We start from the raw sequence: 144,179 nt of genomic DNA, 5'->3' as shown, positions 1-144,179 counted from the left end.
ACACATACATACCGTGAGTGTGGCATGCGCAGACACACATGGAGCTAGGAAAACAACAATTCCATTGCAAATAGTTTCATGTCACTGCCCACCTAAAAGTATGCTATAATAATGTAATTTATTGGCAAACAAAATTGACAATGACATTGGTGGACTTTCTGTCCTTTTGTGGGTGGCTCGCGTTCACCTTGCTCTCTGTGTCTGTCCGGGAATAGTACACAGCAAGAGCAAGCGGCTCATGTCTCTGTTCTTTCAATGCATTTTTTTCATTTTCATATACATATAAATATTTTGCGAACATAATCATTATTTATGGTTATTTATATTAAAAACCGTGGTATTGCATTCAAGCATTGTTGTACCTGTTGATCAGGACGATGAGCTGAGTTGATCTAGCCATGTTACATCGGTGGAACCGCGTCGATCTCGGTAACCTTAAGGAAACTAAACGAAGTTTTGATATATATTTCTTCCAATACCGCAAAACAAGTTTATACCTTATATTGCTATACTATCTTCCTTTATTTCGAATATGTTTTGGTTAGCTGAGCATATCACGGAAAATTTCAGAGATAAAGAATCGAAAGCTTTATATTGAGAATTTCCTAGTCGGAACTTTCGACAAGAGTAGTCTTACTTGGTTTAAGTTTCCAAGTAATCGATAAAAATCGATATCGAAATCCTGTTTTTTGAGCAATTTCGGCAAATAATATGAGCTAGAGTCGCGAAACTTGACATGTAGCTTCTAGAATATATGTATATATCAAGTATCTTTCATTTTATACCTATCGCCACCTCCCCGCTACCACCAAAAAGCTATAAATCAAGTTAATTATCCAACTTGTATTGCCCATCAACTTAAGTCACAATTTATATGCAATTGAATTTTTGCGGATACACAAATATTCTTTATTCTATTCTATAATAAGAAGTACTGTCGAAAATTTCATTAAGATCGGTTAAGAAATACAAAAGTTATGTGCGCACGTGTTAGCAGCTGCTAACACACATTCCAAGAATTTACATATACATGTACACACCCACATTCATGCGCGTCTGCTTTGAATTATATCAACAGCATTGCAATTGCGATTGTATTGTTTTCTGTGCTGCTATTTTACTTGGTATTTTTCTCGTCAATGCTCAATTGTTGGTGTGGCTATTGAGTAGAGGCGGCGGAAAGTAGCGCGGTCAGTGACGAGTTCGAACCCTGCTGAGCGAACTATTTCTTTTTTTGTTGGTGTGGCTGTTGCGTAGAGGCGGCTGCAAGTAATGCGGTCAGTTGCAAGTTCAAACCCTGCCAAGGGGACTTTATTTTTTGTTAATTTATCTTTATTACTACTTAAGCTAACGACCGCGTAGCGCGAGCTGCATTTGGTGTATATAAGAATAAGAGGGAGCTCCCGACTAGAACCTCTTACTTGTTTATGTTTGAGCAAATGTATGTAACAGGCAGAAGGAAGCATCTCCGACCCCTTAAAGTATATATATTCTTGATCAGCATCAACAGCCGAGTCGATTTAGCTATGTCCGTCCGTCCGTCTGCCCATCTGTCCGTCCGTCTGTCCGTCCGTCCGTCCGTCTGTCCGCATGTATAAACGCAAGGATCTCAGAACCTATAAGAGATAGAGACTTTAAATTTTAGCTGTAGGTCCTTCTAGGGTCTGCGCAGATCGAGTGTATTTCCGATAATCGATAGCTTGCCCCGTTTCCAAGTAATCGATGAAAATCGAAATAGAAAGCTTGTTTTAGGATCAATTTTGGAAAATAATAAGAGCTAGAGTCACCAAACTTGACATGTAGCTTCTAGAATATTATATATATTTCAAGTATCTTTCATTTTATAGCTATAGCCACCTCACCGTTACCACCGCAAAGGTATAAATTATGTTAGTAAACCAATTTGTATTGCCTAACTAATTAAGCTACAATTTAAATGCAATTGTCATTTCGAGAATATACGAATAATAAGATCTACTTTTTACATGTACACACACACATTCATGTGCGTCTTCTTTGAATTCTATAAACATCATTGCAATTGCGATTGTATTGTTTTCTGTGATGCTATTTCAATTCGGTTTTTTCTCATTGAGACTTAGTTATTGGTGTGGATGTTGTTTTGTTTTGTTTTTTTTTTTTGGCCGGTGTGGCTGTTGCGTAGATTCGGCAACAAGGAATGAATGAACACTTTTTTTTTAATTTATTTTTATTACCACTTAAGCAACGTAGCGCGATCTGAAATTGGTGTATATAAGCATAAGAGGGTTCAGGGTATCCCCTAGTCGGGAGCTCCCGACGAGAACCTCTTACTTGTTTTGTATTGTGCTCATTTGCCTTTAATTATTAATTTCATTGATTTAAATTTATTTTTATATATTGTGTACTAATTTTTGTAATTGGCCGATTGTGTTAATAAATCATTTGTATTTTGGTATTTTATTGTTATTGTTCTGTATGGTTATTTGTTAACTTTTTATCGCGATAAGCGATAAATATTATTTATTCTTATATTGATTTTGCCGACGTATCAAACAAGGCTGAACACAAAATATATATTTGATATATTTATATTTTTTTATTTATTAACCAATGCTGATGGCTTTCAGGTTATCTTAAATTAATATATATTAATATTAATATAAGCTTATAATAACTATAACTAAACAGATAACAAAACTTAAAGAAAATGTAAAATTAATTAGTTTTAAGAAAGAATTATTTAAGTTTATTTTTGATCAAAGCACTATTGGCAGAAAAATCGAAATGCATTTAAATTGGAAGATTGTTATAGTCATATATGTTATATGACTGTGTGAGAGGCAAGAATGTATGAACATGATGCATTTCGCTACTAGTTAGAGGGTCTAAACATTCACTTAAATTAAAACTAACGTCTAAATTCATAAAAATTATATATAATATTTATAAAGATAAGCTTATACTACATAATTCATCAATGACAACAATTTCGTGTGGATGATGAACGTGGGATGGCAGATAGGATGTAGAATAAGGAAACGACGACCATGCCATTTTGCCATAGTTGAAGTCTCCCATAGCACATAGCGACCATCGGGCTTCCAGACTTTGTGGAACGCTGCTATTGTTGTCTACATGCGCTTTGTATAGATCGAAAGGGCTATTAGGCGGTATATATGGTATGAGACACATGTACAAATAGTGTCAGTGCTGCCGACCACAAGCACGGCCAACTGGTCCAGGGTAGAGTCATCGATACTTAACCGTAGCGTTTCACATCGCAATGTGTGTCGCACAGCTATTACAACACCACCCCCTCTCGAGTGCTGTACTTTCACATCGTCTCTGTTTTTACGAAGACACGAAAGGTTCTGGTGTCAAAAAATTTAGCGTTATAGAAATCCGAGTTAAGCTATGTCTCAAGTAGTACTATGACATCAAAATCACGTTAGGATGTTGCCATGTGAAGCACTTTCAATTTGGTTCGCATTCCAAATATGTTCTGATAATAAATCCTGAGGCTAGCAGTATCTTCACCTGAATCCAGCGTTAACGCAGGCGTAATCGAATAGTGTGATGATATTAAGGAATTGTTTCCCAAAGCGTGAAGGGTATCAGAAGAACGACTAGCTAGTTGCCACGCTGGCGCCGATAAAGTATAACAAATCGTAGCCCAAGCAAAGCGCTCCAGAACTCCAAATAATCCAAGCGAGAAAACTGACCACCGCAAGGGAAGGGATGGCCTTATTAGATAATCGTAAAGCATCTTCTCTTTCTCTTCCTCCGATTGTCAAAACGCAGTCCGTTGAAGAAAGCGCAACTCTAATATAAGGGCAGCGCTCTGATAAGGAGGGTGTGTGAAGAGTAGCAGCAGCTCGCAACAGGTTAGCAATCCATTCGGCGCAGCAAATATCGAAGGGAGCCGAGTGTGACGATATTAGACAAAAAAGTTGTTGCAATGACGAAGCAGGGTTAAGCGTGCGTGGTAATCCGGTCTCACGAAAATGCAATTCGAGATTAGACGCTACAAGAACAGAACTGGTAACACCACTGACGTCGATCACTGGGGTTTTTTGCAATAGGTAAAATGTTAGCGAAAACATTCTCAATCGGCGAAGAAGTGCGTTGGCGAATATCTGCTTTCAGATTTATTGCCGCATTATCATTCGCAGATCTAAGCCTGTGCACGAATCTAGACATTTTTACTGATAAAGGCCAGAACGAATTGTTATAGACTTTTGAAAGTAACGGTTCAGAAAAACCAAGCTTAAAGCTGACAAATTGCATTGATGATAAATTCGCATTTAATTTAACCAGCTTGAAGCACGTAAGCGCATCAATATTAACTTTAAGATTGTCAGCAACATATTTCAACAGAATTGAGAATTTACCAACATGTACCGCTGGCGGTACTCCTCTTCTAATTATGAAGCACGCAGGGGTGCTTTTGGCAGGGCTTGATTTGACGTCCAGGTAGTCCTGCGCAGCATCTGCAGCAACAACTGGGGACCTGGCACTGACCATTGCGCAGACGTATTTGTTAGGAGGTAATTTTTATAACAGAACATAAGCTCTTGCATTAGACCCGGTGCCGACCCTCTAAGGTCTTATAGATCGGCAACGGTAGATTTAAAGCGAAATCATTATCTCTAATATTATCTTTGTCATTATCACTAATATTATTGCTATAACTATTATTATTATTATTTATGACTATCCAATATGCCAACAGCTACATCTAAAACTCCAGACAACGCTTCTCCCGAGGACTGTAAGATTTGATATGGTGTGCTCGCCCGTATTAGGGTTTTCTCTGTTGTTTGGCTAATGTGTGTGGGTTTTATAATGTTTTTAGTATATTTCGTGTCTACTTCGTCGTTTCTAGCAAAATGCTTGGACTCTATTTGTTTGCCATAATTTCTAACAGGAATTGGCCGGTGGTTGGCGAAGAGCGATGCGCGGGAATCAGGCCAAAGTTAATGGCAGCAACAAATACAGCGGGTTTCTGTAGTATGATTTGGCTTAAACATGCAAGCGCATTTATTTTGTTGGCGACCACAATGTTGTTGTTTTCGGGCAGCAGAGCTTGCACGAAATATTTCGGGCTAATTGCTGAAACTTTGTAACATATTATAGCTGCAATGTGGTTGGTACCAAAACCGATTTCGATGCACTTTCCCCACCGAAAATCATGCCAAAACTTGACTTTAAAGACAATGAAAGGGTTCGTAACGAACAGAAAGTTTGCAGACGACTTTTTTGGGCTTAACCAGCCAAGGTGTGCATAATTCTTAAGCAGATTGTGCGATGCTATCGCTTGGCATTTTTGATTTGCACAAAACCGAATTTTGGTCAAGTCCTGGAAACGAACTGAGGCACTTCAAGCATATTTCATGCTTGACTGTGGATTGTAAACAAAGCAATGTGGCAAATGGCACTAAGCGCATTAAACAGTAGTTCTTACACTTTACTCATTCTCTCTCTCTTCCTTTCTCGTCCTTTGGCTACAGTTCTCTCTGTTAGCCCACAAGCGACCGAAGCCTTAATTGCCAGCCAACTGCTTGCTGTAATCACATACTTAGCTGAATCCCAGTGGCATAGCCACAGCCCCAACCAGAACCCGGATTCACTGTCCTAGTCGTACTTGGTGTTGTGTTCTTTGTTGTTGTTATTGCTTTTTGTCCTGAAACCAAGTGCGCAAAATGTTAGAAGAGAGCCCAACAACAAAAGCAAAACCAAGCAAAAATCCGCGTAATAAGTGAATAAGCCACACTTGGTCGACTATGAGATGCCCATCAACGTTTATGAACATGTAAAGTCGAGCCTTGAAAAGGGAGGTGAAACATGAGATTAATAAAACAAAATACCAATAAAAAGATTCGAACCTCAATGTTCGATGAATCCTTACTTATTAATTTAATTTAATTTTAATCATTTTAACAAATTTGTTGTTTAACCAAATAAACATGCTAATGTGGGAAAAAAAATAAATAAAAAAAAAATAAAAATAAACTACTGATAAACGTGAGCACCGATTTCAACACTTAAGTGTAACGTGAAAGAAAGAGAAATTGATTTGTTCTTCTCTTTTATACCCTTGCATAGAAGGAGTTATCTCCGACCGCATATATTCTTGATCAGTTTCAATAGTCGAGTCGATATAGCCGTGTCCGTCTGTCTGTTTCTATGCGAACTAGTCTCTCAGTTTTAAAGCTATCGTAATAAAACTTTACATACAAATGCATGGAAAACATTTTTGTTTTTCCAGATATCTTGATCCTACTCGGCATTTATAAGTTTCACTATGGTCCCTACATATATTCAAAATATTATTTACATCGGACTACTATATCATATAGTTTCCATAGGAACGATCGGTGAAAGTTAAGTTGTATGAAAAACGTTTGGGTTTTCAAGATATCTTAACCATACTCGGCATAACCTATTTTTCCTCGGTGTGCCGAAGATAGACCTCTCTCGTTTTATTTTTAAATAAGGGTTTTGAAAGTTTGAAGTACTAAATAAGGAAGTGGTTAGCTGGACTGGGAATCTGTGCGCTTTGAGTTTTTAAAAATAAAATAGAAAATACCTTTTTATACCTTAAGCTTATTTAGCAATCAGTTCGCAACACAAAACGCCTTCTCCAGGCGATTGTAAAATTATTACTCCTTTTGTATCCCCTGTAGTAGTCCGAGTAGACCCTGTACTTGAACCTGCACCAGTCAGCCAAACTGCTTCAGCCCCGTCAGGTCCTGGCCACAAAGAAAGACCTGCGCTCAATCTAGCCCAGATTGTTAAAAGCAATCAAGGCGCTTCTTTGGCCCCACCAACTCCTGTTTTCTCTCCAGCCCCATCAGCTCCTATTTTGACTGTTGTTGTCCCTCGTAGGCAAGTTTTTATGTCTCGACTTTCGTCTGACACCACTTGTGAATCATTGGCTGCCTATATTGCTAGCAAATCTTCTGCTAGCGTGTCAATTACCAAATTTAATTTCTCCCCTCCTCGTGAAATAGAATCTTTTAATATTAATGTTTCACACTATATGTTCCCAATCATTTGTAATCCTAAATGTTGACCTCCACACATGATTGTTTACGCGTTTAAGCAAAAAAAGCGAAACCACCCTTCCGGGTGCCGCAAAATACTAATTACAGGTCTCAATTCTAAATATGTTTATGGTTAGCACTTCCTTCGATTCGGATATAATCGCATTTTCAGAATGTTGGTTAAATTCAACCATATCTGATTTTGCAGTTTTTTGGAACAATGCTCCTATGTTCCTCCTTCTGATTTTCAATTTTATATGAAAAATATTACTTGTATTCAAGAAGTTTCTTAACACGGGTTACTGAACATCTCTTAGTCATCATTCACTGCCAAAAAATATTGGTCACCCTCAGCTCAGCATGACTTTATACATTGCATGCTAGACCTGTCGTTGTTTTAAATCAATTCAATTTCTACCTTATTACTGTAGGAGTCTTTAATTTCTGCAGGTCAAAACCAAGTCCTCTTTAATTGCTTCTCTGCTTAAGACTAACTCTAAGACCTTCTATGATTGTCTCACACTCTTTTCTTAGTTCTCGAACAATGTTTAACACTAGCTATCGAGCAATGCTTAACACTAGCTATCGATAGGAGGTGTAGCTTCACTGTTGTGTCGCTAGCTGCCTGCTACAATTCGGCCATCCTGACCTTGAGATTGTCCTCGATCTCAGCCCAATATTTTTAAATGTAGGTTACAATTGTTATTTTTTATATATGTTTACAGGTATGCGTCATTGGCTTCTTATTTTATTTATTTCATACTAATTGAACAATTTCGTGTTTCACATATTTAATTTTTTATCCAATGTCTTATTTCGGATTTCGGGATAACTGAAAACCCTCAATGTCTTTGAGCAAGAACCAATCATTTTTTAACACCTTGTCTATTAACGAAATCTCCAGCCTTGTATATGTCCGGAACTTTCCGCTTTTTGTCATAATAATTTTCATTTCTCGTCTGCGCTATTGATTGGTTGTGCTGCGCTCTTTATCTAATATCTTCTAAATTTCGGGCCACCAGGTGATTAGTTGCACCACAACCGTAACATGAACCTTGATCTCTTTCTGGGTCCAGACAGTTTTTTGCCCAATGCCCTTTAATGTCTCCATTCCTGACGACATTCGTAACTATTTTTGGTCCGCCCGTTTTGACAGTTCCGCTTTGCTCCGGCAGGAGCACACCAGCGAATGCCCGAAGCATATTCACGGGGTTTTCAAAATTGTGGAGCTTTGCCTGTATTTGCAAATACTCGGACGGAATGCCTTCGATGAGGCCATCCAAAAGTTCTTCGTTGTCCATGTTCAGATCTCGAGCCAATATTGAATTGGCTTCAAAGTGCAACACAAATTTTTCGTTACACTGCCACTTTCCCGCTTCAAATTTACGTCGAAGATCGGCTCTTGATGATTTACCGCCAAACGTAACATTTAAACTGTCCAGCAGTTCTGCAATCGGCTTCGTTATCCTTGTTGGATCTACGTGCAGCCAATGCAAAGCGCTGCCTTTTAGCAATATTCTCCAAATGCGCAATCCAATTGCGAACTGATCTCTTCTTGCTGCTGCCGTAGAAAATTTCTTGTGCTGCTAAGTTGCTTCTAGCCATTTAATCGTCGTCGGATTTCTCCATTCTGGGAGCACTGCCGCGCTCATTTGTAGGCACCGAATTTAAACGTGCTTACAGCTCGGCTTTTGAACCTTGGGTCGGCTGGCCCAGAATTGCTAACCATTTTTTAAGGTACCCACCGTCACATCATTAAGGCTTATCTCCATGGCGTGTTTCTACTATCCCACTTCTAAGATTTGAAGGAGCCGTTATAATTTGAAAGTCTTTAATTTCTGCAGGTCAAAACCAAGTCCTCTTTAATTGCTTCTCTGCTCAAGACTAACTCTAAGACATTCTATGATTGTCTCACACTCTTTTCTTAGTTCTCGGACAATGTTTACACTAGTTATCGAACAATGCTTAAAACTAGCTATCGATAGGAGGTGTAGCTTCACTGTTGTGTCGCTAGCTGCCTGCTACAATACTTACTAACTACGTTATTGCTAATGTGTCCAGGTGTCCTCCCTTATGTCTTCCTGTTCGGCCAATCACTCACATCTAAATTGTTCAAAGTATATGTTTAATCAATCGTACCACACCTTATCTTGTCAGTTATACAATCGACAATACTCCATTGCAACGTTTACTAACAGTTAAGGATCTAGGCGTTCTTTTTGATTCTAAACTCAGCTTCAATCTTCATATAGATACCATCATTAATGAGGCAATTGGTGTACTTGGATTCATTAAACGATGGTCTAAAGAGTTTAACGATCCTTTTATAACGAAACTTCTCTATTTCTCTCTTGTTTGCCCCATCCTTGAATACAACTCTTGCATCTGATCCCCGCAGTATAACAATAGCCAGGATCGTATTAAATCTGTTCAAAAGCAATTTCCGCTTTTTGCCTTACAAGGTTTAGATTGGGACCCCAATCTTCGGTTGCCATCCTACTCCAGCAGGCTGCTTCTTCTAAATTTTCCGTCGTGAACCAACCGTAGGACAATCCTCGATGTTGTCTTCTCTACATAAGTTGATTGTTGGTATTGGAATATTGCCTTACAATCGACCACAATAAAATAATAATTAGTTTCATTTTTAGTATTACTAATATTAAGTATTAAGCGCGTCAATTTGTTTAATCAGATGCACAACGAATGAAACTCAACGCTTTAAGCATTTCAGTATCAAGACTAAAGTATTAAAATAACAAAAGCCTACTTGGTCACTGTAACTTTTGTATGAATGAGTGTATGTGTCTATTTCAGTGTTGTTAAATTATTATTTACAACGCAGTGTTGTGAAACCAAATTTCACTTATTATTTCAACACTCAATATTCCAACAGTTGGCGACATAGATTCGTCTTTTCTGTTACGGCGTCTTCAACTTCTGTGCCGTCTAGACCTACATACCTGAAATTATCGACCCTTATTTCTCCCTACGTGCACAACAGACTACGCTATGCACAATTGTGCTATGCAAAAATTATAATAGTTTGTATTGCCTTTTCTCCGCCGACCTTTCTTTACCCCTAATAAAATCGTTGCTTTCAGGACACCTTCGGGAACTCACTGACTATTCCCAGCTATGAGCAAGGGCATACCTTGCTGGACAGGCTATAAATTTTCCGCCACCGGGTCGGTGATTTCCCATCACTATCTCTTTGTCCTATCCACTTAATACTCTATGTAGTATCTAGTATACTTTTCTTTACTTTATTAACAACTTCTTTCATTATATTTTCCTATTTATTGTATTTTCATAAATAATATAGTAAATTAAAATTATTTTTAATTATAACTTAAGAACACAATTTTCTCTACTAACAGCCTTCTTTTTAGGTGTAGGCTCTAATAGCATCACTGACAAATATAGCTGTGAAAAGGGGCATAGCTGGCCGGACGGGCAAATAATACACCTCCATCGGTCGGTAACGCTATTAGAAAATTGTGTATTCTAATTAGGATTTTAGCACTTAATTAATATTAATATTTAATATTTTTTTCGTTCTATTTAAACTTTGGTTGTTTTGAGTTTGGATTGTTTTCAAATATATCGATTGAAAATGATATTTTACTCATTTATTTATTTATTGGTTCATTTACTTATTTATTAAGGTATTTATTTATTTCTTTATGTATTTATGTGTTTATATACTTATCTATTTATGTATTTAAAAGCCTGTGGTTATAAGCTTCTTGGTAACTTGAAATGTGTATGCTAATCTTAATATGTTAATAAGCACTCTGGAGTGTACATGCATATGGTATATTTGTATTTGATTTGGCGACTAAATGAAGCTGCTTGATATCATTGTTGGAAATAGAAAAAATACAGTCTTGCACTACAAATTCACTTGTATAAGCTTCATTCGCTATGAATAAGCGCTGCTCTGCTTATCCTCTTCGTTGGCATTCGAGATTTCCAGTGGTGGGACTTGCACATTCGTCGTTTTTCTAATAAATCATAAAAAACTTTTTCCTTAGCATATTAATAACAAAACGACAGTTTAGGGCTTGATTTATGCGTTGAATTTTTTCAATAATCCGCATTTTGGTTGAGGTAAGAATTTGGTGTTGATTCCTTTTCTCATTCCGACATTTTTGCTTAAAATTTTTTTAAGCATTTGTTATTTATTTTTTATTTTATTTATTTATTAATGATCGACAAAACGAGTGTCTTCCTAATTATTCAATACAGGTTACATACTTTATGATAATAAAATGCTAAAAGCTAGTTAGAATACACAATTTCCTAACAGCATCACCGACCGATGGAGGTGTTTTATTTGCCAGTCCGGCCAGCTGTGCCCCTTTTCACAGCTAATTATGTCAGTTACGCTATTAGAGCGACATCTAAGAAGAAGGGTGTAAGTAGGAAAAAAGTGTTCTTAAGTAAAATTAAAAATAATCTTAATTTGCTATAATATTCAGGAAAATACAATAAATAGGAGAAAAAAAAAAGTAAGAAGATTGTTAATAATATAAAGAACTGTATGCTAGATATATACAGTGTTAAGTAGATAGGATAAAAAGATAGTATTGGGAAAGTAATGGGAAATCACCGACCCAGTGGGGGAAAATTTACAGCCTGTCCGTCAAACTATGCCCCTGCTCATAGGTGGGAATGGTCAGTGATTTCCCGAAGGTATCCTGAAAGCAACGATTTTATTAGGGGTAGAGAAAGTTCGGTAGAGAAAACGTGAGGCAAACTATTGTAATTTTTACACAGCACGCGAAAAGGATTGTGCATAGCGTAGTCTGTTGTGCACGTAGATAGGAATAAGGGGCGATAATTTCTGGTTGGTCTAGCCGGAACAGAGAATTGAAGACGCCCTAGCCGAAAAGGAGGATCTTTATCGCCAACAACCAACTTATGTAGAAAGACAACACCGAGAATTGTCCTACGGTTGGTTAACGACAGAAGATTAAGAAGAAGCAGCCTGCTGGAGTAGGATGGCAACCGAAGATTAGGGTCCCAATTTAAACCTCGTAAGGCAAAAAGCAGAAATTGCTTCTGAACAGATTCAATACGATCCTGGCTATTGTTATACTGCGGAGACCAGATGCAAGAGCAGTGTTCAATGATAGGGCGAACAAGAGAAATGTACCGAAGTTTCGTTATAAAAGGATCGTTAAACTCTTTAGACCATAGTTTAATGAAACCAAGTACACCCTTAGCCTCATTAACGATGGTATCTATGTGAAGATTGAAGCAGAGTGTAGAATCAAAAAGAACGCCAAGATCCTGTCGTAGGTGTAGTACGATTAAATGTCATAAACATACACTTTGAACAATTCAGATGGCCGAACATCAAAGTTGCATAGGGTTCAAATCGTCTTGAAGACGAGAATGATGTAGGGGATAAGTGTATGATAGAACAAGTTTCACGTCGTACGCATACATGAGTACACGGGCATGTGATATAACAGAGGGGAGATCATTTATAAAAAGAGTAAAGAGTAAAGGTCCAAGATGACTACCTTGAGGAACACCAGAAGTCACGTGAACCTGTTTAGAGGTAGTCAGCCTCAGCATTACTCTTTGGGTCCTACCTTTTAAATAGTAACTAATCCAAAGCAAAAGAGACGGAGGGAAACCTATTCGGTCAAGTTAAAAAAGTAAAATGTCATGGTGCACAGAGTCAAACGCCTTACTGAAGTCAGTGTAAATGACATCAGTTTGCATTTTCGAAAGGAAAGCATCACTTACCAAGGAAGTAAACTCAAGCAGATTGGTCGTAGTTGACCGATTCTTTACGAATCCATGTTGAACAGGGGAAACAACTGAATTGCAGAAATGCTGCAAATTCAAAGTGATTATTTTTATACCCTGAACCCATTAAAAATGGGTAATCAGGGTATATTGTATTTGTGCAAATGTAAGTAACAGGCAGAAGGAAGCATCTCCGACCTCATTAAGTATATATATTCTTGATAAGCATCAATAGCCGAGTCGATCTAGCCATGTCCGTCCGTCCGTCCGTCAGAACATATAAAAACTAGAGACTTGAAATTTTAGCTGTATGTCGTCCTAGTCCCCGCGCAGATCGAGTTTGTTTCCGATATTCGATAACTTGCCCCGTTTCCAAGTAATCGGTAAAAATAGTGTTCCATATCGAAATACTGTTTTTTTTTTTTATAGCAATTTCGGCAATAAATATGAGCTAGTGTCACCAAACTTGACATGTAGCTTCAAGAATAGTATATATATATCAAGTATTTTTCATTTTATACCTATCGCCACCTCCCCGCTACCACCAAAAAGCTATAAATCAAGCTAATTATCCAACTTGTATTGCCCATCAACTTAAGTCACAATTTATATGCAATTGAATTTTTGCGAATACACAAATATTCTTTATTCTATTCTATAATAAGAAGTACTGTCGAAAATTTCATTAAGATCGGTTAAGAAATACAAAAGTTATGTGCGCACGTGTTGCAGCATAGCTGCTGCGCAAATTCCAAGAATTTCTGTATACATGTACACACACACACATTCATGCGGTTTTGCTTTGAATTCTATCAACAGCATTGCAATTGCGATTGCATTGTTTTCTGTGATGCTATTTGAACTTGTTTTTTATACCCTGGACCCATTGAAAATGGGTAAAAAGGGTATAATGTATATGTGCAAATGTATGTAACAGGCAGACGGAAGCATCTCCGACCCCATAAAGTATATATATTCTTGATCAGCATCAATAGCCGAGTCGATTTAGCCATGTCCGTCTGTCCGTATGTATGAACGCAGGGATCTCAGATCCTATAAGAGCTAGAGACTTGAAATTAGCGGTAGGTCCTCCTGGCCCATGCGCAGTACGAGTTTGTTTCCGATAATCGATAACTTGCCCCGTTTCCAAGCAATCGATGAAGAACGATATCGAAATCCTGTTTTTTGAGCACCATACTTCATATATTGTTTCGAGAATATATATACATATATATCAAGTATCTTTCATTTTATACCTATCGCATACCTCCCCGCTACTACGTTATTGCTATAAATCAAGAAAATAATCCAATTTATGCTGCCCAACAATAGAAGCCACAATTTAAATGCAATTGTCATTTTGAGAATACACAAATATTTTATAGTACAATAAGATCTACTGTTGAACATTTCATCAAGATCGATTAAGAAACACAGAAATGTTTAAAGAAAACGTGTTTTGACTTTTCTCAGCGGCAACAAGCGCAAATTCCAAGAATTTCTGTATGCATGTACACATACACATTCACACTATCAACAGAATTGCAATTGCGATTGTATTGTTTTCTATGCTGCTATTATAATTCGTTTTTCTTCTCATTAAAACTTAATAATTGCTGTGGCTATTGGGTAGAGGTGGCGGAGAGCAGTGTGGTCTGTTGCGAGTTCGAACCCTGCCAAGGGAGGAATTTTTTTTTTTATTTTATTACTACTAAAGCAAACGAGCGCGTAGCCCGAGCTGCATTTGCTGTTGGGAGAAGAAGGTTCAGTGTATCATCTAGTCGGGAGCTCCCGACTAGAACCTCTTACTTGATTTTTTACTCAGATGCGGTTTATGAAACAATTTTAATTAATTCCATTTGGTTCGCTGTCTGGCAATGTTATTGTTACGGCTCGCAATTACAATTGACTGCACGCTCTCGAGATTTCAATGGGGTTCGGCGTTCGTTAATTGCATTCTGTGGTTTGGCTACTTCTGTATCTGCTTAGCGTTGGCTATTCGAATTCAAGTTGTTAGAGTGCAAACAAGCTTATCCTTTATGTTATTTGTGAGTATCACCACAGCGTTTTCTCAATGGGCAGAGATCAGGAGTTTGAAGGGGTATTCATAATGAACATGAAAACCAATCACCAATGTAATTTAAAATAAATGTGCATAACTACACTGGCATGGAGACAAACATCAGCAGTTTGGAACATATTAGAGGCTCTAGGTTTGGAACATATTAGAGGCTAGGTGGAACCCTCTCTTTTAGCAGTAATAAAAATAAATTAACAAAAAAAGAAGAAAGTATTTCCCTCAATAGGACTCAAATTCGTAGCAGGCCGTACTACTTGCTACCGTCTCTTCTCATCAACCATACCAACCACTTATAATCAATTAAATAAAACTTATTAAAATAGAATCACATACACTCAGCACAGAATACAATGCAATCGCAATTGATGCAATGCTGTTCATAGAATTCAATAAAGACGCGCGTGAATATGTGTTTGTACATGTATACAGAAATTCTTGCGCTTTGCGCTAGTTGCCGCTGACACTTGGGACGCCAACATACATACATACATACATACATATACAGTACGACCTCGTTGTTGGGAAAACTGAGGTGGTTGCAAACCCGAAACCCCGTGTTAACGTGCGCCTACATCACATAAGGTAACTACAGTGAAAATTTCAGCTTCCTAGCTCTTACGGTTTGGGCTGTGCGTTGATCACCAATCAGTCAGTCAGTCAGTCAGTCATGACAAACAGTTTTATATATAGAGATGATGAATAGTTAAGTATCATTTGCATTTAGCACGGATGGAATTGGCATGCCAAGAGTTGAGATAGACACGATGACAAATTGTGAAATTGAAAATGAGCTTTTCCGCACGGCGACTACAAACGGAATTTTTTTTTAACGCGCTTGCAAGTTAACTTTATATTCCAGATTTCAATGGCCTACATAACTCAATTGCACAACAAAACAAATAGTTGTACATATTCGAAATATTTATAGGTATAGGATTTATTATTATTTTTTTTTAATTGGTGTTTTTTGCACACTTTTATAATCCATTGCAAAGCATGGTTATCCAAGATAGCATTCAATTTAGTCGAACATTTCCCCCGTATTTCAATTGTAACTGCGATAGCATTTTGGTCGAAGCGCATTGCGATGATTGTTCCGAGGATGATACAGCTAAGATAGGAGCTTGCCCCTGGACAGAGCAGCTTATTTACTAGAACTGGCACACACATATTATTCCTGTGACGCACGCTGATAACTTGACAGTTTGATGGCTGGCTAAAATGACGAGGATGTGTAAGATTTGTTGACAAAATTCAAATGGACAAAAAGTGACGACTACATTAACGGTCAATGCAGCCATTTTATGTCTTTAATGTTCTATTTTAATTATTTTGGAAGATACTTGCAGTGAGACCTACTGGGTCTATAGGTTTTACTGTTTCTAAATGAGTTATATCTCTTTGGACAGTTCTACGAGTCAGTCAAGGTAATAAAAAACATTCCAAAATTTAAAATCCGTTTGTAAAAAGTTCTTTAAGCTGAGCCATTTATTTTATAATCACTTGAAAGGCAAAAGCAATTAAAGCTCTTATAATTTATTTATCTTGGAGTATTTTAGTTACTCGAAAGCCCTATTATGTTTACAAATTTAATTAAATGAAAATAAATAAATAAATTTATATCTCTTATTTTCGAATTATACTAATTCTGTTCAATATTGTACGTATTACAAAGCTTTTTAGAGTGGCGTTTTATACAGTAAATATAGTTTTTGTAATTGTATTTTAATAATAAGTACATTATACGGTGCTTTTTACAAAGCACCACTTAAGCCACTTAAGCAACAATATTACAATTTTAGTTTTAACAAAGCTGAAACACTCTGCAAGAGAACTCAATTTCTTGATACCTCGTTTAAAGATACCGATCATTTTAAATCTTAGCTGATTTAAAAAAGATATAAAAATGTAATGCCAACAGATAAACTAACAATTTAAACATTATAAAAAATTGCAATTTTCAAAATGTTAAAAAAAATTGCTCAGTCGAAAATATTTAGGTTACCATTTTGTTATAAGTGTAATAAACCGCATATCAACAGCCATACATGAAAAACGAGTAGATACACCTTGAGGATAAAGACTCGAGTTAAGCTTGATAATTTAAGATAAACACCGCAGTTAGAGTTCTTCCTTGTATATCATTTACATTCCTTCAAATGCCACTATACGTTACTGTACTCGCATTCAAAAATATAAGGAACACATAAAGTCGTTGGGGAGTTCAACGGGCGGCTTGATTAAGTTGTGGGGCTTAAATAAGTTGTCTGTGTCTTAAGAGCAGCGGCAGTGCACTTCCAGCAGACGTCTAACTCAATGACAGCTGTCAAAATCGCTCAAGTCGTTTGGTATGCCAAAAATGTGCTACCTTTGCGTATGTGCGCCTGTCACTTTCTGGCATCTACCTAAATGTGAGTGCAAGTGGCCGCTTTTATATACGCAGGTTGCCATACCAGTTATCGGAATAAATAAGAAACGATGGAAGGAAAACAGAAGCCTACAAAATTATTTGGAATCAATCTAAAAATAATGTGTAAAGTTAAGTAAAATATTATTAATCAAATCGCTTCATCCCTTCTTGTCCATTAATAATAATTAAAAATCTTATTACAATAAAAAAAGTAATTCAACTAAATTACATATTCTAGACTCTACATAATACACTTTAATTGAATCTTGGCATATGTTCAGAGTGGAATATTTGCTTAAATAATTTTAACATTCAACTATAAACTATAATAAAAATAAAAATAAAAATAAAAATATAAATACAAATAATAATACAAATACAAATACAAATACATATATAAATACAAATATAAATACAAATACAAATACAAATACAAATACAAATACAAATACAAATACAAATACAAATACAAATACAAATACAAATACAAATACAAATACAAATACAAATACAAATACAAATACAAATGCAAATACAAATACAAATACAAATACAAATACAAATACAAATACAAATACAAATACAAATACAAATACAAATACAAATACAAATACAAATACAAATACAAATACAAATACAAATACAAATACAAATACAAATACAAATACAAATACAAATACAAATACAAATACAAATACAAATACAAATACAAATACAAATACAAATACAAATACAAATACAAATACAAATACAAATACAAATACAAATACAAATACAAATACAAATACAAATACAAATACAAATACAAATACAAATACAAATACAAATACAAATACAAATACAAATACAAATACAAATACAAATACAAATACAAATACAAATACAAATACAAATACAAATACAAATACAAATACAAATACAAATACAAATACAAATACAAATACAAAGACAAATACAAATACAAATACAAATACAAATACAAATACAAATACAAATACAAATACAAATACAAATACAAATACAAATACAAATACAAATACAAATACAAATACAAAGACAAATACAAATACAAATACAAATACAAATACAAATACAAATACAAATACAAATACAAATACAAATACAAATACAAATACAAATACAAATACAAATACAAATACAAATACGACTATCTACTTGCTAAATAGTTTAGAATATAAGTCTTTATACAAGGAAGAGAAGACTCCGAGCAGAATACTCTGTAATGCTTGTTATAATCATTACAGAGAACCCTGAACGGTTCATGCAAGGCATAGTTAGTTGAGCAAAATTGAAGCGATAAGGGTGTAAAATAACGTGTTAGGCCAATTAAATTAATGCTCTCAAAATAAGGTTTTCAGTTATGCTTTTCTTAATTCGGAATAAAAGTTTTTATTTATTGTCCCGCACCAATTAATTCTTTAATACAACTTTGTACAGATTTTTTTCATTTTATATAAGCAAGACATATAAAATGTATTATAGCAGAGAACTCTCAGTTCAAATGTACATATAAGGACCAGGAAACCCTCGCTAATGACTAAGCTTCTGAGTTATGCGTGGGTTGTCTCTATTTTTATTTTCGCAATATTCAATTTGCATGTGATGGCAAAACAAGTTTTGTTGAAAATGTCTGAAAGGGCAACTCCTGGGAATGACGTTGATATTTGATTGTTCTGGGGAATGAAATTGGGACCATGAGGCTAAAGACAGGAAATATGTTAACTCTCAATGTTGCCTCCGAATTTTTGAATATAGCTATCGATGAAACCATGTTTGAATTTCAGAAAAAGTCATACACAAGACCAAAGTCAATCAATGGAAAAAATCTGCCTTACTGATGCATACAAGACCATTTACGCCTACTTAAAAAATGCCAAAAATTTTGAAATCGCATACCCATTGCAAGGACAGACGTTGAAGCATTAGAACAACAAAAACACCCTCGTTCACAAATTGAAAGCCCCACTGAATTTATCCGGCTTACCACTCACTCAATACTTCTTTAATTTGGATACGATCGCCTTGGTGACTGTCTCGTGATTCGCGAACTTGAGTTTTGGTTTTTAAAAAAGAACGCAGCCTCGAGCTTAGAGCACTGTTTCAAACATCTAAATTGTGCAGTTTCTAATCGATACTTCTACCTTCTCTGACTATGCGATTGGGCAGCGTAGTCGAATGTTGTAGAAAAATAGGGCACACCCACAGACCGTTGAAGCGAGTATAACGGCAAGCAGCGCAGTTTGAAAATTAACAAATATTTAAAAATTGGTTGCAACTCGATTCGCAACGGCGGACGTGCAAAAAGCAAATTGAATTACTGCTGCCTTTAAAATGGCATCGCCAAGCTGGGGCGTGGTGTACAGTGTAAGATGTGGCACTTTACCACTTTAACCAAAAAAAATAAAAAATTATACCGCAAAAATACAAGGGGCTGAAAGACAAGGAAAATTGTCATAGAATATGTACGCCAGAATTTGCATTTCCCACATCTGCCACTTTTAATATAGCACGCATAGCATGGCAGAAGAATGGGGACTGGCAGGTCGGGGCACTGCACTGGATATTTATTTTAATTTAGAGGCTGTTGCAATCGACCAGGCAGAAAGCGTCAACCGGTTGACGCTCCTTATAACAAAATCTACTAATAGCGCATCTCCCACACTCCTACTGAATCTGAATCTATCACGTGTCCTGGGCCCGCCTCCGCGAAGCCGGCTGCTGGGGTAATAGCTTTTTGGCAGTCAGAAAGTCAGACTGTCAGGCAGTGCCGAGTGCCAGGCAGCTGAAGCCGGTTTACCTGAAATCTGTCTCAAGAGTCTTTTACACAGGTATATATACGTACAGCTGCATCGCGAACTAAAGGCTAACACTCAGTCAACGCTCGAAGTTCGTTGCCTCGTCCGCCGCTGGTTGACGCTGAGAGCCCCCAAAAGAATTGCAGAATGTGGAAATTGTGTACGCAAGCCATGATTACCAGTGCACTGAAGTTGTGGGGTGTCATGTGGACCCAAACTGCCCACAGGTTGCTGGCTTCTGACATGGCACGGACGGGCGGCAGAGCAGCTGCTGTGTACCATGGAGACTGCTTGCGGCGAGGTGTTGTACAGTTTTATTGATTGTATTGGTTTAAGCGCTAGATTTGTTGCTGCTGCCTCTGAAATATTGTGGCACGTTGCACGACCAACATACTGGGAGCACTGTGCTGGGACCTGATTATGCGGTTCGCCGAGTGCTTATCGGCATTTGCTGCACAGTTTCGGAAAAGTATGCAAACAATTTTGGCCATGTCAGGAAGCGCTAAAAAAGATTTTTTATTATATTAATATAACAAAACTCTAATGTATAATAAGTCACATTTATCTTAGAATTAACTAGTTTTCATTAAATCTTTTGCTGTTGGCTTAAGGAATAACTGTACAAAATTTCATGTTTTCTGAGGGAAACTCAAAGCAGGCTTCATTTATATTACTTTTTACACCCTGAACCCATTGAAAATGCATAAAAGGGGTATTGTGTATTTGTGCAAATGTATGTAACAGGCAGAAGGAAGCATCTCCGACCCCATAAAGTATATTCTTGATCAGCATTAATAGTCGAGTCGATCCAGCCATGTCCGTCTGTCTGTCCGTCCGTCCGTCTGTCCGTTTCCAAGTAATCGATAAAAATCGATATCGAAATCCTGTTTTTGACATGTAGCTTCTAGAATAGTATATATATATCAAGTATCTTTCATTTTATACCTATCGCCTGTCGGCAGAAGAGGGTTCAGGGTATACCCTAGTCGGGAGCTCCCGATTAGAAATTCTTACTTGTTAACGTTTTTTTTGTGTAACAAGCGATAGTTTCTACAATTAGTTACATAAAGTTAAGATTATTTATTAAATTATTATGCGCTTTATATATATATATATATAAAATATTATATAAAATCAAAAAAGCTTTGAAAATGATTTTGAAACTGATCGGACGGGAATCAAACAACTTTTATGCAAATCGGAAAACTCTTAAAATTCACCAAAAAAATCTTAAAAATGCGTTTTCCACCGAAGGAGTTTAGATTTTGCGAGAAATGTGGAAAACTTCTCTAATTATTTTTCCTATAGATCTTTGGAAATAAATTTGAACACAAAACGTCATCCACCAAATCTTCGACCCACATTTGCACCAAGGAGGGATGGATTTTTCAAAAAGTGTGAAACACCCCTTAAATGAATTTAAACATAGATCTTTAAATATGAATTTGGGGCCGATCGGATGGTAAACAAAAAATTTTCATACAACCTTTTTCCGCCAATTTACCACTGTTGCTGGTGGAATTATCCAAATCGCTGAAATACGTACTTATTAAGTTCTTTTGAAGAGCTTTAAAAATAAGTTTGAAGCAAATCGGACACAACTTAAAACGCCGCCCAAAAAATCTTTAAATCGCATTCCCCCCGAAGAAGTTTGAATTCTGCGAAAAGTGTGAAATACGTCTGAAATGATTTTTCTTATAGATCTTTGGAAACGAATTTGAGCGCGAAACGTCACCCACCAAATCTTTGAACTCCACTTCCACCAAGGAGGAATGGGTTTTCCGAAAAGTGCGAAACACCCCTCAAATGAATTTGAACAAAGATCTTTGAAAATAGGTTCGGGGCCGATCGGATGGTAAACAAAAAAGTTACATACAAACGTTTTTCGCGATTTTTCCACACTTGCGAGTGGAATTTCCCGAAACCCCGTCTTAACGTGCACTTACATCACATAAGGTAACTACAGTGAAAATTTCAGCTTCCTAGCTCTTACGGTTTGGGCTGTGCGTTGATCACCAATCAGTCAGTCAGTCAGTCAGTCAGTCAGTCAGGACAAACAGTTTTATATATAGAGATATATACGTATGCCAGTAGGCGTTCCCTAAAAAAAATGTTCAACGTAAAACTATTATTAATTAAAAAATTAAGGTTTTTTTAATTAAAACATTTATTATTTGTTTTTAAATCGCCTGCGCTCGTAAAATGTAACTAATGAACTTTTACAAGTCGCGAAAAAATCTAAGAGTCAAAGCAAGCGTAAGGAAAAAGTTGCAGTTTCTGTCAAAGTTTATTTTCAAGTTAACATAAAAAAGGTATTGCCACCAATTGATGGGTGGTGAATTAATTGAAAGACAGTTTAGGCACGACACGAAAAAAAAAAACAAAAAGAGGGGTTTTTGTATGCTCTGTAATATATCAGGGGAATACCCTGAACCCTCTTCTACAAACACCACATTCAGCTCGAGCTACGCGCTCGTTTTCTTCAGCAGTAATAAAAATATATGCAAATGCCTCTACAGCCACACCAACAATTCAGTCTTTGTGAGAAAAAACAGATTTAAATAGCAGCACAGGCAACAATACAATCAAAATTGCCATGCTGTTGAGAGAATTCAATAAAGATGCGCGTGAGTGTATGTGTGTACATGTATGTGTGTACATGCAGAGGGTATTATAATTTGTTCGTGGAATGTGTAACGCATAGAAGGAGACATCTCCGACCCCATAAAGTATTTAAAATCTTGATCACCAGCCGAGTCGATATAGCCACGTCCGTCTGTCTGTTTCTATGCGAACTAGTCTCTCAGTCTTAAAGCTATCTTTATAAAACTTTGCAGAAGTCCCTCTTTCTGTTGCACGCAGTACAGTCGAAAATAAGTTGTTGTATGGAAAATTTTTTTGTTTTTCAAGACATCTTAACCATACTCGGCATTAACTATTTTCCCTGTGCTTCTTAGATACGGGCAAAGCACTATGAGCATTATGAAAGGTTGGGCCTGCAAGGGTATTAAATTGACCTTCCTTTTCCTTTTTAATAACTTTTGTGTTTCTGAGCCGATCTAAATGAAATTTTCAGAAGTAGATCTTATTGTACTATAATATTCGTGTATTCTCAAAATGAAAATTTCTATAAAATGAAAGATGCTTGATATATATATACTATTCTAGAAGCTACATGTAAAGTTTGGTGACTCTAGCTCTATCTAAAAATACGATTTCGATATGGATTTTGATCGATTACTTGGAAACGGGTCAAGTTATCGATTATCGGAAACAAACTCGTACTGGGCACTTGGAAGACCTACGGTCCAAATTTGAAGTCTCAAGCTCTTATAGGTTCTGATTTAGGTTCTTGCGTTCATCCATACGGACGGACGGACGGATGGACAGATCGACTCGACCGTTAATGCTAATCTAGAATGTATATACTATATATTTATATTTGCACAAATGCATTATACCCTTTTTACCCATTTTCAATGGGTTCATGGTATAAAAATTGGAAAATAAGGTAAAAATGAAGGTATCATTTCATTAATATGATTGAACAAATCAAAAATAAATAAGATTTTTAAGGGGACAAGAATTAATTAATTAAGGGGAAAAATTTGATTTAAAAATTGAGTATTTTTATTTTTCTGTTTTTATTTTAACCACTATGAGCCATCTAGAGGATACACCAAAGTCGAGTAATTGTTAAAAAGTTTTTTTTTATGCTCGTAAAGTTGTGCGCCAACTCTATCGGTGTATTCCGCCTGATTTGTTGTAATTATCTTTACCGATAAATAATTTTTGGGTATCTTTTAGCGATCGAGTATTAAATTTTGTCAGTTCGACAGAGCTGATGAATCCAACGGAAAGGGGCTGGATGAGATGCATTTAGTTGGTTTTACTTGTAAAGCTTGTTAACAATTTTATAACAAGCATCTGAAGGTGATGCGGGGCTATATAGACATGACACGGAAGAGGGTTAGGTGAAGGCAGGGTCGTTCACAGCTGCGGTAAATACGCTGGCGTTTGTTGACCGCACCAGAACTGCCCAATCTCAGTTCCGAGCAAACAACAAGAATTGAATCTACGGAACCTGCCAATGAGCAAAACGCAAACATACGCATTGCAGCTGGGCGAATGTGTTAAGCACACAAAGTTTCTGGACCATTACCGTAACCTGTCTTTAACACTATATGGTATATGTTCCATGTACAACTAGGTTGGCCCAGGCTCGCTTAGAAAACGCAAACAAATTAATCAAACTCAACTCGAAGCTGTGCAACTGAGTGCAAACAATGATTCATGTTCTTCCAAAGTGCTCTCTACCCAAGCCAGTGCCCACCCAACTGCAATTGGTTTAGTACCGCACACCTATTTTAACCTTTAGTTCAACAATCAACTTGTCTTGGCGTTTGGGATAAACCGACCCGCGGGATTTAGTGAGTGAAGGAAAGCGGGCCGGGGTTAAGCTGACGCACGGATTGGCTTCGTTAGGCCAAAGCAACCAAAATAGTTAGGCTGTCATAGGGCAGTCTAACGTGAATTGAGATTAGCCGAGTAAAGGTGGGAAACCAGCGAGGAACAAAGCTTCTTACAGCCATGCCATAGTTGCTCGCAGTGCTGAAACCATTTTTATTTGCTCAACCGAAAGCAGGCGTGAAATTTAATTTGCAATAAATAATAAAAAATATTTAATTTTGTAATCAAAGTGAGGCTAGAAAATGAACATACAATGCAATATCGATCGTATCATGCAATCATTTAAGCAATAAGCTATAATTACCCTATTAAAATGTAAGAATTTTTTATCGAGGCTGCCCGACTAGCAGATAGCCTGTACAAAGTAACATACATTCGTGTTTATATGTATATATTAATTTCCGAATTTCTAGAGAGCCGGACGAGGTCGTTGCGACTTGGGGGAACTATTCACAATTATAGAAATAATCTTCACCTGCGTATGCTTTTCAAGAATATACACACCAAACTAATTATTTCAGATAGCCGAGCCCTGATATCGATACCACATTGATTTCGGAGAAGGGTACAAAATGATGTGCTTATAATTTTGCAATACGGTAGATGTGCTCCCCATAGAATGCAATAGCCAACGCAATCAACCATTTCGGCCGTTGGACAGCTGGCCCAATTCCAAATAACAAATTCCACCTCCGCATTTGCATTGTGGCCCACCGTAGATTGGCTGCTCTCCCTGCGTCTACAATTGGCTCTCGCTGGCTTTCATTGCCGAACCGCCAAATGTCTCCCGCTCACGCTCTTATCGGGTAGCCCCTCAGGCTTTACGAATGATGCAGATTTCCTGCCCTTGGTACCAGTTTTGCCCACCTTTTCCTCACCCTAATTGTGAAAATTGTGCGGAATTGCGTCTGCGGGATGATGCAACAATTAAGCACACCGCATAGAACAGCCAAAAGGGCAGCACTGACTGGAGCCGGGGAGGTATTGGAAGTGTGACAATCGCAATGGCAGATCAGGCCCTGACTTTGCCCTTTACGTTAGATAAAGTGGGCAACACACACAGCTGTGTGGGCGTGTCATTCGGCACGATAGTGCCCTCGCTTTTCCGACAGGACACCATCCGCCAGTGCAATTGGAGGGTTGCGAGTGCTGGACCGATGCGGTCACTGTGCTGGATAATTGCCTTGTTTGGTTTAGTTTTTTGTTGGGCGCCTCTAGGCGTCCATTGCATGTGGAAAAAAACATATTAGTCCATCTGAAATTTTCTCGTCAAAAATTACACTATTTGGATACATCCCAAATGGTGAAAATATAAAAAAATGGGGTTTCGAAAATATATGGATTTTTGTATACACTTTTTAATGGCATATTTAATTAATGAAAATTTGTATTTATAATATTTGACTATTATTTGTTTTTATAAAGAGTTTATTAATAACTGATCCGAAAAAGTCAGTGCAAGGTACATGATGTATACGCAATCTCTGTATATAAAACTGTTTGTCCTGACTGACGGATTGGTTATCAACGCACAGCCCATACCGTAAGAGCTAGGAAGTTGAAATGTTCACTGTAGTTACCTTATGGCATGAAGGTGCACGTTAAGACGGGGTTTTGGGAAATTCCACCCACATGTGTGGAAAATCGTGAACAACTTTTTTATGGGACTTTTCTTTTACCATCCGATCGGCCTCAAACTCATTCTCAAAGATCTTTTTTCAAATTCATTTGAGGGGTGTTTCACACTTTTCGAAAAATGCATTCCTCCTTGGTGGAAGTGGGGATCAAACATTTGGTGGGTGACGTCTCGCGCAAATTAAGTTCCAAGGATCTATCTGAAAAATAATTTGAGAAAATAATCAAAGCTTCCGCGGCGGAACGTGCGATTCTACGATTTTTTGATGAAGTTATAAGTTTTGTCCGATTTGCTTCAAACTTATTTACAAAGAACTTAATGAATACGTGTTTCAGCGATTTGGGAAATTCCAACCAATTCTAAATCATATAGGAATTTTTTTTAAAAATCATTTGAGGGGTGTTTTCCACTTTTTGGTAAGTCCATCCCTCCTTGGTGGAAATGGGGGTCTAAGATTTGTTTTACATTATTCGCAAAATCAAATAATCTTCGGTGGAAAATGCGAGCTAAAGTTATTTTGGGGGCAGCTTTAAGTTTTGTCCGATCGACTTCAAACTTACATTCAAAGACCTACAAAAGAACTTAACGAAAACGTGCTTTAGCGATTTTAGAAATTCCATTCGAGACTGTGGTAAATTGGAGGCAAACGATTCTATGAAAGTTTATTGTTTACCACCCGTTCGACTCAAAAATCAATTTCAAAAGCACCCTTCGTGGATGATAAATGGGGTGAATATATGTCGACAAAACTTGTCACGGGCAAGGCCCGGTAATACCCGCTAGTCTTATATATGAACACTAGCGGGATTCCCGGCCTTGCCCATGGTAAATTTTTGTTCTTCAAATTGCTTTTAATGCCCGTGAAAGAATAATACTACTTTGAACTCCACGTCTTAAATGATATCTTACATAGATATTTACAAATTAGTTACATCCAAGAACCAAAAGTTAGAATCAACGTTTAGTCATTCGGTGAGAATCTTGATGCTAACAAACAAACTTTTGTTTATTTGCTAATGACACTCACTCTTCATCCAAGAGCCGTGGACAACCAAATGGTGCAATTTTCCATACTTGCAGATGAAAATTCTAAAATCGCTGAAACACGTATTCATTTAGTTTTTATGTAGGGCTTTGAAAATAAGTATGAAACCAATGGTCCAACAATTCTTTAAACCTAGTTGCTTACAAATTTTTAAAAGTAATATTTTTTGCAGCATATAATAATTTTTTTCTCGATTGTTTACGGTATGCTAGGGTAAGCAATCGATGCTCTTCTCGTGACACCTTAAGTTACTCATAACAGGGCGTAGGAGGGTTATTAAATATGCATAGGTGAGTGGGTTGGGAGTGCATCTTCAGTGTGATGCGTGTGTGCATAATGTGCGAAAGTCCTACATACATGCCGCATAATTAGCTAATTTAATAGTGTGGGATGTTCTTTAGAGAGGATGTCAAGAATGTTGAGCGCGTTGCCTTTGACAAGGGGAGTGGGGAGGGGGTAAGAACTTAGCCTGCTAAATTCAGTGCCACGTAGCGAAACGCTCAGAAAAGGCAGGGGGTAAGCGTTACCCATGTGGAATTCTAATCAGGTGACAAATTATAAAAGCGTACATTCGATTATTTATTATTTGGTGTGTGCGAACTTCATATCAGCAGCGTGAAGCATACAATTTTTAATTAGAACAATGGAAACAAAATACACGAAATATGATTAATAGGAACGCAAAACCCAATTTTTAATTATTTTGTGCGAAATGAAGAGTTTTGGAAAAACTCCCTACGGAACGCACATTGCGAAACCAAACCGAAGCAAACAAACACACGAGGAAGAGATGTTAAAACATTCAAAATTAATTTTGAACTTAATTTTGTAAAGGGAAAATAAGAAAGGCCAAGAGAGCAGAAGATAAGCATCAAAATTGTATAATAATCAAGTCAGCAAACACGCACGAATATACCCAACCAACCTAACCGGAGTGCGCATGGTGAAAAAGTTCTTATATACATGCAAGTGTGGATGTGTGCGTATTTGTGTGTGTGAAGAGTTTAGGCAACAACAGCAATGGCGCTGGAATATCAATTTTAATGGCTGCTTGACTTGAAAACTGTTTCTAAGCAGGCAATATTGCTGCCCTTCGTTGAAGATGTTGGCTAAATAACCATAAAAAAGGAAACTTTTATGGCTGCCATTCTAGCAAGAGCATCAGGCAAAGTTTGGCGATTTAACGCACACGCACACACATTGTAACATACACACACACAATAATATATTGGCTGCAAGTTTTAAGTTGTTTCTGCTGAAGACAGTTTTGATAGTTGGCAGCCAAGTTGCATGCAATTAGGCCAAAGTGAAGCGGCTCGACACAGACGCCCATTTAAAAATGTCAAGAGTAGAATAACCAGGAAGCTCCTGAGAGTGACTGCCGCACATGGCACGTAACCTAATTAATCATACGCGACACCTGCCGGCACTGTCAATCAGTAACTCAATATACAAAATAAAAGGGAATCTGATTAAAACATTCATAATTTAAAACCAATAAGAAATGCAGCAAGTAAGAGGCTCTAGTCACGACTATGGAATACTCTGAATCAAAGACAATATAAACACAGTGTTTGTATTGTCTTTGCCTGAACCATCTTTTGCCAACATCCAATTCAGCTCGCGCTACGCGCCCGTTTGCTTCAGCAGTAATAACAAGTAAGAGGTTCTAGTCAGGAGCTCCCGACAAGGGGATACCCTGAACCTTCTTCTTCCAACAGGCGATAGGTATAAAATGAAAGATACTTGACATATATATACTATTCTAGAAGCTACATGTCAAGTTTGGTGATTTCAGCTATTATTATTTACCGAAATTGCTCAAAAAACAGGATTACGATATCGATTTTTATCTATTACTTTGAAACGGGGCAAGTTATCGAATATCGGAAACAAACTCGATCTGCGCGGGGACTAGGAGGACCTACAGCTAAAATTTCAAGGCTCTTGATCTTATAGGTTCTGAGATCCTTGCGTTCATACATACTGACAGACGGACGGACGGACAGACGGAATATATATACTTTATGGGGTCGGAGACGCTTCCTTCTGCCTGTTACATAAATTTGCACAAATACATAAGACCCTTTTTACCCATTTTCAATGGGTTCAGGGTATAAAAACGGATTAAAATAGCAGCACAGAAACAATACAAATCAATTGCCGTGCTGTTGATAGAATTCAATAAAGACGCGCATGAATGTGAGTGTACATGCATTCAGAAATTCTTGCTATTTGTGCTAGCTGCCCCAAACTCGTGGCCAGCCAAAATATGTTTTCTTTAATAACTTTTGTGTTTCTTAACCGATATTGATGAAATTGTCAGCAGTAGATCTTATTGTACTATGGAATCTTACTGTATTCTCAAAATGACAATTGCATTAAAATTGTGCCTTATTTATATACCCTGAACCCATTAAAAATGGGTAGAAAGAGTATAATGTATTTGTGCAAATATATGTAACAGGCATAAGGAAGCATATCCGACCCCATAAAGTGTATATATTCTTGATCAGCATCAATAGCCGAGTCGATCTAGCCATTTCCGTCCGTCTGTCCGTCCGTCCGTCTGTCCGTCCGTCTGTCTGTCCGTCCGTCTGTCCGTCCGTCCGTCTGTCCGTCCGTCCGTCCGTCCGTATGTATGAACGCAAGGATCTCAGAACCTATAAGAGCTAGAGACTTGAAATTTAAGCGGTAGGTCCTCCTGGTCCATGCGCAGATAGTTGGTTTCTGATAATCGATAACTTGCCCCGTTTCCAAGTAATCAATAAAAATCGATATCGAAATCCTATTTTTTGATCAATTTCGGCAAATAATATTAGCTAGAGTCACCAAACTTGACATGTAGCTTCCAGAATAGTATACATGTATTTATCAAATATCTTTCATTTTATGGCCATCGCCACCTCCCCGCTAATTATCCTAGTTGTATTGACCATCAATTTAAGCCACAATTTATATGCAATTGACTTTATGAGAATACACAAATGTTCTATATACTATTCTACAGTAAGGTGAACTGTCGAAAATTTCATTAAGATCGGTTAAGAAACACAAATATATGTGCGCACGTGTTAGCATAGCTGCTGCGCAAATTCTAAGAATTTCTGTGTACAAGTACACACACACATTCATGCGCGTCTACTTTGAATTCTATCAACAGCATTGCAATTGCGATTGCATTGTTTTCTGCGCTGCTATTTAAATTGGTTTTTTTCTCATTAGAACTCAATTATTGGTGTGGCTCTTGAGTAGAGGCGGCGGCAAATGGTGCGGTTAGTAGCGAGTTCGAGCCCTGCCAAGGGAACAGTTTTTTTTGTTTATTTTAATTTATCTATATTACTACTAAAGCAAACGAGCGCGTAACGCGACCTGCATTTGGTGTTGGAAGAAGAGGGTTCAGGGTATCCCCTAGTCGGGAGCTCCCGAGTAGAACCTCTTACTTGTTTTAATGTATTTTTATTACCACTAAAGCAAACGACCGCGTAGCGCGAGCTGCATTTGGTGTTGGAATAAGAGTGTTCAGGGTATCCCCTAGTCGGGAGCTCCCGACTAGAACCTGTTACTTGTTATATTTATAGCTATGTGGCGATAGCGGGTTAATGGCGATTGCTATAAAATATATACTATTCTAGAAGCTATATGTCAATTTTGGTGTCTCTTTATATAAAAACCTAAGAGATTTGCTCAAAAATCTGGATTTCTATTTTGATATTTACCGAATACTACCGACTTACATACGTCTAAAATTTCAAGTCTCAAGCCCTTATAGGTTCTGAGATCCTTGCATGCATACATACGGACGGACGGACAAGGCTAGATCGACTCGGCTATTGCTATTCAGCTTTTCATCAAATATCAGCAGGCACGCGGTGAATCGTGCAGAAAACGTAAGCCGCATGTGGGAGCAACAGGAGTAACAACAACAAGAGCTGAGCCAAAAATACTGGCTGAATGGGGTCAATTTGAGTTTTGCATTGGTTGGTGGTTCTGGGCTCGAGGCTCTAGGCTCTTTAGCGTTTTGCTCCAACTAGGGCAGGGAAAACTAGTTTTATAATTGAATTGATATCATTATGTAGATGGAAACGGTTGTACTTTTCAGCTTCAGGTGGCACAACGAGCCAAACTCCAGTTGCGTGTCAGCTAGCAGCTTTAACAGTAAATGAAGGCCAGCTGCTCCTTTTGTTGTATTAAATCCTATTTTTTTCGTTGCCATTGCCTTGCTTTCGTTTGAGCTAAATAAAATGAATCTAGCTCCTTTGCCCTATTCTGACATTTGTTTTTTTTAAGTTTATTCAGTCCCAAGCCAAGTCAAAGCAAGCTGGCAAGCACGACCCATGGCTATGTGTATGAATATACTCAGTAAAAACGTTGTTTCTAAATATACTAGATTTTAGTGTCATATCATCATTTTTTTAAGACAAGAATGTTTTAGAAAATTTTCTAAAATTTATAAATACAATTTTTTAAGCCATATATTGCTCAACCCACTAGTGGGTGGAATCAGCTTCACTATTCTTCGTGCTATTCTACGAATCCAAACCAATTAAATTGTATTTGTTGGCCAGTAATTTTGATAGCGCTTGCAAGTTATGATTTCCTTCTTAAATAATAATAATAATAATATAATAGTTTATATATTCGCGTTAGTCGTAATTTTTATACCCTGAACCCATAAAAATGGGTAAAGAGGGTATAATGTTTTTGTGCAAAAGTATGTAACAGGCAGAAGGAAGCATCTCCGGCCCCATAAAGTATATATTTTCTTAAACAGCATCAAAAGCCAAGTCGATCTAGCCATGGCAACCAGTCTGCCCGTCCGTCTGTATGTATGAGCTAGAGACTTGAAACGTAGGTCCTCCTAGTGCCCACGCAGTACGAGTTTGTTTCCGATAATCGATAACTTTACCTGTCTCCAAGTAATCGATACAAATCGATATCGAGATCCGGTTTGTTGAGCAAATTTCGTAAGTTACAATAGCTAGAGTCACCAAACTTGACATGCAGCGTCTAGAATAGTATATATATATATCAAGTATCTTTTATTTTATAGCTGTCGCCACCTCTCCACTACCACCATATAGCTATAAATCAAGTAAATAAACCAATTTGTGTTGCCGACCAAGATCAAGATCGGTTAAGAAACACAGAAGTTATTAAAGAATATATGTTTTGGCTGCCCACGCGTTTGCGGCAGCTCGCGTAAATTGCATAAATTTCGGTATACATGTACACACCCACATTCATACGCGTCTTTATTGAATTATATGTACATCATTGCAAATGCATTGTATTGTTTTCTTTGCTGCTATTTTAATCCGTTTTTTTCTCGCAGATTCAATTGTTAGTTTTGTTTTGGGGTAGAGGCGGCGGCAAGTAGTGTGGTCTGTTACGAGTTCGAGTCCATGTATACCCATTAAAATTACCATTTTTAACAGATAATCGGTAACATCCCAAAAACAGGTTGTAAAGCTTGAAGAATGTGTCGTGCTTGGTGTCAAAAGACTTGCTGCAGTTGCAAGTGAGTGGGCACACACACTCACGTTTTGGGGTAACTGTCGACAAATTTTACATGTATATCAAACGCACTCTGTATCTGTTCATGAATGTCCAGAAAATGCATTAAGCTGTGTGTGTGTGTGGAAGTTTTGTACATTTCAACAATGCACATAGGAGAAATGCATAAATCATAGTGCGTATTCATGTGCGGCAGGAGGCATAAATGTTTAAGCTTGATGTGCTTTTTTGTGTTTTTCTGTTCTCCTTCGTATTGTTCTGTTTGCTTGTGTGCATGCCAGATAATTTATAATGAATGTTATTCACAAACGGATAAAACCATACATTCATAGAGCAGCAGCTGAATTTACAATACATATGTATATACAAAGCTACAGGCTAAATTCTCGCTTAAACTTGCAATCAGCGAAATCTATCCAACATTTTATAAAAATCTAGAAAGGAACATGAAAATAAAATTGTCTGCAACATTTTTGATATGTTCTCGTCACACCTTCCGCAGGTCACGCCCAGCCCAAGTAACAAAGGGACTTAATTTGTTATACCCTGAACCCATTGAAAATGGGTAAAGGGGGTAATGTATTTTTGCAATTTATGTAACAGGCATAAGGAAGCATCTCCAACCCCATAAAGTATATATGTATATTCTTGATCAGCATCACCGAGTCGATCTAGCCATGTCCGTCCGTCCTTCCGTCTGTATGAACGCAAGGATCTCAGAACCTATAAGAGCTAGAGACTTGGTAGGCTGTAGGTCCTCCTAGTGCCCGCGCAGATCGAGTTTCTTCCCGATATTTGATAAATGGCCCCGTTTCTAAGGAATCGATGAGTTGAAATACTGTTTTTTGAGCAATTTTGGTAAATAATATTAGCTAGAGTCACCAAACTTGACATGTAGCTTCCTGAATAGTATATACATATATGTCAAGTATCTTTCATTTTATACCTATCGCTACCTCCCCGCTACCACCAAAAAGCTATAAATCAAGATAATTATCCAACCTGTATTGACCATCAATTTAAGCCACAATTTATATGCAATTGACTTTTTGAGAATACACAAATATTCTATATTCAATTCTACAATAAGATGTAGTAATGTCGAATTTCATTAAGATCGGTAAAGAAACACAAAAATTATGTGCGCATGTTTTACCAGCAGCTAGCGAAAATTCCAAGAATTTCTGTGTGCATGTACACACAGAATTCAAAGCAGACGCGCGTGATTGTGCATCAACAGCATTGCAATTGCGTAGTATTGTTTTTTGTGCTGCTATTTTAATTGGTTTTTTTTCTCAAAAAACGCAATTATTGGTATGGCTCTTGAGTAGAGGCGGCGGTAAGTGGAGCGGTTAGTTGCGAGTTCGAACCCTGCCAAGGGAACAATTTTTTTTATTTTAATTCTTCTTTATTACTACTAAAGCAAACGAGCGCTTAGCACGAGCTCCATTAGGTGTTGGAAGAAGAGGGTTAAGGGTATCCCCTAGTCTAGAGCTCCCGACTAGAACCTCTTACTTGTTTAATACATGTGTTTGTCGGATAATTGGTATTGTGACGCTATAAAATTAATTATATTATCTAAAATATGAATACTAGAAAATAAGACATGGCTAATGACTAATTGCATTATTATTAAATTAAGAAAACGAAATGAATATTGGAAATCGATTATAGATTAGATCTAATTAAAAAGGCAACTCTGACTCCTAAAAATGTAAACAGGAGGGGCGAATAGGCTTAAGAAGAGAGTTTTCGCCGCTCGGCGAAAAGGGCGAAAACGGGTCGTAAGGTGCTGAGGCCGATCAGCGAAGTCACTTTGATTTTGGCGAGCGTGAGTATCGGACGTGCGAACATAGCGACCAAAGAGTGAAACCGCGAGGCAGCCTTATTTTGAATTATTTTGGTGTTTATAGCGGTTCCTTTCCCTTTTTCCCATAAAATTAATCACTCTGTGGCGGAGCGATTCCTACCTCTCTCTACCCCCCTCTCAGCATCGCGACTCAGCAAACTACAAATTTCTTGTAGAGTGGACTTGGTGAGATTGAGTTTTATAGCCCCGGCTAGAACGCAACTGTACAGTATGCAGCAGAACAGTCCTGTAAGCCGGCTGCTGCAGCATGGGAGCAAGCTGGAGCTTCATAGTCACAAGGGCCGCTTCAAATATAATGAGGCCAATAAAATAAATCGGATAATAATAGAATATTAATATAATAAACCGCACAATGTAGAAAAATGTAATATACACATAATATAGTTGTTGTTAACAAATACATTATCCAATCGAGCTCATAATGACATCTCCCTCTTTAAATTTCGCTCTGTAATTAGTATATTATATAATTATTATATTCCATATTATTATATTAATATTATATTCCATAATAAAAGTTATGAATTGAAAAAACCAAACTTTAACGGTTTTGGGGAAAAAAAATTCCCAATTCGCACATACAGAAACTCATTAAGTTCTTATGAAGAATTCTAAAAATTAGTTTGAAGCCAAGCAAACAATAAAAATTAAACTTTCGCCCATACAAACTGTGGCCAATTCCCAGCCAGAAAAAGTGTGAAACATGTCTTATATGACTTCACAAAGATCATTGAAAATTAGCTTGAGCCTGATCGGCTCAAGCAGCATACACTTTTATGGTGGTTTTCCACCAATATTCCACAGTTTGTACTGTCGGTCAGGATAAACAATTTATGTGGAAACACTTTTTCCCAATTTCACTTAATTCAATGTAATCTATTTACATTGCCCCCTCATTCATACTTTTGCCGGTCCATCATGGCATGTCAGCAGCTGCTGTGTTTAATTTAAGCCCAAGCTTAAGCACAGGTAAATCCAATAAAGAGTTCCACAATGCAGCCAACGTCCACACTGCTTTTACACAATCACGCACACACCACATGGGGTACTCTCAAATACCAACGGCATTATTTACGCATTGCCATAGATTCATGTTAGTTTGGCTATTTTGTGCCATGGTTGATATTGTTATTGTTATTGTTATTGTATTGTTGCAGCTCAAAGGTCCGTGTCCGCATCGAGGTCCCTGTGCTGTAAAATTGAATAAGCGGATAACAGTAACGGTAACTAGGTTAAAATATAAACATGGATGTTAGAATGGGGTCCATTGCTTATGGACGACACAACAAACACTTTCATCTTTTATAAATTTAGTTGTGTTTTTGCCAGGGATCAGAAGTTCTTGCATGTTATTTATAGTGTGTCGATATAAGTTGTTGCTTGCAGTAAACAACCATTCTGGCCGTCTATAGATAACATACATTTATTTTTCGGCCACATATATCATACTGGTATTTTATAATATACTCCATGCACATAAAATGCGTATAGCAAGATGATACATTGTCTTAAATATCTCATTGCAAATTCCTTAAAATCAAATCTTACACAATTTAGGTAAATATTTCATTGCGCCAGCATAAAAAGATATGTAAAATTGCAAACTCGATTTTGATTTCACACTTCATTACACATTTAATGATAAATCAAATCAGAGGCTCTAGTCGGAAGTTTCCGAGCTCCCGACTAGGAAATACCCTGAACCCTCTTCTACCAAAACCAAATGAAGCTCGCGTCACGAGCTCGTTGGCTTTAGCAGTAATACAAATTTTTATTATTTTTTTAAATTTTAACTCGTATTTTATATGTACATATACTGTCTAAGGACAATAAAAAAATTGTTTAGCAAGTAAAGATTTAATAACAGTATTGTTTGAGCTCAAATGAGTTTAAACGATATATATACATATTACATTACAGTTTGTGTATTTACCCTAATTTATGTGTAGAAGATCCATTACGACTAATCTTTTTAATCGTCGTGTGTCCATACTACTGTCTAAGAGATCCAGAGCCAAGTTATTTTTGAGATTATGTCACCTTTTTACATACCTACATATTAATATATATCTACTTATTTCAGTTCTGACAAAGGGCATGTTTAGGTCTTTATGTATATCATAGTTGCTCATATACCAAGGAGCACCTGTGATAGTTCTTAGGGTCATAGTCTGGCACCTTTGCCCCATTGTGCATAGCGTATGTCCACACTGGTTTAAGAATCGCCTTGTAAAGACGAACTTTGTTCTCAAGACTCAGTTGCGAGCGCGGTCCTAATAGCCAGTAAATTTTTCTATTTTTCGCTGTGAGCTGCGTTTGCTTCGATTTGATATGAAGCTTCCATGTGAGTCTTCGGTCCATATACACTCCCAAGTATTTTACAGAGTCATTAACTGGTATAGTGGAACCATTTAATATTACTGGCAGGCAGTTTCCTTGCCTTAATGAAAATGTCAATTGGATCGATTTCTGAGCATTAACCACCATTCTGCATTTAGCCAACCACTTTTCGATCAATCAGAGTTCCTCTTGCAAGTACTGGGATGCAACAACTGGAGACGTGCTCCTTTTAAGAATGGCAGTATTATCAGTGTAAGTAGCTGCCTCAACGTTTTGACTGATGGGTATGTCAGCCGTGAAAATTGTGTATAGGACTGGTCCTAGTACACTTCCTTGTGGCACTCCAGCGTTGATGGCGTATAGCTAGGATGAGCTATCCTGTTCTTGGACATAAAATGTTCTGCTAGTGAGATACGACATTATCATGAGGTAATATGGTGCTGGTAGCCATTTTTTAGTTTTGAATAATAAGCCAGAATGCCACACTCTATCCAACGGCTGTTTGACATCTAAGAACACGCCTGCGCAATACTCCTTGGTCTAAAGGGCACTTGTGATGTTTTCTACAATTCGATGGCACTGCTTCCTTGTTCCTCTTCCGAGCCCAAATTGGTGTTCGGGTATCATACACGTCCAGCACAGGTAACATTCTTTTTAATAGTATTTTTCAAAATACTTTGGATAACGTAGCTAGCAAACTTGTAAGGAAGTTACTGGCCGGGGTACAGCTCTCAGTCTTACCAGGACCAGCAATATACAAGACATTTGTTAGTTTGCTGGAATGGTGGGTTTAGAGGGGGGAGGAAGTGCTTCAAACAAACTAAGCGAATTGCGTATCGCCTGGAAGACAAAAAATTGATTTTAAACGACGAATTAATACACAAGCCTACGTTTGGGCCAAGTTAAGATAACAAATTAAGACAGGAAGAGAGATAGATCGAGTTATGGTGGGTGAGAGAGAGAGAGAGAGACAGTGGGAAACTTCAAGTGCTGCAAAATGCATAGCAAGGGTTGTCACAAAACCAATCAGAAGTCTCTACACAGGACACAGAGACAGAAACAGTGTTTATATTGTCTTTGGACAACCAACTTGACTGGCATTGTAAACGAAGAAAATCTCAAGTTGGCTGTGTATAGTCGTGAACATCGATGTGGCTCCTCGCCTTTCCATAAGAGAGTAATTCTATTAGGACCAACAGGCTAGGCACACAATGACTCAGTTGGAGATGCAAGCGGACATCTTGTCACATTTAGTGCAGTTCCATTTAGAAAAGTCATCTCTCGCAGCAAAAGACGCAGACAAATTGAAAACGTAAAGAAAATCTACTGAAATTCAACGTTCATCTTAGCTTCTGGTATATAAGAGTAAGTAAATGTATAACGTATATTTCTAGAAATATTTAAATTGCTTAAAATGCAGCTTGTTATACGTGTGTTTGTGTATATCACATGCGCACTTTGACAGTCTGAAGTCAATTTCATTTAAGCTTTACGTAATGGCAATCAAACTAAAGCGATTTATGCACTTCCGTCTAAGCTTCTTCTTATAATATATTCGACTGCATCTGCTGCACTTCATTTACGTTTAAAATAGATCACACATGTACTCGAATTGCCATTCAGGTACAAAATACAATAAACTAAATTATAATTGTAAATTCGTTAACTGCCTGTTTTAAGAAACCGACTAACTTATTTGTTAAGCTTTGACGTAAAAATTAAAGACGGTTCCTAGTCTAATATTTGTATATTATCGAAATTTTGAATTAAATTTAGCAACCTTCTCTCTCTTAGTGTTTGTAACATTTGTAACAACATTGACCCCTAGCCGGCCAGCTTTATATTCAGTTAATACTAAAAAAAAACATTTTGTCATTTAGCTTTATCTTCAAACAGGTTCACCAATAATAAGCTGCCGAATTTGCTGGATATAGTATTAAGACTTTTGGAAGACATTTATATTTATTTAATTCTTCACAAACTTGTCTGCAAACGAATCAGATGTTTATGAGTTTGACTGGATAGCCTGTCTGTGTGTGTAAGAGTGTGCATGTGTGTGAGTGTGAGTGTCACATGGAATTTCTAAAACTTAGCTTTCTATAAATTTAGAGGCATAAAACACGCCCAGAAAATTAAACGACTCAAGCTAACGAGCAGCGCATGCAAAAGGCAATAGCGATGCGACACAGAATTCGACTTGAATGCAAAACGATAAAACTGAATGAATGAAAATGAGTCGAAAAACAAATTTCTAAAGCAGTTAAAACAATAGAGCTTAACAATAGTTCCACAATTCGCAGTTGAAACTTCCGCTTCTTGTCAGGTGCTGGCGTTAACTATAAAAACAACAGCAGCTGCAGCAGCAACAACACCAGCTACTGCCGCAAGGCTGGTTAAGGCAAAACAAAGAACATGTGTGTGAGTTTTGGGTATGTGCTTTTGACATTGTTTGTGTGTAAGTGATTTCTTTGACACCCAAAACAAAACCTCTGGGCTGTTAATGCATGGTACCTACACGTACTTGTGTGTGCGTGTGTTTGTGTGTGTAGACAGAAAATAGGGAAAGCAATCAACTTAAATGAGAGAACGGAGTTTGGGCAACTGCAGCATATTGCATTCGGGTCTTTTGGTGTTTGATAATTTATCGCACTTATCTGGCGGCTCTGCTCATAATTTATGCATAAGCTTTTGTTGGCTGCCCCCAACAGCGCATGTGGGCTTGAGCCGCGGGGCGCACGCAAATTGTAGTCAGCAAGCACCCAACTGCGGCGCTAGTCTTTGCAAACAAGTCGATACCGAACCAACGCTTCAGATATGTGACGACATGGAGTTACATAGTGGCTCAGGCCTATATGCAGACGGAAGTTGCGAGCCTGTCAGTTATGCTTCCGTATTGCAAAACTTTTGGCAAACATTTGACCGACGTCAAATTGTTAGATTAATATTTACTCGGGAGATTTGTGAAACTATTTGCCTTGGTCTGTTTGCTTAACTCTAAGTTTTTTTATTGCTTCCATAATTTTGGATTGCAAAGTAATTTAAAGACCTGGTGATTCAGAATGCTTATTTCTAGGAATGCCATTCTTCGAATCAAATAGAATAGTAGAATAAACAATGGTATGAGTTAGAATAAGTAAAAATCACTTAACTTGCAAATCAGTAAACATATTTTTATACCCATTGAGTCATTGAGTAATATCTTTATACCCTGAACCCATTGAAAATGGGTAAAAAGGGTATAATGTATTTGTGCAAATGTATGTAACAGGCAGAAGGAAGCATCTCCGAGCCCATAAAGTATATATATTCTTGATCAACATCAACAGCCGAGTCGATTTAGCCATGTCCGTCTGTCTGTCAGACTAGAGCCTCTTACTTGTTTTTTATAATCTTCATTTTGTATGTCCTAAAGGTTATTGCATTCTCGACACAGAACACAGAGAAAAAGGGAAATATTTACATTTTTAACAAAAAGCCTATTAAATAAATTACAGTACATTTTTTACAAGAAAATTAAGGGTAATAGTAACAAGTATATGGGACAGGAGACGTAGGCGACTGTCGCCTAAAGAAATAGCAAGGATCACAGCCTACGCACTGAATAATTCATGAGTGTCGCCAACGCCAACCGAGACAAAAATGACAACGAAGGCTTTCTATGCTAGTTATGTATATTTATAGTTATATTTAATAAGCTATGGTATGAGCTGGTGCCGAGCAGTTAGACAAATCGGACATAAGGGCAGAATTTCAAAAGTCCCAGTCCCACGTGTGTGTGCACAGCAACGCTTCGGATACGCATCGCGGGATAGCAAATTTTGATAAATTCCACTGCCTTCTTTTGGGCGGCTCTCTACCGACTGACACTTTGGCTTAATCATTCAATAAAACTTTTATGCTGGCTTCACAACGACAACGGTAAAGTGTACTCGGTTGTCCTTCTGCATCATTCGCACGCACCATTCACAATTACTTTTGTTGCCATTCGCCTTCTTTTCTTCTATTCCGTTTTCTAGTGCCAGGAAATTTATTAGCACGGCTCAGCTCGGTACCAACATTATCCTGCCTATTTGGCATTAACCGCCGATGAATCTGCTCTTCTATATTTTTAAAGATATCAATTTCATTTGAGCATACCGCTGAGCATTTAGCGCATTATTGTATATTGTTTAGGGACAGGAATATTTTGGATGATGGTCTGGTAATAGCTGTTGTTCTGACGAGCAGAGTTCCACCGAAATCTAAATATAATAAGGTCTTGACGTTTGGTTTGGTTGTTTGCCTATGACATATAATTTAAATTAAAATTAAATTATTAATGTCACTACCGCTGGCCCCAGTTGCTAATTTTTGGCATATGCTCCAGTTAATAAAATTAAATGATGGTTCATAATAAATTAATAGGTAATTAATTAGATCATTACCTCTCTTTCTTTAACTCTGACTTATGCTATATTTATGCCCTCAAAATAGTGTGATAGGATAGCACAGATTAACTTTAGATTTTCCAGCTCAATATTATTTACTCCTTTTTAGCTGTGTGAATGCTGCACATATTTTAGACGCTTCTCAACCTTTGAGACGCATGTTCATGCTGGGGAGAATTCCCCAAAATTTGCTTTTTGTATGGGTGCCTTAAGCAAAATAATATCAGCCTGTTGGCAGGATACACTGTATGCGGTTGCATATGGGAAGGGGGAAAATGCTTGCAATCATATTCCAAGAACAAACACAAGACGAACGTTTGACTGAAATTCGCATGCAAATATCATGCATATGCCGCCATGTCATTGTGTGAGTGTTGCGCTCACACAGTGTGATTGCGTGTGTGCTCATAGTATTTCTATTGCAATTTCCATCATCTATTACCGGAAGTGAAGCTGCTCAAAAATGCATACAATCGTAAAAGAAGCAGAGTGCGCCAATAAGCAAGAGCGGACCAAATGATCTAGCGAAAATGCAAGTCGACATTGGGCCCAGAATTCTCTGCCCTATTTGGTCACAGTTATTTGCATATTCTGCACACCCCTTAGTTTCCCTTCCTAAGTCGTTGTTTGTCACCAGTCGCGTTTGATTTGCCTTCATTTTGTGAATATCACGAATGTCGGTATGTCGATGTCGCCAGAAGTAAATAACATAAATAAAAATAGTTTTCGGCCTTTTTTTGGATCTGGCTCAGGACCAGGTGCAGGTGCAGGGTACTGGCACTTTGATGGACATCAATGCCCAGTCAAATTTTTATTCGAGTTGTTATTGGCAACAGATTCATGTTCAGAAATAATTTCGTAGAATCTCAGTTTTAAATAACACAATACCCTAAAAATTAAATATTTAAGTGTTTGTGCTGACTTACTGATTCATGGGTGATTAATGCCCATCCCAATCCACAAGCGGTGGGAGGCAAAGCTTCACCACGCAAACTTGGAAAATTACTGGATTCAATGTGGTTTAATTTATTTTTCAAACATATACATATTTCTGAAATAGGAAAATGTTTGGAAAAAGTTGTATAAAACTATCTTTATGACATACCATGTAATTTAAAAACAATTTTAAAGGCCATTAATACATAATAGCTCCAACCATAGACATATATAAATAACTCGCGGGTATACCCCACACTTTCCCGTAGCAAGCATTGTGCTTAAAATTTTTAATATACCTTTTTCAGTTCCAGTTAACGCCCGTAAAAAATTGTAATCTGCCCGTACTATCTTGATCTCCATATGTATTTTAAAAAATATTTGAAGTCCATCGAATAAAGACCAAAAACAAAATAATAAAGTTTAAAATTTTCCGCCAAGTTTACCTAGTTGCGGTTGGATTTTCTAAAATAGCTGAATAAACCTATTTATTTCATTTATGATTTCACCATTAAACCCTTTCAACCGCATTTAACCGGGGCGGATCCCTTCGAAATATGTGAAACACATATTCGATGAATTTTCACAAAGATTTCTGAAATTTATTTTTAAGTTAGACTCAACGGCTTTCTCTATTTTTCCACACTTGCGGGTGGAATTTCCCAAAATCCCATCTTAGTGTGCACCTTCATCACATATCGTACCTAAAGTGAAAATTTCAGTATTATATCTTATTTTTGGAGTTATCTCTTTAATCTCAAAGGATTCTCTAAGGACACACAACCCGACGCAATCGCTTGACGTTAACTATTACCTGCCCCATTGGCAGCCTTTCCACAATCGCTATGTGTATGCGAGAAGAGAGAAAAAGTACAGAAAGCAGGTCGTTAAGGAAAGAGACGAAAAAAGAAGTCATTGGTTAATCAGCTGTACAGACATATAAGAGAGGAGTGTAAGAGCGAAAGCTCGCCATGCAGAACGCGTTCCATTTCCAGCTATGCGTGGACGCTCTCTGCCCCTGTATTACTCTTTCTCTCTCTCTCGCTCTCTCTATCTGAAGCTTAATCCACATAGTAGCCGCTGCTGCCTGACAGCCAGCACCGAAGTCGATGGCCCAACGTTTCGACTTCAGTCGTTGGAATTCATTCGTGCGTCGTGGACACAAATGAGCCGCTGCAGGTCCTCCGTGCACTTGGCCAGTATCTCTCTGTGTGTATGTGCGTGTGCTTGTGTGTGTGTTCCGTCTGTGTGAATGGCTTACAGTTACCAGGCGGCCAATGCCAACAAATGAGAAAAAGGGGCAGGAGCTCAAGCTAAAGCGGGCAATTGAAAATGCGTTCATGTAAATCAACGAAAAGTGTTGCAAGTTTCTAGGCGCGAGTGGGTCGTTGCTTTATCTAGTATTATCGTTATTCTTAACGTTAGAAAGCCGTGCCGCTAGCATTCGTGCGATTGTCGCTTTTGCCCACCGGTTCGCGTTATCTTTTTGTTGTGCGTGGCACTGGCGCCCAAAAGTATGCATCCGCTTTGTGCATCCGTTTACAAGCACTCAACACACTCGCACAGCCCACTTAACGGTCATTGACGTTTGCGTTCAATTAAGGCAATTGCATGCCTCTTTGTGTGTGCTTCTATGTGTTTGTATTATTTACTGTGCCTTGCATGCAATTTTAATCAATACGCTAAGAATAAGTCAACATACCAAAGGCACTGAAAAAGCACGCGCAAAATTTAAGTAAAGTCAACAAACGTGTTGACCAAACGGCGACTACAGATTAGAAATTCGGAATTTCTACGGGATATTTAAAGACTTATTGAAGATATTGCTAACAACGGAAACTACTTTGCTTTAATTAAGCTATACAGGCTATGGCTAATTAATTAAGCAATATATAAAATGGATATGTCGCCCTACTAAAGAACATAACACTATTTTGTCCGCGTTCCTGGAGTTAAAACTTAACTAACTAACTAATAGATTTTTAATATTTGTATTTTTTTAATTTTTAAAAATATAAATTCCTGTAAATCTAATCTAAGCAAACAATTATTGACAATGTCTTTTTTAAGAAATATATTTTCAATTTCATTTATTTAAAAGAAAATTGATTTCACACTTTCTTAAACGCATCATATTCATATTTTGTTTCATTGGGAGATGAGCAATAAGGAATTAAATGCAATACACTTTTTTTATCAGAAATATTTATAATGGGTATACATTTAATTTAAATAGGGCAACAGCAAAAAAATAATATAAAAATAAAATTGATCTAAAATCTTACGTCCAAAGGCCACGTCTTGACGTGATAAAACATTGGTGACAAAATAAAAAATGTGAAGAATTTTAAATTAAACTCTTGTTTGTTATATCGTGCGAATTCAACAGAAAAAAATCTATAAAAAAGGTTTCCCAATAAATATGTGACTGTTCATATATGTATGTGTGTGTATGTTGTATACCTAAAACACCCAAAAGAATAATAAATACAAAAAAGGAAAAATAAAACAAGCATAACGACTACGCGCGTGTAAAATAAAAGGATTTTTGGAGAACGACTAGGCCACGGACGGACATTGATAAAATCAACAACAGCACGGGCGCTGAGGATTATTATCAACGAAAAAGGAATAACAGCAACAAGAACTGGCAGTAGCCATAAAATAAAAGCACTGGCAACGCCCATCAGGACCAGAAGATAGAAATTTTCACAAGGTAAATCGGGCAGAAAGAACAACATTACAAATCAAAATGAGCTTAGTTGTCAATTGAAAAGCAAAGAACTGTCCATAACATATCCTTACGTCGTCATCTAGCAGCAATACCCTTTCCCTAACAGACTCCTGTGAATTTTGAATGAGATTTAGATAACAAGTGTAACAAGCTAATGCGATAATTTCATGGTTATTTAAATAGAATTATTCATTTATTTTCTATACCTACGGGAACATCATCAATTGCATAAGAGGCATCCAAACAAATAGTCTGTTTAACGTGCTACAACAACTATCAACTGACCAAAAGAAATATTTTAAACTTACAATCGTTTAGAAATCGGAATTATTGGAACTTACTAAAATTTGGTTTCTAATCTACACTCTTTTCTTCAATTATCTATGACCATACCAAGAAATTTAGCTGATGGCTATATAACTACTTACTAGCTGGTTTAAGTAAACGGGACTCGTGATACATATTTATGTAAGAGAGAGAGTTGATAAACACAAGCCACTGTAAGTTCGTTTAATTTTAGCTGTCTGTTATTTACGATGAGTTATGTTATGTTATGTATTAGTTAGCGCGTTTTATATGAATAAAGGTGAAGCTATGTCTCTAGTTTGCAATTTCGTTACAAATAATTTATCATTAAGAAAGCTAAATCTAATCAAATATGGCATACAAGCTGGCAAGACTTGCATTAGTTCGAATTATAAACCGATGACAGAATGATGAGAAATGAACTGAAAGTCTTAAGAAATTGAACTTAGTTTAACGTTTAAATTAAGTTAAGACTATTAATATTTTATAACTATGATTAATTATCTGCTTTATTATACCCTTAACCCATTGAAAATGGGTAAAAAAGGTGTAATGTATTTGTGAAAATTAAAGTAACAGGGTGATGGAAGCATCTCCGATCCCATAAAGTATATATATTCTTGATTAGCATCACAAGCCGAGTCGATCTAGCCATATCAGTCTGTCCGTCCATCTGTCCGTCCGTCCGCCTGCAAGAATCTCAGGATCTATAAGAGCTAGAGACTTGAACTGTTGAACGCGCAGTACAAGTGTGTTTTCGATAACTTGCCCCGTTTCCAAGTAACCGATAAAACTCGATATCGAAATGTTTTGTGATTTACCAAACTTGACATGTAGCTCCTAGAATAATATATATATATAAAGTATCTTTCATTTTATAGTTATCACCACCTCCTCGCTACCGCCACATAGCTATTAACCAAATGTTGCCCACGAATTTAAGCTACGGTTTTAATGCAGTTGACCTTTTGAGAATATACAAATATTCTATAGTACAACAAGATCTGCTGTTGAAAGAAGTTATTAAAGAAAACGTGTGCTTATTATATATTGGCAGCCCACGTGTCAGCGGCAGTTAGCGCAAGGAATTTCTGTATACATGTACACACACACATTCATACGTGGATCCGTCTACCTACGCAATAATCAGATTTTAAGCATATTAATCAAGAGGTGTCGCACATTACATAGCGTCAAAGGACTAAAATCAATTCAAGGAAGATAAATGAGTTAAAAGTGAGCGCCCAGACACCAGCGTCGCGACGTCGAGATCTGTTACATCTACGGCGCTACTTTCACTTGTCATTGCCACAAATAATAAGCGATTACAGTGCCGTAACAACACACCAAGCAATACGCGCGCCTAGCCCGTCTTGGCAGACGGATGAGTCATGTGTGCAGCTTGTGGAATGGGCGATATCAGAACTCAGGTGTCGGCCCCGAGGAACGTTATCGCTAGGCAGCAATTGCTGGGACTATCGATGACGCAAATACTAGGAGCTGTCATAGGGAATGTGCCATAATTTACTAGGAGTCCAGGACACGTTGGCGGCTGTCATAAAAAGTTTACTCTTATTATTCAGACGCCATGTCGGACGGGGGCTGTTGAGCCAGGGTTCTGTCGAAATCCAATTATCATTCGGTCAATGATTAACATGATTTCTCCTTTTTTCTTCTTTATCGATTTGGCTTCCGTCAGTATTTTTATATGTTACTGCACACAATTATATAAATATCCAACATTTCGCTATATTTAGTTGAGGCAGGTGTTTTCTTTCACTTGCTGTTATTCGAGGCAGCTGGAACCAATATTCACCATTTTGCATAAATTAACCCGTTTTCTTCATTTGACAAATTAGACAGTTTCGCTGTTTGATGATTGCGTCAATATCCATGGATTAAAACAGTCAGTCGAAACATATTCGCCTGGGTCAAGTAAAGAATGTTAAAAAAAAAGAATGTTAACGCATTCTACGGCTCTGTTGTCCTTGCTGCGGTCCAATCAAGTTAAATAAAGAATTGATTATTTCAATATTACTTCGTATATATTGGGTTACCCCAATTGCACAAAATAAACAACTTCCATTTCAGTTTATTTAAAAATAACGTAAGTATTTTCTTATACACATTTAAAGAAGTATATTTGGTCTTCAAGGGTGTACTCGCGAATTATTCGAATGGTTAAGATCTACCAAAGAATTCGAGTAATAAGAGCGTAGCTAAAAAAAAATAAGTAAGAGGCTCTGTCGGGAGTTCCCGACTAGAGAATACCCTGCACCTAATTCTACCAACACCAAATGCAGCTTGCTGTTGAATTTGAATGAGTATTCATGGATAGTATACATATATAAAGTATTTTTCATTTTACAACTATCGCCTTCTCCCCTCCACCACCCTATAGGTATAAATAAAATAAATAAATTTATTGGAACTACCCACCAATTTACGCCACAATTTAAATGCCGTTTTCTCTTTGATAATATTTGAATATTCTATAGCACAATAAGATAAGCCATATCCGTGCGTCTGTCCGTCCATATGTATGAACGCAAGAATATCAGAACTTATAAGAACTAGAGACTTGAACTATTCAATGTAGGTCCTCCTAGTGCCCGCGGAGTACGAGTGTGTTTCCGATAATGTAATCGACACAAATCGATATAGAAATCCTGTTTTTGAGCAAAACACGTAAATAATGAGTAGTAGAGTCGCCAAACTGGACATGTAGCTTTTAGAATCTCTACATATTATACTGTTTGTCCTGACTGACTAACTGATTGGTGATCAACGCACAGCCCATACCGTAAGAGCTTGGAAGCTGAAATTTTCACTGTAGCTGTATTTCCTACATATTTCAAAAACATATTATGTTTTCTATTTGGTAGTTTTCCGTTGAGTTTGTCAAGAGTGACTTATCAAACGTTCCCGGCGTGTTTAATGCCGATGGTAAATAAAGCTGGAGATTGTACTTTTCGTTTAAGTTTACCAGATTATCCCTTAGACGATGTAAAATGTCTGTAGTTTGGACTCTGTGTAAGCTTGTGAGTTTATGCTGCCACTCCTTAATTAAACTCCTGATTTCATTGTATTCATATACGAGAACCTGTGTGTTTAATCATGATTGGTTGCAAAACTGGTGCGCTTTTATTTAGGCACTTATAGGATTTATCAAAATTATATCTATGCAGCTTTATTTTTTCAACTATTTAGTGCCATTCCATGTGGCACTTCCTTATTTTTATATTATTAAGCAATCGGACCATTACTATTGTTGCTGGTCCCAAAATTGGGTGTTTTTCAGTAATTATTTTGACTGAGACATATGGGAACGTACTAAGTAGTATTCCCTTTTCTAACTTCTGGCAATGTCTTAACGAGCTTGGGTTAGTGCCGTAAGTTTCTATATATTCTTGTTCGAATTCATAGACTTTAATGAATTCGCTGTGTAATCGCAGTACGTTTAGTGCGCAAAAACGAAAATCTGGCTAATCTCTATATGTGAGCCTAATAATTGATTCTATTTCTGTCATAGTTTTAAAATTTTCGAAATTAAATATTTTATCTAAGTCATTAGCCCAACTCATGTAGCGTTTCCTCAGTGATTTTTTATGCAGAAGGAGGTTCACCGACGCTATTACCATGGGTATAGTTAACAGTATGTTTGCTAACTGCAAATGGGGCGTGGTATATATAACTTCTAATACGTTTACTACATTGGCAGTGTTGTCATCTGCCTTGGATTCTTTTCCACCCATTTTAACAATGACTCTTGGCTTTGACTAGGGTAATGTTTACAAAGCTATTCCCTTCTCTATTTTAAAACATGAAAATAATTTTCATGAATAATGGTTTGATTTGCCATGTGAAATAAATGTGTTATATATATGTATGTATAAAATTTGTAGTTTTATTCGAAAAATAACAAAAATTGTTGCGAAAAGTTACATTATTATATATTTTTTTCTTAATTTCGTTTTTTTTTTTATTTGGATTTTTCCTTTTTGTTGTTTTTTTTTTTTATATTATCTATTTTGGCAGAAGGACATTTTTTTTTTGTACATTTTTTTTTTGGAAATTCCTACTTCGATCAACGCAGTGATCTCCTCTCTAATATTCGTGCAACCGTTTAGGTTGCATTTTGCCTTGACGCGCACAACATAGTGGGCGTCAATACAATTTTATAAAACTTTTTAATTTTAAGTTTAATTTAATTTAATTTATTTTAATTCGCCGTCTTATGTGGCTGCCTGGTTGCGGCCAGCGTTGCCGGTGCAGGTCATCGCACAGGCCGTGGTGAAAAGTGGTCCCTCGCAATCTTCTGGGCACTTCTTTGTTGGTCTGGGCAGCTGTTTTTTCTGTGGCGGTGGAATTTTTGTATTATTATTTATGGTTTTGATATTTTGAGGAGAAGGTGTTACTTGTGCTTTAAGTCGCTTTGCCTCTTCAGTGAGGAAATCTAGCTCTCTTGCTAGTCTATTTGAATCTTCCCAAGTCGGGGCTTATTGCTATTATATAATATAGCTTGCATATCTCAGCTTTGATTTCTGGGTCTTTTTCTTCTATTTGATTTTGATCAACGGCCGAGGAACTGGCCGTTAATCTTCTTGCCCTATACTCATCTGATGTGATGCGTATGGACATTTGCGAAGCACTTTTGTAACCACCTTACTCACTCAGACTATTTTATCCATCGACGTAAGTTGCTGCCGCTGTTGTTGTTAATTATGTATCTGTTATCCTTCTACTGCCTCCAGGCAGGGATTAGTGACCATGTCACGGTCGCCATGTGATATATGTATATTTATAACAGTTTTGAAATGATTGCAGTAGCACGTCAGTGCTGGTTGGCTTGGATATTAATAATCTCTTTATTGAATTCACCAATGTTCTTAGCCTATGGATAGATAACATGTATAAACTTATGCTGTTATCAGTTAACAGCTACAAAGAGAGGGAGAGTGTGCAGCTTGCATATGCCTGTTTAGTGAGCATATATATGTTGCTCATGAAAGCATATACATATATGTACGCTCAGACGGAGCGTAAGATATGCAGCTTAAGCATAAACGGTCAGCGAGTGAGGCTAGTGAGCCGCGCTGCTTAATATGAGACAGAACCAATACATAAAGTGGCTCTGGGCTTGTTTACTGTATAATTGTTATTGTATGCAACAAAGTGCCGCATACTTTATATTTAAAAACAGCGTGTTCTGTTAAGGCATATATACACTAAATTACCTTATGCGATGAAGGTGCACGTTAAGACGAGAATTCGGGAAATTGCACCCACAAGTGTGGAAAAATCGCGATAATCGGTTGTATACAATTTTTTTGTTTACCATCCGATCGGCCTCAAACTTATTTTCAAAGACCTTTGTTCAAATTCATTTGAGCGGTGTTTCACACTTTTCGAAAAATCATTCCTCCTTGGTAGAAATAGAGGTCAAAGATTTGGTGGCTGACGTTTCGCGCTCAAATTCATTTCCAAAGATCTATATGAAAAATCTTTTGAGACGTGTTTCACATTTTTCGAAAAACTCTAGCTTCCTCGGTGGAAATTGCGATTCTAAGATTTTTTGGTGAAGTTTTAAGTCGTGTCCGATTTGCTTCAAACTTATTTTAAAGCTCTACACAATTAATTAGCGAAAAACGTTTGTATGAAAGTTTTTGCTAACCATCCGATTGGCCTCAAACTCATTTTCAAAGGTCTTTGTTCAAATTCATTTGAGGGGTGTTCACACACATATTTTTTAATAAAAGTGGAGTTCAAGATGAAACGAGTAGATTTCAATTTTCCACGGGCATGTACGTAGTGGAAAAGAAATATTTAAAATTTTTAGCACAAAACGTTGCATGGGCAAGGCCGGGCAATACCCACTAGTAGTATATATATATATATCAAGTATCTTTCATTTTATAGCTATCGCCACTTTACCTCTTCCACCAAATAGCTACAAAACAAGTAAATAAACCTATTTTTATTGCCCACTAATTTAAGCAAAAATTTTAAAGCAATTGACTTTTTGGGAATATATAAATATTCTATAGTACAATAACTGTGGAAAATTTTATCAAGATCGGTTAAGAAACACAAAAGTTATTAAATAAAACGTTTTATATATTGGCAACCCACGTGTCAAGATGTACACACACACATTCACGCGCGTCTTTATTGAATTCAATAAGCAGCATTGCAGCAATTGCGATTGTATTTTATTCTGTGCTGTGTATATGTGCTTCTGTTATAATTAGTTTTATTTTAATAATAATGAGTAGTTGGTATGGCTGTTAAGTAGAGACGGTGGAAAGTAGTGCGATGTGTTGCGAGTTCAGGTCCTAATGAGGGAATTGCTTTTTCAGGGTACAACTCTTACTTGTTATAAATAAAATTTTTTGTTTATTTATAATTCTGATCTGAGATCCTTGCGGTCATACATACGGGCGGACGGACATGCCTATATCGACTCGGCTGTCAATGCTGATCAAGAATATATATACTTTATGGGATTGGAGGTTCCCAGCGGACCAAACTGTCGCAAATGATATCACAAAATGGTGCAATGCGAGAGTTTACCCGACAAAACTCTCGCAATCGCATCGGGAAACGATAGCAATATGAATCATATGTCGTTCAGTTTGTGGCAGTCAAAGTTTCATTTACGATTGTCGCCAGAAATACGGCTAGCGAGCCTTTTGTGATATGTTTTGCGAGCCTTTTCTGATATTTCTAACGAGTCTTATAAAATATTTTCTGTGATACGTTTTTGATTAAAAAAAATATTTTTTTTAAGTCGGTAGCAATATTAAAAAAGTCTCTTAAAAGATATGCAAACGGTTCGCATGAAATATGGTTTGCGAAACTTTTTTGTTTTTAATGCCCATTTTGTTCCCATAAAAATGTTGGTTGGTGTTTTTTTTTTAATATTCATTTTCAATTCAAATTTTATTTAAAAAATAAATAACATTTTATTTGAATTAAATTTTAAATTGATTTCTTTGGCAATCTTATAATTATAATACAAGTTAATACATAAATAAATTAGTTTAATTAAAACTATTAATGAAAGAAAAAAATTATATATGTTTATTTTAATTTTATTTGCTCCGTCCCACGCTAGGAGCATTGTCCTGCAACATCATCCGCTATTATCTGGCGCCAGGAGCTCCTAATGAATTTGTCGTACGTCTTTTCAGCACTTTCGGGGCAATAGGGAATAGTTTAGTTATTAATAAACACTTGTTAATTACATACTTACCTCCCTACAGAAATCCAATTTTCACTGTTCACATAACCACGTGTTTGCTCGCTTCGGCGGAGAATAGAAAAGAGAACAAAGCAATTTTGCAACCCCCAAAATACACATATTTTTCGGGCTGAGTAGGAAACAACAACAAAGACAACACAGCATCCGAATGCCGCGTCATTTTTACTCTCTCTCTCTCTTGACGATGTTGCACTCTCTGAGCACGATTAATATTTGAAACAAAAACAACACACTATTCTCTCTACTGAGCTTGCATTTTTATCGCAAAGATCTCACTGCCACGCTCGTGTGCGAGAGTTTTGCGATAAAAATGTATCCCACTCGTTTTTCTGCTCACATACGAGCTCATTTGTGAGCATTTTGCGAGACTATCGCTAAAGACTCGCATGTTGGTCCGCTGGGTTGCTTCCTTCTGCCTGTTTACATGTATTTGCACAGATACATTATACCCTTTTTACCCATTTGCAATGTGTTCAGGGTATAAAAAACAAAACCGATGAAAAATTTTAACTTTTATTTGAATTTAATTATTAATTGATGAAAATTAATTAATAATTAAAAATTCATATTAAAGAGAATTCATTCTGAATTATAACAGATTAAAAGAAAATTAAAAAAACTAATTTTGCTTCGGGATTTGAACCAGTTACAGTTAAGAATATAGTTTGTTTTATTGAGCACTGGGATCGGTCAGTATCTTCTGATCTCTGCCAAACGACAGACTGCGAAATTAAGTATAGTTACAATGTTAGTTAGCTTAAATGGTATTTACATTGTTTTTGTTGTGATGTGATTTTCGATAATTCCTCTGGTAGGTAGGTCGCGTGGGTGTGACCTTTGGAGGCACCTCTCTGTGATCAACCAGGACCTTGGCGACCGTATTCGAAAGCTGCAGCAGCTTATCGGCGTGCGGCTGCTGAAGAAGTTGATCTGATTTCCGACCTTTGTTAGGCGGAGATTATGGTCGATGGCATTGTTTAAAAGTACCATGGGAGGCCGGCTACCTTGCTTGATGCCTTAGCTCGGACTGTTCTTATTTGATGCAGCTCGGCGTGCCTCAGACTTAGACGGCGTAGCTCCAGATCGGCGACAGCATCGTTTTTTTTAGCAGCACCTTAGTTAAATTCGGTGGGTATTAGGAAACTAATGGGAAATAAGAAATTAAATTCAGCCATTTATTTGATCTATTTATGCAACATTTGATGTAACCTGCACTCATAAGAAATTTACTTTAAATTCTTGTTAGGATTAAGAGGATCTATGTTAAAACGCTCGCCAAGCTCCTGAAGGATGCAGAGCGTACAAGGTGACAGAACCAATCCACCTTGATCGTCAACCATTTGCATATGCTGCAACTCCTTGTCACCCGGTATCAATGGAGGCTGCATTGGATCGCAGGGTATAACATTGCGTAGCAGCTGATGGAAATCAGCCAGCCGCTCCTCGAAAGACACACAAAAGCGCATTGGATCAATAGCTATATAGACCTGGCCCAGATCAGCCAGCTCGTTGTCAGAGCTAAACAGGCCGCGACGGCGTAGATGCGTTGCATAGCAGGCCCCTGTCATAACCCCACAAAGTATATCCACCATGGCAGCCAGACCGAAACCTTTGTGCTCGGGCGTGAAAGGGCGCAGGCGCTGGGCACGCAGCGCCTCCGCGGCACAGTTTGTGGGCTTACCGCTGCCATCCAATGCCAGATTATCGGGCAGCTGTCGCAAATACCCATTGGAGTACTCCAGCTGCAGTTGCTCAATGGGATAAGCGGACATGCCCAGGTCCATAAGGAATTGCTCCCGCTTGCTGCCCGCCGCACAGGCAATTGAATTCCCACCCAGCAGCGGCTCAGTCCCACCGCAGGGCACAAGGATGGGTGGACCATTTGACATGCAGATGCCGATCATGCGTTGCGCCAGCGCCTGGCAGGTGTACCATGATGCCATTCCAATAGTGTTTGAGCGACGCGCTGCCACATATCCAATACCCTGATTCCGCGCCTTGCGTATAGCCAAATCCATGCAGTAATTGGCCACCACCGGCCCGGGTGCATTCTGGCCGTCCACCAAAGCCAGCGCATCGCGCTCACTCAGCAACTTTGGCTGCATGCGGGGGTCGACCGTACAATTGAGCAGTTCGGCTGCAATGGCTGGCAGTCTATGAATGCCCATGCTACGCTGGCCCATGTAGTCGGCAGCAATGAGAGCATCGGCCATTTCGCTGGCCGCCGCATCGGGCACGTCCATGGCCGCGAATACATCGCTCACAAAACGCTGCGCCTCCAATACATCTACCAGGACCTCTGCGTCAATGTCCGCCGTGTGCGTGGCTGCCTCTGGCTCCTGGTGACCCCCGCATGTGAGTAAAACACGTTTCAAATTCTGCCAGCGCTCCTCGACGCCCTGTGATCCGGACATTTGCCCTGCTGTTTTGCGCTTGTCAGGAGTCAGGAGTGCATTATCCTCGAAATACCGCCCTCCAGGTGAAGTGTTTTTCTTGCTAATTGAGTTGGCGGTGACAACGGTTTCGGCGCAAGGTTTGGGCCGCACTTTTCGAAGTGTTTCTAGAAAATTGAGTACTCTACGCATTCCGGACTATAACAATATTTACATATAGTGAAAATATAATTGCCTTTATACTAATCGGAAATGTTTGATTTGGACGAGTAATATTGATTAGAACTGCGATGTCTACTTGAGTAGACAGAATATACTGACCACCTTTATTAAGTTGTATTTCTTGATGAGTTGAAAATCTGCAAGCAACTCCCCCCCTACAAAATGCACAGAGTGAATGATTTTAATCCATTTCTTTCAGCAAAGCTGGCAAAAGTTGTAAAATGAAATATATTTGATATATATATATGCTATTCAAGAAGCCTCTTGTTAAATTTTGTGTCCTTAGCTCTTATAATTTACGAGATTTGCTGAAAAAATCGCATTTCGATATCAAATTTTATCGTTTTCGTGGAAACGGGGCGAGTTATCGATTATCGAATACAACCGTGTACTGCGCCGACACTAGGAGGACCTACGTTCCAAATTTCAAGTTTCTAGCTCTTATAGGTTTTGAGATCCTTGCGTATATACATACGGACAGATTCACGGAAATGGCTAGATCTACTCAGCTATTGATGCTGATCAGGAATATCTATACTGTATGGTGTCGGAGATGCTTCCATCTGACTGTTTTTCCATTTAAAAAAAAAAAATCGTGTTTTGGCTGGCCACGCACTTGCCTGCCGTCTTTATTGAATTCTATCAACAGCATTGCAATTGCGACTGTATTGTATTATGTGCTGTGTGTAAGTGCTGCTATTTTAATTCGTTTTTTTTGTCGCCAATTGTCAATTGATGGTATGGCTGTTGACCACCAATTATCAATTGGAGGTATGGCTGTTGAGTAGAGGCGCCGGCAAGGGGTGTGGTCTGTTACGAGTTCGAGTCTTTTATTTTATTACTGCTGAAGCAAACGAGCGCGTAGCGCGAGCTGCATTTAGTGTTGCTTATTATTTCCTTTTTTGTAGCATTATAACTGTCTGAATAATATTTCAGCTCAATACGAATTGTTCATAAATGACAAAAAATAATCAATTTGAATACCCTTGGGGTTTTATAGTTGTGTAACAAAAAGTGTAAATTATAAATTGAGACGCTCCCCTAAAATTATATACATACACTAACGGGTACAACCCGGCCTTGCCCGTGGCACGTATGTTATAAAATAAATGTTCTCAAAAAGCTTTGAAAATGATTTTGAAACTCATCAGACGGTTAACAAACAACTTTCATACAAACGTTTTCCGCCAATTTACCACTGTTACGGGTGGAATTTCGCAAATCGCTGAAACCCGTATTCATTATATTCTTATGTAGAGCTTTGAAAATAGGTTTCAAGCAAATCGGGAAAAAGTAAAACTTTACCTAAAACATTTTTTAATCGCATTTTTACCGAAGAATTTGAATTCTGCGAAAAGTGAGAAACACGTCTCAAATGAATTTTCATATGGATCTTTGGAAATGAATTTGAGCGCGAAACGTCACCCACCAAATCTTTCACCTCCATTTCCACCAAGGAGGAATGGATTTTTCGTAAAAGTGTGAAACACCCCTCAAATGAATTTGAACAAAGATCTTTGAAAATAAGTTTGGGGCCGATCGGATGGTAAACAAAAAACTTTCATACAACCGTTTTCCGCCAATTTACCACTGTTGCGGGTGGAATTTCCTTTATTTGAAGTTTGAATTCTGCGAACAGTGTGAAACACGTCTCAAATGATTTTTCCTTATAGGTTTCCCTGAAACGGTGCCCTTAACGTGCACCTAAATCATATAAGGTAACTACAGTGAAAATTTCAGCTTCCTAGCTGTTACGGGTCGGACTGTGCGTTGATCACCAATCAGTCAGTCAGTCAGTCAGGACAAACAGTTTTATATATAGAGATTCATTAACAGTGTCGAGTTGATATAGCCATGTCCGTCTCTCCGTCTGTCTGTATCTATGCGAACTTGTCACTCAGTTTTAAAGCTATCTTCTTGAAACTTTAAACAGGACTGTCTTCCTGTAACAGGCAGGAAGTATGTCGGAACCGACTGAATCGGACAAATATGTATATATATCATATTTGTTTTCCAAGCTATCTTTATGAGTTAAACTTTGCTGCTTACATATGAGCTTAGTTCTTATCAATATCGCTATCATTTGTATATAGCACTATTAGAAAAATCATTAATTAAATCCAACATTTACGAGCTTCACTATTCTCACATATTTGCGAAACCGTAGGGAAAATGTCTACAAGGGTGTGAAATTTTCTGGGTGCTTTCGTCATATCAATATTTTAGACTGAAATGTGAGTGAGAATGAGTGAGTAAAGCTTTGACTTATGGAAAATACTTTTGTTATTGAAATAACAACAATTGCATGCTTTAATATACTTTATGCACTTTGGCCAAAACTTCTCAACATTTCCATTAAACAAATTATATATGAAACATACATACGAAAATGTTGTGTAATGTGGTGAAAATTAGTTTATTCAATTACGAAATATCTTCACATGTTTTCGATAACTTTTCGATAGATTCTTTGAGGAAATGCATGTTTTGGGCGTGGCGTATGTTAATGACCATAATATTATCAGTGCAAGTAAAATTATCAATGCCTGTATTTGTATAGCTCACCACACCATACACGCAAATCTGGTTTGTCTTTTCATTTTTTTCATTATAGCAGTACCCGCTAAAGCCGCTGCCACTGTCACCACTGCAGACCTTTTGATTGCTTTTTATTTTCACACGATAGCCATCCGACTCCTTCTTTTCTATTTGAGTCACAACCATGGTCAGGTTCAACATTGAATTAGTGCTGTTCCACGAGACCACCATGCCATTTTCTTTGTCGATTTCCGTCATATCGTCATTGTAAGCCCACGGCAAACAAATGGTACTTAGCCCACCATTTTCGTCTTCGGTGTTGTATTTCAGTTTTAGCAGAGCGACATCCCCATTTAAAGAGTTCGGAAAATAAGCCCTATAATGAAAATAAAAGACAGCTAATAAATTACTATTGAATCCAAATATTCTATAAGCCACATTGGGACGTACTCACCCATTGAGAATCACATCCTCAACCGCCCAACCAAAGTTTTCGTTGACCGTCCGGAGAACACTCTTAGAGTTACCTACCCGGAAAAACTCAAAAGGCATCAACTCCTTGGTTTTATCCTTGGCAACGCAATGTGCAGCAGTGAGCACTAAATTGGGTTTTAACCGGACCCCACTGCATGCATATTCGAAGCTGGTTTCTTTTTTTGTATAAAGTGCAATAGTCCATGGGGCGTTGGTGGGTTTTATGTGATACGCATTTTTTGTTAATGGATGTATATCACTTTCGATTTTACCGCAATCCAGTTGACAGAACTTATCCATGTCTGGGTTATTCGACCAATTCCCATCCTCAAGACACTTTAATTCCAATTTAGACATATTCAAGTTTTCTTTATATCCATAATTGCAGTAAAATGTCGCTTTGGTGCCTGGCCATAGCAGACTACGACAATTTTTGTCCGGATGACCATTATATGTGCACCTCGGATGCATTGAATCTCTGCAGTATAAGTTTTTCCGATTACATGGTTCTGTTTAAATTTAATAAATTACTATTAGAAATCGCATTTTATAAGCATACTTACGTACGATATAAGCATATATTAGCCAGTCATCCGGGGTCAATTTATTTTTGGTTCAAATTTAAAATATTATACATCATATTATGATAAAGGTCAATACTTTTCCACTTATTCCCGCCCGTCGGAAATTTAAATCAGCCCATTTTAAAAGGGGCAACATTTCGGAAATCCCGTGGAAATTCCGCGGGTCCCGCAAAAAACTCCGGGATGGGAACAACGGGAAAGAATATGACATAGATCATCCATTAGAGGTTTCACAAAAGTTCAAAATTTTTGGGAATATTGAAACATGAATGACTTTATTGACTGCGAACAAAATTTTGGGCGGGACGAGATCGAAATTTATTTTTTCCTCTCTTACACATACTACCCTGAACTCCCCTTCTTAAATTAGCTTTGCTTAGTATCTTTCAATATGATAAAAAACAAAAAAGTATTACACAGACTTTTTTCGCTATCTGCTAAATTTCAGCTTTTTAGCTCCTACGGCTTGGGCTGTGCGTTGATCACCAGTCACTCAGTCAGGCGGGACAAACAGTTTTTATATTTAAGGAAATGTACTTACTTTTACAGACTGGGTCCTTGAAGTAAACATTATTCGAACCCCATTGCTTATTTGAACATTTCAATTCCTTTTCGCCAAAGTCAAGTGGTGTCAATTCATAGTATTTTGCGCATGCAAACTTTACTGTCATATTATTTATAGGCGGTTCCACCCGTGTTGAGCAATTTCTATTCACGCACTTATAGATCTCCAATATATCCTTGATGTATGTGTCTATGGGGCATCCGTTAATCCCATTCGTGTTGGGATTGGTGTTTTTTGGCTTCGATCGACATTCTATCTGACGGTTTTTCCATTCACCCGTATATAGGCATACGTTCCACTGACTACCATACATTTTAGCGTTGCGGTCAAAGCACTCAAGGACAACCGCCTGATTGGCATAAACGAATCGGGTTCCATTTGCCGAATGATATTTTGTTTCTCCTGTAAATCGTAGTCCTTCCACTGTTGGTTCCACACACAGCTTTGGTGGGTTCCTTATCCAATACTTTTCGCCATCACAGATGTTTAATAACTCATCGGAGCCATCGGGGCAATCGAATGTATTGTCGCAGGTCTTATTTTTCTCTATGAGGTTGCCATTGGCGCATTGAAAATGACCCGATTTATAAAGTTTCATACATAAATCCACTGACTCATCCCGGCCATCGATGCAATCGTTACTCCCATCGCACATTTTTTGTTCTGGAATGCAATCCCCGGACAGACATTCCATTTCACCTCTGCAAATAAAGTTTATCTGTCTTTCATAACTATATATATATATATATATACTAGCGGGTACAACCCGGCCTTGCCCGTGGCACGTATGTTATAAAATAAATGTTCTCTAAAAGCTTTGAAAATGATTGGACGGTTAACAAACAACTTTCATACAAACGTTTTCCGCCAATTTACCACTGTTACGGGTGGAATTTCGCAAATCGCTGAAACCCGTATTCATTATATTCTTATGTAGAGCTTTGAAAATAGGTTTCAAGCAAATCGGGAAAAAGTAAAACTTCACCTAAAACATTTTTTAATCGCATTTTTACCGAAGAATTTGAATTCTGCGAAAAGTGAGAAACACGTCTCAAATGAATTTTCATATGGATCTTTGGAAATGAATTTGAGCGCGAAACGTCACCCACCAAATCTTTCACCTCCATTTCCACCAAGGACGAATGGATTTTCCTAAAAGTGTGAAACAACCCTTAAATGAATTTGAACAAAGATCTTTGAAAATAAGTTTGGGGCCGATCGGATTATAAACAAAAAAGTTACATACAAACGTTTTAACGTGCACCTACATCACATAAGGTAACTACAGTGAAAATTTCAGCTTCCTAGCTCTTACGGTTTGGGCTGTGCGTTGATCGCCAATCAGTCAGTCAGTCAGTCAGGAGTTTCATTTTTATATAGAGATATATATATATACTAGCGGGTATAACCCGGCCTTGCCCGTGGCACGTATGTTATAAAATCAATGTTCTCAAACAAATTTGAAATGATTTTGAAACTGATCGGACGGTAAACAAATAACTTTCATACAAACGTTTTCCGCCAATTTACCACTGTTGCGAGTGGAATTTCCCAAATCGCTGAAACACGAATTCATTACATTCTTATGTAGAGCTTTGAAAATAAGTTTGAAGCAAATCGTATACAATTTAAAACTTCGCACAAAAAATCTTTGAGTTGCATTCCACCCGAAAAAGTTTGAAATCTGCAAAAAGTGTGAAACACGTATCAAATGTTTTTTCTTGTAGATCTCTGGAAATGAATTTGAGCGCGAAACGTCACCCACCAAACAAACAAGTTATATACAAACGTTTTTCGCGATTTTTCCACACTTGCGGGTGGAATTTCCCGAAACCCCGACTTAACGTGCACCTACATCACATAAGGTAGCTACAGCTTTCAGCTTCCCAGCTCTTACGGTTTGGGCTGTGCGTTGATCACCAATCAGTCAGTCAGTCAGGACAAACAGTTTTATATATAGGATATGTTCCGCAAAAGGATATTTTTCAATTTGTAAAATTACGTATTAATGAATTACATAGCATTAACCAATTATTATATTCATCGCGTTACCTAACGTCTGTAGAAATTCACACACTATTCCCACTGACTATCTTAAAACCGAACTGAACTGTTGCTATTGTCTTCATTACTCTATTCACAATGTGAGAAATAGTATATTAGCTTGTGCAATGTCCATAATCACAATCGTCGTAAGCTATCACAGTTGCGCACCCTGAGGAATTAAATTTGCATTTGAAAATCCTGGCGATCTTCTTTTAAGATCGAGGTAGAAATGTAAGGTTGTTTTATTTTTTACGTACTCTTTACAGTTGCCCTTCTTTGTTTTTTTAAATTGGATTTCGTCCTCGCATAGACTGGCAGATTCATCAGATTTATCGGCACATTGAGCCACTTGGTTGCAATCGTTATATTGATTAATTCGACCTCCATAGGCGCAGAAAAATGTGTCTGGTGTGTCCTGATCCCGCACTTTGCACTTCATGTATGACTCATCGCTGCCATGGAGACAGTGATTTACGCCGTCACAGGCTAAACTTATTTTCTTGATCATTCCGTCTTCTTCACATGTAAATTTTTCGTAACTATATATTGATTTGATCACCATGAACATTAGGAACAAAGCAAAGCGACCGCACATTTTCCCAAACTTTTTCGCCCGAGCATTTAAGTCCAACTGAGAGCCATTCAGTGTATAACATATAAAGAGCTTTGCGGAAATATGTATATGTTTATTTCACCAAAGACCGATAAGCAGCCACTCAGCCCACAGCATTATAGTCGCTTGCTAATCTGCGGATATGTACTGCTGCGCGAAAATCTGTGTTAGTAACTCTTCACACTCATTCTCAAAAAAGCCCCCAAAACTTATAGCTATGACATGAAGATAAACTTAAAAAAAAAACAATCATCGAATAATATATTAATTATTATCAACGAACAGTCGACCAATTAGAAAAATGTAAACCTAATGTTATATAAAAATTATAAAATTCTACACCTTTCAGCCCGAGGACAGCTACAGAAAGATGAATACTTTGCACATGGAAGCTGACGATCAAGGTCAAGCCAGCTCAATAATCAACTATAGATAGTGGATTCCGGATAGCTGTGTTCCGCGCAACAGCGTTAAGAACACACTCGAAAGATACTCAAGAGTTGTTGAGGAGAAGTTGAACGCGCTGATTATGTGGCATTGCCAACAGATGGCACTGCAACCTCGTCTGCTGTGGCCGATGCTGCTAATTTTGGCTGCATCTAATGGCTGGGTGGGTTACGCCTCGGCCTCTACGCACGACGTCTACAACGGTGCCCGACCGGGACATCGCATAGTGCAAACTCGTTATGGCCGCTTACATGGTATGATTCTGCCCCTGGACAACTTTCGCTTTCTGCGCTCGGTAGAAGTGTTCCTTGGTGTGCCCTATGCCACGCCTCCAACCAAACAAAACCGGTGCGTGCCAGCAATTATTAATGACTCCAATCGATGTATCACCTTCCGTCTATATGCCTATCTACTTATATGTATTGCAGTTTTAGCCCAACGCGTGCGCCAGCGCCCTGGGATGGGATACGCATCTCGGACAAATACAGTCCAGTGTGCCCGCAACGATTGCCCAATATCCAAAATGAAACCGACGCCTTGGAGAAGATGCCGAAAGGTCGCTTAGAATACTTGAAAAGATTGCTGCCATTTTTGGAAAATCAATCAGAAGATTGTTTATACCTCAATATCTTTTCACCTGTTAATGGTAAGCAAAAAAAAAATATCGCATTTAATTTTATAATGAGACTTCAACTCTGATTTATTTGAATTCTATTCTTTTTTTGGAGGAGATCATCTAAGGAGATGATGTAAAAAGATCTAAAAATATAAAAAAAAAAATAAATTATAGATCTTAAAAATATATTTTTAGCCTGCTCAATTAAAGCAGCTTTTAAATATGAGGTTTATAGTTGACATTATTCGATATCATACATCTCGAAATATATAAACAGTTTATTCAAATGAATTAATTTAAACAGCTTTTAATATCTAAATATACAACATTTCCGAAAATATTTTGAACTGCTTCTTTTAAATGGTCAGGAACGAGTAAATAACTTGTAGCTATAGTCCACATATCACACTATACACGCTGCTGGCTCTCAATCTGTTTGGCCTCATTCAAATCAGAAAATATTGCAGAAGTTTCCGAAATTAAATAAACAAAAATATAAAGGATTTAGAAAAGCCAATCGCCCTCTAAGAATTTCTAAGAAGTAGGGTATACTTCCAATATTGTTGAATGTTATTCTCAAATTCCAATGGGACTCCATACGCACAACCATTCGCAATTCTTATCTCAAGCACCGCCGCAGATTAACCGAGATTGGGCCTGGGCACTCTTTGGAGAATGTTATAATGTAACTCAAAGCGATTTAAAATCAGCTTCGCACGCGAACGGAAAAATATAATAATGCTTTATCGATTCAACTGGTTTAAGCATAGTCTTGCAGGCAGAAATCATAGTCGGGGCGCAAAAACCTTTCGCGATACCGTGATTTATTTCTCTGTAGGGCTTCGCTTGAACTTAGTATAACCAGAATAATATCACACATTGCGAGAGCATATATATATATATACTAGCGGGTATAGCCCGGCCTTGCCCGTGGCACGTATGTTATAAAATCAATGTTCACAAGCAAATTTGAAATGATTTTGAAACTGATCGGACGGTAAACAAATAACTTTCATACAAACGTTTTCCGCCAATTTACCACTGTTGCGAGTGGAATTTCTCAAATCGCTGAAACACGTATTCATTACATTCTTATGTAGAGCTTTGAAAATGAGTTTGAAGCCAATCAGACACAATTTAAAACTTCGCACAAAAAATCTTTGAGTCGCATTCCACCCGAAAAAGCTTGGATTCTGCGAAAAGTGTGAAACACGTCTCAAATGATTTTTCTTATAGATCTCTGGAAATGAATTTGAGCGCGAAACGTCACCCACCATATCTTTGACCTCCATTTACACCAAGGAGGAACGGATTTTTCGAAAAGTGTGAAACACCCCTCAAATGAATTTGAACAAAGATCTTTGAAAATAAGTTTGGGGCCGATCGGATGGTAAACCAAAAACTTTCATACAACCGTTTTCCGCCAATTTACCACTGTTGCGGGTGGAATTTCCCAAATCGCAGAAATACGTGTTCATTAAGTTCTTATGGAGAGCTTTGAAAATAAGTTTGAAGCAAATCGGACACAACTTAAAACTTCGCCCAAAAAATCTTTGAATCGCGTTCCCCCCGAAGAAGTTTGAATTCTGCGAAAAGTGAAAAACACGTCTCAAATGAATTTTCATATAGATACTTGGAAATGAATTTGAGGGCGAAACGTCACCCACCAAATTTTTGACCCCCATTTCCACCAAGGAGGCATGCATTTTCCAAAAAGTGGGAAACACCCCTCAAATGAATTTGAACAAAGACCTTTGAAAATAAATTTGAGGCCGATCGGATGGTAAAAAAAAAAGTTCCATACAAACGTTTTTCGCGATTTTTCCACACTTGCGGGTGGAATTTCCCGAAACCGTCTTAACGTGCACCTACATCACATAAGGTAGCTACAGTGAAAATTTCAGCTTCCTAGCTCTTACGGTTTGGGCTGTGCGTTGATCACCAATCAGTCAGTCAGTCAGTCAGTCAGTCAGTCTGTCAGTCAGTCAGTCATTCAGTCAGTCGGGACAAACAGTTTTATATATAGAGATATATGTATATATATATATATACAATAGCGGGTATTACCCGGCCTTGCAGGTGGCAAGATTTGTGCTAAAAAATTAGATATATTCACCCGCATTTATTATCCACGATGGGCATTTGAAATTGATTTAAAGCCGAACGGTAAACAATAAACTTTCATAGAATCGTTTACTGCTAATTTACCACAGTGTTCAATGGAATTTCTAAAATTGCTGAAACACCTTTTCATAAAGTTCTTTTGTTGGGCTTTGAATGTAAGTTTGAGGCCAATCGGACGAAACTTAAAGTTGCCCCCAAAAAATCTTTAACCCGCATTTTCCACCGAGGAGGCTTTGATTTTGCGAAAAATGTGAAACCACGGAGGGATGGATTTCCCAAAAAATTCGAAACAACCATCAGACAAAGAGAAATGCTGAGGCTGACTACCTCAAAACAGGTTCACGTTACTTCTGGTGTCCCTCAAGGTAGTCATCTGGGACCTTTACTCTTTTCTCTTTTTATAAATGATCTCCCCTCAGTTATATCACATACCCTTTCACACACTAATCCCATACATCATTCTCATCTACAAAATGATGTGAACGCTATGCAACTTTGGTGTTCGGCAAACCAATTGCATCTACACCTTATCTTGTTAGTTATACAATCGACAATACTCCATTTAAACGCATACTAACAGTTAAGAATCTAGGCGTTCTTTTTGATTCTAAACTCTGCTTCAATCTTCATAAAGATACCATCGTTAAAAAGCAATAGGTGTACTTGGATTCATTAAACGATGGTCTAAAAAGTTTAACGATCCTTTTATAACGAAACTTCTGTACGTTTCTCTTGTTCGCCCTCTCCTTGAATACTGCTCTTGCATCTGGTCTCCGCAGTATAACAATAGCCAGGATCGTATTGAACTCTCTGTGTTTTGCCTTACGAGGTATAAATTGGAGCCCCAATCTTCGCCTGCCATCCTTCTCCAGCAAGCTGCTTCTTCTTAATCTTCCGTCGTTAACCAACCGTAGGACAATCCTCGGTGTTGTCTTGGGAGCTCACTGATCATTGCCAGCTATGAGCAGGGGCATTGCTTGTCGGACAGGCTATAAATTTCCCTCACTGTGTCTTTGTCCTATGCACTTAACAGTCTATGTATCTAGTATAAACTATTTTACTTTATTAACCACTTCTTTCAATCTTTTTTCCTATTTATTGTATTTTCATAAACAATTACATAACAATTACAAACTTTAAATCACTATTTTTTCTACTAACACCCTTCTTCTTAGCTGTAAGCTCTAATAGCATGACTTTCAAATTTAGATGTAAAAAGGGGTATAGCTGGACGGACGGGCAAATAAATTACCTCCATCGGTCGGTGACACTATTAGAAAATGTTGTAATCAAATTAGGCTTTTAGCACTTAATTTTCATACCCAGAACCCATTGAAAATGGGTAAAAAGGGTATAATGTATTTGTGCAAATGTCTGTAACAGGCAGAAGGATGCTTCTCCGACCCTCTTCTTCCAACACCAAATGCAGCTCGCGCTACGCGCTCGTTTGACTTAGTAGTAATAAAGAAAAATTTTAATAAAAAGAAGAAAATTGATCACCAGCCACACCAATAATTGAGTTTTAATGAAGAAAACACCAATTAAAATAGCAGCACAGAAAACAATACAATCGCAATTGCAATGCTGTTGATAGAATTCAAAGCACGCGTGCATGAATGTGTGTGTGTACATGTATACAGAATTTCTTGGAATTTGCGCAGCAGCTATGCTGCTAACACGTGCGCACATAACTTTTGTGTTTCTTAACCGATCTTAATGAAATTTTCGACGGTACATCTTATTGTAGAATAGAATACAGAATATTTTTGTATTCTCAAAAATTCAATGTCATATAAATTGTGGCTTAAATTGATGGGCAATAGAAGTTGGATAATTAACTTGATTTATAGCTTTTCGGTGGTAGGGGGAGGTGGCGATAGGTATAAAATGAAAGATACTTGATATATATATACTATTCTAGAAGCTACGTGTCAAGTTTGGTGACTCTATTTGCCGAAATTGCTCAAAAAACAGGATTTCGATATCGAGTGTTATCGATTACTTGGAAACGGGGCAAGTTATCGAATATTGGAAACAAATTCGATCTGCGCGGGCATTAGGAGGACCTACAGCTAAAATTTCAAAAAAAATTCCTTGCGTTCATACTCCCGACTAGAACCTCTTACTTGTTAAAGCTTACATTAAGTAGAAATACTACTTAAAATAACTTTTTTGTACTTGATTCAAGAATATTAGTACTTACGAACGTTACGAATTCTTTGGTACAGAATCAAGCACAACAAGTAAGAGGTTTAAGTCGGGAGCTCCCAACTAGGGGATACCCTGAACCCTCTTCTTCCAACAGGCGATGTGTATAAAATGAAAGATACACTATTCTAGAAGCTACATGTACAGTTTGGTGACTCTAGCTCATATTATTTATCGATTACTTGGAAACGGGCCTGTTATCGAATATCGGAAAGAAAATCGATCTGCGCGGGGACTAGGAGGACCTACAGCTAAAATTTCAAGTCTCTAGCTCTTATAGGTTCTGAGATCCTTGCGTTCATACAAACGGACAGACGGGCGGACGGACGGACTGACAGACGGACATGGCTAGATCGACTCGGCTATTGATGCTGATCAAGAATATATATACTTTATGGGGTCGGAGATGCTTCCTTCTGTCTGTTACATACATTTGCACAAATACATTATACCCTCTTAACCCATTTTCAATGGGTTCAGGGTATAAAAAGTCATGTCATTAGCCCGCCATTTTTCTCTGTAGCTTGTAAAATATTATATATATATGAAGTATCTTTCATTTTATAGCTATCACCTCCTCCCCGCTACTATCTCATAGCTATAAATCAAGTAAAAACACCAATTTATGCTGTCCACCAATATAAGCCACAATTAAATGAAATTGACTTTTTGAGAATACGCAAATATTTTATAGCACAATAAGCTGTTCTGTAGGAAATTTCATCAAGATCGGTTAAGAAACACAGTTATTAAGGAAAACGTGTTTTGACTTTCCTTGTATCAGCGGCAGCAAGCGCAAATTCCGAGAATTTCTGTATACATGTACACACACACATTCATGAGCGTCTGCTTTGAATTTTATCAACAACATTGCAACTGCGATTGTATTGTTTTCTGTGCTGATATTTTAATTCGTTTTTTACTCGTTAAGATTCAATTATTGGTGTGGCTGTTGGGTAGAGGAGGCTAAAAGTAGCGCGGTCTGCTGCGAATTCGAACCTTACTGAGGAAGTAGTTTATTTTTTGGCTGGAGTGGCTGTTGAGTAGAGGCGGCAGCAAGTAATGTAACGGTCAGTTGCGAGATCGAACCCTGCCAAGTGAACTTTTTTTTTTTTATTTATCTTTATTACTACTAAAGCGAACGAGCGCGTTGATGTTGAAATAAGAGGGTTCAGGGTATCCCCTAGTCGGGAGCTCCCGACTAGAACATCTTACTTGTTATGATTTTATATATTGAATAATTAGGAAAACACTCGTTTTTGTCGACCATTTAATAAATAAATAAATAAAAAAAATTTAAAAAAGGCTTACTGTTTGGATTTACCAAATATATAAATAAATTCAAGAGTTTCTGTTTTTGTGCTTTCATACCTGTTCAGTAGCACAATCTTGCCTTTTGTTTCAACAGCTGGCGCTAATGAGAAGAAGCTGCCTGTCATTGTGTTCATACACGGCGAGTCCTTTGAGTGGAGCAGCGGCAATCCCTACGATGGGAGTGTGCTGGCGAGCTATGGTGAAGTGGTTGTCGTGACGCTTAATTACCGACTGGGTATACTGGGTAAGAAGAATGCAAGTGTGCTATCGACCAATTCATGATTAATCGGCAACTTCCTGTCCATTCCCTCTGCCCACTGACAGGCTTTCTCAATGCGAATCCCAGTCCGCATGTCCACGCACGTGTCGCCAATTATGGGCTGATGGATCAGATGGCGGCGTTGCATTGGATACAGCAGAATATCCAAAAGTTTGGCGGCGACCCAAATGTTATTACCTTGGCGGGTCATGGCACAGGTGCGGCCTGCATCAATTATCTGATGACTTCACCGACAATGGTGCGTGGACTCTTCCATCGGGCCATACTCATGTCTGGATCAGCACATTCGTCATGGGCCCTGGTCGAGGATCCAGTGCTGTTTGCCATTAAGCTCGCCAAAGAGGTGAACTGCACCATTCCTGACGATTTGAATAGAAATCATGAGCAAATTGTCGACTGTCTGAGAGATGTGCCATTGGAGGATTTATATAGCGCCGATATACAGGCGCCAAATTTCCTTACTTCGTTTGGGCCTTCGGTAAGTTGTAATCATAACTATTAGCAACCTTATAATAAACATTTCGAGTTTGTTAAAAGAAATATTTTTTACAAAAAGTCCTTATCGCAGTTTTTATCGTAGAAAAACATCTAACGTTTATTTGAGCTATAAATTATATTTATTTATACATTTTTATACCCCGAACCCATTAACAATGGGTAAAAGGGGTATAATATATTTGTGCAAATGTATGTAACAGGCAGAACCGAGCAAGAGACTTGAAATTTTTGCTGTAGGTCCTCCTAATCCATGCGCAGCACGAGTTTTTTCCGATAATCGATAGCTTACTCCATTTCCAAGTAATCGATAAAAATCGATATCGAAATCCTGTTTTTTTTTAGCAAAATGGGTAAATAATAATAGCTTGAGTCACCCAACTTGATATGTAGCTTCTATATATCAAGTATCTTTCATTTTATAGCTATCACCACCTCCCCGCTACAATCTCATAGCTATAAATCAAGTAAAAACACAAATTTATGCTGTCCACCAATATAAGCCACAATTCAATGCAATTGACCTTTTGAGAATACACAAATATTCTATAACACAATAAGCTGTACTGTATTAAATTTTATCAAGATCGGTTAAGAAACACAATTATAAAAGATAACGTGTTTTGACTTTCCTTGTATCAGCGGCAGCAAGCGCAAATTCCGAGAATTTCTGTATACATGTACACACACACATTCATGAGCGTCTGCTTTGAATTTTATCAACAACATTGCAACTGCGATTGTATTGTTTTCTGTGCTGATATTTTAACTCGTTTTTTACTCATTAAGATTCAATTATTGGTGTGGCTGATGGGTAGAGGAGGCTAAAAGTAGCGCGGTCTGCTGCGAATTCGAACCTTACTGAGGAAGTAGTTTATTTTTTGGCTGGAGTGGCTCTTGAGTAGAGGCGGCAGCAAGTAATGTAACGGTTAGTTGCGAGTTCGAACCCTGCCATTGAGTAAAAAAGAGTACACAACATGCATTCATATGTGAATACAAATTTGGAATAGGTTGTGCATGATCAGCGCTAGAAAACAAAATTTATTTCTTCACCAGCCAAAGCTAAGGCAGTGAATAACAACACGTATGCATATACATATTTTGATATAGTTATGCATGCATAATTCACACATACAAACATAGGTGCTTGCAAGCCATTGGCTGAACAAGAACTTATCTCGAGCATACACTGTCCAAAAACAAAAGTAAATAAATCTAAGTGTGATATTTTCATAACATAGTTATTGCACAAGTTGCGACTTGTAAAAAAATTATTTTATTCTTAAATTTTCCTGCAAAATGTATAGTAAGTATCTGGGGTAATGTATCATTTCAAGTCGGCAGGCATGTCGTGCGAAAACTCAAACGCCAAATGAAACGCCAGGCATGAAATTTTTCGTCGCATGCAAATGTATGGGCGTTACTCATCTTAGTGTTTATATTGTCTTTGGTTCAGTGTATTCCCTAGTCGGGATCCACCGACTAGAGCCTCTTGTTCAATATATAAAACTTTAATTCTACTTAAACTTTACATAAATATATGTATATACTCAAAAAACTCCAAAATTCCATCTATTATATATTATTATTATTATTACTATTATTATTATTATTATTATTATTATTATTATTATTATTATTATTATTATTATTATTATTATTATTATTATTATTATTATTATTATTATTATTATTATTATTATTATTATTATTATTATTATTATTATTATTATTATTATTATAATGTACCTTCATTTTCTTCGTCAACAGCCATACTGCACCGTGCCTGGAATCTGAACCCGAATGCCCGTTAAATACAGTTTTAATTTTCTTGAGTTCGAACCTGTATTGCTTATGACATTGAACTGTGCAGAAAGGTGGACTCTAATAAGTAGCAACAAAATATGTTGAAATGATTTTTAATTCAGCTTATGCCGGATAAGAATTCACATTTTGGCCGCCGTCTTGCATTTCGAGTCCTTCTGCATGAATTGCTCGAGTAATGTGCTTGTTTCTTATTTAGTATCATCCCTTTGTGTTTTTATGTGTTTTAGCATTATCATTTTTTCACGCCAATTTTCGTTTGTCCACCTTTTTGGCTCATCTCAATGCCCAAACAGACTTTTTTTACTTACTTCAACTGCTTTTTGTCGAGTATTTCGAGTACAGAAAAAAATGAATTCTTTTAACTTTTCACTTTTCTTTGTTTGCTTTCTCTCTGGCTCTCGACTTCAATTTAGGTTGATGGCGTTGTCATACGACCCGGACATTCTAATCTCGATATCGATGATTTAATGACGCGCAACTCGAAGCGCTCATCGGCCGATGGTGGTGCCCAGGCAGCCGGTGGCAACGGCGGTGGATCTGGTGCTGGATCTGCTTTTAGCGGTGGCACTGGCTATTTTGGTGGAGCCGCTGCCACGGCCAACATTGGCGGCCATTATGACGTTCTCTTTGGCGTTGTCACGGGCGAATCGATTTGGCGCTTCAGCGCTCATGACATACAAAATGGCTTTGAGGGCGAGAGGCGCGATAAAATTATACGCACTTATGTGCGCAACGCTTACAACTACCACCTTAACGAGATATTCTATACGGTAAGTACGCTCTACCTATAAATATCCCCGATTAACTTCACCATTTGCCATGCCAAACGTGCCAGACTGGAACCGGGTCTCCCTGTCGGGGTCTCTGGGTCTGGATATGGGTCTGGGTACTCTACATGCAATAATTCTACTTTACTTTGTTGTCTATACCTGTTGAGGGTTTTCGAGATTCTTCTTGTTAATTTGAATTTTTTCCCCTTTCCCTTTTGACGGAGTGTCGTTTTCAAACAAAGACTTTTTCTAGCAAATATAAATTGTGTTTGTTTATTGTAAGTTGGATGATATTTACATAAATAATTGGCACAAATTATATAAACAAATTGAAAGGCCAATATATAAAACTGTTTCACTGACTGAACCGTTAAAGCGATTAATGTTGGATATAAACTTATCCAATATCACAACAAAATAAATAAAATAAAATGTTATATGTTCAGTTATTCACAAAGTACATAGTAATCCTAATTTGATTATTTATTTTTGTAAACTAATCATATACTTAGTTAAAACTAGATGATAAGTGGATATCAGCAATGGCTTCAGCTTGACAAAAGTAAGAACTTAAATGTAGCTAGTATTAACACTTAATTACTATTGGACATTCTATTGTTTGGGTATAGGTTTGTTGGTTTAAATTTATATAAGTCTAAATCTTATTTATTGTTCTATTTACATTTTTAGTTTGGTTGCTTACCTTAGCTTACTTAAATATCGTTGTGCAACTGGAATTTTTTTTAACAATTTTATAATTTTACATAAATTTTCGTCGTTAGGGTTAATAAGTATATATATCGGATTTTCAGGCCTGAAAAATTCAGTTGTAGTGGTGTTTAGGGTAGGACAGGATTCAAGTATGTGTATTATTTTAAATTTTCTATTGTTATGGTATGGTGAGCATGTGGGTGGAATGACGTGCTTTGAATAGTGTTCATGGGTTAGGTTAGTGTGGCCTAATCGTAGACGAATTATTTTAATTTGGTCAAGTCGGCTTATGTTATTCTGAGATGTTTTGTTCATGTAATCATGTATGTGCAATGTATTGGGATTTAAGTGTATGTACCATATGTTACACCATGAAATTTGTTTTTCGTTTCTATATTAAGTTGGTTTTTTAAATATCTGTGTATATCGTTAATGTTATTATTTTGTATATTTCTTTTCTAATTTGACGGCTTCCAATATTGCAACTATTTCAGCTGTTAATACTGTTGAGTAGTATGGTAGATTTCCATATTTAAGTGTGTGTTTTTCTGTTGTAATAGCATAGCTACTTAGTAATGTTGTTTTGTTGGGAGCCGTCGGTGTAGATAAATGTGTGTGTCTTGTGTGGGCTTTTAATTCTGAAGAAGTATTGTCTGAAGATGTGTGAAAGGTGTCTATTGCGTCTATTGCGGGTTCAATATATGGAACTTTGTTGCTTACTATTCATGTATTTATTGACCTTTCGATTGATGAGATCGTTTTTGTTTTTTTGTAGATATATGACGGTGTTTTATGATATAAGCTAATGGAGTGTCTGAGGAGTTTAGAAGATTTTTGACAAGTTTTGATGATAAAAAGTTTCGTGGGAATTCTATTGATGGGATATTTGCTTCTAGAAGGATGTTGTGTATTGGTGTTGAGCGAAAGGTTCCGAGTGACATTCGAATTGCTGCGTTAAAAGGTGTTTTTAGTTTATTTAAAATTGATTTGGGTGCGAAGCCATATATAAATCTCTATATATAAAACTGTTTGTCCTGACTGACTGACTGACTGACTGACTGATTGGTGATCAACGCACAGCCCAAACCGTAAGAGCTAGGAAGCTGAAATTTTCACTGTAGTTACCTTATGTGATGTAGGTGCACGTTAAGACGGGGTTTCGGGAAATTCCACCCGCAAGTGTGGAAAAATCGCGAAAAACGTTTGTATGTAACTTTTTTGTTTACCATCCGATCTGCCTCAAATTTATTTTCAAAGGTCTTTGTTCAAATTCATTTGAGGGGTGTTTCGCACTTTTTGGAAAATGCATCCCTCCTTGGTGGAAATGGGGGTCAACAATTTGGTGGGTGACGTTTCGCCCTCAAATTTATTTCCAAGTATCTATATGAAAATTCATTTGAGACGTGTTTTTCACTTTTCGCAGAATTCAAACATCTTCGGGGGGAATGCGATTCAAAGATTTTTTGGGCGAAGTTTTAAGTTGTGTCCGATTTGCTTCAAACTTATTTTCAAAACTCTACATAAGAACTTAATAAATACGTATTTCAGCGATTTGGGTAAACAGTGGTTTAGTGGTTTGGCGACAGTGGTAAATTGGCGGAAAACGGTTGTATAAAAGTTTTTTGTTAACGATCCGATCGGCCTCAAACTTATTTTCAAAGATCTTTGTTCAAATTTATTTGAGGAGTGTTTCACACTTTTCGATAAATCCGTTCCTCCTTGGTGGAAATGGAGGTGAAAGATTTGGTGGGTGACGTTTCGCGCTCAAATTCGTTTCCAAAGATCTATAAGAAAATTCATTTGAGACGTGTTTCACACTTTTCGCAGAATCCAAACTTTTTCGGCTGGAATGCGACTCAAAGATTTTTTGGGCGGCGTTTTAAGTTGTGTCCGATTTGCTTCAAACTTATTTTCAAAGCTCCACATAAGAACTTAATAAATACGTATTTCAGCGATTTGGGAAATTCCACCCGCAACAGTAGTAAATTGGCGGAAAACGGTTGTATGAAAGTTTTTTGTTTACCATCCGATCGGCCCCAAACTCATTTTCAAAGATCTATGTTCAAATTTATTTGAGGGGTGTTTCACACTTTTTAAAGAATCCATCCCTCCTTGGTGCAAGTGGGGGTCGAAGAATTGGTGGATGACGTTTTGTGTTCAAATTTATTGCCAAAGATCTAGATGAAAAAGCATTTGAGACGTGTTTCATATTGTTCGCAAAATCTAAACTCCTTCGGTTGAAAATGCACTTCAAAGGTTTTTTTGGTGAATTTTAAGTTTTGTCCGATTTGCATAAAAGTTGTTTGATTCCCGTCCGATCAATTTCAAAATGATTTTTAAAGTTTTTGAAAACATTGATTTGATAACATACGTGCCACGGGCAAGGCCGGCTTTACTGAAGCGACAATGGGTATTTGTATGTTATTTCAAAATATATTGCTTGTACAGTTATGTTTTCTACATATGTATTTGTAGACGTTTGCATTTGTTGATTGAAATGGCAGCCCTCGAATAGGAACACCAACTTTCCATGTTTTCGGACAGTGTATCAAGGTTATAGTTGATATTTTTATTCTTGTTGAAATTAATTATGAAAAAAAAAACATCAGTATAGGCACTGAATTTAATTTCTCTTAGCTTGTTGTATGCAATAAGAAATATTATAACGGATAATGGTGATCCCTGTGGTATGCCATTACTCAACGGAAGGATATTAGATTGCAATGCAATTCTTACAACAATTTTGCTATTTGACATAAAGATTTTAATATATTGTATAATTTTTCTGCTTTCCATTCATTGAGTTGATTTACTATCGACTCTATCAAAAGCCTTTGACAAATCAAGGGAGATGCTTGATATGTGTTGTTACCGATTTTTGGTGCAGAAGTTTATTTTGAGTTACGAACCTCCTCTTAGCTATTATTTTATCTAGTGTTTTAGCTATGCAGCAATTGACTGATATAGGTCTGTATGGTTTTGTAGGATTGTGGAATGCAGTTATTTAATATGTTGTTAAAATGACTTACAATTCTAGTTTGGACTGTATGCGGGCTATTCTTAATCATTGGATAAGATATTCGGTTGAGTCCTGGTGTTGACCCTTTTAAACTATGTATGCCGGCTTGAAATTCAACGAATTAGGAAGTAAAGTTGGAATCCCTGGAGAGGTCTGACCAAAAGTATCTGCTATGATTTTGCTTGAAGTTTCGACTTTGTTATTTTGTGGATTTGTTATGCAGTGTATGTTTTTGGTTGGATTTAGCCCACAGAAATGCCGAATGTTTGACCACATTTTAGCCGTCGATATGAATGTGTTAGCGGCATCTATTTTTCTGAGTTTTAGTTCTTTTTTGAATAGAGCATTGACTCGCCTGTATTTAATTATGTTTTCTGTAGTAAGGTTACGATTTAATTTTCTCCACGTCTTATTTTCGTAATTTATTAAGTTTTGTGTTCCTTCAAGGGGCTTTCCGATAAAATTTGTGCGGTGGAATAGTGTTGTGTGCACTATGTAAAATAATTTTAGATATGTTGGCTGCTTCTTTATTAATGTATGAACTAATTGGGATATTTTTGTGTACTATGCAACTCATATGATTGAAAGTTTTCCAAACCGCTTCTTTGGTTTTAAAATATGGTCTACAGCAATTTTCGATTTTTGGATTTGGGAATAAGGAAATTAGAATAGGAAAATGATCACTACCACAAAGGTCATAAAAATTGGGGTGGAGCAGAATGCTTTTGTGCTGTGGGTTGATTAATGTGTGGGTGACTTGTCGATAATATGATGTACTGCGTGATTAAAATGTTTGCTTTGAGGAATATAAGCCGAGAATATTGCTATTTTTGTTTTGATTCTATTTCTATTGCGATGGCTTAAAGGTCTGGGTTGACATATAGTTCTGACTTGTGTATTAGTATACCTGCTCCGCCAAAGCAGGGCTAGTTGGTAGTACGTACTTAATGGATCTGGTAGGTTGTGGTTTTTAGATGTGTGTATTTCTTGAATATATATAATACTAGCGGGTATAACCCGGCCTTGCCCGTGGCACGTATGTTATAAAATCAATGTTTTCAAAAAGCTTTGAAAATGATTTTGAAACTGATCGGACGGGAACCAAACAAACTTAAAATTCACCAAAAAAAACTTTGAAATGCGAAAAATGTGAAACACGTCTCAAATGATTTTTCTTATAGATCTTTGGAAATAAATTTGAACATAAAACGTCATCCACCAAATCTTCGACCACCACTTGCACCAAGGAGGGATGGATTTTTCAAAAAGTGTGAAACACCCCTCAAATAAATTTGAACATAGATCTTTGAAAATGAGTTTGGGGCCGATCGGATGGTAAACAAAAAACTTTCATACAACCGTTTTCCGCCAATTTACTACTGTTGCGGGTGGAATTTCCCAAATCGCTGAAATACGTATTTATTAAGTTCTTATGTGGAGCTTTGAAAATAAGTTTGAAGCAAATCGGACACAACTTAAAACGCCGCCCAAAAAATCTTTGAGTCGCATTCCAGCCGAAAAAGTTTGGATTCTGCGAAAAGTGTGAAACACGTCTCAAATGAATTTTCTTATAGATCTTTGGAAACGAATTTGAGCGCGAAACGTCACCCACCAAATCTTTCACCTCCATTTCCACCAAGGAGGAACGGATTTATCGAAAAGTGTGAAACACTCCTCAAATAAATTTGAACAAAGATCTTTGAAAATAAGTTTGAGGCCGATCGAATCGTTAACAAAAAACTTTCATACAACCGTTTTCCGCCAATTTACCACTCTTGCGGGTGGAATTTCCCAAATCGCTGAAATACGTATTCATTAAGTTCTTATGTAGAGCTTTGAAAATAAGTTTGAAGCCAATCGGACACAACTTAAAACGCCGCCCAAAAAATCTTTGAATCGCATTCCCCGCGAAGAAGTTTGATTCTGCGAAAAGTGAAAAATACGTCTCAAATGAATTTTCATATAAATACTTAGAAATAAATTTGAGGGCGAAACGTCACCCACGAAATTTTTGACCCCCATTTCCACCAAGGAGGGATACATTTTCCAAAAAGTGCGAAACACCCCTCAAATGAATTTGAACAAAGACCTTTGAAAATAAATTTGAGGCCGATCGGATGGTAAACAAAAAAGTTACATACAAATGTTTTTCGCGATTTTTCCACACTTGCGGGTGGAATTTCCCGAAACCCCGTCTTAACGTGCACCTACATCACATAAGGTAACTACAGTGAAAATTTCAGCTTCCTAGCTCTTACGGTTTGCGGTGTGCGTTGATCACCAATCAGTCAGTCAGTCAGTCAGGACAAACAGTTTCATATATAGAGAGGTGAGGTGAGTGTTTTTTTTATTATTATTAGGAGCTTACTGTAGTATTGTTTCATTTCATAATTATTAATAGGGTTATGGTAGTGGGATAGTTAAGTAGAGTTCTCAGTTGAGAGTGATTGACGTGTTTTACTTGTGCTCCAAGATTTTTATATATTTTTGCGCTTTAATCCTGCTTTTAATTCTAAATTTTGCATTTTTTTGTGCTTTTTTTAAAAAGCTTTAATTACTTGTGCAAAGTGCTATCTGTTGTGCAGCGTAAGTCTATTAATTATTGCATTTGTTGCACGCGGCGTCAATTCCGTGTTGTTGTTATTGTCTGTTTTGATTCTTTTGTTTTGGTGCTCCCCTGTGCATACACTTGTTTGTGCGTGTGTTCGCTGCTGCATATTTCTGCTTGTGCGCGCTCTCTCAAACTTTGCTGTTGCCTTTCGCTCCAAGCAATTTGTTTGTGTACAAATATTTTTTCGAGAGTTTGCTTGCTCTATTTTTGTGCACTGTTTTTCGTTTCGCTCTGCGCTCTCACAACTTCTGCTTATCTTTTAACGCCGGTAGAAAATATGTCGGGCTCTAAGAAACCTTGCACGTTCAAGCAGGCTGATGATTCTGCACAGCCGCAATTTGTTAATTGCTGGCTATGTGAAAATATGATGCATGCTAAATGTGCAGGTCCCACTGGGCGTGATTGCGACAAGATCGCTGCAATTGCCAAGAAGGGCTGCGGCGGCTTGCGTTGGTCGTGCCCGAATTGCATCGACAAACAAATTGATTTCTCCAGAAAGTATAATATTGTGAGAAATCAATTCTTAAAACTTAATACAGTGGCTAAGCAGCTCTCGAGTTTTCAGTTTCTTGGCAATTACAAATTCGTCTCCACCCAATCGCCGGCTAGAGCCTCAATTTTTGCATTTGCCCTCTCCGTCTGTCCACACACCTACGCCGCTTCTGTCCGTGCCTAGCAACATGGATTTATCGCCTATGTTGTCATTATCGCCTTCTCCGAGCGATTGTTTAATTATTACCCCTGTTGTTTCCCCTGTAGTAGTCCCAGTAGTCCATGCAGTTGAACCTGCCCCAATCAGCGAAACTGCTTCAGCCCCGTCAACTTCTGGCCGCAAAGGTAGACCTGCGCGAAATCTAGCCTAGATTGTTAAAAGCAATCATGGTGCCTCTTTGGCCCCACCAACTACTATATTACCTTCAGCCCCATCAACTCCTACTCTGATTGTTGTTGCCTATCGTAGGCAAGTTTTTGTGTCTCGACTTTGGCAGCCTATATTGCTAGCAAATCTTCTGCCAGCGTGTCAATTACCAAATTTAATTTCTCCATTCCTTGTGAAATAGCGTCCTTCAAAATTAATGTTTCACAATTCGCAATCATTTGTGATCTTACATTTTGGCCTCCACACATGATTGTTCACGAGTTCAAATTAGCCTGTCACCCCTCCAGTCCCGTCAATACAGGGTACCGTTACTGCCCCAAAAAACTAACTTCGTCTTCCGACCAAGTTTCCATTCATTATCAGAATGTCAGAGGTCTCACTTCCAAATTTAAAAATCTTTTTATGGCTAGCAATTCCTTCGATTTGGATATAATCGCATTTTCAGAAACAGGGTTAAATTCAACAATATCTGATTTTAAAGATTTTTCAAACAATTTTATTTTACATAGAAATGATCGGCTGACTCGAGGTGGTGAGGTATTAACGGCCTTTAAAGCCACTCTCCAGTCATAACTCTCTCTAAATCATAACTATTTAAAATATTTAGACTGAATATTTTGTAGGTTTGATAGTCTGGCAGTTAACCAGAGTGGCTTTGAAGAAGCAATTGAGGGAAATGAATTAGGAATACAATCATCTAAGATGGAGTTTAGGGTATTATAAGAAAAATTAATAACAATATTCATATCAAAAGAGTCATATAAAAAAGACCAATCGGTTGCACGAATACATTGATTAAGCAAGGAATAGTTTCCCTTTCGAAAGCAACGGCAGGGCTTATAGGTAGCTGATGAATGCAAAATGAGAGGATTGCAATTGAAAATTGCAACCTCTAAAGTAGGATGATATACATCCTCAGGAAGGGATAAAGGAGGGGACCTGGACACATTAGCAATAAGGTAGTCATTTACAAATACCAGATCGAGAGTTCTATTCAAATGATTAGAAGTTGAATTTATTTGAAACAAGGCACGGTCAAGCATGCAATATATAAAGTCATGCTGTGCTGAGGGTATAAGATAATTTTCGGCAGTGGATAATGACCAAGAGATGTTCGGTAAATTAAAATCACCTAACACTATAAATGGGTCTTTATCACGCACGTGTGAAGAAACTTCTTTAATATAAGTAATATGTTTCAATATCAGAAGAAGGAGGAACATAGGAGCATGTAATATAGATATTCCGTGTAGGAAAAGACACCTTAACTGAGACATTCTCAGCGTCAGTAGGCGTACTGAAACAGAAAAGTTCTGACTGGAGAGTGGCTTTAACGGCCGTTAATACCTCACCACCTCGAGTCAGCCGATCATTTCTATGTAAAATAAAATTGTTTGAAAAATCTTTAAAATCAGATATTGTTGAATTTAACCCTGTTTCTGAAAATGCGATTATATCCAAATCGAAGGAATTGCTAGCCATAAAAAGATTTTTAAATTTGGAAGTGAGACCTCTGACATTCTGATAATGAATGGAAACTTGGTCGGAAGACGAAGTTAGTTTTTTGGGGCAGTAACGGTACCCTGTATTGACGGGACTGGAGGGGTGACAGGCTAATTTGAACTCGTGAACAATCATGTGTGGAGGCCAAAATGTAAGATCACAAATGATTGCGAATTGTGAAACATTAATTTTGAAGGACGCTATTTCACAAGGAATGGAGAAATTAAATTTGGTAATTGACACGCTGGCAGAAGATTTGCTAGCAATATAGGCTGCCAAAGTCGAGACACAAAAACTTGCCTACGATAGGCAACAACAATCAGAGTAGGAGTTGATGGGGCTGAAGGTAATATAGTAGTTGGTGGGGCCAAAGAGGCACCATGATTGCTTTTAACAATCTAGGCTAGATTTCGCGCAGGTCTACCTTTGCGGCCAGAAGTTGACGGGGCTGAAGCAGTTTCGCTGATTGGGGCAGGTTCAACTGCATGGACTACTGGGACTACTACAGGGGAAAAAACAGGGGTAATAATTAAACAATCGCTCGGAGAAGGCGATAATGACAACATAGGCGATAAATCCATGTTGCTAGGCACGGACAGAAGCGGCGTAGGTGTGTGGACAGACGGAGAGGGCAAATGCAAAAATTGAGGCTCTAGCCGGCGATTGGGTGGAGACGAATTTGTAATTGCCAACAAACTGAAAACTCGAGAGCTGCTTAGCCACTGTATTAAGTTTTAAGAATTGATTTCTCACAATATTATACTTTCTGGAGAAATCAATTTGTTTGTCGATGCAATTCGGGCACGACCAACGCAAGCCGCCGCAGCCCTTCTTGGCAATTGCAGCGACCTGCACATTTAGCATGCATCATATTTTCACATAGCCAGCAATTAACAAATTGCGGCTGTGCAGAATCATCAGCCTGCTTGAACGTGCAAGGTTTCTTAGAGCCCGACATATTTTCTACCGGCGGTTAAAGATAAGCAGAAGTTGTGAGAGCGCAGAGCGAAACGAAAAACAGTGCACAAAAATAGAGCAAGCAAACTCTCGAAAAAATATTTGTACACAAACAAATTGCTTGGAGCGAAAGGCAACAGCAAAGTTTGAGAGAGCGCGCACAAGCAGAAATATGCAGCAGCGAACACACGCACAAACAAGTGTATGCACAGGGAAGCACCAAAACAAAAGAATCAAAACAGACAATAACAACAACACGGAACTGACGCCGCGTGCAACAAATGCAATAATTAATAGACTTACGCTGCACAACAGATAGCACTTTGCACAAGTAATTAAAGCTTTTTAAAAAAAGCACAAAAAAATGCAAAATTTAGAATTAAAAGCAGGATTAAAGCGCAAAAATATATAAAAATCTTGGAGCACAAGTAAAACACGTCAATCACTCTCAACTGAGAACTCTCTAGTCGCGTGAATTAGGTTTGTTCACTCTTCGCGGTCTGTAGTGGAGCTGTGTGCTGAATCAGTTCTTTTAATCACTCACACGAAAAATGTATAATTTTAAAGAAAATAAAATTTTTTTTTGTGTTTGGCAGAAAATTTACGACTGCAGTTGACAAGCATTGTATTGTAAAAGTGTGTACTAATACTAAATTTAAGACTTCTATTTCGAGTATTCAAAATATAAATATTTTCGTTCAAGTCGAAAACTTTTTTTTAATATCACTTACATTCTTGCGTTCTAACCAAACGTATCGTTTCCTTGAAAATAACATAGAATAGAAAAGACTATTAAAATGTTCGCGCGGTCGGCTCTGCAAAAGTGTTGCTGCAAATGTAAGTACCTATTTGTAACACGATGCGTATGCGTAACATCCGCAGCTACAAATAAGCCCAAGCGAAGGCTGATTTTTTTTTCATTCATGTACTTGAGCTTCAGTTTTCCAGCATTTCATTCTGTATGTTGGTGTTGTTTTTTTGTACTTATTTTATGAGCGTTGCATATATTTTATTTGTTTTTTTTTTTGGTAAGCGAAAGCGAGCAAAATGGAAAAACATTAACACCCTTTATTTGGCAAATGTGTAAGCCTGTTATAAATATGTAAATGTATGTTGTGTGTGTGCAAGGACACTGAGACTTGTATTCGTATAAAGGTATGTATCTATATTTAGATAAATGCATGCCATACACATCTACTTAAAAACGTATAGGCTACACTTAACCCAAATCACAGTGGCCGTAGCAGCAGCAGCAACAGTAGAAGAAGCAGTAGCAACAGCCGCATCCAACGACAAGAGTCGTACCCACCCTCATCCTTAGAGAAATCATCAACGTCTGTTGACGTTGTCGCCATTTGCCATATTAAAACCAAGTACACGTGTATATCTGTGTGCACACTTAAAGCACATACACACAGATATAAATATATAAGCCGTAAATTACCAACGCATATATCTCGATTATAGCGCATACATTTGTATTTATTTTACATCATTATATTCGCACACAGCCTACGGCAAATGTCAAGCTCGTTGAAATTCCGCGATGAAGTTTATACTGCATTCAATAGTGTTATGCATTCATATTGTGTCCATTTATATATATAGTATACTAGCGGGTATAACCCGGCCTTGCCCGTGGCACGTATGTTATAAAATCAAAAAAGCTTTGAAAATGATTTTAAAACTGATCGGACGGGATTCAAACAACTTTTATGCAAATCGGAAAACTCTTAAAATTCACCAAAAAAATCTTTGAAATGCATTTTCCACAGAAGGAGTTTAGATTTTGCGAGAAATGTGAAACACGTCTCTAATGATCTTTCTTATAGATCTTTGGGAATAAATCTTCGACCCCCATTTGCACCAAGGAGGGATGGATTTTTCAAAAAGTATGAGACAACCCTCAAATGAATTTGAATATAGGTCTTTGAAAATGAGTTTGGGGCCGATCGGATGGTAAACAAAAAACTTTCATACAACCGTTTTCCGCCAATTTACCACTGTTGCGGGTGGAATTTTCCAAATCGTCGAAATACGTATTCATTAAGTTCTTATGTGGAGCTTTGAAAATAAGTTTGAAGCAAATCGGACACAACTTAAAACTTCGCACAAAAAATCTTTAAATCGCATTCCCCACGAAGAAGTTTGAATTCTGCGAAAAGTGTGAAACACGTCTCAAATGATTTTTCTAATAGATCTCAGGAAATGAATTTGAGTGCGAAACGTCACCCACCAAATCTTTGACCTCCATTTCCACCAAGGAGGAATGGATTTTTCAAAAAGTGTGAAACACCCCTTATATGAATTTAAACATAGATATTTAAACATGAATTTGGGGCCGATCGGATGGTAAACAAAAAACTTTCATACAACCGTTTTCCGCCAATTTACCACTGTTGCGGGTGGAATTTCCAAAATCGCTGAAATACGTATTCATTAAGTTCTTATGTAGAGCTTTGAAAATAAGTTTGAAGCCAATCGGACACAACTTAAAACGCCGCCCAAAAAATCTTTAAATCGCATTCCCCGCGAAGAAGTTTGAATTCTGCGAAAAGTGAGAAACACGTCTCAAATGATTTTTCATATAGATCACTGGAAATGAATTTGAGGGCGAAACGTCACCCACCAAATCTTTGACCTCCATTTCCACCAAGGAGGAATGGGTTTTCCGAAAAGTGCGAAACACCCCTCAAATGAATTTGAACAAAGATCTTTGAAAATAAGTTTGGGGCCGATCGGATGGTAAACAAAAAAGTTACATACAAACGTTTTTCGCGATTTTTCCACACTTGCGGGTGGAATTTCCCGAAACCCCGTCTTAACGTGCACCTACATCACATAAGGTAACTACAGTGAAAATTTCAGCTTCCTAGCTCTTACGGTTTGGGCTGTGCGTTGATCACCAATCAGTCAGTCAGTCAGTCAGTCAGTCAGGACAAACAGTTTTATATATAGAGATTATAGTATATAGTACGAGTATATAGTACTTCTGTCGAAAGCTCAAGAAAAGCATCTGCAGAAATTATACACTTGTTTGTGGGCAAGCATATCATGGACATGAAAGTCAGTGGGCTTAACGTGAGCACCTGCCTCGATGGCTTAATCTCACGGTTCCTAGTATAGGATTAATTTAAGCGTCAATCATCGCCCCCTTGGAACATCAATTCCGCAGGTACCAATTAAAGACACGACAGTTTGGTTGTGTCTTCTACATTGGTTTGGCACGAGGCCCATCTAAACCTCTTCCGATCTGTGGTACCAGATCACAGGCCTCTGGTCAGGCGTCGTACCAGTAGGGTACTTCCAATTCAAACTCCAAACAGTTAAGGGTTGGTGGCCCCAGACACGATAAAACACTGCTGCAAGGAATAGAACGCGATTGATGTTAAACAGCAGCCGACAGGTGGAACAGTATATGCCATGTTCATGGGCATGGTTTTCTCACTGTTTGGAGCGAGGCTTATTCCTGCCTGTTCCGCAAACGACGGAATTTGCAAATTGATCATAGATCAAACCGCTAGCTACTAGCCACTAGCCTCAACGATGCCCATCCCCCTCAGATCTCGAATATCTGCATACCTTGTGCACTCACAGAGAACATGCTCCCATGTCTCTGCAGCCGAGCCACAACGGCATTCTGGACTGTCGCAAAGGCTTCTCGAATGCAAAAATGCATTGAGGGAGCCTTGACTAGTCAACAAGAATCCAAGATTCACGCCCGTTCACACTTGCGTCCCACCTGACCTGCCAGTCAGATAGAACACACTCTTTCACCAATCTCTTGCACTCACTAAGCCCTAAACTCTCCACATCCCTATCCGCTAGCCAATCATACTGCAGCAATGGCAGCTGCCTCTTGATCCTGTACATCAAGGCTCGACGCCTGATCTCCAAGTCAAGAGGGGCTACTCCTAACAGCATTGCCTCCGTGAAGACAGTGCGGCACACAGGCAAACAACCTAGCAAAATCACTCACTGGCAAGCCAGCACTTTCTTTCTGCCAACCACAGTCGTGACCGCCTTACACCATACAGCCGATCCATATGTTGCACAAGCATATCATGGACAGTAATATGTGAAGATAACTTTTCATAATTATAATATTAGTAACAATAATAAATTATCTTTACAATGGCATCAAGTAACGTAAACGCACTTAATTTGCTGACAAGAAACGATTTAGTAAAAATGCTCATAAAAATATTTAAGGTTAAGCGATTATTTTTCGTTTAAAATATTTAAAAAAAACAAATATTTCTATTATTTATAAAAATGCTTTTAGAAGAGTAATCATGTAATGCGTGCATGTACAAAAATTTTAATTTTTCGGTTAACCGAAAGTGCACTGTTTTGGGTTTTAGATTATTTATGACATCGATTTCACAGATGAATTTTATGGTCGCTGCTAAATTCTATACAGATATACTGGCAAAAATAATAGTTGGTTACAAACAAGAACAGCAGCAGAAAGTCGTTTGTTATCCGGGCAGGATTTGACTTGTTGGGGAAGCAAACTCATATGTGCCATGTTTTTAGCTCCCCGCAATGCGTGAATCAGAATTTGTAAATCTGGTCGCTTGAGGTCTAAGTGTTATCACATACAGGATTGTATAAAATCGTTTAATACCCTGAAATGTCGTTAAGACGAAACCATATTGTTTAAATATTAATATAATTACTTTTGTTATAATATTAAAGAGCACTTTGATCCACTTCCTGTATGGAGAACCTGTTGCTAGGCACTTGTTTCCATGTTCTGATAAGATTTTGTGAAACCTAAATATCATCATTTTTTAAATTAATGTTTCAAAACATCGTACATTAAACCCCTGTAATTGAAATTGGAAAAATCTTGGTTGGTAAAATGAATAATAATATGTTTTAAAATGAAAATCACCGAAAAACTTCAATAATGAATATAAATGAATAATTGTTCTGGAATGTCGCCAACAGGCAAATGGTGAATTAATCGTTCGATGACTCGTATTTTTTTGGATAAATTAAATATGCCTATCTGCAAAATAAATTTATAAATCACAATTCCGTGCACAGATTGTCAACGAGTATACGGACTGGGATCGCACCTCACAGCATCCGATTAACACACGTGATACGGCCGTGGCAGCGCTATCCGATGCTCAGTTCGTGGCGCCTATAGTACGCACTGGGGACATTTTGGCAGCCAATTCGCAGCCGCCAGTGAGCTCAGCGATGCCCAGTGGGGCAGCCAATGCGGCCGCCTCGACTTTGCCAGTTTCGACACAGCCATCGGGTCGATGTTATTTCTATGTGTTCGACTACCAGACCAAAGATGGCGACTATCCGCAGCGCATGGGCACGGTGCATGGTGAGGAATTGCCGTACATATTTGGCGCGCCACTTGTCGACGGCTTCAGCCACTTCCCGCAAAACTATACCAAGTCGGAGACGGCGCTTTCAGAGGCCGTGATGATATACTGGACGAATTTTGCGCGCACCGGGTAAGTGAAGTAGTTTCATTTACTCATTCCCATCTAATGCTAAGCCACTTATCGTAATTTGTCATCTGAGAGAAGCTGCTTCCGCTATTTTAAGCACTTCTTAGTTGTGATTGTCTGTGTGTAGAAACTGGTCTCAGCTGCAGCGCTTTCAGCAATAGTTTTCCAACACTTGCTATGAAACAAACGTGCCTAGTTTTTCACAATTTTACCTTATGCTTGATTGAAAAAAAAGCAGCAAAAACAGTGGCAATAACAATTAGACTGTGGCGAGCCTACAGAATTTGCTTAAACACATTCCACTAAACTTTTCTACATTCTTTCCTGCTCTTTTTTCCCCACCCTTAGCAACCCGAACGAGCATCATCGCCAGGACTCTGTGCTGCCCGTTTCAAAGGAACGCAATCGTTTTCGCAGTATCACATGGGAGAATTATGATCCATTGCATCAAAAGTATTTGGAAATAGGTGAGAAACTATTTCATTTTTCGCAAATATGATCATTATTCCTTGGGTACGAAAAAAGATTTGCGTTTTAAGAATAGGGACTTTTTTGATTACAACATTTTAACAACATTATTGCTTTCCAAATAGTTCGAGCACACCTTTAATGTATAAAAATAACTGAGTTTGCTGTTATAGGGCCATACAATGCATTGTATGGTTAGTGCTATAAGACTCCGTATTTCGATGTTGATGATGAATAGTTTATATATGTATAAGGAGCACAGTCAAACTAATAAATTTATAGTTTTACCAAGTTTACTTGATAAGCAAAAGAGTTGTTCATTCAAGAACTTAATTTTCCTTGGTACAGACACATGTTCTTTTTGTCAACAGAATGACGGACCTTTCCAAAGACTATTTTGTGTGTAAACTGAAAGACGGACAAATAAAAATGATCAAGAATATATTTTTTTGCTACAACTTTACTACCGTGGAACGTTTTGGAAAATTGAAATCTATCCATCTTGATATCCACTTCTATCTAAGAACATGTTTTAAGTGCATCAAATAACGAACCAAGTGTTGGGCTCAACAATTTCCGCCCATGAAGAACAAACTTTCGTTTATTAAACCTTTGACACCTAGAAACGTATCAAATAAATGCTCACAAAGATCTTTGGAAATGATTTTGAAGCCGATCGAATGGCTAAATAACCATTGTTGTGGGTGGAATTTCCCTAATCGGTGGATCACGTATTCATTAAGTTCTTATGTAGAGCTTTGAAAATAAATTGGAAGTAATTCGGACAAAACTTAAAACTTCGACCAAAAATCTTTAATACTTATTTCTACCAAAGACGTTTGGCTTCTGCGAAAAGTGTGAAACACGTCCCAAATGATTTTTCATATAGATACTTGGAAATGAATTTGAGTGCGAAGCGTCACCCACCAAATCTTTGACCCCCATTTCCACCAAGACGGAATGGATTTTCCAAAAAAGCGAAACACCCATCAGATGAATTTTGACAAAGAACATTGAAAATGAGTTTGAGGCAGATCGGATGGTAAACAAAAAAGTGTCATACAAATTTTTCCATTCATGCGGTTGGAATTTTTCGAAACCCCGTGTTAACGTGCACCTTCATCACCTGAGGTAACTGCAGCGAAAATTTCATCTTCCCAGCTCTTACGGTTTGGGCTGCGCGTTGATCACCTATATGTCCGTCAGTCAGGACAAACAGTTTTATATATAGAGACTAGTGGGTATACCCCGGCCTTGCCCGTGTCACGCATAAAATAAATTCTCTTAAAGATCTTTGAAAATGATTTTGAAACCGATCGTACGGTAAACAAAAATCTTTCACACAACCGTTTTCCGCCAAATCGCTGAAAATTAGTTTAAAGCAAATCGGACAAAATTAAAACCACACCAAAAACCACTCTCCAGGAAGCTTTGATTTTGCGAAAAATGTGAAACACGTCTAAAATGATTTTTCATATAGATCCTTGAAAATGAATTTGAGCGCAAAATGTCACCCACCAAATCATTGACACCATTTCCACCAAGGAGGAATGTATTTTTCGAAAATGTGAAACATCACTGAAATGAACTGGAACAAAGCTCCTTGAAAATGAGTTTCAGGCCGATCGCATGGTAAACAAAAGAGTTCCATACAAACGTTTCTCGCGATTTTTCGACACTTGCGAATGGAATTCCCCGAAACCCCGTCTTAACGTGCACCTTCATCACATATAGTAAATACAGTGAATTTTAGCTTCCTAACTCTTACGGTATGGGCTGTGCGTTGATACCAATAAGTCAGTCAAAAAGTCAAAGAGCACAAGCAGTTTTATAGATAGAGATGGGGTTGTATACATATGTGCGTTACACATTTCAAGGCAAGAATTATATTTAATACCCCCAACAATAAATAAGCAAGAGGTTCTAGTTAGGAGGCTCTTCAGGAGTTCCCTACTAGGGGATACCCTAAACCGTCTTCTACCAACATCGAAATCTTGCACTGCGCGGGTTATAGGCGGACCTAAGTTCAAAATTTCAAGTCTCTAGCTCCAAAGGTTCAGAAATCCTTGGGTTCATACATACGGCCGGACAAACAGACGGACATGACTAGATGGACTCGGCTTGTGATGCTGATCGACAATATATATACTTTATGGGGTTATTTGACGGAGTCAGATAACGTCGAGAGCCGTTATTAGAGCCGTTGTATGATATCCAAATACTCAAATGTTATTAAGTTCAAATGTTTACACCTTTTGTGTTAGCAACAAGTCAACAATTCTAATTTTATACAATTCCAACAGAACTGTAATGAAATATGAATGCTCTTTAGGGAAATGGTATCTCTATATATAAAAATGTATGTCCTGCCTAAGAGACTTACTGACTGAAATTCGGAATTGGGTAATTCCACCCGCACGTAGGGAAAATTCGCAAGAAACGTATGTATGAAACCGTGTTGTTTACCATCCGATCTGCCTTCAAAGATCTTTGTTTAAAGTCATTTGAGGGGTATTTCGCACTCTTCGGAAAATCCATCCCTCCTTGGTGCAAATGTGGGTCAATGATTTGGTGGGTGATGTTTCGGGCACAAATTACTTTCTAAGAATATTTATAATAATTCATTTGAGACGTGCTTCACACTTTACGCAGAATCCAAGAATACATCGGTGGAATTTGCGATTTTTAAAGCCCTACATAAGAACTTAATGAATAATGAATGTCTCACCGATTTTGGAAAATCCATCCGAAACTGTGGTAAATTGACGGAAAACGGTTGTAATAACAGTTCAATGATCTTTGCAAAAATTAATTTGAGACGTGCTTCACAATTTCCGCAAAACCCTCTTCTTGTAGATGAATGCGTTTCAAAAGATGAATGGGCGAAGTTTTAAGTTTCGTCCGATCGGCCTTAAATTTATTTTTAAAGCCCTACATAAAAACTACATGAATACGTTTTTCATATTGATATTGATATTGTTGCGCCATGTGCGTCAAGGCTAGCTGTGAGATACACTCACACGCTCACGTGTGAGCGTACGCACTTAACGCTTGGAAAAACGATACATATCAGAAGTGAGACTTGTGCATTTTGTTTAATTTTAAATGAAGCAAGACGGCAAGAGCGACGTCTGACGAATTCACCCTTATCCTCAGATGGAGCCCATTTCACGCCTCAGGGGCGTTTTTCAATGATATCTGCCTTAATCTGTGCAATATTCTGCGACTGACATACAGAATCGCACAAAGGATGTAGTTGCAAATGATTTCCTAATGCCCACCAATGATTGTGAATTTGGATTTCATCTGTTGAAGAACTGAAATCAAAATCGAAATGGAATTCAATCGAATTATGTGAATACGCAGCGCACAGCTACCCGCACAATAGCTCAGACACAATGGCGCATTCGCACACACATATACTCACCTCTTCGTAGGGATAACTTATGTATGAATTAAAAGTTCTGTTGCGTAAATTATGCTGCACAAAAGTGTGTGCAGCTTTTATTTACCTGCCTGCCCTGAGTCGTATGGGCGCCTCATGAATTGCATTTTTTTTTATGTTTTTCACAAGAATATTTAAATTGAAATATCGAATTTTTAAAATTCAAAGTTACAAAAAGATCCATTCGATTAAATTTTCCTTTATTCAGTTGATAAAATTAAAGAGTGAAATTATCGTCCTTTATTCAAGCTGATTTCTTGAGATCGTATATTTTAAATTGTTTAAACAAGGGGCAGAAAATTACAATTTTAAAAAACTCTTTCAATACTGTTATAAAAAATTGATTTAAGATTTTAATAAAATAATGAAGTTACAGAATATCATTAATATACTTGCGCATTTCTTTGACAATCGTATAATTGACAATCACAATACTTTTATATCTATTTACACTCTACCTTTAACTCCTATGTTTTGAGGCTGTGAGGTATAATCAAGTAAGAGGTTCTAGTCGGGAGCTCCCGACTAGGGGATACCCTGAACCCTCTTCTTCCAACACCAAGTGCAGCTTGCGCTACGCGCTCGTTTGCTTTAGAAGAAATAATAATAAAATAAAAATAAAAAAAAAATTGCTCCCTTGGCTGGATTCGAACTCGCAACTAACCGCACCACTTGTTGCACACCAATAATTGCGTTTTAATGAGAAATAAACCAATTGAAATAGCAGCAATAAACCAATCAAAGCAGACGCGCATGTGTGTGTGTACATTTATACAGAAATTCTTGGAATTTGCGCTAGCTGATGCTAAAACGTGCGCACATAACTTTTGTGTTTCATACCGGATCTTAACGAAATTTTTGACAGTGCATCTTATTGTAGAATAGAATATAGAATATTTATGTATTCTCAATTGTGTTATCAATCGCATTAATTGTGGCTTAAATTAGTGGGCAATACAAGTTGGTTTATTAACTTGATTTATAGCTTTGTGGTGGTAAAGAGGAGGTGGCGATAGCTATACATGAAAGATACTTGATATATATATACTATTCTAGAAGCTACATGTCAAGTTTGGTGACTCTAGCTATTATTATTGACCAAAATTGCCCAAAAAACGGATTTCGATATCAATTTTTATCGATTACTTGGAAACGGGGCAAGTTATCGAATATCGGAAACAAACTGCGCGGGGACTAGGAGGACCTACAGCAAAAATTTCAAGTCTCTAGCTCTTATAGGTTCAGAGATCCTTGCGTTCATACATACGGACAGACGGACGGACGGACGGACATGGCTAAATCGACTCGGCTGTTGATGCTGATCAAGAATATATCTACTTTATGGGGTCGGAGATGCTTCCTTCAGCCTGTTACATACATTTGCACAAATACATTATACCCTTTTTACCCGTTTTTAATGGGGTCAGGGATTAAAAATTTTTTATAGCCCCGAAGAAAGAAGAAGTTGCAGGCTACAGCAACAAAGCATTTTCAATGGTTCATTGGCTTAATATGCATAAATAATAATTTTATATGCGAAAATTAAAGCTGACGCCTAAATCACTGACTTAGCCAAGACAAACGCGAATAGCGAAAAGCCGACAGGCAACCCTAAATGAACCTCCACCCTGTGACCCAGCAAAAAGCATCAAAAATTAAACAGCTCCGTCAGTTGAATAAACAAGACAACCAGCTGGACAGGCCGGTGAATGCGAATAAGGAAGAATTTTACCTTTCTGATATGCAAATGTGACGAAAGAGCCTCCAACAATAACAACAGCACCAGTTAGGAACTGAAATAGTTGCCAGTTGTTGGACTTTGCATGCATGAATACCGCACCTCGCATGGAAATACCATTGTTTATATAACGCTGTTGTTTTCGTTTTTTCTTGTTTTCCTTTCTTTGTTGGTTTCCAAAACTTCAACACACGTATCAAACATCTGAAAGGCATGAAGCCGCGCATTAAGAATCACTTTCGGGCTCACCAACTCTCCATTTGGCTGCGTCTGATACCCGAGCTACATCGCGCTGGTATGGAGGATGTGATAGCACGGCACAATCTATTTCGCAATCACGACGATATGGAATTGTACGAGGGACCGGTGAAGCCAGATCCATTTGGGCTCTCAACAGGCACAACAAAATCGTCATCCTCTGCCTCGTCCTCGCGCTTTCTGCTTATCGATGAGCAATTGATGATGAAGAAAGGACGCGGCCTGAATGCCTCGACCTATTTAAATGGCATATTGGGTGGTAAGTACCCCTATAAAATACAAATAACCATGCCATTTGCTGTGTTACTTTAGCTTTTAGTAATTGGAAGTGGAAAATAAAAGACCAACAGTCGTCTAGGTTATCTCCTCAGCTACTGACAAATAGACAACCCCAAATAGAGTTATGTGCTTGTCAAACGCTTTTACTCCGAACAACAAAATGAGAATCATGAAGGGTAGCTATAGCAAGTCAAAGTGAAAACCAGTTACCCACTCGCACCCACCTAGGCGCACACTTGCAGGTCAGACTCCTGTTATTCCAAATTATTATTATAAATGGCAGAATTCTGTATCATCACAGCATCAGCTGTATCTTCCCTGAAGTATAAAACCCTAGTTTATTTAAAGCTTTCTGATTGTTTAAGCCTGGGTTAGAAATTCAACCCATTGAGACATTAATTTCTTGGAAAAAAACAATCCATTGGCTATTATATTTGTAATTGACCATTATCAAGACTACAATTCTGGTCTTTACTAAACCAGATTGTAGCTGAAATTCAAGTTCATTTTTTACCAGTCAGAACCTACAGGTTAACTAGTTGTTAAAAAAGTATTTTTCAAATAATGTTTTCCCCTTAAATAAAAGTGGCTTGAGGGAAACTCAATCTCAAAGTATAAATGACTACATAAATGCTTTGCTATGCTATGATTTTACGGATTTAAGTGTAATTTAGTAATTACCTTCATGGTATTTCAAATTGTTCACATCATTTAATCTACTGAAAAAATGAAAAACTAAAGGCTCGAAATGCCAAGTTAAATTAATGAAAAATATATTTTTCCAAAAGGATTGCCTCCTGTCATAACCAACTTCAGTAAATTCAACACAGCTAAAATGATATTTCCAACACCGACTAATTGAAAGATTGATATGCCTTTGTGACCCACTGCAATTTATTTTTCTTTGAACAGTACACAATTTTTGGATTTAATCTGTGAATTAGATGAATGACTTTTCTGTTGCATTAGGCAATGTAATTAAATTTATTTGTCGATAAAATCTTTTGAATAATCGTAGCAATAATTAATGCAGAGGATACCTTAACCTTTACCTTAATAAGAATATACATTTTGAAAGTTGCACTTAATCAGATGTTTTTATATTGTGGAATGTGGAATGAGATAAGATTAACAGTCAACTGAACTTGCCGGTCGCCCTCAAAATTTTAAAGTAGAAAAGTGAGAAATACATAAACATAATATCGAAAGATATATTTGAAAATTGAATGATCGAAAACCTGACGGTCGAACCAATCAGAAACTTAAACCAAACAAGTAATAGGTTCTAGTCGGGACCTCCCGACTAGGGGGTACCCTGAATCCTCTTCTTCCAACACCAAATGCAGCTAGAGCTACGCGCTCGTTTGCTTTAGTAGTAATAAAGAAAACTTAAAAAAAAAAATTGTTCCCTTGGCAGGGTTCGAACTCGAAACTAACCGCACCACTTTCCGACGCCTCTACCCATCAACCACACCAATAATTTAGTCTTAATGAGAAAAAAACCAATTAAAATAGCAGCACCGAAAACAATACAATCGCAAATGCAATGCTGTTGATAGAATTCAAAGCAGACGCGTATGAATGTGTGTGTGTACATGTATATAGAAATTCTTGGCATTTGCGTTAGCAGCTGCTAACACGTGCGCAAATAACTTTTGTGTTTCTTAGCCGATCTTAATGAAATTTTCGACAGTACATCTTATTGTAGAATAGAAAATAGAATATTTGTGTATTCTCAAAAATTCAATTGCATATAAATTGTGGCTTAAATTGATGGGCAATACAAATTGGATAATTAACTTGATTTATAGCTTTTTGGTGTTAGCGGGGAGGTGGCGATAGTTATGAAATGAAAGATACTTGATATATATATACTATGCTAGAAGCTACATGTCAAGTTTGGTGACTCTAGCTCATATTTTTTACCAAAATTGCTCAAAAACAGGATTTCGATATAGATCGCAAAGGGCACTAGGAGGACCTGCAGCTAAAATTTCAAGTCTCTAGCTCTTATAGGTTCTGAGATCCATGCGTTCATACATACGGACGGACGGGCAGACAGACGGACATGGCTAAATCGACTCGGCTGTTTATGTTGATCAAGAATATTCCTTCCTTCTGCCTTTTACATACATTTGTACAAATACATTATACCCTTTTAACCCGTTTTTAATGGGTTTAGGGTATACAAAACAATACAGTCGTAATTGCCGTGCTGTTGATATAATTCAATAAAGACGCATCATTTCAATAAAGCGCATGAATGTTTGTGTGTACATGTAAACAACAATTCTTACAATTAGCGCTAGCTGCCGCACAGGTGGCCAACAAAAACATGTTTTCTCTTATAACTTATGTGTTTTTTAAGGGAGAGATATATAGTTAAATACTAAATACTGAGAATCGCATAGAAGAGCAATATTTAAGCTTTTTCCGCACTCCTAGCAGAACATAAATGCATACATACTTACAAATATAAGCATATACATAAACATAAAAACTTGAGCACATACGTCATACATATGTATATGCAAAGATATTGAATTTATTAAATTTTAAGCAAGAGCCTTCCACTATTTCCAGCCCAGGGAAAAATCTAAGTCCTCCCCTACTACTTTAAGCCCCGAAAAGTTGAAATACTTTAAAAAAAATTCAGAACATAAAAATTATTGACTTGGAAAGTAATATGATAATATGTAATAACAAACGATTGAGGTAATTTTTTTGGTTTTTTAATTTAAATTCGATGAGTTGTAAGTTAAACTTGAGTTATGCTGTTCGGTTATCGGCAACTGGTTTTGCTTAATACTCATTTTGCATGTACTCCCTGAATCTAGAGTCTTTTCATATACCAAAAGCCGTAGACCCAAATGTGCGCGATGGTGACAGCTTAGGAAATAGAAAAGGAGACAAATCAAATACTATGCATACGCCATGTGAGACCAGGCATTGTGTTGTGACAGGTTAGCAAATGCGAGATCGTTGGGCAAATTTTTGCCAAGATTGCTGGCATTTTCTTTGTAGGGACTTAAGAACGGAGATAGCGATTAAAATCAACACTATCTGCTGAGGGGGTTGGAGTAAGGTGATTTGTTTAGTTGAAAGGGGTGTGGGCCTAGTCTGACAGTGTTTACTTCAGTTTGTGTGTGTGCCTGAACCATTATGTTTCCATTTGTGTGACCAAATGACCCGACTCTCGACCCCCAGCTGTGCCTTTGCTTATAGAAGTTAAGTCCGTGCGGGCCGCTTTTGGCATTTGTATTGTGTCGAGGGCTGACTTTTAAAATTGCAGTCAATTGTAATCTGTATTGGCTCCACCCTGTATGTGTTCCTTGTAGACATTTTCATATTGTCTTTTGGGCGAATCGCACTCGACAAAGATACCAAAAATTTCTCGCATTCATTGCTTTTCGGAGTTTGGAATATGTTTGGCTTTTGTGATTATCCTTAGACGCGTTTGGGTCTGCCACAAATGCAAACCACTTGTGCGTAATTTTTATTCACTTGCCGTCCAAGTTGCAAAAAACTCATTAAGCCAGTTTATATAAAACTCGTGGCGAACTTTCCCAAAACTTACCCTAAATTAACAGCAAACTTTGACGATGGTCTTTGCATTTTTCATACACTTAAAGTCCCCAGCTGTGCAGCTTTGCGACGCAACAGCGACATCCTTGGCAACGTCGAATGCAACTCAAACAAGCATCCGGTGCTTGTTGGCGGGCGTGGCAAGTATCCACTTCTTTGACAGCTGTTCGCTTATCGCAAAGTCAAAAGTAAGACGGACAATTTTGAACGGAACTCTCGCTGTTGCTCGCCCTCGGTTTGAGTTTGGCCGATGCAATACGCATTAGATGACAGGACCGTCGACGAGGGCGGTGATATGGGCGTGGCTGTGGGGCGTAGGCAGTTGCGTTTGGGTTTGCTCTGAGGCTGGCTTGCCTTTAAAGTTGTTTACATTAAAAGTGATCTGAATGTTCGCTTATCTGCACTTCAAACTGTTTGTGGGGACCCGGGGACTCTGCTGCTCAGGAACTTGCACATAAGCAGCATTGAGTTCTTTGAGTGTGCTAAAGGTAAAACCTGTTGGTATATTCAAAAATGTCAAAAAACTACATTATTCAAGATTTTCTTAAAGCCAGACTGAACGAGAAACTACATTTATTTATTAACCTGCTTTATATGCCCAATTAATCGATATTTATCGACTTCGAAAAAATAACAGCTATTGAGCATTCAAAATTAAGTTGATTCTATTTTACTATTCCTGGTCAGTGTATCTTATACGGGAAACTACTCACTAACTTTCTTGTCTAGCTTTCTAAATTGTATATGCTCAGCAAGTCGATATTATTGATTTCGTGAGAATTCGAGTTTTCGATCATCATAAAATCAAAATGATTTGCACGCTCTATAGGGTATACTACATTTCAAATTTTAAGTTTCTAGCTCTTAAAGACTCTTAGATCGACTTGTTTATAGAGATCGACTGAGAGAAAACAGACGACCCCAAATATGAACATGGTTCGATCAAATCATCGGCTTATGCGGATAAAGAACACCTATACTTTATAAGGACTGACAGAACCGTCCTTATGCCTGTCACATAAATATATCTGCACAATTTCGCCATAATTTTGTACAAGAATTAGAGGCTTAATTTAAATATATTTAGAAATAGCTTTGTTTCTGTAACTTTTATATTTTGCAAATATATATTTGGCAAGCTACAAACGAGACGACTTAGTGAAAAAACACAGCTACTTACTAAAGCAGTGCCACAAAGTCAACTAAATCTTCCCAGAACTAACAGCCGAGACTAACTAGAACGACTTGTGGTTGGCGACTGACTTAACTGAGATAGGATGAAGTATGTGTGGGAATGATCCAACAGCCAGAATGTACAGAATATTCTTTTCAATTAGTGCAAGAGGGAGGGATGCTGCATCATCAAAAGAAACTTACCAAAATACCCACTGAAAGGGTTGAGAAAAACTCGTTGCAAACACAGCATTAAATGATGAAAAATTATAAAATGCCTGAAATGCGAAACAGCTGACAGCCTGACAGTCAAGGACGCAGTGACTGGCAGTCAGGGTAACGCCAGGCCAGGCCAGCCCAGGCCAAGCCACAAAACACGGCTACACCCATACTCTGAAAGAGTAAGGGGCAGAGACAGAGATAGACACAGTGCGAGCGAGATGGCCATCGCGACAGTGTCCTAGTGCCATATGGACTCGACATAATTTGACATTCCCCCTTATTTACGCTGACTACGCCAACTGCGAGCCACGGTTTACCACTGTCTATGTTGTTGTTGTTTTTATACCCTGAACCCAAAAAAGATATAACGACTGTGTGCTAATTTACGTAATACGCATATGTTCTATATTATATATTTTTGATCAAGACGACTAGCTGAGTCGATCTAGCCATGACCGTCAGTGTGAACGCAACGAGCATGGAAACTGCAAAATCTAAATAACTCCATTCCTCTTAAAAATTAAACCTAAAGTCATTTTAAAATATATTTCATATCAATCGGACTATAAATACCGAAGTTAATCAAGAAGGTACTTCCCACACATAATGTGCGCAAAGGGAAGAATAAGCACATCCGCTGTATTGCGCCTTTTGTATATGCAGGCAGTATTGTTGAATGTTTGTAACGGTCGCTTAGCGCCGGGTAAAGGTTATCTTCTAGTCAGGCACTCCCAGAAGAAGACTTTAACTCCTCAGCGTCGTGACTTTGGCCCGAAGACAAACACAAATAAGCCAAGTAGAAGCAAAAATATAAAACGAAATGGGCATAGTTGTATGCAACTGAAAACCGAAATATCCTCCAAGAAAAGACTCCGTTAACAAAGCGAGCACAGAAATCGGAAAACCCAACAGTGTTGAGCAGCACAAGAACCGTTCTGCAGTTGAAGTTGAAGTTGGCGGTGACAGAATGAGAAATGTGTTGAAGGTTCTGGTTTTCTTTTTAATTTATTTTTAGTTCTTCCTTTCTAAATTGATGGGTTCTTTTTTGTCTTAGTTTGCTATTCAAATTGTTTCCGGCAAAAAGGCTTGAAATATGCAAGAATATCATTCCTATTACTTCCTAGTTCTCAAGTTTTTAAGATAGAAAAGGAAAGAATAATTGAGCCAAGCCAGTTCGAACCAAAAATTTAAAAGTTTCTCGCACCGAAATTAAAGGCAGAGTGCTAGTCAAGCCGTATATTGAAGCCACGACAAATTTTTCTTACGGCTTGTAGTTCTGCTTCCCATCACAATACATACGAGTCCTAACCAGTCTTTACTGGCACATAACTGAGTTTTATGAGCCATCGCTGAACTCATTTACGCATTCCCCTAAAAGAAGAACAAGAAGCAACATCGTATATGATGGAAGCATAACTCTATGTTACTTAGTGCAAGGTAGGAAGTATCCCTGCTATTTTCAGAACGAATGAGGCATGTAGTATGTAGATTAAAATATGACACGAGCTTTAAGCCGAAATACCTAGTTTTTATACCCTGAACCCATTAAAAATGGGTAAAAAGGTAAAACAGGCAGAAGGAAGCATCTGCGACCCCATAAGCCATGTCCGTCTGTCTGTCCGTTTGTCCGCCTGTCCGTCCGTCCGTCCGTATGTATGAACGCAAGGATCTCAGAACCTGTAAGAGCTAGAGCTACTTAAAAGCTGTTGGTCCTCCTAGTTCCCGCGCAGATCGAGTTTGTTTCCGGAATTGATATCCTGTTTTTTTAGCAATTTCGGTAAATAATATGAGGTAGAGTCACCAAACTTGACATGTAGCTTCTAGAATAGTATATATATAAAGTATCTTTCATTTTATACCTATCGCCTGTCAGAAGAAGAGGGTTCAGGGTATTCTCTAGTGGGGAGCCCCTGACTAGAACCTCTTACTTGTTGATTATGAATTTGCATAAGCGGTCTAAAATATTGGCTGGTTAGTTTTGAGAGGCGCCTGGTAATGAAACGTAAACTCTAAGCTACAATAAGTCGGAACAAATTGAAATACCGCCTCGTGGCTTGCTGCTTTCTTGAGGTAATCGCTTCTTAAATGCACGGATATTGAATGATGCCCCGACTTCCCCTGCACGGGGCAAGCATCATCAGCTGCTGTCGCTGATATCTAATTTATGCAAAGTCATTTAATTGAGGCTACGCAGCATTGCAAACATTTTGCACGCCAAGCATTCCACTTGACAAAGCGGGTGGGAGTTGGCGGACGTTTGAGTGTGGCCACTTGCAGCCTAAGTTGATTTTATGGTTGGGTTTTTGTCATTCCACTAATTAAAGGCACATTAGGCTGCCTCTATCTACCAGGCCAAGGCAATCTCTTTGGGCTTTTGGTTATCTGACTCAAGCCTTGTGCCCTCGTACATAATTATGTAGGGTGCTTGAGAGCATTTGGTCGGCGGTGGTTGCCTTCGGCACAAATTTAACTTTAACGCTCGGTCTTGGGCATAAAAATTAAAAGGAATTAAAATAGAAAATTTGCCATGACAAAAAAGGCGTATTTCAACTTGAAAATAAATGCAAAATGGAGCGTTTTTGATAAAAAGCTTAGTCAAAAGCCATTTAAAAATATTCGACTACGTTACGACAGGTCGGTTGCGCTACGGCTGTGTGTGTGCATACTTTTTTGTGGATAAGGACACGCAATTTATCTGGTTGGGCCATTCACCAAGAGGGCTGCCAGCCAGCACATGGTCGGGGGGGCCTGCAAGTGCTTGCTCCTTAAGTCTATCAAGTGACCGGTTAAGTGTCTACAAATTGCCATTGGCGAACTTCATAGACCAGTTAGGGTTAGAATTGCCATTGCAAAACCCAGCAGAAATTCATATTCAGATTAGCTGAGAATGTATGTTTATCGACTCGTACAACATGGTATGCAAGTAATAAGGTGTCGTCAACACTTCTAAACGTGCGAGTTCTTGTCAGCGTATAGAAGTCTTAATAAATTACTTTGAGCACAAATGGCGAAACAGCTCTCCTTGGCTTCTTAAAATACAAAATTCGCTTTTGGTATAAAATGATTTGTTGATGGTAACTACATTAAACAATGCAAAAGTAGTTGCCCGTATATCAACCCCGTATACAAATATTTTGAGCACCATCATAAAGGCACGTCTCAGTTAACTGTATCTTAATTCAATTTATTATCCGACTATGTGTTATTCCTAAATATTTAGCTGCCGAATCATCGCTCATTTCCCCCAATTGATCTGACTTTTATTAATTTTTTTTAAATGAAATATATTTATGGTACAGATAAAAAACAAACAATGCAAAACAAATCAAATGCTGCGCTGACAGACTTCTTTAAATGTATTTAACAAAAAATTATATTTTATCAATTTTTATTCTATAAAAAATTAGAGCTTTCATAATTTATGGTTTTAGAACCAAATTGGCTGATATTTTGACACACAATAAAATATTGTCAAATTTAATTTAAAATGCAAATGAAAGCTCTCTTTTGGCACTTGGCAGCTGCGAAGACCGACACGAAATATTGAAAAAAAAAAACAATATGGCAATGCTTGGGTGCTTATTATAGCACTTTTGGTTTATTTTCCAAATATTTATGCAAATACCTGGACAAGACTTTAATTTCGTGCAGAAAAGTGAAAACCAAAACCTTTAAGACAGACGATATCAACACTCACACACATACATGTCTTGCAAAGAGAAGGCAGCTCTTGAGGCACACCATCGAGACAGTCAGAGACAAAGCATACACAAAACAACAAAGGCACAACAAAAACAATAAACAATATTCAGACCCTTGAGCACACTTTCAAGGAAGTGAACTTCAAAAGCATTGAAGCACATCTCTTCACGCAGGTGTTTGCATTCTAATTTTGTATTTACGTGCTTGCCACAGCAAAAATAAATACAACAGAGCTGGCAACTAGAGATCAAAAGCAGTTCAGCATACAAATCATCCAAAATAAATATTTTCCTGTGCAAAGATAGTTTCATCTAGATTTAATTTACAGTAGTCGGTCAGTTTATCTCTCTGGCCATTGCATTTAGCACGATTCAGCTTAACCTTAACTTAACATTTATATTTAATGTATCTAGTTGTCAGTCTCAAGACGAATTGTTAAAATTAAAATGTACCTGCTCCGCGATTAACAATTGTTAATATATATTCATTTTAATTTTTTTACAAATATCATTAAAAATAATCTAAATAAATGAGTTTTTAAGGATTTTGAGGATTCGATATTTTGATTAAACTCATTAATTTGAGCTTTGCTTAAAATTAAAATATATACACACATTTTTAATTGAAATAAACATACGGATCGTGAGAGTATTAAGGCGAGTGAACTACAAGTTACATATCACTAACCGTCTGGCTGCCCAGGTCTTATCGCCAGCCATGGCAAATGAGTAGCATGAGTCACGCATTAATATGCAAAAATTTCCCGCAGTTTCTCATGCCCTCTCACTTTTTCTCATAACCTATTCTTGCTCTGTCTTCTGCAGTTACCACCGTGGAGCCAAACAACATGTATACAACGTGTATACCAATTGGCAGCAACTACACAGGCAGCGGAGGCGGCGTATTTGCACCGACGACATTGGCCAATGCCTCGACTGATACCCTAGCATCCGGCTTTGAGGCGGCAGGGTATGCGGCATATTCGACGGCGCTGAGCGTAACGATTGCCATCGGCTGCAGCCTGCTCATATTGAATGTGCTGATTTTTGCGGGCGTTTACTATCAGCGGGACAAGACTCGGCTGGAGGTGAAGACACTGCAGAAGCAGTACCAGCAGCGCAGCATGCATCAGCAGGTGCCATATCCACCGGAGCCCATTAAGCATGCACATTATCATATGGGGCATTCGCAGAGCGCCAATGTGATTGTCGATGTGGAGAGCCATGGCCAAGATCAGGCTGGCGGCCAGGCGGTCATGCTACTACAGGCGGCTGCCGCAGCAGCCAACGAGGCTGGGAAGCCGCCCCCGCCACACATTTGCGGCAACACGGCTGTGCAACAGTCGCAGCAAACGGGTGGCAGTGGCAGTATGCTCAATAATATGGCCATGGATGGCAAAAAGCCTGCGGATAACTTAGCCAATGTCACCTATAGCACCAGCAGCAAACAGCAACAGCAGCAACAACAGCAACAACAGCAACAACAGCAGCGAGAGCATATGCAACTCAAGGGCATAGGTGGCGGCACCCAAACTTTTGGACGTGGCAATGGGGCAGCTGCTGGTGCTGCTGTTGGTGTCTGCAACAGCAACAACAGTGGCGCGGCTGTTGTTGTCTCAGGCAGCAGCGCTAGCTACAATCCCGGACTTATGACATTGCCCAAGGCAAGTCAATTGCATCATACTGCAACTTTGAACTATCCGCGCAACACGGCCGCCTTAAATTTGGCGGGCGGTGGCACCGCCCTCGTGGACAGTCGCGGCAATGTGCTGCGCACTAGTACAGGCGGCAACGGCGGTGGCAGCAACGGGGATTGCATGACACTGCCACGGAATCTCAATCTGTCGTCAGCGGCGCGCCATAATCCAACGACAGGTGAGTGCAACATTATTAAAAAAGCGTGTATAAAAGCTGCTGCCGCAAGTCCAATTGAACGAATTGGTTTCTGATGCGGCCCAGGCAAAAGATGAATATGTTTTCTTAATTTTCTGTTTTTCTTGGTTTTTGCATGCTACGTGCCCCGTTTGGGTGAGACACGTAGCATGCAAAAAATATTGCGGAGAGGTATCAGTCAGGCTGTATTATGATGAAATTTCATTACTTTATGAGGTGCTTTTCATTTTCATTTTCCCTCTCCCGTCTTTATGCTGATGGTTAAAAAGCGCAAAATTTGCATTTTATTTCTATTAAACGGGCCTGTTTGAACGACCACAAGCTTAAAATCAATGAAAGCACAAAATATATTCTAGTCCTTAGGGCAATGTGAGTTGTGTCCTCTTGTATCATGCGTGTTTCACCTAATATATACCTTGGTTTTATTTCCTTAAGAAAAACACAAATGTCTGTGTTGGCTCCCAATGAATTTTCAAAAGCAAAACGAAAAATGAAAATAGTCAAGCTCGTAAATGCTGAGTTTGATGCAAATAGCTTGGAAAACAGAATATTTTGCCATAAGAACCTACTTTTCGACCGATCGTTCCTATGGCAGCTATATGATATATAGTGGCCGATGTTAAAAAGCTTTGCATTTATGTACGTAGCATGGCGTAACTTATTAATGCCGAGTTTGGTCAAGTTTTTTTCCTACAATAAAATTTTTTTGGATCGATTGTTCCGACATATTTACTGCCTGTAACAGAAAGACGGACCTATGCAAAATTTAAAGAAGAAGATAGATTTTAAGCTGAGAGACTATTCCGTACAGCAACAGACGGCCGGAGAGACCGACATGTCTGTATTTAGTCGGCTGATGCTGATCTAGAATATATATACTTTATGGGCTGGAAGACGTCTTTATTTAAGCGTTACACATTGCATGTCAAAATTACAATGGCCTCTACAAGGGTATAAAATCATTTTGATATACATAGAAATTTGATTTCGACCCTCCATAGACGGTCGTTTTTTTATAGGATATTAGGAAACATTTAAAAATAACTCTTAGAGCTAAGTCGGTAAATTTAATAGGCTCAGCGCCAACTTGTCAAGAAAAGGCTGCTTCAGTATTTTATCTAGCATTCAAAAATGGCTCTCACAGTAAGAATATTGCATATACATCCATAAATATGCTATTGGAAAGTCAGCTGGAAATCTGGCTGCTTGTAAGGTTTCTCAGCTGGAAGTCTGGCTGCTTGTTAGGTTCTTCAGCAAAAAATTAAAAATAAAATTTTTTTTTGAAAATTACATGACGGGGCAAAATTGAAAAGGAGCCGCAGCTAAACATAAAGTTCCTTCCAAATCACCCCAAGCAATAATAAATATTGCTTAATCAAACCCAAATGACCTGCGTGCGGGGTCTGACAAGACCAAAAATCTCAACCCCTGGCTTTGCTCAAATATGTTCGCGTGAAAATTGAAATTGTACTTATCAGCCACAGAGCCCGCTCGAACAAAATCAATTGTCCAAGGATGGGACTAAAGTTATCCTTGCGCTGTCCGTAGCAAATATCCGGATGGGCTTAAGCCAAAACTAAAGCCAAAAGGAAAAAATAAACAAGGCCATGAAAACATTTACGCTTTGCTGAAGTTCAACGCACTTGTGACTTTTTACCACAGTTCAGCTGACAGACAGCAAACGACCCACCCGTTCCGCAGTATCCACGTATTTAGCTTGAGTACCGGCAACAGCTTTAGCTGCGCATCTGTTCAATTCAATCCGAATCCCTGGGCACGACGGAAATTGTTACACAAATTATGCTCCAATGATTTCCAAGGTTTTAACGGAATTTATACCCTGTAAAACTAATACAAGAAAGGTATGCCATTGTAAGTATTTGCAAATCGAATCAATATTATTTGATTTCAAATAAAGTAAAATGGAATAAAAGAGAATACTCACGTACATGAATAGAATTCTAAGCTCGAATAATCGGGCCCTGATAAGTATGCTATGAATATTTTTTACATTTGGGGAATTCCATAGAGTAATAAACAGATATTTATTACTCTATGGGGGAATTCTAAACGAATGCACAAAAATACATGGACGTTACAGTGGAAAGGACATGCTACATAAGAGTCCGTCTAACTGCTGTTCACTCAACGAAAAGGGTCAGGAATAGTTAAAAACAAGAAAAAAAACATATTGAGTCATGCAAAACCTTTGCTTATTTAAAGGAAGACAAAACATTTTCAAGGCATATACTGAACGTTGGGGTAATTAATAAAAAAAAAAATTGCTCACAATTTTAGTGTAAAGAATATTTATAGACTTCCTTTCGGCTGAAATGAAACGCTTGCCTCCGTCGTTTGCTTTTGCCAGATGTGATATTATGGGGAAAATGTGAGCTGCAGTTGTGGCAACTTATTGACAGGACTGTCTCAGGCAGCACGCAATGCACTTCATAAAATTTGCCCGCTATCATAATTTTCCAGTAGATCTGCCGTGACATTCGATAAATTTGATTATTCCGATAAAGCTGTCAATCTGCCAGAATTTAAGGCACGATATGATGTTTAAGTTAAGATTTTCAATTTGAAATCGAAGGACAATGCTAATGTTATGATTTCCTGACTGAAAGCCATATAAACTGTTTATAGTTTTCAGCCTAGATACCAAGTCATTCGGTGACCATAAAACGTTTGTAGTTACAGTTAGTACCTGGCCACATAAGCAAAAAAATACAAAAAAGGTATATATATATACTAGCGGGTATAACCCGGCCATGCCCATGACACGTATGTTATAAAATCAAAAAAGCTTTGAAAATGATTTTGAAACTGATCGGACGGGAATCAAACAACTTTTATGCAAATCGGAAAACTCTTTAAATTCACCAATAAAATCTTAAAAATGCATTTTCCACTGAAGGAGTTTAGATTTTGCGAGAAATGTGAAGCACGTCTCTAATGATTTTTCTTATAGATCTTTGGAAATAAATTTGAACACAAAACGTCATCCATCAAATTTTCGACCCCCATTTGCACCAAGGAGGGATGGATTTTTCAAAAAGTGTGAAACACCCCTCAAATTAATTTGAATATAGATCTTTGAAAATGAGTTTGGGGCCGATCGGATGGTAAACAAAAAACTTTCATACAACCGTTTTCCGCCAATATACCACTGTTGCGGGTGGAATTTTCCAAATCGTCGAAATACGTATTCATTAAGTTCTTATTGAGAGCTTTGAAAATAAGTTTGAAGCAAATCAGACACAACTTAAAACTTCGCACAAAAAATCTTTAAATCGCATTCCCCACGAAGAAGTTTGAATTCTGCGAAAAGTGGGAGACACGTCTCAAATGATTTTTCTAATAGATCTCTGGAAATGAATTTGAGTGCGAAACGTCACCCACCAAATCTTTGACCTCCATTTCCACCAAGGAGGAATGGATTTTTCAAAAAGTGGGAAACACCCCTGAAATGAATTTAAACATAGATATTTAAATATGAATTTGGGGCCGATCGGATGGTAAACAAAAAACTTTCATACAACCGTTTTCCGCCAATATACCACTGTTGCGGGTGGAATTTTCCAAATCGTCGAAATACGTATTCATTAAGTTCTTATTGAGAGCTTTAAAAATAAGTTTGAAGCAAATCGGACACAACTTAAAACGCCGCCCAAAAAATCTTTAAATCGCATTCCCCCCGAAGAAGTTTGAATTCTGCGAAAAGTGAGAAACACGTCTCAAATGATTTTTCATATAGATCACTGGAAATGAATTTGAGCGCGAAACGTCACCCACCAAATCTTTGACCTCCATTTCCACCAAGGAGGAATGGGTTTTCCGAAAAGTGCGAAACACCCCTCAAATGAATTTGAACAAAGACCTTTGAAAATAAGTTTGGGGACGATCGGATGGTAAACAAAAAAGTTACATACAAACGTTTTTCGCGATTTTTCCACACTTGCGAGTGGAATTTCCCGAAACCCCGTCTTAACGTGCACCTACATCACATAAGGTAACTACAGTGAAAATTTCAGCTTCCTAGCTCTTACGGTTTGGGCTGTGCGTTGATCACCAATCAGTCAGTCAGTCAGTCAGTTAGTCAGTCAGTCAGTCAGTCAGTCAGTCAGTCAGTCAGTCAGTCAGTAGGACAAACAGTTTTATATATAGAGATGCACAATAAAATGAAAACATAAAACAAGGCCGTGGCCCTGCGGCTACGATGAGGTAAACTGGCGCTGCGAATTTTTTTATTTTTATTATGACGCCCGCAGAGAGAGACCACCCGGCCAAGAGTTGAGTGCGGCATCTGCCGTTGACATTTTTTTAGTCATAAATAATTTCAGTAATCAAAAGCAACAAATACAAATACGTAGCACTGGCGAGGGCCGAGCAGTATTCGCAATATTTTTACATCGACTGTTTATTAAATGGCCGCGCGATAAGCGAACCAACAGTTTTTTACGCCGCAATGAGTGTGCAGATCTCACTTATACCTGCCTGCGAGTGTGTGTTTGACCTGTGAATGTGTTGGTTATCAAATTATCGCTACAGGGTCGGGATTCTGTGAACTGTGGCAGAAAATGTTATTAAGTACATAAAGAGATTGAAACTTTGTTTAAAAAAAAACCAAATCACTCCAAAATGATTCGTTTTTCTGTTCGTGTGCGCACAATTTGAATACAACCCAAATTCACTTCTGTTTTTTAATTTAGATCTACTAAAACTGTTGTGGAGTATTTTTAACAGTTTTTTTTTTTTTAAACTTATTTGGTAAGGTGCTTTAGGAATGGCCTCAATAAGTTTAAATTAATACCAAAAAGTTGGCTAACTCTCAATCCACTCAACTACCCATGCCACTCGACATTATTTTATTTTTGTAATGCCTCCATGTTAGATTCTTTTCTGTAATTTGGACCAAATTGACAAAACATAAAAAATATACGTCAATCTTTGCTCTAAAGTTTATTTAGCTTATATGCTTTTGAGTAGTATATCTGAAGCATAAATATAAAGATTCGTCTATTGTTTGATTTGTTAAACCATCATTAAGGTAACATATATTTCCTGTTTAATTGTTATTCCAAAATGTTGAGTATACTTGAGTTCTCTGATTTCTTGATTGCATTCCCAGCCTACTTCACCTCTTGATGCACTAAAATTCTCCCATCTGAATGCCATGCCCAGTTTAATGAAAATTCAGAAAATGTTATGTGGCGTATCAACAGGATTTGCACTTCGTTCGTCAGCTCTAATTGCTGTTCAATAATGGCTGTAAGAAGACAAATGTGAGAAGCCAAACAACATTTGTAACAAGCTGTGGAAAATGGCAATATAATATAATCTTGCTCATTTGTTGTTGCTTCTGTCATAACTGATTTGATTTTACACCGCTGAGAAGTAGATGGATAAAGCTCGTCACTCGAAATCAACATCGTCATTTCTGCATCTGGTACCGCGTTATCGGCAGTGGCGAGTGCTCCGTTAACATTTTCCAAGCTCTTCGCATTATTTATAATTATGGCGAATTTTCATATAATTATGCGTGAGCGCCCGCCAGATGGTTGCCATTGACGCTGCTTGGCATTCCATTCAGTTATATATTTAAACAGCACATTTTTCCTCCTCGCGCAGACCATAAATATTAAAGTCAACTACAGCTTGTCTCAGTTCGCGAAAGTTCTCACGTAATTATTGCTTTTTCCGAGATTTGGGCTGTTTTTCATTTATTTATTTGTGGCTGTGTGCACTCAAGTGGCACATTAATATTTGCTGTCGTTGTTGCTATCTGAAGCGCTTGAATTATATAAAAGGATTACGTTGTTTAACGTTGTTTATAAATATTATATTAATAATTGTTTAACCATGCGACATTTATAATTAAAATGTAATAAAGGAAGATTAAGGACTATTTTCTCTTATTCTATCTCCTTCTCACTTCATTCTTTCACACTCTCCCCTCTTCATGTCAGATAAATCTAATAAATATTAGAAATGATGGAGAGCACTTATTGTCCTTTAGCGGCACGTACTATAAGTGAGTCGCAGCCACGTTTTGTGTCATGGGCTCTTAACAAATTGTGAATGCTGACAAATCATTTGCACAACTGTATTGTGAGTTTTTGTCAATTTTTTAGCTTTAATAGAAATACTCTATAATACCTATATCGAATATGTATTAAATTCTTTGTAATTTATTGGACAGACTAAAACTAAGCCGCTAAGTTGACTTAAGCAGCTATTTGTACTGCAAATCAATCTAAGAAATGCTACAGTCAGCTTAACCATTTAGGTTAAAAGCTGGATTTAGGCGAGTGCCCTTTTTATATTTCTTCTTCTACTTTTGGCCTAATTTTCAATTGGTTTGTAGGAAACGTGGCTGGCAAACATTGAACTTTGCATAAAATGTTCAGTTAGCTCGCGATAAATTCAAAGGCTTTCGTCAAACAAGAAGCCGTAACAAAAAAATAGGTCGCAGGCAAAAATCAACCAAATTGAGTAAAACAATGAAGCGTAAATGATTTTTGCTGACATGTGAAATGAACATAATAAAAATAAAGCAGCAAACAAAAGGCCAACGCGAATCGCCTGCTAAGCCCAAAGAAAAACAAGCAAGTACACAAGCAGTCGAGAGATAAAAAGAGAGAGAGTGTTGAACGCAGAGCCCAATGTGACGTGATTGTCATCCACATTGTTAACGTCGGGCAAGAACAACACCACCACCAGCAGGACTCGTTTGACGACATAAACAGCTTCATACAAAAGTTATTATTGAAATTTCAACAGCACGCGCACATAACAAGCATTTATCACGCATACGCCGTGGGAGCAAAGCAAAAAAGACAAAACTTGATGAAAAATCTATTTGCAAGCCAGCTCGGCGATAGACGGCTGCCCATCATCTGCCTCAGCCGGAGCCCACTTGGTCCATATTTATGACAACCGCAGCCAACATATGTTTGCCTTCTTCTGTCCCAGCCTGAAAGGAACGAGCCGACCCCTAGCCCATCCAGGCCAATTCGATCTCTCCGCCGTAATGTCGCGTCCGATTCCGCAGTTTTTGTGTGTTTGCTTCCTTTCGCTTTTCTTATTTGTATTATTTCAGCAATACGACAAACGGAACTGCTGGCATACAAATGTCAGCTTGCCTATGATGTAGTTGCGGCTCGTGTTTGTTGAGGGATGTTCGCATATCTTTGGGAACGGATACTTACCCTCTGCCACCCGTTGACCATTTCCTCACTTCTTCTTTTGTCCATTTGCATTGCGCAGCTAGTTAGCTAAAACAATATTATTTTATTGCCTCGGCCCAAGAAATGGTCACAGTGCCACACCGCATCCTTAGTGGTCAGTTGTGGTGCTGTTGGCTTATATGTACAGTGAGACACAGCAAGACGGAAGATTTGACATCATAATGGGGCAGCTTTAAGGATGCAGGTCAGAAAACTTGTGAGCTTAAATTGCTTCAATTTAATTTTCATTTAAAAGTTTTACTCTTACATTTCCCATAAATTTAGTTACTCTACTGCAGTTAATCTTAGCAACAGCAAAATAACAAAAAATTCCAGGTCCCTTCCTTTATATCTTCCTGAGGATGTATATCCTCCTACTTTAGAGGTTGCAATTTTCAATTGCAATCCTCTCATTTTGCATTCATCAGCTACCTATAAGCCCTGCCGTTGCTTTCGCAAGAGAAAATATTCTTTGCTTAATCAACGTATTCATGCAACCGATTGGTATTTTTTACATGACTCGGTTGATATGAATTGTGCTATTAATGTTTCTTTATAGCACCCTAAACTTCCTCTTAGATATGTGTATTCCCAAGTCAATTCCTTCGACTACTTCTTCAAAGCCACCTTGGTTCACTCCCAGATTATCAAACCTAAAAATTATAAAATCGAAATATTTTAAAAAAGTTTAATAAGTCTGGTCTAAATATTCCATAGCCAAGTCGAACTTCTTTCTTCTGAATTCTCAATGCTATGAGAATTACCTAACTCGTTACAAAAGGCATTTTGCCCTAAATCCGAGACAGTTTTACAATTTTGTAAACTTGAAGCGTAAATCTTCAAGTTTGGCATCTTCTTTTTCTCTCGGGATGGATAAAGCTAGCAATGACTCTGATTCTGCTAACCTCTTTGCTAATTTTTTTCAATCAACTTACTCTTCAGTCTGTCCTAATAATAATTCTTACCCTTTTACTATTACTTCCTCTAGTTCTATACTTCCCCCTATTATTTCCCATTCCTCTCTCCGTTTAGCTTTAAAATCTTTAAAATCTTCTTTCTCTCCTGGGCCTGACAATATCCCTAGTTGTCTACTCAAGGAGTGTAGTTCTTTCCTTGTTTATCCATTGCTGAAGCTTTTTAATCTATCCCTTGAGTCCTCTGTATTTCCATCTTTTTGGAAAGAAACTTAAATCATTCCTCTCCACAAGAAAGGTGGAAAGTCATATATACAAAATTACAGGGTCATTTACACTGACTTTAGTAAGGCGTTTGACTCTGTGCACCATAATCTTTTACTCTTTAAACTTGAACGATTAGGTTTCCCTCCGTCTCTTTTGCTTTGGATTAGTTCTTATTTAAAAGGTAGGACCCAAAGAGTAATGCTGAGGCTGACTACCTCAAAATAGGTTCATGTTACTTCTGGTGTTCCTCAAGGTAGTCATCTTGGACCTTTACTTTTTACCCTTTTTATAAATCATCTCCCCTCGGCTATATCACATGCCCGTGTACTTATGTACGCGGACGATGTGAAACTTATTCTCCCATACACTAATCCCCTAAATCATTCTCGTCTACAAGATGATTTGAACGCAATGCAATTTTGGTGTTCGGCCAATCAATTGCATCTAAATTGTTCAAAGTGTATGCTTATGACCTTCAATCGTACTACACCTTATCTTATTAGTTATACAATTGACAATACTCCATTGCAACGTATTCTAACAGTTAAGGATCTATGCGTTCTTTTTGATTCTAAACTCAGCTGCAATCTGCATATAGATACCATCGTTAATGAGGCAAAAGGTGACCTTGGATTCATTAAATGATGGTCTTAAGAGTTTAACGAACCTTTTATAACGAAACTTCTGTACATCCCTCTTGTTTGCCCCATCCATGAATACTGCTCTTGCATCTGGTCTCCGCAGTATAACAATAGCCAGGATCGTATTGAATCTGTTCAGAAGCAATTTCTGCTTTTTGCCTTACGAGGTTTAAATTGGGACCCTAAACTTCGATTGCCATCCTACTCCAGCAGGCTGCTTCTTCTTAATCTTCCGTCGTTAACCAACCGTAGAACAATTCTCGGTGTTGTCTTCCTATATAAGTTGATTGTTGGCGACATAGATTCCTCTTTTCCGTAAGGGCGTCTTCAACTTCAGTTCCTTCTAAACCAACCAGAAATTGTCGCCCCTTATTCTTATCTACGTCCACAACAGACTACGCTATGCACAATTCTTTTAGCGTGTTATGTAAAAATTATAATAGCTTGCATCACGTTTTCTCTACCGAACTTTCTCTACCCCTAACAAAATCGATGCTTTCAGGATACCTTCGGGAACACACTGACCATTCCCAGCTATGAGCATAGCTTGCCGGACAGGCTATAAATTTTCACACACCGTCGGTGATTTCCCATTGCTATCTCTTCATCCTATCTACCTAACACTCTATATATCTAGTTTAAATTTCTTTACTTTATCAATGAATTCTTTCTTTCTTTTTCCCTATTTATTGTATTTTCTTAAATAACATAGTAAATTTAGATTATTTTAATTTTGCTTAAGAACACTATTTTCTCTAATAACACCCTTCTTCTTAGCTGTAGGCTCTAATAGCATCACTGACAAATACAGCTGTGAAAAGGGGTATAGCTGGACGGACGGGCAAATAAATCACCTCCATCGGTCAGTGATGCTATTAGAAAATTGTGTATTCTTATTAGGCTTTTAGCATTTAATTCTTATAATGTTTTAAACAATTAGGAAGACTCTCGTCTTGTCGACCATTAATTAATAAATAAATAAATATTTCAATTCAAAAGTATTTCGAAATTCCTTTAGCTTATGAATGAAAAAAAATTAATAATATAGTTATTTATATTATAAAGCTTGTAAACGACTTATTAACTTCAAAATTATTTAAAGAGAAAAAAACGACAAAGAAATAAAGATTTAGTTAAAAAGGGGGAGAAGTATGAAGAATAAGAGCACCATAGAGCTAGATGAAAAAATATATAAATATATATATATATATATAATAAGGGAAGACAGAAAAATAGGTAGAGAAAAGTAAGGTAAAACATTAAGCTTGTCAGTTATTCGGTAAGATTTTATTGGTAGATCTTAAAATATAAAATTAACCTAAATTGAATTTATATAATTAAATTGCGCTTTCTTTTTAATCCTGCTAGAATAATTTCGCGAAATTACTAAGCCTTATACCGCAAGAAAATATAGCAGCTAAAGCCTTCGATCGAAAATATAAATATGTTTAAATTTTTATTTATCTGTTGCAAGTTTTTTAGATATTGCAATTGACACAATTCATGTTTTTTTTAAAATAACTTTAAATTATTATTTCTATTAAATTAAGATAAAAGGATTTAAAGCATCTAAAAAGCTAATTTCTAAAGTTAAACTTTCATATTTTACATAGTTGTTTATTAAATTTCATAATAAATTGAAATACAACTTGAGATAATTAATCTTAACAGCTTAACTTGTTTAATACATAATATACTTCTTCTGAATTATTGTGTTAATAAAGAGTTTCCAATTTGTTGTTAGGTTTGGCAACAGCTAGAACATGTTCAACTTTCGTCGCATTAAGTATTCCATAAAGCGTACAACTTAGCTTTAACTTCATTTAAACAACTTTAACCCAAATGGCACAGCGTAGCCCAACGGCAAATCCAGCTCATATATTTTTCAACTCGCTCTCGATTCGGACGCTCCGGCAACATACATAAATCTACATGGTGGAGCTCATAAATATTTCATTGATGCGCTTCACTGCTCAGTTTTTACTGTCGTTGTAGCTGCTGCTGCTTATAAGAAAAATATGTCCAGTTGGGCGTGCAGACTTCCATTGCCTTGGCATTTCCTTACAATATTGCTCTCGTATATTACTTTTCCTTTTATTTTTAATATACTCATTCCTGTGTCCGCCGCTGCTCGTTCTAGGTGTCGTTTATTGATGACATGACAAATAAGGTACGATTTTTGTGCACTCAAAAAGTTTAACAATCATTTTGCTTATTCCAGCGACCAATTCGCCGCTCACAGAGTCCGCCTCTTCGGCTACTTATATTGGTATGCATATTAATTTCATTTTTTAATGACGCGCAAACAAAAATTCAATTTAATTGTGCACACGCACTGGCTTGGCACCTCACACTGCGTATACTTAATATTTGTTCGCTCTTGCTCGGCTCAAAGCTAAATAGACGCACATAAATTTTCTTCGATATCCGTTAGATTTCCTCACATTGCATTTCGAAAAATAATGCAAAAAATTTGCACTGTTGCCTCAATCTCAACTCCTCGCCCTCGTTCCAATTTCCCCTCCCCACGCAGTGGCTTGTCTGACTGATATACTACGTACAGTTTATTGGCAATTTGCACTAGCTTTCACCGCTTATGTTGTTGTATTTATTCGGCCAGGTCAGTCAATTGTTGTGATTTATGTGTGATTGAGTCATTTGTACAGCTGCTGCTCCAATTGAAATAAAAAAGTCCACTCTTTGAATAAACGATAGATAATTAGAGTGTTATTAGGTGGTTATGGCCTATGCTAAATTTGCGTTTTATCAACAATCGAATCATATACAAATACGATTACGTCCACAATGCTAGTTGCCAAATTAAATTGTTTTACTTTATCTTTAAGCAACAAAGAAACACCTCTTTTATTCAATTAGAGGCAACAGTTGAATTATTATCAACTTGCAGATGAAAGCAACAGGAATCAATAAGAAGGAATGAGATAAAGTGAGCAAAAGACCGCGAAAAGCAAAATAAAATTGAGAGTATAAGCAGAGATAAGAAAGCCAATACAACCCTGTTAACACTTATAACCAGAGTATGAAAGCCTGTAAATCTTATTTGCGACTAATCATAAGTTTTTTAGCAATGAATTTTGCAATACTAAAATTGGCTTGCTTCTAAAAAATTGTAATTGAACTTTGTCAGAGGTTGATATAAAAGTCATATCGATCAGGACCACAGCTATGATATTTTCTTCCACTCCATTCCGCATTTCACATTAAGTCAAGCTCGTGAGCCTGTATGATATGATGTCGCACATTAGGCACAGCTTTTCCGGAGACCACCTTCCGTTCGTTCGGCAATAAATTGCACGCCTTGACCAAATGGAGCGCAAACATAGATTCCGCCCACCCCCTCGATTCAGAGCGCAGCTCATGGCATGTAATTTTTTGATAAGACCAACAAAATGGCAAAAAGCAACAAAGGAACAAAATATCACCGAATTTAAACAATAAATTCGCGTAAAACTGACGACAGCTCATTTATGCATACATACTCGCACACACACAGAACATACAATGCACAATTGGCTGCACTTGTACCGCACCACTTAGTTGTGGACAGAACTGAAAAGCCACAATGCCGCATTGGCCACTAGTTAATGTCCACTGGTGCCAGACTATACGTCCCAGTGCAGTGGTCAACTTGAAGCTGCGTAGGGCTGCCCCGTTTTAGCCGAGTTATGCATGCGGCGTTTCAGGCCTTGTCATTTCATACTAATCATCGTCCCTAAAGCGCTTTTTGCAAAAAAATTGAGTACGTAATTGCGGATGGTGGAGTTGGTTGGTAATATTTTCCATTTCTATTATAGCCATTTGTTACAGCATTTGCATTGTAATTGCATGCGGATCGTATTTGTGCATTTGTACAACATTGCGTATAAGTGACGCGCATATAAATTAGCATCGTTGCACCGTTCATCGTATTTTGAACAACAAAAAACTAACAAAATGCATGGAAATTGAAAATGTATTGCACACCGCGCACAGCCGGTCGCTTTCATTACGCAATATTACGCATACGCACCGCTGTTAATTTAATATTCTAAATTTAGGGCAGGTCTCACCGGGCACTAAAGCGAAATTGTACATGGGGTCCTACTTTAACTAGTGCTTCCTTTGACCATATAATTTACTATGCAGGACATGTATTTTAGCAAAACGGCCGCTACTTAAACTGAGCCACAACCTTCTTTGATCTTTCTCTACTCTGGTGGCCATTTTGGGCACCTTTTCTAGCCCTGACATAAGCAGCCAACTTCTTAACTTGAATTTGACTGCTCTCTAAGGTGCGTTTATTCGGAGTTTATTTCTCCAATGAGTGGCGTGCACTATTAAATTATGAAAGTAAACAGCTCGCTTTGATGCTTTATCGAAATAAGAAGAAAAGCATAATGCTAAGAGACTTCTTGACCTTATTTTGGCTCGTAATTTGGCCTCATCTTGCCGCCCAGTCTATAACATGTAACCTTTTATTACAGCTACTATCCATCCACTAAGTACTCAAATTACCAAAGCACTACTTGCCTAAATTTTGTTAGTTGAAGTAAGTTGTTAGCCTGCCTTTAGGAAATTCACTTTCTTTTGTTTTTTTAATTTAGTTGCATGAAACTCTTGGCTTTTGCAATGGCCTTAATCTATTTTAAGATGTGTAAAATAATATTTTGATTTATATATTTTGTTTCCTATGTTAATATATACCATTAATATTTATCATTTTAATCTGAACCACCCGCTAAGAATTAACATTTAATATTTATTTTAATTACATTTTAATACGGCTTACTTGCATAAAAGAAAATAATTAACCTATATAAATATTCAAATTGCGATTAATATGATTTTAAAGCTGAGCAAGGATAAGAAAGTAGCAATATTCAATAGCAACAATCGATAAGCGCAATGGATACTCTTAATAGTTTCATCTTATCATATCTGAAGAAGATAAAATAATGTATAAATCTAGTCTACCATAGTTAAATTGGATTATCTATTAACAATTATTTGCAAATGTTGTTCATGTAAGAAGAATATGATTGCCAACCATCTGCCTATGCTTTCGTCGGCATTTTGCATATTAGTTGGCCTATTGCTAGATTAAATTTGTACTGAAACATGGATCAACCAAAATGGTCAGTTGTGGCTCAAATTTATTTTTTTGTATATATTTTATAAACCTCCTTAACCTGATTTTATTCAAGCAAACCATTTGATAGAATATGCCTCGGATTAGTTTCGGTTCGTTTGTTTTTTTTTAAATAATTGTTTGGCAACTGGTTTGGTTTTTATGTCGGTTCAAAGTTAAATCGGAATTCGTATTAAAACCGGTTTGCAAACATTGGATTATTTATAAACCTAACTACACTATTTAAGAAGACGTTAAAGAAATTAACGTTCATTCTTGTTAACATCGTCGTTTGAAAAATATCTGAAGTTGCATTCGAAAACCTTACCCTGCATTATATCAATTGTCGACGGCAACTAATTATTGCGGTTTAATTTAACATCAACAATTTAAAGTAGCTACAGTTCGCCTTTCGTGTACGTTAATCAACAGACAGGACGTGTCATATTGCGTGACATTTTCGCAAGCTCAACAATAAAATTGCATTCTATTTGCAGTGCAGGCAAACAAATTAACTAACACACACAGACACACACACATAGAACTCCGCATGTTACAGGATGGGGGTAGAGGCTATTGTCACATTCCCATATTGACATGCGGTCGCGAGATATGGGAAAACATCAAAATATTAGCAGCGTCAATAACTGCACACATTTGCACTATTTGCACTATGGGTTGAACGACATATTGAAGGCTGGGGAACATTAACTGGTTGTCAAAAAGAGCCAATGATGATGTCGATGACAACAACGATGTCCTCGTTGTGTGTTTATGCTCTAAACCCATTGAAAATGGCTGAAAAGGGTATGCTGGTTTTGTGCACATATAAATAACATAAAGAGGGAAGCATATCCGAACAAATAAAAACTATATACTCTTGATGACGTCAGCGAGCTGAGTAGCTCTAGCCAAATCCGTCTGTCATACGAAATGAATACGTCCATTTGAAATTTAAAATACGTTTTCCCCTATCATTTTTGTCGATCATTTTTTATATCTATCTGTATATCTATCTGTAAAGATTGGAAGTACTAGATACACCAAACTTGATATGTGAAAATATATTTCATTTTAAAATATAATGCTCGGCCGCTAAGCATAAACATACATTTGGGTGCCACTTGTAATCCCTAAAATGTTCATAAAAATCGGAATCTCAACACCCGTGTTAATCAAGAATGCATTAACCATACATTGTTGGCTATGGTTGGCCAAAGAGCAGAAGAAGCGCAGCTGTTGAATAAAAAGCGCAGTCTTCGTGAATGCGCTCGTATCTACGTACATAACATAGTATAGAATAAATCTAAAATATTTGTAACGGCAGCTCGGCGCTTGCTCAGGGTACCTCCTAGTCAGGCAGCCGACGGGGGAATATTCTTACTTGTTTATGTTCAACATTCTTGTTTACAAACTTTTGTAATGGGCGCTGTTTGCTGGCGCTGTTGTTGTTGCTGATACCTCGTGCCACTCGGTAGCAAACATTTGCTTGCTAATATGCCGACATATGCACAACGATATAAGTAGCTTACAAGTTCCCGGCTCTATCTCCCTTTTTTCCAGAACTACAACAATATCAACAACAGCAGCAGCAGCAGGTTAGCAAACAAGCCAATGGGGCTGTGTTGACTGGCATGCAACCGCACTATATACGCGGTCCACGCCCACCGTTGCGCACCGCCTCCTCATCTACAACGACAACCACCATCAACACTGGCATGGCTGCAAACGGGCCCGGAGGCAATATGCTGCTCGATCAAACGCCATCGGGCGGCAGCAGCAGCAGCGGCGTCAGCAGCGCTCCCAGCTCCTCAAAGGGTCACATACACGGACACTCCCACAGCCACATGACGAACACCCATGGTGACCCAATGGTTGCATCGCAGCTGCAGCAACAGCAGCAAGTGCCACAGGCAGCCATGGATGAGATGCGTGTCTGATAGGTGTCGGTCTTTGAGTTGGACTTATAGTCATTAACGGGGTAAGTTGACCTCAAGCTACTTCCAGCTCCGGTTAGGATAATTGTTATATCACAAGTGTGTTTGGGCAATGCCCGTCTATTTGCCCGTGTGCACCTAGAGTTGAAGCTTGGAATACTCAATCCCTCATCCCCGCATCTGATTAAGTGATAAGCATTTGTGGCATCGTGGTGAATCGCGAATATCTAGAAAGTGCAGTTTTTAAGAGTAAGCATATTTGCATTAAAGATTACTTATGTTTAGTTTTATCCTTTAAAGATCGATCCATAAAATAGTTTGCCTTAGCTCCCTGAGTATATCCCCCCTCATAAAAAATTAATCTCAATAGCTCGAATCAAGCTCCTTCAATCTATGTCAGGGACTAGCATCAAGGATTTGGCGATTTTTATGATATCTATTTTATAATATGAGCATTTAAGAACACTATAGAAATTGCATGAGCATTAAGAAGCAATAACGAGAAAGAAGGGCTATCCTCGGCACGCTGAAGATCTAATACCTTTGCAGACCCAACCTTTCCATAATGCTTTGACCGTATCTAAGAAACACAGGGAAAATAGTTATTTCCCAGTATGGTCAAGATATCCTGAAAAACAAATAAGTTTTCCATAGAAAAACTCAATTTTCGACCGACCGTTTCTATAGCAGCTATACGATATAATGGTCCGATGTAAATATGATTTTGCATAAATGTAGGAAACAAAGTTTTTTATGCAAGAACCTACTTTTAGACCGATCGTACCTATGGCAGCTTTATGATATAGTGGTCCGATGTAAATTAGATTTTGCAAAAGTTTTTTTTTTTTTTTGTTTTTCTACAGCTAAGAAGAAGAGAGAAAATAGTGTTCTTAAACAAAAATTAATAAAAATAATCTTAATTTACTACAGTACTACCTCGCTCAACGCAACCTATAAAAATTTTGCCAATTGCGAAAAATGAGGTGGTTGCAAAAACCGAGGGAAAATTTTCAGTTGGCCACGAGACCTATTTCCAAAGAGAGATGCCTTTGCTAACCATTAAAATTAAATTAAATCAAAAACCTCTGTGTTCAAAGCACGGATTTCATTTTAATTTAATTATTTTTTGAAAAAATGACAAATTGTGGTCTGTACATTTTTACAATTTATACTTTTTTGAACAGCTGTTTCTACAATGTTAAGAAATCGGGTGTTGCAGTTATCGAGGAGTTGCGTGTAACGAGGGTTGCGTTGAGCGAGGTCGTACTGTATATTATCTATGACAATACAATATAAAATAGGAAAAAAGAAAAAAGGAAGTTATTAATAAAGTAAAGAAATGTATACCATATATATAGAGTGTTAAGTAGATATGATAAAGAGATAGTAATGGGAAATCACCGACCCGGTGGGGGAAAATTTATAGCGTGTCCGGCAAGCTATGCCCCTGCTCATAGCTGGGAATGGTCACCGAGGATTGTCCTACGTTTGGTTAACGACGGAAGATCAAGAAAAAGAAGCTTCCTGGAGAAGGATGGCAACCGAAGATTGGGGTTCCAATTCATACCTCGTAAGGCAAAAAGCAGAAATTGCTTCTGAACTGATTCAATACGATCCTGGCTATTGTTATACTGCGGAGACCAGATGCCAGAGCAGTATTCAAGGATAGGGCCAACAAGAGAGATGTACAGAAGTTTCGTTATAAATGGATCGTTAAACTCTTTAGACTATCGTTTAATGAATCCAAGTACACCTATTGCCTTATAACGATATAATAATATGAAGATTGAAGCAGAGTTTAGAATCAAAAAGAACGCCTAAATCCTTAACTGTAAGTATATGTTGGAATGGATTTTTGTCGATTGTATAACTGACGAGAAAGGTGTTTTACGATTGAAGGTCATACACATACACTTTGAACAATTTAGATGCAATTGATTGGCCGAACACCAAAGTTGCATAGCGTTCAAATCATCTTGTAGATGAGAATGATGTATGGGATTAGTGTATGAAAGAATAAGTTTCACATCGTCCGAATACATAGGTACCCGGGCATGTGATATAACTGAGGGGAGATCATTTATAAAAAGAAAAAAAAGATTAAAGGTGCAAGATGACTACTTTGAGGAACACCAGAAGTAACGTGAACCTGTTTTGAGGTAGTCAGGCTCAGCATTACTCTTTGGGTCCTACCTTTAATATAGGAACAAATCCAAAGCAAACAAGTAAGATGTATCCCACTAGGGGATACCCTGAACTCTCTTATTCCAACACCAAATGCAGCTCGCGCTTCGCGCTCGATTGCTTTAGTGGTAACGAAGATAAATTAAAAAAAAAAAAAGTTCCCTTAGCAGGGTTCGAGCTCGTAACTGACCGCATCACTTTCCGCCGCCTCTTCCCAACAGCCACACCACTCATTGAGTCCTAATGACAGAAAACAATACAATCGCAATTGCAATGCTGTTGATAGAATTCAAATAGACGCGCATGAATGTGTGTGCGTACATGTATACATAAATTCGATTTTTATCGATTACTTAGAACCTGAATACGATAACTTGCCCCGTTTCGATAAAAATCGATATCGAAATCCTGTTTTTTGAGCAATTTCGGCAAATAATATGAGCTAGAGTCACTAAACATGACATGTAGCTTCTAGAGTATATATATATATATCAAGTATCTTTCATTTTATAGCTATCGCCACCTCCCCACTACCACCACAAGGCTATAAATCAATCTAATTATCCAACTTGTTTTGCTTATCAATTTAAGCCCAATTTATATGCAATTGACTTTTTAAGAATTCAAAATTAATGTTTCACATGACTCGTTCCCAATAATTTGTGATCTTAAATTTTGGCCTCCACACATGATTGGTCACGAGTTTAAGCAAAACAACTAAGAGGTTCTAGTCGGGAGCTCCCGACTAGGGGATACCCTGAACGCTCTTCTTCCAACACCAAATGCAGGCGACCACCAAAGCAATAATTACCATCTAGTTGCACATTTCGAAACGGGATGCTTTTGTGTATTTGTCCTATATTTCCCGCAGTTAACATGTGGAAAACATTTAAACTCTTATTCAAAAAAAAATAAAAAACGGCATCCATAATACTGAACATGTTTATTGTCAGCTCAAGGCAAATAAAGAGTTTAATTGAGCGTTCATTGAATTCCTCTCGGGGTTTATTTAAAGTATCACCTTTTATGTATGTGTATGTATAGGTTGCATACATTTATTCAACATGCCAACATACGCTTACAAATATGACAAGCAAGTGAAACCCTTATGCGGTTAAAAAATGGACAAGGTCGACGTAAAGGCGAAATAAAATATGTAAATATGGCCACAGTGCTCAGCAAATATATTGCAGGCAGCATGACATAAATTCGGCTGAAAAAAGATTTCCCCTTTTTTTGATAAATAAATACAAACAAAAATACAGAAAAGTTTTAAGTAAAATCCCCATTAAATTCCTTTACTCAAATGTCGCAACTGCTGACATAGAAAAAGGCGAAAGCAACAGAAACAACAAGCACGTTCAGCTTCAGCCAAATGCTCGCAAAGAAGTCAGGAGCATATTTAACAGGTTGACAGCCATTTGACATTTAGAAAAAGGTATACTCTAACCTTAGCCAGAGGAAATTCTTTGATTTAGAGCTTAACACATGAGTATATATAAAAAAGAATCTCTATATATAAAACTGTTTGTCCTGACTGACTGACTGACTGACTGACTGACTGATTGGTGATCAACGCACAGCCCAAACCGTAAGAGCTAGGAAGCTGAAATTTTCACTGTAGTTACCTTATGTGATGTAGGTGCACGTTAAGACGGGGTTTCGGGAAATTCCACCCGCAAGTGTGGAAAAATCGCGAAAAACGTTTGTATGTAACTTTTTTGTTTACCATCCGATCTGCCTCAAATTTATTTTCAAAGGTCTTTGTTCAAATTCATTTGAGGGGTGTTTCGCACTTTTTGGAAAATGCATCCCTCCTTGGTGGAAATGGGGGTCAAAAATTTGGTGTGTGACGTTTCGCCCTGAAATTTATTTCCAAGTATCTATATGAAAATTCATTTGAGACGTGTTTTTCACTTTTCGCAGAATTCAAACATCTTCGGGGGGAATGCGATTCAAAGATTTTTTGGGCGAAGTTTTAAGTTGTGTCCGATTTGCTTCAAACTTATTTTCAAAGCTGTACATAAAAACTTAATAAATACGTATTTCAGCGATTTGGGAAATTCCACTCGCAACAGTGGTTAATTGGCGGAAAACGTTTGTATGAAAGTTTTTTGTTAACGATCCGATCGGCCTCAAACTTATTTTCAAAGATCTTTGTTCAAATTCATTTGAGGGGTGTTTCACACTTTTCGAAAAATCCGTTCCGCCTTGGTGGAAATGGAGGTGAAAGATTTGGTGGGTGACGTTTCGCGCTCAAATTCGTTTCCAAAGATCTATAAGAAAAATCATTTGAGACGTGTTTCACACTTTTCGAAGAAATCAAACATTTTCGGGTGGAATGCGACTCAAAGATTTTTTGTGCGAAGTTTTAAATGGTGTCCGATTTGCTTCAAAGTTATTTTCAAAGCTCTACATAAGAATGTAATGAATACGTGTTTCAGCGATTTGGGAAATTCCACTCGCAACAGTGGTAAATTGGCGGAAAACGTTTGTATGAAAGTTATTTGTTTACCGTCCGATCAGTTTCAAAATCATTTCAAATTTGTTTGAGAACATTGATTTTATAACATACGTGCCACGGGCAAGGCCGGGTTATACCCGCTAGTAATATTTAAAAATGAACAAGTAAACTGGACGTCAAAACGCGTAGGGGAACAGTTTTAAACGTGAATTTAATTGTAAGAATGAGTAAAAACAGCCTACTTAGTTAGCTAAATTACATTATTATATAATTAACTAGCGTGTATTGCACGACCGTCCCCTTGGCACGTATAAAATAAATTCTCTCAAAGATAATTGAAAATGGGTTTGAAACCGATGGGTTCATACAATAGTTTTCCGCCAATTTACCACTGTTGCGCTAAGCACGTGTTCATTAAGTTCTGATGTAGAGCTTTAAAAATAAGTTTGAATCAAATTGGATACAACTTAAAACGGTGCCTAAAAACTCTTTGAATCGCTTATCTACCGAAGAAGTTTGACTTCTGCGAATAGTGTGGAAATGAATTTGAACACGAAACGTCACCCACAAAATCTTTGACCCTCATTTCCACCAAGGAGGGATGGATTTTTAAAAAAGTGTAAGACCCTTCTTAAATGAAAACAAAATAAAAGAAAAGATAAAATAAACAAAGATCTTTGAAAATGAGTTTGAGGCCGATTGGATGGTAAACAAAAAGCTGCATACGAACGTTTTTCGCGATTTTTTTACACATGCGGGTGGAATTTCCCGAAACCCGGTCTTAGCGTGCACCTTCATCACATAAAGTAACTACAGTGAACATTTCAGCTTCCGATCTCTTTAGGTATGGGCTATGCGTTGATCACCAATCAGTCAGTCATTCAGTCAGTTAGTGAGCCAGGACAAACAGTTTTATATATAGAGATTATTAAACTATCTCAATTTTAATACCAAAAATAAGAAAAAACAAGTGGGAGGTTCTAGTCGGGAACTCCCGACTAGGGGATACCCTGAACCCTCTTCTTCCAACACAAAATGCAGTTCGCGCTAAAATAAAATAAAAAATTGTTCCCTTGGCAGGGTTCGAACTCGCAACTAACCGCACCACTTACCGCCGCCTCTACCCACCAGGCACACCAGTATTTAAGTCTCAATGAAAAAAATAAGAATTAAAATAGCAGCACAGAAATCAATACTATCGCAATTGCAATACTGTTGATAGAATTCAAAGCAGACGCGCATGAATGTGTGTATGCAAATGAATACAGAAATTTTTGGAATTTGCGCTATCTGCTGCTAACACGTGCGCACGTAACTTTTGTGTTTCTTAACCGATCTTAATGAAATTTTCGAGAGTACATCTTATTGTAGAATAGAATATAAAACATTATATTCTCAAAAAGGCAATTGCATATAAATTGTGGGTTAAATTGATGGGCAATACAATTTGGATAATTAACTTGATTTATAGCTTTTGGGTGGTAGCGGGGAGGTGGCGATAGGTATAAAATGAAAGATACTTGATATATGTATATATACTATTCTAGAAGCGACATGTCATGTTTGGTGAGTCTAGCTCTTATTATTTACCAAAATTGCTCAATTTCGATATAGATTTTTATCGATTACTTGGAAACGGTTCAAGTTATCGAATATCGGAAACAATCTCGATCTGCGCGGGCATTAGGTAGACCTACAGCTAAAATTTCAAGACTCTTATAGGTTCTGAGATCCTTGCGTTCATACATACGGACAGACGGACGGACGGACGGACATGGCTAGATCGACTAGGCTATTGATGCTTATCAAGAATATATATATACTTAATGAGGTCGGAGATGCTTCCTCCTGCCTGTTACATACATTTGCACAAATACAATATACCCTGATTACCCATTTTTAATGGGTTCAGGGTATAATAAATTAAAAATCTCGCAAAAACTGAATGAAGAAAGTAACTCTTGCTATCAGTTAATACCTATACCCGATCAAAGGCTAGTAGATGCTTGAATATATGTCAACTCTGATATCCTATCCTCCGCTGTCTACTTGCAGCCCTTTTAATTTAGCATAGTCCAGGAAAATGGGTGTTGTACTGTGTGTTGTTGGGTTTGCGGATGCCCATTTATTCAGCTGGCATACAATTAAATTTGCATTTCTTTCATTTTTGTTTTTTCGCTTACACCTGGCGAAAGTACCTGCAGAGTGGCCAACATGCTATCCCAGACCCTTGCCTCTCCACGCAGCATCACCTTCATGACTTTTAGCTGATTAACATTTGCGCTTCTCTTTTGTGCTCTTGTGCTCGAGGGAAATGCAATTTTCCTGCCAAAGTAAAAAAGTAACAGCAGCAAGTGGCAACCTTTATGTAAATTTACACCCACCATATATGGCGGGTATACTTATGTGCATACTTATATAAAAGTAGGAGCTACTTGCGGAATGTTGGGGTCGGGACTGCCAACGTGTATATGTGCTAAAAGCACAATAAACATTAATTTTTCTTATTTCTTACGTTTTGTTTCAGTTTTGCCTGTTGCCAGCTGTGCATATTTTGGCACTTGGTTAAGTAATGGTCGCTTCACTAAGAACCCCTGATAAAAAAAGCAAATAAAAAAAAAAGTAAACTAGTTGGAAACTCATTTATAACAGAGATGCTGAGATTTTAAATTGAAAAAACTACAACAAAAAAAAGAAAGAAAAGCTATAGTCGACACGCCGAAGATCAAACACTCTTTTTTACATTTAGGTTACAAATGCAGTAGAGAAAATGCATATGTAAAGAAAAATGTGAAGCCCATAATTGCTGAGTTTGGTGAAAATATCTTGAAAAAAACAGAATATATTTAGAGTTTAATCAAGATATTCTAAAAAATAACTTTTGACCGATCTATATTATGATAGATATATGATTCAGTAGTCTGAGCCGACAGATTCCGATAAATACCGACTGTACACAAATAATGTTTTATAAGGATATTGATAAGGATATATAAGGATATTGATATTGATATTGATCAAGAATATATATGCGTTACACAGCTCATTGCAAAAATTATAATACCCTCTACAGGAGTATAAAATTGACAAACAGAAAATCAAATCAAGTTAAAATGTTCCTCATTAATCTATATACCCTTGCGATACAAGAGTCTTTCGGCCGGACAGCCTCTCTGATGGATGCCCTGAACCTAGCATGAAAATGTCTTACCTCATTTTGTTTGAGTTGGATAATAATTTTCTTAAAATTTGTACATTTCTAGCTGGATATTAAATATCTGTATCCTTCTGTGCATTAAATATAAATAATCATAATTCTTCTCGAAATATAGTCTCTGTTTTATAAAATTGACATGAAGTCAGCTACTGATATGTATATGTTCTACGAGATACCCTTTAAGTCAAAGTCATTTAACTTCTTGACCATTTAGTGCAAGGCAATTAACTGGTGCTCGCATATTTTATGAGCAAATATCAAATTTCAAAAGGCTTCTAATTGGCCTTAAGCCTTACAAAATTAATTGATTGTTCAAATTAGCTGTAAATTCGTAGACAAACTTGGGTTTGCAATTCAAGCTGTAATTAATTGGCTTGAAAGCCAATACGTCTGTGTACATACAATTATTCAAAAGTGTGTAAATCTTATAAGTTCATGATATCTGACTATTTAATATGTTAGCATATTCTTCATATTGAAAGTGTTTTCATTTTCAATTCATGGCCCTATTTTAATTTCTAATTGTTCGAAATTAAATAAATTGTTGCAGCTGGGATATGCATTGGGGAAACCGCATACCTCTGTGCCTAAATTATTAATTAATACATTTGCTGATCAACTAAAACGCACGCAACCGCATTGTCTGCTGAACTTAAGTTGAAATGCGAGCTAAATGCAAAATTTTGTAAGATTCGTGTGGTGAAATCTTTATGGAATTTACTCAAAAAGTGTATGTGTGTGTATATACATAAGCATAAGTATTAACGCACTCTTGTATTTAGTGCAAAAGTTTTTAAAGCATAAGCCAACACGCGAGCTATTAAAGGGATAAGCAAAACTTTGTGGATAATATTTACACGGAAATACACATTAGTTATTGTACAGCCATTTGAGAGCATGAATCTTTTCACAGGAGACACAGAGACACATATGAATCCTCCTATCTATACATGTTACCTATTTAAATAATAATGCTATAATAGATTTCAGCGGGATGCACTTTTTAATTGTGGGTTGTCCGGGTGTCATATCTAATTTAGTCTTCTTTAAGATTGTAAGCTAAATATACACCTAATTTTGTTTTTACACGGTTTTGATTTAACACGGTTTGAAATAAAAACGAGAAAGAAGTGCTATCTTCGGCACACCGAAGATTTAATACCCTTGCAGACCCAACCTTTTCAAAATGCTTATCTAAGCAAAATGCCCGTAACTAAGAAGCACAGGGAAAATAGTTAATGCCGAGTATGGTTAAGATATCATGAAAAACAAAACAGGTTTCCGTACAACAACTTAATTTTCGACCGATCGTTCCTATGGCAGCTATATGATATAGTAGCCCGATGTGAATAAGATTTTGCAAAAGTGGAGGGAGCATAGTAAAACTAATAAATGCCGAGTTTGGTCAAGATATCTTGAAAAACAAAAAAAATTCCATACAACAGCATAATTTTCGACCGATCGTTCCTATGGCAGCTATATGATATAGTTGTCCGATCTTAATAGGATTTTGCATATATATGGGGAGCGTAGTAAAACTAATAAATACCGAGTTTGGTCAAGATATCTTGAAACACATAAAAATTTTCCATACAAAAACTTAATTTTCGACCGATCTTTCCTATGGCAGCTATATGATATAGTTGTCCGATCTTAATAGGATTTTGCATATATATGGGGAGCGTAGTAAAACTAATAAATACCGAGTTTGGTCAAGATATCTTGAAAAACATAAAAATTTTCCATACAAAAACTTAATTTTCGACCGATCGTTCCTATGGCAGCTATATGATATAGTTGTCCGATCTTAATAGGATTTTGCATATATATGGGGAGCGTAGTAAAACTAATAAATACCAAGTTTAGTCAAGATTACTTTATAAACAAAAATGTTTTTCATACAAGAACCTACTTTTCGACCGATCGTTCCTATGGCAGCTATATGATATAGTGGTCCGATCCAGCTGGTTCTGACATATGAACTGCGTGCAACAAAAAGAGGGACTTCTGCAAAGTTTCATAAAGATAGCTTTAAAACTGAGAGACTAGTTCGCATAGAAACAGACAGACGGACAGACGGACAGACGGACATGGCTATATCAACTCGGCTGTTGATACTGATCAAGAATATATATACTTTATGGGGTCGGAGATGTCTCCTTCTATGCGTTACACATTTCACGACAAAATTATAATACCCTCTGCAAGGGTATAAAAAAGTTACATTTTTTAACCCGATTTTAAACCATTTAGCACAATTTAAAATCATTTGGGCTTAAATTTTTGTTGTCAAATTTAATTTTTGTAAAATATATTCTTATCACAAATTAAGGTGAATTCCCTTTTTGTGCATACAAGTAAATTAACTTGTCAGAGCAATTGAAATGTGTTAATATTTTGACAACTATCAATGCAATCAGACGTGTTTGGTGAAGAAATTATATATATAGGTGATAGGTGAATTTGTTTTTCGAACATTACCTTAAATTAAATTTTAACGTATTAATATGAAAGGTCAGCTAAAAATATTTTATATTTATTCAGTTATTTATATTTTTATACCCTGAACCCATTGAAAATGGGTAAAAAGGGTATAATGTTTTTGTGCAAATGTATGTAACAGGCTAAAGGAAGCATCTCCGACCCCATAAAGTATATATATTCTTGATCAGCATCAATAGCCGAGTCGATTTAGCTACGTCCGTCTGTCTGTCCGTTCGTCTGTCCGTCCGTCCGTCTGTCCGCTTTTACGTATGTATGAACGCAAGGATCTCAGAACCTATAAGCGCTAGAGAAATCTAGCTGTATGGACCTCCTAGTGCCCGCGCAGATCGAGTTTGTTTCCGATATTTGATAACTTGCCCCGTTTCCAAGTAATCGATAAAAATCGATATCGAAATCCTGTTTTTGAGCAAATTGGGTAAATAATAAGAGTCACCAAACTTGATATGTTGCTTCTAGAATAATATATATATATCAAGTATATTTCATTTTATACATATCGCCACCTCCCCACCCAAAAGCTGTAAATCAAGTCAACAAGTTAATTATCCAACTTGTATTGCCCATCAATTTAAGACACAATTTATATGCAATTTTCTTTTTGAAAATACACAAATATTCTATATTCTATTCTACAATAAGATGTACTCTCGAAAATTTCATTAAGATCGGTTAAGAAACCCAAAAGTTATATGTTTTGGTTGCGCACGTGACAGCGAAAGCTAGCGCAAGTTCCACGAATTTCTGTATACATGTACAGATACACATTCATGCGCATCTGCTTTGAATTTTATCAACAGCATTGCAATTGCGATTGTATTGACTTCTGTGCTGCTATTTTAATTCTTATTTTCTCATTAAGAATAATAAATGGTGTAGCTGTTGGGTAGAGGCGGCGGAAGGTGGTGCGGTTGGTTGTGAGTTCGTACCCTGCTAAGGGAATAATTTTTTTTTTTATTTTAATTTTTCTTTATTACTACTTAAGCAAACAAGCGCGTAGCGCGAACTGCATTTAGTGTTGAAAGAAGAAAGTCAGGGTATCACCTAGTCGGGAGCTCCGACTAGAACCATTTACTTGTTTCATACTTGCGGGTAGAATTTCCCAAATCGCTTAAACACGTATTTATTAAGTTCTTATGTAGAGCTCTGAAAATATGTTTAAAGCAAATCGGACTAAGCGTAAAACTTCACTAAACAAGTCTTAGAATCGGACTTTTAATCGAGGATGCTTTGATTCTGCGAAAAATGAGAAACACGTCTCAAATGATTTTTCATAAAGATCACTGAAAATTAATTTGAGCGCGAAACGTCATCCATCAAATCTTTGACCCCCATTTCCACCAAGGAGGAATACATTTTTGGAAAAGTATGAAACACCCCTAGTTGAACAAAAATTTTTGAAATTGAGTTTACGGCCGATCGAATGTTAAACAAAAAGGGTTCATGCAAACGTTTTTCGCGATTTTTCCATACTTGAGTGGAATTACCCGAAACCCCGTCTTAACGTGCACCTTCATCGTATAAGGTAGCTACTGTGAAAATTTCAGCTTCCTAGCCCTTACGGTTTGGACTGTGCGTTGATCACCAATCAGTCAGTCAATAAGTCAGTCAGTCAGTCAGTCAGTCAGGACAAACAGTTTTATATATAAAGATTAAATAAAATAACTATGAATGCTTGTTCTTAAAAAATCATTGTTTTTAACTAATTTAAACAGGTTTTAGAAATAAGGAACCAATCACCTATTTTTGCATAGGATCAATGTTTTTTTTTTACACGGTTTTTATTAAACGGTTTTTTCTGAAACCAATCTACCGTGTTAAAACAGAATTAGGTGTATATATATAAAAGTTGTCCATAATATGACCAACTTGACGTTTAACAGCGCAGACGTGTAATAAAAGTATTTAAGCGCTGAAGGAAACTGGCCTAGAGTAGTCAAAATAAATTGGTTGAAAATATAAGGAACAACTTGTTTGTTCAATTCGATATCCAGACCTAGAGGCCGCTAAGCTATCGACTAAGTATCTTAAAGTTGCCAAATAGCCAACATTTTCCATAAATTTAGCTTTTAATGACTCGTATATGTGTTGGAGCAGAATCTAGATCAGACCAATATATCATAGTTAACTATGCTATTAATCCTATCGGTCGAACAGAGAGTTGTATTGAAACCTGTCTATTCAAGATATCATTTACAGGCTTTACACGTACAAGTTTCACTATACTTCTACAATTTTAGCAAAATCCTGTCATTAGTTCATATAGGAAGAACCGCACGAAAAATGATTGCATACCATATGGCCATTATAAATCGGTCGGCAATAAAGCATTGCACTTCCAAGTCATATTGTGTACAAGGGTATTTAATCTTCGGCGTGTCGAAGAAAGTTTTTTTATTTTGTTGTTTCTTTTAACAAAATATGCAAAGTAGCTGCACAAACACGCGTGTAATGCGTTATTGATGATCAAACACACACATGCCGGCACACTGAATATTTTCTTTCCTTGGGTCCAACACAATGCACACATTGTAGCTAAGATTCTTATTACGGGAATTGCTCAGTTTTGCAGCTTTTTAGCAGTAGGTAAAGTCTGAACTCTGAGCGCGCCAACGACGACCGCCTGTTTTAATCCTCCCCCCTGCATCACCACCCCTTAACACCCGTTCTGGCAATCTGCGGCGAATTGTCCGCTCAACTGTATTCCACGCGGCCACCAGGTCACATCCCACATTCCAGGGTTACTAGGGAATTTTGAGAAAGCGTAGGATGCGAAGCAGCCGCAGGAGCCGGAAGATGCCATCCTGACAGCTGCAGCAGCATCAGCAGCAGCGGGCGGACAAAACAAAAGGCAGCCGCGCTTTCAGCAGTTGCACTTTAGTTTGCACTTTTCGCTTTCTTTGCATAAATTTTCGCGCGACCAGGCACAAACTGAGTTTACTCTAGTGCAAAAATGAGCACGCACAAAAATATAAGTATACATAATGGCCAGAGGGGGGTTGGTGTTGTGTATATATAGTCCAGATATAAGCACGGCTGTGCAAGATTTGCTGTTGAATTTTTTGTAAGCCCAACACAACAAAGGCATAATGGAAAACGCCAACAGAGCGCAATTAAGTATGCTAGGCATGATGGCAACGGCAACCTCAAATGGACTAATAGTTGGCAGATACGGATACATACACACATGCACCCACTTAGTAGATAGAGATACAATTTCGAGAACAAAGACCTTCAGGGCCAATCACAAATGAACAGAATGATGCAAGCATGTGACTCCGACTGCGACTCTGACTGTGACTTTGGTTGCGACTGTGCCTGATTGTTGACACAGGCTTGGGCGTGGCAATGGCAGCTGCCAAGGCAACTTGTTCATAAACATGGATCGTAAAGTTTGTTGGGCATCCAGCGACAACAACAACAACCACAAAGCCAACATCGATGCACTCAGTTGAATCTGCAACTAAAAACCGACAAGAGAAATGTTGCGCTAGCTTGGTATATCTTTCAGATACTTGGTTTCAGCGCTTCATAACTTACAAATAGCTGATTTCGAGCTAAAAGTGTATAATGCGCTCAAGAGATTCGCTTTTTATGTTCTTGACACCAATTGCTCTCGCTAGAAAAGGAGGATGAATATTTAACTTTATTAATTTACATACAACGATGTTGAAATTATGCTTAAAAATAGAAGAAATTGTGAATTGTGACGAACTAAATCAATAAGCAAATAAAAACATTGAAAATGTCTGCTGGACTTGAACCGGTCACGCTTGTTATCCCGACGCTCAGACAGGAGCGGAGATGCTTCACACTTTTTGCTAGAATTAGTTACGCGAATTTTCGCCTCAAAACTTATTTTCTAAGATTTTATGAACACTCATTGAAGAACTTAATATATAATTTTAATATTTATTTAAGGTAGGTTTTTGATTAAGAAATAAACTAACTGCAATGCCATTTAGCTTTAAATACATACACATTTATAAGGGGTGCAGAAAATGCTTATACTCTTTTTTAAAAAATAAAATTAATTAGCTGCAGCTTTGATGTTAAGGCTCATCTGAATTCCCTGCTCGCGCTGCAATCATAATTATATATATATATATATTTTCTGTTGGTCGTAATTAACTTTTACAGCGGGCCAAACAAAATTTTGAGTGCGCTTAAAGGGTTTCCCATTTGACTCTGCGCAAACATCTAGACGACGACGTGGTCATTTGTGTACCCTAAATTTGTAAATGGCTTAAACGTCTTTATTAGTTTTAGGCAAATGTATGTAAAACATTTCACATCGTACTCTAAACATTGCAGTTATACTCAAAGAGTCCTGCCAAAGGGAGAAGAATCACAACACAGTCGATGCATATTTTCATGTGTGTGTGTGTTTTTTTAAATACTGCTGACGGAGTATCTTATAGTCGAGCAATCGCGACTAGAGAGCTCTTGTTTACTTGCAGAGAACTAATTTTCCTTCTTTTTTGCCACTTCCAGGTCAATAGAGACATTGCGTGCCGAAACACCTGAGGAATTCTATGCGCTGAAAGAGGCACAAAATATGAACGACCCCGATGACAGCCAACTCAATGCGGTACACCAAACAGCAGTTTCTGCGACAAGGGATAGAGAAGGGGGCGATGAGCACCAGCTGCAACTGAAGAAACTCAAGTTCAAGCGGGAGATTCACGCTCTGACGCTCGAGGGTTCCGACGTGGCACGCGGCTACTGCTCCTGCGACGAACAGTGGACTAACTCGTCCTCACCCACATCCACAACTGCATCGGCGACCATATCGCCCACGCTGACGACCAGAAATGCCAACGCCAAAGCTGGTGGCGGCGGCGGCCATAACGGCGGCAACAGAAACGGCAACGGAAACGGAAATGGGAACGGTATTGTTAAAATGGCGACATTGAAACAGCGCAGCTCTGCCGCCAACGCTGCCGGCTTACGATTGAAGCAGCAGCATCATGTGCGCTTTTCCGACGAGAAAAACTTCTCGGATTAAGCCGAAAGTACTCGTTAATTACTAGACTGCACCTAATCTCTGTTTAGCTTTAAGCAACATTTTCATAGGTTAAGAGGAAACGATTAAAAATTTAAAAAAACTCTGAAAATCGGAATATATTAAAGCATTGTTAAGCATAAGATTTGAAATGCAAAATGTAGTCAAAATTTATAGAACTTAAGCTCTTGTAAATAAAGTCAAAGTGTTAATCAATGTTAGTGTTTAGTAACTAATTAAATCTGTTGTGAACTATAAGCATATGCATAAATATATATACACACATAAATATAACAATATAGAGCATCTGTAAGCTATATATATGTATAAATATCAGTCATTCTTGTCGTTAAGTATAGCACAACATTTTTTCTACCAATCAGCAAGAGTAATTAGTTAATATGAAAAAAAAAATCCGAAAGATTATTAATCTTTTCAAATAAATGTGTCACTAAATTGACGATTTGGAGAGCACAGTCAAGAGTTTGAAAATATTAAAATAAAATATTAGCATTCAACCATGTAAATAATACTAGTTAAAAGTGAAAGCTCTCTAGACATAAAAGAGAAGCAAAATAATGAAAACTAAAAGAATGTGGTACTATTTACTTCAAGTAAAAAAAAGGAAAAACCAAAAACAAAATATCCAAAATGCATACAATTAAAGTATACAACAATGGCTCAATATAAATTGCATTCAAAACAAACATTAACACAATTATAATACTTCAAAGCAAATCAAAGGTCTATTATTTAACGCAAATGCTGAAATCAATGAAATAAACGACAGCCTGCAACAAAAACTAATTTTATTATTATTTAATGTGTTCGCTTTAAATTGAAATTTTATAGCGGGCAATAAATTATGCAATACATACATTTTAATGTTTATATAAATTGCAACCAACCCTGGAAAATCCAGAAAGAATTAATTCAGCTAATAACAGAAAAAGCACTGGAATGAAAAAAGAGAATTAAGAACAAAAAAGGACTGGTATACAAAATTAATTACCCTTATAAAACCTTATAAGCCCTATTAAACACATTTCAAGTGATTTGTTTGTAAATTAATGTAATACACTTTTTACACCGTTTACCCATAAAGTAACTAAAATATAAACGTAAGAATAAAAAAAAACATATTTGTGACGCGCTTCATTCTACTCCAATCCAAAAATAATTAAGCTTATTATTTTTTTTAAAATTATTTAATTAATTTTTTAAACGGACACAACTTACTCGAAAATAATATATATATAACGTATTTATGGCAAAATTTATAATCGTCTAGTTATATATATACAAAAATTATAAATTTAGGTCGTAATAATGAAAAATCAACCGATGGAAACAAAGTGCGTAAAATAAACAACTAAAACAACAATAAATTGCAGTACTGAATGTTAATCCTTCTTTATTTATATAAAATAGTTTGTCCTCATTAACTGAATAACTGAGCGGTGACCCGTAAGAGAGCTACGAAGCCGAAATTTACACTGAAGCTTCCTTTTGGGTCGAAAGTCTGCACAAACAAACGGAATACAGAAAACGCTGAACAAAGTTTCTTTGAAAAACATCTGATATTACGAGCTTTATAGTCTGATTTCACTATGCTCAGCATTTCTTACATTTACAAACTTCACATTCAGCGATTGCATTAAAAAAGTGTCAGTTTTCGGAAAAATATGAAGAGCAGAAATACCGCTTTATTAAATAAACAGTTGATCGGTTTGACTCGTTTGTCCTCAACGTTCGTTGAAATATCAGCTGTTTGGGGTAATGATATTATCATACATATGTTTCATAACATCGATATGAAATTCGATAAGTCATCGCAAAGTGGTTCAATTCTATTAGCAATTGTCAATTTTAATATTTGTTTTGTAATTTGTTATTATTCACAAAGCGAAAATGAATGATAATAAATTTGAAAACAACAAAGATGTGGAAAATAATGAATGGGAAAGTTAAGAAAAGTAATTAAAACGTACAAGCGATTGAGTAGAATAGCTGGTTAAGCTCAAAATATATTAGGGGCTTGAGAAGTATTTTCTATTCTTTAATTCATGCGAGAAGATTTATAAGAAGAAAAATTAATATTAGTATCGAGAGCAGTGATTACCTTACAATTTGATTGCTTTGGGAAAAAGTACACGTGGAGTGTGTTTGAATGTAAAGAGCCCCGGCGTAAGATCTCAGTTGACGCGAGAGTTGTGATATTTATAAATTTCATTTCCAGATTGATGGATAATTAATAAATTGCGTTACTGGGGAATATGGTGAAAACGTGAAGTAGACGTGCGGGGTGGCCAATAAAAGTCGAGCTCTGAATATATAGAAAAATCGCCACCTTTTTGTTATAAGATAGGGCTGTATAAAATTATTCATCACTGAATCCAAGAGTGGTTCAGTTCACCTTGGAACTGGTAGTTCGAAAGACCTTTGAATGAACAATATGAGGTGTGCTTACATTTAATTATTTTTGTTTAACGTTTCCTAAAACATGTATCTTCGAAATGGTATAGCCTGCATTGAGGGTCATTATCCCTGAGAAAATAAATAAGTGTTCAAATGCAAGGCTAATTTTTTACGGTTATTTTGTATGGGGTTATCAGCGAGGTTGCGGCACTGTTGTACAAATAACTCAAAAACTTTCTGATCAACCAAACCTAACATCTCAACGCCTTGGCTTAACCGATTTATAAGCAGATATTAGAAAAAAATGAATGTAGGCAGTAAAAAATTAAGTTTTTTACAATTCCGCATACATATTTATTTGGTTTTGTGCTTCAAAAAATAAATAAATGCATTTATTAGTGAATAATTACAGCTCCAGAACCAAGTTCCAAAAATCAACGCAAAGTTACCATCGCTCATTTGATGCAAGTTTTCATTAAACGTTTAATAGAAACTGAAGCATGAGTACAAAAACGATCAAGAGTGAGTACTATGCTAATACAATGTTGCCAGATTATAAGAATGCTTTACAGTTGTTACAATTTCAACAAGTGTACAGCTATTTTCTATAATAAAAATTGCTTTACGACGAGAAAAAATTCCAAATGAAGCCAGGTACTCTAATAAGAATAGTCGATTTCTTGATATTCGATAGGAAGTGATCTGAATCAGTTATAACCTGAATGTGGGACCTTATCCTTGGGATTTCGGCCACAAACATATAGTAAAACAAGTAAGTAGCTATAGTCGGGAGTTTTTGATTAGGGGATACCATGAACACTTTTCTCCCAACAACAAATGCAGCTCGCGCTTCAAACGTGTTTGCCTTAGCAGAACTTAAAAAAATATTGTAAATCAAAACAAAAAAAAATTATTAAATGAAAGCTACTTGATATGTATATATATATGTATACTATATGTATCAAGAAACTACATTTGGTGACTCTAGTTTTTAAAACCTAAGAGATTTGCTCACAAAACAAGATTTCGATATCGAGCTTATCGATTGCTTGGAAAAGGAGGCAAGTATTTTGTTATCGGAAACAATCTTGTACTGCGCGGGCACCATAAACAGACGGACGGCTGATCAAGAATATATATAATTTATGGAGTCGGAGATGCTATCTTCTGCCTGTTACATACATTTGCACGTTTGCAAAGTACATTTGGAATCATGAATCTTAGCTTAGTTCCTACAATAATAAGGTCCCTGCATTTTTGTTTGTTTGTTTGTTTTCTTATTAAATACTTTTTAATATATGTATAAATTAGTATTTTTTTATTTCTTGAGATAGAAAAATACATTTCAGCGAAGACAGCAGCAAAATATAAAAGTGTCATATACAACAATAAAATATGTTAAAACATTTTGAAAATGTGATTTATTGAGGAAAACAAAGAAAGGCAAATTGATATACTGTATGAACACACTTCTGCAAATAGCTCAGGAATAAAAACTGATTTAAGGATTACAGTCAAACAATTTTATATTCTAGTTCGAAAAACAAGTTAATAAATCACGAGCCTTAAATAAGAAATAATAATATTAAACCTTACATTAAATGCCTTGACGTCATTTATTTGCTTTAATATTTTGCCTTGCGATGTCTTCATTGGCACATCATAGTCGACAAAGAGGAGGAGCCGTGGACAAGCACGACTACATCCATTAAAGGCTAAAAGACCATAAAACGCTGCCCACTATTCCGCCTTCAAAGGGCTCGGGCTTGATTTTATTTTAAATGTTTTCGCTCATTTATTTTTTGTTGTTAATACCCTGAACGTGTTTAAAACGGGTATAATAGTTTTGTGCAAGTGTATGTTACAGACAGAAGGAGGCCGAGTCATATTTAGTCATATCTGTGTGTTGTCTTTCCTTATGTATGAACACGTCGATCGCGGAGACTCCAAGAGCTAGAGACTTGTAATTTGAAATATAGCTCCTCCTATCGTCCAAACAAACGCTCTCTCTATGTCCACGAAATCGATATAAATCTATTTTAAACTAAGTTTTTTAATTATAACTTGAAGATCTTTAGATGTAGAGACCAAAACATTAGAATGTATGTTTTGTATAGGATCCGGCATATTCAACATTTTGGATACTTCTGCCCATCTCGCCTTAAAATTTAAAAGCGCTCGTTTTTGAGGTACATTATACACATTTGGTATACACATTTTTAAGAGGGTCGAACCTTAAACACCGAAGTTAATCAAGAATGCACTTCTCCTATATAGAGTGTGGCCAAGGGAAGACGAAGCGACGCCTACCGTATTGGAGGAATTTTGAGTGTTTGTACCGGCTTTCAGAGCAACTCCTAGTTGGACACTCCCGACTAGACAAATTGTACTTGTTTTTTTCAGTTCCTTTGCAATTTTAATGGCTGACTTTTATGGACGCGTTAAGGATGCCTGTGCCCAGCATGGGGCGGGCCTTTCCCTTCAAGCGAATGTTTTTGGACAAAAGGGTGACAAAAATAGAGGGGAGCCATTTCAAGGTTGCCAAAGCCATTGAATTATTATTGAGCTCGGTTCAACATGAAAATGCAAACATTTCTCAAACTCTTAAACTCTCAGCACTTGCAGACCTATAGCTCTAAACCCCCGCGCCCCCCCCCCCCCCCCCCCTTTAACCCTTGCTATTCGACACAGCCCGCTGCATCCTTTGGGCCACATTCGGGTGGCTCTTGCAGCATGTTGATGCTTGGCCAAAAATATTCCAATTAAATTGCCAACAAATAAAAAAAATATATGTATAAAACACTTTAAAATGCCCCCTGGATATTTTGTTGCAACTCGCTTGCGTTGTTGTTGCAGCTGTTGTTGTTGTCTTTTCTGTTAAGTCTGCTGTTGCAGGCGACACGACCAACGAAAATAAAAACACAGCGAATATTTTAATGCAAGCACTCTTTGATACCCATTAACCATGCAGAACGAACAGATCAGGGTACAATAAAATTGTACAAATGTACCAAATAATACAAACAGATGGTACATAAAATTTGTTTACAGTCTTTTCCAGAGTCTGTCCTTCTCCAGAAGCTCTCTATTCTTTGGAACACCAAACTAAATTGGTTGTTATATTAATGATGCCACACAAACTGCATTGATCGAGATATATCGCTAATTTGTTTGACATGTACATCGAAAATTCAAATACTTTAGATAAATTTGACAGCAAACTTTCTCTGCCCAACAAGGTTCTACTGTACAAAATACTTCTTGCCCCAGTTTGGCGCTATGCATGCTATTGAAGAAAAATTAATGTCTTCCAAACCAAGGTACTGGGGCGCCCTCGCACATCCGTAACCGGGCCCTGGCAAGAGACTTTTAGGTTCCCTTGCAGGGCGCTCTACGACAGCAGTCCACCAGCTACGTGGCGCGCCTCTCTGCTCAGCCCAAAACAGTGGCAAGAAGGCATTGCAGAAGAAAGCGAAGTTAAAAACGAGCAATAAAAACAACGTATTCCGCTTATTGCACAGCTGTATTAAGATGCTAAAGCAATGTTTCAACACATTAGCTAATAGGTAAAAAATGTAGAGTATCGCCTGAGAGATACATTTACAGTAGCATAAGCATTATCCACCTTTATTTTTATATTTCAGAAAAACGTAAATTAAAACTTGCTTAAAAATATAAACGTAAAATAATTTTTACTTTATTGAAAATTGGTAAGAAAATAAATAAAAATCGAAGGGGTATTATGGTAAGTCTATGCTTATCTTCGAGCAAAATTTGAAATATATCATTTGACAGATCAGCATCATTTTAATTTTTCAAAATTCTGCAACAATATCGAGGGCACAAAAACCTGCCATGTGTATGTGGGTTTTATGATATGTACATTTAACGAACAACGAATGTAAGCACAGGATATTAGCTAGTGGCGCACTCTCGAATTACACATGCTAACTTGTTTTAGTTGCTGTTTTTTGTGTTTCGCAAAGTTTAGCTTTCCCAAAGCCAAAGTTTTATGCACAAATTTCATTACATATTTAAATTGTGTCGATGTAAGAGTACACACTCATGCACACACATGTACACATATGCACACACATGCCCACATATACAATTATCCCTGCAGGCATAATTAATTTAAAATTAAATACACTTGGAATATATACACCACATCTAAAATGAAGTTTCAGTTTTTTGTTTTCGACCGTATTGTTTTTGGCGTTTCTAATTTTGCCATCAACATTAAAACAAATATATTTGTAACCGTTTTTTATGCCCGGAACCCGGAACCGGTAAAAACGGTATAATGTATTTGTGCAAATGTATGTAACAGGCTGACCCCATAAAGTATATATATTCTTGATCAGCAGCAATAGCCGAGTCGATCCATGTCCGTTCTCTATCCGACCGTCCGTCCGTCTGTCCGTCCGTATGTATGAACGCAAGAATCTCAGAACCTATAAGAGTTTGAATTCTTAAACGTATGTTTTCCTAGCGCAGTACGAGTTTGTTTCAGGTATTCGACATTCGACATCCGATATTCGTTAAAAATCAATATAGATATTCTGTTTTTGGCAAAGCTCATGTTTTAAGAGCTAGTGTCACCAAAATTGACATGTAGCTTCTGAAAAACTTTATTCATAATATATAAAATATTTTTATACACTGAACCCATTGAAAATGGGTAAAGAGGGTATAATGTATTTGTGCAAAAGTATGTAACAAGCAGAAGGAAGCATCTCCAACTTCATAAAGTATATATATTCTTGATCAGCATCAACAGCCGAGTCGATCTAGCCATGTCCGTCTGTCTGTGCGTCCGTCCGTATATATGAACGCAAGGATCTCAGAACCTATAAGAGCAAGAGACTTGGAATTTTAGCTGTAGGTCCTCCTTGTGCCCGCGGAGATCGAGTTTATTTCCTATATTCGATAACTTGCCCCGTTTTAAAGTAATCAATAAAATTCGATATCGAAATCCTGTTTTTTGAGAAAATTACATCAAGATTTGGTAAAAAACACAAAAGAAAATGTGTTTCGGCTGTCCACGTGTTTGCGGCAGCCAGCGCAAGTTGCCAGAATATCTGTATACATACATGTACACACACATTCTTCTTTGAATTCTAGTGTGGTCTGCTGAGAGTTCAAGACCTACCTAAGGAAATTTGTTTATTTTTTTGGCTGGTGTGGCTGTTATGTAGAGGCGGCGGCAAGTAGTGCGGTAAGTTGTGAGTTCAAACCCTGCCAAGAAAACGTCTTTTTTTAATTTTATCTTTATTACTAAAGCAAATGAGCGCGTAACGCGGGCTGCATTTGGTGTTGGAAGAAGAGGGTTCAGGATATCCTCTTACTTGTTCATTTTAAAGCTATTTTCACCTACACACCAAAATAAATTTGAGCTACCCACAAATTTAAGCCACAAATTAAACACAATTGTCCCTTTGAAATTAAAGGAATATTCTATAGCATAATAAGATGTACTGTTGATAATTTCATCAACATCGGTGAAGAAACAGAAAAGTTATTAAAGAAACTGTGTTGATACTGACCATGTGATTGCTGCAGCTAGCGCAAATTGCAAGAATTTCTGTGTACGTGAACACGAACACATTCATGTGCGTCTTTATTGTATTCTATCAACAGCATTGCAATTGCGATTGATTGAAGAGGGCGGTTAATGGTATCCCCTAGTCGGGAACTCCCGACTAGAGCCTCTACTTTCTAATTTCTATTTCTCTAATTTCATATTCACGTAGCTTATAGATTTGATGCCACTATTAAAAAAAAACCGAATAGCTTATCCAATGTGCGTTCGTATTTCTGTGACACACAAACACATAGAATTATTATACCCTGTATATATACCAATAGTAAAAAAAGGTATAATAATGTTGTGAAACATATATGACAATCCATTTGTTATTTAATTTATTTATATAGTCAATCTGTAAAGAATTATGAATGTATATTTCGAAGCTGAGCGCAATGTAAGTGATAGTTACTTTTTGATATTGACATTTTTACAAACAAATTTATTTTAATCATATTCTCACCAAGTCATTAATAAGCGATCTCACATACAACATTTTTCCAATAATTATTTTCGTTGAGTTTATAATGTGTATAATATTTAAAATTTATAGATGAAAGCTTGACTTGAAAAAGACAAGGTAATAGACGCAATATATTTATTCT

The 144,179-nt window shown here is 37.4% G+C and overlaps 4 protein-coding genes across 6 annotated transcripts; 1 reads left to right on the top strand and 3 right to left on the bottom strand.

The window, feature by feature from the left end:
- The first annotated feature begins 44,644 nt into the window (after positions 1-44,644).
- Nlg4 (Neuroligin 4) lies at positions 44,645-135,200 on the top strand. 3 transcript variants are annotated; one of them, XM_064679573.1, is made up of 12 exons: positions 44,645-45,054; positions 62,427-62,872; positions 62,953-63,170; positions 68,881-69,030; positions 69,111-69,544; positions 71,802-72,158; positions 86,895-87,322; positions 87,668-87,786; positions 93,182-93,487; positions 103,014-104,063; positions 119,824-120,241; positions 135,059-135,200. In XM_064679573.1, the coding sequence occupies exons 2-11, from the start codon at positions 62,607-62,609 to the stop codon at positions 120,198-120,200; spliced, it is 3,705 nt and encodes a 1,234-aa protein (XP_064535643.1). In that variant the 5' UTR covers positions 44,645-45,054; positions 62,427-62,606; the 3' UTR covers positions 120,201-120,241; positions 135,059-135,200. The 3 variants fall into 3 exon arrangements, with proteins under 3 accessions (XP_064535643.1, XP_064535644.1, XP_064535645.1); XM_064679574.1 differs by lacking the exon at positions 135,059-135,200 and adding an exon at positions 127,373-127,435; XM_064679575.1 differs by lacking the exon at positions 119,824-120,241 and having other exon boundaries at positions 135,059-135,192.
- LOC135426509 (uncharacterized oxidoreductase YjmC) lies at positions 53,804-55,318 on the bottom strand. The gene has a single exon (XM_064679615.1). The coding sequence runs from the start codon at positions 55,225-55,227 to the stop codon at positions 53,869-53,871; it is 1,359 nt and encodes a 452-aa protein (XP_064535685.1). The 5' UTR covers positions 55,228-55,318; the 3' UTR covers positions 53,804-53,868.
- Positions 57,658-58,560, bottom strand: LOC135426476 (uncharacterized). The gene is made up of 2 exons (XM_064679576.1): positions 58,250-58,560; positions 57,658-58,171 (listed from the first exon to the last, which is right to left on the bottom strand). The coding sequence occupies exons 1-2, from the start codon at positions 58,345-58,347 to the stop codon at positions 57,682-57,684; spliced, it is 588 nt and encodes a 195-aa protein (XP_064535646.1). The 5' UTR covers positions 58,348-58,560; the 3' UTR covers positions 57,658-57,681.
- On the bottom strand, positions 58,361-62,059 carry LOC135426417 (modular serine protease-like). The gene is made up of 4 exons (XM_064679486.1): positions 61,722-62,059; positions 59,395-60,119; positions 58,542-58,778; positions 58,361-58,365 (listed from the first exon to the last, which is right to left on the bottom strand). Exons 1-4 carry the CDS (start codon positions 62,057-62,059, stop codon positions 58,361-58,363), a joined length of 1,305 nt encoding a protein of 434 aa, XP_064535556.1.
- Positions 135,201-144,179: the final 8,979 nt, after the last annotated feature.

This window comes from Drosophila montana, unplaced genomic scaffold (assembly GCF_035044405.1).
Source record: "Drosophila montana isolate Dmon_TW-CO22-7 unplaced genomic scaffold, ASM3504440v1 contig_203_1, whole genome shotgun sequence".
Taxonomy (NCBI): Eukaryota; Metazoa; Arthropoda; class Insecta; order Diptera; family Drosophilidae; genus Drosophila; species Drosophila montana.
Note: the sequence above shows the minus strand (reverse complement) of the source record. Positions and strands in the feature narration are given on the sequence as shown.

Coding starts and splice junctions, on each gene's coding strand:
- LOC135426509 (XM_064679615.1), bottom strand. CDS start 55,227: ATGCGTAGAGTACTCAATTTTCTAGAAACACTTCGAAAAGTGCGGCCC.
- LOC135426476 (XM_064679576.1), bottom strand. CDS start 58,347: ATGCCTTTTGAGTTTTTCCGGGTAGGTAACTCTAAGAGTGTTCTCCGG. Junction 58,172..58,249: donor GAGGATGTGATTCTCAATGG/GTGAGTACGTCC, acceptor TTTTCATTATAG/GGCTTATTTTCCGAACTCTT.
- LOC135426417 (XM_064679486.1), bottom strand. CDS start 62,059: ATGTGCGGTCGCTTTGCTTTGTTCCTAATGTTCATGGTGATCAAATCA. Junction 60,120..61,721: donor AAGAAGGGCAACTGTAAAGA/GTACGTAAAAAA, acceptor CTTTATTTGCAG/AGGTGAAATGGAATGTCTGT. Junction 58,779..59,394: donor CAAGGACCCAGTCTGTAAAA/GTAAGTACATTT, acceptor AAATTTAAACAG/AACCATGTAATCGGAAAAAC.
- Nlg4 (XM_064679573.1), top strand. CDS start 62,607: ATGTGGCATTGCCAACAGATGGCACTGCAACCTCGTCTGCTGTGGCCG. Junction 87,787..93,181: donor TCAAAAGTATTTGGAAATAG/GTGAGAAACTAT, acceptor AACATCTGAAAG/GCATGAAGCCGCGCATTAAG. Junction 93,488..103,013: donor TTTAAATGGCATATTGGGTG/GTAAGTACCCCT, acceptor TGTCTTCTGCAG/TTACCACCGTGGAGCCAAAC.